This window comes from Erinaceus europaeus, chromosome 2 (genome assembly GCF_950295315.1).
Source record: "Erinaceus europaeus chromosome 2, mEriEur2.1, whole genome shotgun sequence".
In the NCBI taxonomy this organism is placed as follows: Eukaryota; Metazoa; Chordata; class Mammalia; order Eulipotyphla; family Erinaceidae; genus Erinaceus; species Erinaceus europaeus.
Window position 1 is genome coordinate 17,477,941 of NC_080163.1, and position 144,179 is coordinate 17,622,119.

General features: G+C 41.4%; 3 protein-coding genes across 9 annotated transcripts in view; 1 reads left to right on the top strand and 2 right to left on the bottom strand.

Moving 5' to 3' along the window:
* The window catches only part of CDO1 (cysteine dioxygenase type 1), a 17,202-nt gene extending 3,968 nt beyond the window's left edge, over nt 1-13,234 (bottom strand). The window contains exons 1-3 of the mRNA XM_007521965.3: nt 12,724-13,234; nt 7,392-7,469; nt 4,355-4,509 (exon numbers count right to left, since the gene is read on the bottom strand). Of these exons, the coding sequence (XP_007522027.1) occupies nt 4,355-4,509; nt 7,392-7,469; nt 12,724-12,893 (403 nt within the window). The 5' untranslated portion in view covers nt 12,894-13,234. The remainder of the gene's footprint in view (nt 1-4,354; nt 4,510-7,391; nt 7,470-12,723) is intronic.
* Nucleotides 13,235-18,968: 5,734 nt separating this feature from the next.
* ATG12 (autophagy related 12) lies at nt 18,969-35,416 on the bottom strand. 3 transcript variants are annotated; one of them, XM_060177343.1, is made up of 4 exons: nt 35,017-35,416; nt 27,553-27,703; nt 22,333-22,395; nt 18,969-20,683 (listed from the first exon to the last, which is right to left on the bottom strand). In XM_060177343.1, the coding sequence occupies exons 1-4, from the start codon at nt 35,177-35,179 to the stop codon at nt 20,602-20,604; spliced, it is 459 nt and encodes a 152-aa protein (XP_060033326.1). In that variant the 5' UTR covers nt 35,180-35,416; the 3' UTR covers nt 18,969-20,601. The 3 variants fall into 3 exon arrangements, with proteins under 3 accessions (XP_060033326.1, XP_007522029.1, XP_060033340.1); XM_007521967.3 differs by having other exon boundaries at nt 27,567-27,703; nt 35,017-35,411; XM_060177357.1 differs by lacking the exon at nt 22,333-22,395 and having other exon boundaries at nt 27,567-27,703; nt 35,017-35,414.
* Nucleotides 35,417-35,502: 86 nt separating this feature from the next.
* On the top strand, nt 35,503-114,174 carry AP3S1 (adaptor related protein complex 3 subunit sigma 1). Of its 5 annotated transcripts, none has more exons than XM_016187621.2 (7): nt 35,505-35,709; nt 63,638-63,729; nt 67,496-67,607; nt 93,990-94,061; nt 102,588-102,695; nt 106,590-106,630; nt 113,427-113,572. In XM_016187621.2, the coding sequence occupies exons 1-6, from the start codon at nt 35,641-35,643 to the stop codon at nt 106,623-106,625; spliced, it is 489 nt and encodes a 162-aa protein (XP_016043107.1). In that variant the 5' UTR covers nt 35,505-35,640; the 3' UTR covers nt 106,626-106,630; nt 113,427-113,572. The 5 variants fall into 5 exon arrangements, with proteins under 5 accessions (XP_060033322.1, XP_016043107.1, XP_060033318.1 ...); XM_060177335.1 differs by lacking the exon at nt 113,427-113,572 and adding an exon at nt 112,135-113,415; XM_060177339.1 differs by lacking the exon at nt 93,990-94,061 and having other exon boundaries at nt 35,503-35,709.
* Nucleotides 114,175-144,179: the final 30,005 nt, after the last annotated feature.

Sequence of the window (144,179 nt, forward strand, 5' to 3'; positions counted from 1 at the left end):
GCAAGGCAGGTACCCCACTTGGTGAGTTAACTCTTCAGCTCCTGCAAGCCTTTCTGATCCCACAGCCAACTGTTTTCATAGCTTATGAGCTAAAACCCAGGGGTGGGCAAAAGTTCAACATTCCTAAGAAATATCTGCCCTTTGTACAGAGAATTATTTGCTTCTCTAATTCAGAGTGCACATACCATCCAGTGTGCTGGGTAATTCCATAAGCAGAGATCCTACAAAAACAACTCACCTAACTTTTTTTTTTCTTTGCCACCAAGTTTATTGCTGGGGCTTGGTGGTAGCACTATTAATCCACTGTTCCCAATGGCCATTTTTTCTTTTTCTTTTCTTTTTTCCTCCTTTTTATTTTACTTGATAGGACAGGAAGAAATTTAGAGAGGGGAGGGAGGGAGAGAGAAAGACAGACAGATACCTGCAGACCTGCTTCATGGCTTGTGAAGCTTCCGCCCTGCTGGTAGGGAGCAGGGGCTCAAACCTGGGTCCTTGTGTGTGGTAATATATGCACTCAACAACTCTATCAACCCTTACAGGAGGTTCTGAGGTTTATATCTGAGTCCTACTGTTAGAAATCCCACTATCATCATCTTCATTATTTAGTCTTTGCCTTTTCTCCTTATATTCATCACGTGGATTGCAGTCACAGCAATATTGGATGCTTCAAACACTTAATGTTTCAAACAGTTCTCCCTTCCTCTACCTGGTGCTAAACATCAAACAGATCAAGTCATTCCCAGATAAAACTCTGCTGACCGCAGACAGTTCTTCTTGGAGGCCTAACCTCACTTTACTTTCCTAGGACTGCCATCTCTGTCTCCCTTCTTCCCCAAGCTAGATTATGCCTTGAGTCTTCATTGTTTGCAAAGGTCTTTCTTTTTTTTTTGCCTCCAGGGTTATTGCTGGAGCTCAGTACCTGCACTACGAATCCACTACTCCTGGAGGCCATTTTTTCTTTCTTTCTTTCTTTCTTTCTTTCTTTCTTTCTTTCTTTCTTTTTTTTTTTTTTTGGATAAGAGAAAAACAGAGAGGAGGGAGACATAGAGAGACACCTGCAGACCTGCGTCATCTCTTGTGAGTTGTTCCCTTTGCAGGTGGGGAGTCAGAGGACTGAACCCGAATCCTCGCGCGGGCCCTTGGGCTTGGTACTATGTGTGCTTAACCAGGTGTGTCACTGCCCAGTCCTCCACTTAAATCTATTTCTTTCCCTTTATTTTCCATCCCTCCTCCTGCGTCTCTTAAAAAAAATAAAATGTTTGAAAATGTGTGTGGCTATTTTTGGCTCAGGACCCAGTACAGTGGAAAAGGTGTTGGACTCCCAAGAACAGGGTACCAAGTTTGATCCCCAGCTGCCCCATTAAATAGCAGGGGACCCCTGGCTTGCTCCATTCACTGTCTCACTTGACACCTCCTGTATGTGGCCTTGGGTTTTGAAGAATCTTAACAAAAGCTTAGCTAGCCTTCAAGGTCTAATCTCTCAGAGAAGGTCACTCCAGCTGAAAGCTATTGTTCTGAAAAGCTTTGGGCTGCATTGTGAGTGGTTCAAACAATAAGACTATTCTTGGAAATCTGTTGTGATATATATCAATCCTCAAATAGGAGTTTCCTGCTATTAAAAAACCTAGCATTTTTTCCCCACTAGGGAAACAGAGAGACAGGGTGGGAGTATGGATAGACCTGTCAATGCCCATGTTCAGCGGGGAAGCAATTTCAAAAGCCAGACCTTCCACCTTCTGCACCCCACAATGATCTTTGGTCCGTACTTCCAGAGGGTTAAAGAATAGGAAAGCTATCAGGGGAGGAGATGGGATACGGACGTCTGGTGGTGGGAATTGTGCGAAGTTGTACCCCTCTTATCCTATGGTTTTGTGAATGTTCCTTTTTATAAATAAAATTTTTTTAAAAAACTAGCACTTTTGTGTTAGGTGAGTATGTATGTGCTTGCATGTGTAGGAGGTATGGGAGGGGTAGAATGTCACTAAAATCTGACCTTTGTTACTGAATTGCATTCTTAAACTAAACAAACAAGTTGAGACTAAGTATCAAGGCCAATACTGGACTTTAAGACATCAGAAATAACTTGCTTTGCCAGGAAATGGTCTGAGTTCTTTCTTATTCAACTACTTAATTGTGGTACTGGGGCTTTGCTATACATGATTTCACCATCCCAGATTAACTTGCACTCTTTTACTATTTTAGGTAGACACACAGAGAGAGACGGACAGGCAGAGAAAGAGATGATACAGTAGTGGAGTTTTCCCTGAAGCTGTGGCACTCTCACGTGATACCAGTTATTGAATCTGGTTTCAGTCATGGTTCTGGCCCCAATATTTCATATTCTCAAAGTAGAATAACATCCCAGTGATGTTCCAGGTTGGTCTTGAAATTATGCTGCTTGGGTTCAAATCCTGGCTGCTGCCACTTAAAAGCTGAGTAACCTATTGTACCACAGTTCTCTAGGGAGAACAGGGGTAGACAGCATAATGGTTATGCAAAGAGATTCTCATACCTGTGGCTCCAAAGTCCCAGGTTCAATCCCTCGTACCATTATATACCAGAGCTGAGCAGTGCTCTGGTTTAAAAAAAAAAAAAAAAAAAGTAAAGGACTCTGGGGAGAGGATGGGCTTTCAGGTAGGTCCTGATCCCTGATGGTGGAGGAGGAACTAGGCTGGGGGTGAGAGTGTTTTGCAGAAAACTGAGAAATTTTATCCATGTATCAAAAGCTATATTTACTATCAACCATTAATCCCCCAATAAAAGGGGAGAAAAACATAAAAACTATATATATCCCATGTTTTACCAGAGGAATGCTCAGCTCTGGCTTATGGTGGTACTGAGGGTTGAATTTAGGACTTATGAGCCTCAACTATGGAAGTGCTTTGGATAACCATTATACTACCCCCCCACACACACACACAATTATATACTATTGGGCACTTAGAAAAGTCATGACACATTTTTGCCTTGAAAAAATACATCACTTTTCTGACAACCCATATTATATCATCTTTCTATGTACTGGCAATATTATCTAAGTGGGGAATAAAATTTACCTGATAAATATTTGTAAGTATCCCCTTTTAGGGACAAAAACATTAATCACTCCCTTTCCTGAAAAGCTTTTGGCTCTCTCATAGAGCATTTAGGGGAAAGAATGAAGTCACGCTTAAGATATTAATATGCTTCATAAATTTACCCTAAAAATACTCTTGTGTGTTATGTGAATTATAGAAGAACAGGAATTAGATAGCATTCCTTTTCATTTCCAGAGCAAACATTTCCTAACATCAAGGCTAACATTTCTATTTTGATCTCACTTATTACATGAACCTACTTACATAAATTCATATTGTATTCTAATATTCTAATGTTCTAAGACTTGGCAGGTAAATCACTTTCCCTGGGATGCTCATCTGCAAGCATGTGTTTTTAATAAGTGTTTCCAACCCAGATGCTGAGACTTAAAAAAAAAAACAACATATATATATCCAAGTCCCACTGCTTTTACGTCATTTCTCAAGTATTTGAAACCATGCCTCCATGATTCAAGCTCAACTGCACATGTGTAAGAAACTAATATTTCCTTCTTTATTTTTAAATATTTATTTTATTTATTTATTCCCTTTTGTTGACCTTGTTGTTTTATTTTTGTAGTTATTATTGTTGTTGTCATTGTTGGATAGGACAGAGAGAAATGGAGAGAGGAGGGGAAGACAGAGAGGAGAAGAGAAAGACAGACACCTGCAGACCTGCTTCACCACCTGTGAAGCGACTCCCCTCCAGGTGGGGAGCCGGGGTTTGAACCGGGATCCTTATGCCGGTCCTTGTGCTTTGCGCCACCTGCGCTTAACCCGCTGCGCTACAGCCCGACTCCCAAGAAACTAATATTTAAGATGGGAAAAACACCAAACCTCCACTTGCCTTTAGAAGAGGGTATTATGGGGGCTGAGAGATAGCATAATGGTTATGCAAAAAGCCTTTCATGCCTGAGCCATCAAAGGTCCCAGGTTCAGTTCCCTGCTCCACTATAAGCCAGAGCTGAGCAGTGTTCTGGTGAAAAATAAAAAATTTTTTAAAAAAAGAGAAAAGAAGGAAAGGGAGTGTATCATAGGCCAGTGATGGTGCACCCAATTGTGTACACACATATGCTCAAGGACTCAGGTTCGAATCCCCACTCCCCACCAGAACAGGAGAAGTTTCACAAGCAGTGCTGCAGATCTCTTTGGATCTCTCTCCCTCTCACCCCTTCCTCTCTCAATTTCTCTCTGTCCCATCAAAATAAACACACTTTTAAAAATAGTCTTAAAAGAATGATATATACATATATTTAGAAAGGGGTATGAGATGTTACCATTGATGTAGGCACACTGGTTTTCCCTCAAGATCCTTTCAGACTTCTTGGTCATCTCATTGGATTTTTTGTCAGGCCAGGCAAATAATGTCTCCTTCAGATTTCCCTGCAGCATCTTCAGAAAGCAGTGGGAGTCTGTGTGGTCATGGATGCTGCTACATATACACAAGAGGACAACGAACTCAGTAGATGGTCCAGTACCCAGATGTGCAGCTAAGTCTGCCTCCAAGCTCTATTTTGAAGTGAACAGAAATTATCTGCATTTGTGAACTGCCTTTATAACTCCCAATTTGGAGACTTGGGATCTTTGCTCCCAGGTCCAAATTAATTTACACTGAGTTTCAAAATACCATCAGTTTGTAATCCAAGGTTCTACAGGGCAAAGTCAAAAAACATCCTCAATCTCAAATGGATAGAAGGGATTCACTTTGATATGAACAACTACAGAACAGTAAATTTTTTAATATTTATTTTCCCTTTTTGTTGCCCCCCTTTGTTGTTGTAGTAGTTATTGTTGTTGTTACTGATGTTGTTGTTGTTAGATAGGGCAGAGAGAAATGGAGAGAGGAGGGAAAGACGGGGGGGGGGGGGGGGACACACCTACAGACCTGATTCACTGCCTGCGAAGCAACTCCCCTACAGGTGGGAGCTAGGGGCTCGAACTGGGATCCTTATGCCAGTCCTTGCGCTTTGCACCACCTGTGCTTAACCTGCTGCGCTATCAACCAACTCCCCAGAATAGTTAAATTTTTTAGACTTCATACTACTACTTCGATAACAACAACACACAGAGGAACATTTTTTCTAAAAATATTTATTTATTTATTTATTCCCTTTTGTTGCCCTTGTTTTTTTATTGGGGAGCCAGGGGCTCGAACTGGGATCCTTACGCTGGTCCTTGCGCTTTGCGCCACCTGTGCTTAACCCGCTGCGTGACCGCCCGACTCCCACAAAGAAACTTTTTTTTCTACTCCAAGATAAAGCTTTTAACAGTTCAATTAAGCTGTGTTTAAACTTGATTTTATAACTATGTTAGGGAAGTTTTAGGACGGCTAGAGATAATCACCAATAATAATTGTGCTGAGGGTGAGGCAGTGGTATACCTAGTTAAGGGCACACATTAGCATGTGAAAAGGAACAGCGTTCAAACCTCCATTCCCCATTTACAGGGGGGAAGCTACAGGAGTGGTGAAGCAGGCGTCTCTCTTTCTCTCTCCCATCCTTCCCTCTCAATTTCTCTCCGTCCTATCTATTAAAAACAGAAAGAAAAAATGGTTGCCAGAAATAGTGGACTTGCAGTGCCGGCACTGAGCCCCAGCACTAACCCTGGTGGCAGTTAGAAAATAATAATAAGGGAGTTGGGCAGTAGTGCAGCGTGTTAAGCACACATGGCACCAAGTGCAAGGACTGGGCTAAGGATCCTGGTTCAAGCTTCTGGCTCCCCACCTGCAGGGGAGTCGCATGGTGAAGCAGGTCTGCAAGTGTCTACCTTTCTCTCTCCCTCTCTGTCTTCCCCTCCCCTCTCCATTTCTCTGTCCTATCCAACAACAATGATATCAACAACAACAACAATAATAACTACAACAATAAAAAAAACAAGGGCAACAAAAAAGAATAAATGAATAATAAATAAATAAATAGAAAATAATAATAATAAAATTGGGGAAAAATGGCCTCCAGGAGCAGTGGATTCATAGTGCAGGCACCAAGCTCCAGTGATAACCCTAGAGGCAAAAAAAAAGAAAAAAGAAAAAAGAAAAAAAAATCTATGTTACTAGCATTTATCTCAGATGTTGGGTTCTACTAATACATATTATTATATACTGTAGGAACTTCTCAGGGCTGAGTGGTGGTGCACTTGGTTGAGTGCCCATGTGACCACATGGGAGAACTAGATTTAAGTACCTGTGTGGTGAAGCTTCATGAGTAGTTAAACAGTGCTGCAGGCCTCTCTCTTTCTCTCTCCCTACCTCCCCCTCCCATCTCAGTTTCTCTCTGTCTCTGTCCAATTAATGTATAACATAAACTATATGAACAAAATAAATAAAATCCTTAGAAAAAAAAACAAGAGAAAGAACTTTTTAAAATGCAGAGTCCGGCTAAGGACTTGTAAACTACTTTCAAACTACTACTGAGAATAAATGAAAATCAACTCCACATGAGAAAATAAACACAACTTTCCAAAATCTTTTAAAGTCATGTTCCCTTTTTCCCATCAAAAGTGGACCTGAATTGTTTTTTTCCATTCTCAAAGATCCGATAAGGAACCGGCTGTTTAAAGAGAGAACAGTATTCACTTGTTAATAAGACTTACAAACAAGTAAACTCGAGACAATGAAAGAAACCAAGTTTCCAAGAATGGGTATTTGGCTTCTTCATATATGGAAAGTAAATAATGACCTTGAAGAAACAAAGAATTGCCCTCAATTTGTGAATTGCTTTTGTAATTACAAATCTGGTGGTTTTGGTCCCATAGCAGTTTACAAGATTCAAAGCATCACAAAAGTCAAGTGTGAGTGCAAAGCCAAATAAAGTTTAACTCCCTGGGAAACGGTTGGGGGGGGACTGAATATTTTTATTATTATTATTATTGGATATAGACAGAGAAATCCAGAGGGAAGGAGACAGACAGGGAGAGAGCAAGAGAGAGACACCTACAGCCCTGCTTCACCACTTGTGAAGTTTTCCCCTTGCAGGTGGGGGCCAGGGGTTTGAACCTGGATCCTTGCACACTGTGACATGTACACTCAGCTAGGGGCACCACCGCCTGGCCCCAAGACTGGATTTTTAAGTTGGTTATTTACCTCTAGTGATTAATTACTCATGGGGGCGGGGTGTGGTGGTGGCTTTGATATATATGAGATAAGTTTAACCCCTTCATGCTAGATTTTTGTTGGGATAAGGGGACTTGGTGAGCAATTATTACAAAATGAGGTATGGTAGTACTTGCCAGACTTGTGGCCAACTTGGCACTATACTTTCCTATGCTGGAATAGCTACTCTTCAAAATATTTATGGATAAACAATTGTATATTACCTGCCATGTCCTTCACCCCAACATAGAATCATCAGATTAAATTTTCCATTTCCTTGATCCACAAGATTTCGGGTGTACCTGAAAGAGAACAGTGTTCAAAGCCTGAGTTTGGTCGATGAAACTAGCACTGGAAAATATAAATGTTATCAAGTATCACTCATTTACACATATTAATATCTTTACCTCTAAGCAACAATGTATTAGCTGTAACACTGACTTACAGAATTTTTAGAAATCTAGCACAAGTGCAGAATATTTGACGAGCAGTTCATTGTGGACATTTACAATTTTTAGATCATTGTCTATGGCATAGAAAAGACAATAGATTAAAACAAAAAGAAAAATCCTTGGTTTTCCATGTCACAGTCTCAAAAGTGATGTAAAAGAAAAACTTTCTCACAGAAGGTAATTGCAAAATGCAGTACTGTTCTATTGCTGTTGTTTCCCCCATCTTTGTAGCCAAAGCAGAATGTGAGAAACAAAGTTACAATATATAGCTGTACCAATCTTCCCCTTAGCTCAGATGCCAACTGGATCAAACAAAACACAGTTGCAATGAGAAGTTGAAAATTCCTTCACAAATAGGGAGAAGAGGCCTAAGGGCCAGAACAAAGGAATCTACTTCAGGGAAGTAATTAACATTAAATTAGGAAGAGAGGAGAAATAAGTAATTGGCAGTAACAACCACCAAATCAAATCAACCATAATTAGACAGACCATCTGGGAAAGAAAAAGAATCAACTGTAAAGATTATCTTGGCCCAGCAAGGACAACTGTCAACCTTTAATTCGTTAAGTTTGATGTGTAGGACATTCATTTACAATGTCAGTTCAGTCTTATGGTGGTGCCAGGGACATTAGAGACTCCAAGACAAAGAAAGTCTTCTGCATATCACCTCACCTACACTGCCATCTAATTTTTTAATTTAATTAATTTCTTTCTTAGCCAGAGCACTGTTCAGCTCTGAGGCCTCAGGCATGACCATTATTCTCCCCTATCACCTAAGACTGTTTTTTTTTCTTCATTTTTTTTATTTAAGAAAGGAGACATTAACAAAACCGTAGGATGGGGGGGGGGGGGAGGGTACAATTCCACACAATTCCCACCACCCGATCTCCATATCCCATCCCCTCTCCTGATAGCTTTCCCATTCTCTATCCTGTTGTTTTTAAAGGTACTTTGTTCATAAGGTCATCAACTCACTTAAATCTTTCAAGCCCCTTCACTGCTCTCCTCTCTCCAGTCCCGGGCCACTTAATTAGCTAGACCATTTTATTTTATTTTATTTTATTTTATTTTATTTTACTTTATTTTATTTTACTGACTTTTTTTTTTTTTTAGTCACCAGAGCTTCACCAGTCTGGGCTTTTCCAGAAAGAGGTGGAAACAGATGGGGGATGAGGAGGAGGGGGGACCATAGCATAATGATTATGCAAAAGATTTCTATGTCTGAGCCACCAAAGGTCCTAAGTTCAATTCCCCCTGTACTACCATCAGCCAAAGCTGAACTGTACTCTGGAAAACAAACAAAAAAAGGGTTTGAGCCTTGCACATTGTACCATGCATGCTTTACCAGGTGTACCACCACCTGCCTCCCACCCCAGAAACTATTCTTTTTTTAATATCTATTTACTTATTCCCTTTTGCTGCCCTTGATTTTTCATTGTTGTAGTTATTATTGTTGTTACTGATGTCATTGTTGTTGGATAGGACAGAGAGAAATGGAGAGAGATGGGGAAGACAGAGAGGGGGAGAGAAAGAGAGACACCTGCAGACCTGCTTCATCGCTTGTGAAGTGACTCCCCTGCGAGTGGGGAGCCGGGGGCTTGAACTGGGATCCTTATGGCAGTTCTTGGGTTTGGTGCCATGTACGCTTAACCCACTGTGCTACCTCCCAACTCCCCCCCAGAAACCTATTCTATGCAATCATTATCATGGGATTTCTGTGCCTTCTCCTTACTCCCCCAACCCTGAACTATGCTCACTTTCCTAATGAGTTATTCTTCAAACAGTTAAGAAGCAGATCAGTTGCTGGCATTCAAAATGGTTCAGTGCTGGTCAATCAAATTCAAAGCACCTGAAAATGCCCCAGTCCTAAAGATCAAGAACCTTGACACATTACCCTGGTCGATTACTTTCCTTGGCTAATCATAAAATCAAAGCAGAAGCAAATTCACCAGAAGGGCAATATGTTTACAGCATTTTAAATAATACTTTATTCCCTTTCTTTTAATTTTTACTTATTTATTATTAGATAGAGACAGAGAGGGGAGGGAGAGATAGAACAGGAGAGATACAGAGAGACACCTGCAGCCCCGCTTCACCATTCATGAAGCTTTCCCCCTATAGGTGGGGACCAGGGGCTTGAACCAGGGTCCTTGTACATTGTAATATGTATGTTTAACCAGTTGTGCCACCACTTGGCCCCTGTTTATGGGGAATTTTGCTGGGGTTTAGAGTCTGGACTCTGGAGGATTAATGCTAACTTGATTCGAGGATCCTGTTTGACAGAAGTTAAAACCTTGTGCAGGAAATCCAACCTTTATTTTATTGTCTACCACCTAGGGTCAGTCAACTAAGGCAGGCAGCTAGTTCAGAGGGCTATGGTAAAGTTCACAAGTTATTGCTTGTTGGAAAATGACCACAAGTGCTCCTGGGCCCCAGAGCAAGTCCTCAGTTAACCTGGACCAAGTGGCACACTTCAAAACTAGACCCTGGCATGAAAATCCAATCTCCTGAGATCCCTGGTGCAATCCCATCACCATGCCAGAGTGTTGCTTTGGCTTGTCTCTCTCTCTCTCCTCTGCCTCCACAGAAACTTTCTTTCTCACATGCCATGGATAAACATTATATAAAAAGAATGAGACATGGGGGTTGGGCGGTGGTGCTGCGGGTTAGGCGCACGTGGTGCAAAACGCATGGGGATCCTGGTTCAAGCCCCCTGGCTCTCCACCTGCAGGGGCGTCCCTTTATGGGCAGTGAAGCAGGTCTGCAGGTGTCTATCTTTCTCTCCCCCTCTCTGTCTTCCCCTCCTCTCTCCATTTCTCTCTGTCTTGTCCAGCAGTAAATGACATTAACAATAACAATAATAACCACAAGAAGGCTACAACGACAAGGGCAACAAAAGGGGGGAAAATGGTCTCCAGGAGCAGTGGATTCATGGTGCAGGCACTGAGCCCCAGCAATAACCCTGGAGGCAAAAGAGATAGAAAGGAAGAGATACGAAGAGACACCTGTAGCCCCGTTTCACCACTCATGAAGCTTTCCCCCTACAGGTGGGAACCAGGGGCTTGAACCAGGGTCCTTGTACATTGCAATATGTATGTTTAACCAGTTGTGCCACCACTTGGCCCCTGTTTATGGGGAATTTTGCTGGGGTTTAGAGTCTGGACTCTGGAGGATTAATGCTAACTTGATTCGAGGATCCTGTTTGACAGAAGTTAAAACCTTGTGCAGGAAATCCAACCTTTACTTTATTGTCTACCACCTAGGGTCAAAAAAAAAAAAAAAAAGAATGAGACACTGCTGGATTTCCTGGTAGGTACAGAAGAACCCTGCCACAAAGTGGGTTTACAGGAACCAAAGGAATATTCTAGACACATCTGGCAAGTGGAGAAGATAGGATTCAAAATTTTGTTTATTTTGGTGGACCCAGGGCCTAGCACATACATGATTTCACCACGCTGGACCATCCTTTTGATTTGTAGAGACAGAGATGGAGACAGAAAGAGAAGGAGAACCACACCAGAGCCATGGTAGCATTTGCACGTGGAGCCTGGGGCTCAAACCAGGGCAGTGCATGGCAAGGCAGGTAGGTGCCCCACTCGACGAATTCTCTCTAGCCTGAAAATAGCAACGTACATAGGTTTAACTTTATGTCAAACTCTAAAGTACAATGAAAACAGCAGCACCAGATTTGGCCCAGCCTCTATCACCTTGAAGGAAATTTTGATTTCTCTCATGCTCTCTCTCAGACCAAACCATCTGCTTTCTCCATTTCTATAAATAATAATAATAATAATAATAATAATAATAAAAGCAGCACCTGAAACTTGCATACCCAAGGCTCTCAGTCCCATCATGGTGCAAAGTCTCAGAGTGGCACTATTGTTTTGTTCTCTTCCTCTCTCTCATGTGAATGAACACCTCTCTCTCTCTCTCTCTCTTACTCTCTCTCTCAACAAAATAAACTATTAACCAACCAGTCATTGCAATAAAATATGGCCAAACCCACCAGGTGACTAACAGAAACGAGTCCCAAGGAAAATGGTACTTTCTCTTTCAGCTATCTCCGTACCATAAACCCAATCAACCATCTTTCTGGTTGCCTGCCATCCTGGGACTAAACCTCTCTCTCTCTAATGATGATAAAATTGTATACTTGCCCTACAGCCTTGTTGGATTCTTTTCTTACTGACTCACAGCCTACAGGGCATCTCTCCGTAGCAGCGCACCTCTGTTAACAGCAGCGGTCTAGTAACTGTCATGCCAGATCGGCAGGAGGAAAGACAAAGAGAACAAGAGGCCTGGGGACTGAAGGAGCTCGAGCTCTGAACAGAACCAGTAAAAATGACAATGGGACCCAGCAGAACCCTGCAGCCCTGGAAATTAAATCGGTTTGGAAGGGGGCAGCATAAAGGAGAGACGTGGACGACCCCAAGATGTTGTTTTATGTTAGAGGAAAAGAAAAAAAAGCCAGCAGGCAGATACCATGATCACTGACCAAGAGGAGAGAGAGAGAGAACTAGCTTCGGGCAATTGCACCAGCCAGCAGCTCCCCTACGTCGTGAGTCGTGAGGGCTGGTGTGAGTGTCTCCTGGAAGCCCCCAGTTAGTGCAGCCGGGTGGTTACTCACAGCGCGGGAGTAATAGGGAGGACCCTGATGCATTGGGGCCACCAGGTCCCCAGGGGCCTCTCGGAGCGCTGTGTAGAAAGGCCTCGCTCAAGGAAGGCATAGCTCCCGGACCAGGGAACAGAGGGAGGAAGGATGTGGTTTTGAAACTGGGCAGAAAACTTAGCAGCTGCACGGTGGCCTCCTTCAGGGAAGCCGGCCAGCAGAACTCACCTTCGGCTCGAAGCGCGGGGCGTCCGCGAGCAAGGAGGCGCCGCGCCCAGGTACCGACTGCGCGCATGGGGCGCAGGGTGGGAGCACAGGGCGCCCCGATCCTCCGGGACCCAGGTCTCCCCTTCCCAGCCCCCGCCCCCAGGTCCTCCCTCCAAGCCCCCATCACCGGTGCAGACCCCCCACCCTCCCGGTCTCTCCTTGAGCCTCGAAGAGGCCCGAGCCCGGAGATGCGGGCGTGCGTGCGTTGCAGGGCTGGTGCGCGCTCACCTGTACTGGTCGAACTTGGCGTAGAGCGCCCACTCGGCGGGGTCGCTCTCGTAGGCTTCCAGGACGGCCTGCACCTCCTCCACATTCACCTCCTCGCCCGCGAAGAGCTGGTGCAGGACGCGGATCAGCTCGGCCAGCGTGCGCGGCTTGAGCAAGGCGGTCTGCTCCATCGCCGAGGGCTGCTGCGGGGCTACTGCGGGGCGGACGCAGGAGCCGCGAGGGGGAGCCCGGCCGCCGGCTGCGCAGCTCCGCTAGCGCGCGCGAGACCCGAAACCCGAGACCCGAGAGCCGGAGAGCCCGGGACGCGCGCGGCGCTGCGGCGCGAAGAGACCTGCTTGGCCGGGCCGCGCGCGCGCTCTGGTCCCCGGGAGAAGCGGCTCAAGCTCTGCCCTGCGGGGCTCGCGGGCTGGCGCGCTTCTTAAGCTCCCGGAGTCCGCAGGAATGTACCAACGCCCCCTCCGGGGGTGGGGACAGGCGGGAGCAACCGGGGGAGGCTGGCGGAGGTGGCACGAATGTGCGCTCCAGGCCCACGCCCACCGGGCCCTTTTCTCCTGCAACCCTGCCCTCGTGTGGGGGGACTTTAGGAACCTCGCACCCCGCCACACCCTATTCTAAGCAGGACCTTTTGAGCCGCCTCTCCCAGCGCCCCCCCCCCCCCCCCGCCTCGGTAACAGAAGGGAGGTTAGGCTCTGAGGTTGCAATCTGAGGGTGGAGACACAGGTGCTTGGTCAAGAATGAAGCCCAGGAATATCGGTTTGGCGGGGTGGGGGTAGGGGTGGGGGTGGGGGTGGGGGTGGCTCTCAGGAAGGGAGGGAGAAGGGATCCTTCCTTGCAAGGAGCTGAGGAATTGTGACAGAAGATTGGGGGTGGAGGGAAGGATTCCACGAAAGTGCATTGTATTGAAAACTAGGAGAGTGTTGTTTGAAGACTTCTGGTAATACAAGGAAACTTGTTTCTGTGTTGTGCATAGAAACTTTTCTTTCTTTCTTTTTTTTTTTTGCCTCCAGGGTTATCGCTGGGGCTTGGTGCTACGAATCCTGGAGACTATTTTTCCCATTTTGTTGCACTTGTTTTTGTTATTGTTGTTGGATAGGACAGAGAGAAATCAAGAGAGGGGTAGACAGAGAGAGGAAGAGAAAGACACCTGCAGACCTGCTTCACTGCTTGTAAAGCGGCCCCCCTGCAGGTGGGGATTGGAACCTGGATCCCTAAGCAGGTCCTTGAGCTGCTTATATATGTGCGCTTAACCGGTTGCGCTGCCACCTGGTGCCCTAGAAGTGCAATTTTTAGGAACAAACACACTAAATACGACTGAAAAGAGAATGTGAAAAGCAGTAGAAATGCCGGTACATACTCTCTTTACATTATAAACAGATACAGGGAATACTTTGGGATCAGTAGGATTCAAGATCTCAACTTTTGGAAGAATGTTCCCCACCCCCCCAGACTTTGCTCCAGTATGTGTGTGTGTCTGTATGTGTTGTGTGTGCGGGTACGTGCAATATTTAACTTACCACGTGCAGTCTCATTTATGCAAATCTGGTTAAGCTGATCCTAGCTGTAAATATTCTAACAATGTTAGGAAGTTAATGAGACAGCTCAATGATTCAGTGAACAGTTCAGTATTCAAAAAGGGATACTGGTAGGGCCACAGGAACCAACCTTTTCTTTGATGCCTGTTGCAAGGAGAGGTGGCTGATTATTTTAAAAGAGTTAACACATAATTTTCAGGAGAGCAGACGAGATTGGACGTGTTCAGGGTGGCATGGCCATAGACTGTAACACACTTTTCAAAGTTTACTCAAAATTTAATTTTTATTTTTACAATTTTTTTTTCTTTTGAGCCTCTTAGTTCACTTCGTTTCAGCTACTTCAATCCATGAATATTTGGAACCACAAGAAGATACAAACTAACTTCTCTGCATTTCAATGGATTACATTTTTTAAATTTTTTTCTTCTTCCTGGACGAAAATCTTTTCCTACTTCGTTTGCCTCTTGACTTTCAAAGACCTCAAAAAAATCTTTCCCAGAGCCATATTCATGTTCAACTTCTCTTATCCTGAGCCCTCTCCCCAAACTCATGATATGGTTGATCATTTTTATGTAGAAGTTACTTACAGGTCAAGAGCAGTCCTCAATAATGCCTATTGTTGGGAGTTGGGCGGTAGTGCAGCAGGTTAAGCGCAGGTAGTGCAAAGCGCAAGGACCATTCTAAGGATTCTGGTTCCAGCCCCTGGTTTCCCAACTGCAGGGAAGTCACTTCACAAGCAGTGAAACAGGTCTGCAGGTGTCTATTTTTCTCCCCCTCTGTCTTTCCCTTTTCTATCCATTTCTCTGTCCTATCCAACAACAATGACATCAATAACAATAACTACAACAATAAAAAAGGGCAACAAAAAGGGAATAAATATTTTTAAAAATGCCTATTGTCAAATGCAATATATTTGAAATTCCTTTCAAGCATGCTTTTTCCACTCAGAGAAGTTCTAGTTTTCTATTAGGCTATTCAGGTTTTAAAAACTCAGCCACCATTGCCTACTCTGTCCTTTTTTAAGCCTCAAATCCTTTCAACCAATTGCTAATCTTTTTTACGTTCATAAACTATGCTATGTCTCCCCATCTTTTATTGCTGTTGTTACTCCATTTGTCCGAACTACTTGGATTCTATATATTTTTTTTAAAGTATTTTCAATAGGCTTCTTGATTCCAGTTTTTCTCCAGGTGAAGTCTTTATTCATAAGCTCTAGGTTAATTATCAAGGTACATACTGATTACTTCCTGGTCAGAAACAGGCTTATTTTGTGTTGTCAACCGAACATTTAAAGTTCTCCACATTTGAATTCTGAACTAGCTTTTTTTTTTTTTCTTTCACCCTTCACTGCTGCTGTTGCTACTTCTTCCTTCTTCTCCTCCCCTTTCTTTCTTCTCTTTTTTTCCCCTTTTAAAAAATTATTTCTAAAAAGAAAACACTGACAAAACCCATAGGATAGGAGGGGTACAACTTACACAATTCCCACCACCAGAGTTCCATATCCATCCCCTCCCAATAGCTTTCATACTCTTTATCCCTCTAGGAGTATGGATCCAGAGTCATTATGCGGTGCAGAAGGTGGGAGGTCTGGCTTCTGTAATTGCTTCCTCGCTGAACATGGGTGTTGGCAAGTCGATGTATATTCCCAGCCTGTGGGTTGAATCTGGAACTTCTGGTGGCTTTAGCATGAAAGTCTTTGCATAACCATTATGCAATCTCCCAAGCCCACAGTTCTTTACTTGTCTGCCTTCTGGCTAAAAAGAATTAATCACTGTTTCTTGTACTTAGTAAATTCACACTTTTGCTTAAGTTTTTACTTCTCCTAAATCCTAGAATGCCTTTCGAGTGTGTGTGTTCAAATCTTACCCTAAGACCTCAGTTCAAACACTTTCCTCCCAAGTAAGCTTTATCTCCTCCTGACCAACTGAAGTAATAACCACTGTATTATGGCACTTATGCACACTTCACAGCAGGTATTATAGTTACTGCAGCACTCAGGAAGCTTTACGTTCCTATGAATGGTCCTGCCATGTGGTGGCTGGGGGTTTAGTCCTGGGTCCTTGCATATGATTAAAGTGTGTGTGTGTACACGACACACATGAGCTCTTTCATGTGAGCGATTTTCAGTCTTTTAAAAATTGTTTATTTTTTCCATGTCAAGCCATCTCCAGGGCCTCATGCAAAGTATGGGCTCTATCACTGTACTGCATCCTGACCTTCAGTGTTTGCACATCCCCCTCTCAATTTCTCTGTCCTACCCCCCAAAATGGAAAAAATAGCCACTGGGAGCAATGGTACCAAGGCCCAGTGATAACCTTGGAGGCAAAAAAAAAAGTATTTATGAGAGAGTGAGAGGCAGGCCAGTTTCCGTACACTGCAGGTGAGAGAACCGGCTGCACTGAAGGCCTGTGCTCTATCTGGACACACCCATCACATTTTAACACCCTGCCATAAGAGGAGATATTCCAAGAAGAAACATAATTAAGATCTGGAAATTACCATGTATCTATTCAACACATTTTAAAATGTGTCCTTTGTGCCAGGCACAGCTCACAAAACTAAATTTGCACTCAGTTTGTTTATTATTTATTGCCATTAGTTATAGTGGGGCTGGCTCAGTGCCTGCATGACAAACTCACTGCTCCTAGTGGCCAACCCCCCATCCTTACCTTATTAGGATAAACTGAGGGGGAGGAGGGACATAGAGATAGAGAAAGAGGCACCTGCAGACCTGCTTCACTGCTCATGAAGCTTCCCTTCTTTGGTGAGGCACTGGGGGGGCTCCAACATGGTAACATGTGCTCAAGCAGCCCTGGTAAGTTGTCTTTTTTTTTTTTCTTTTTTAAGTATTTTATTCCCTTTTGTTGCCCTTGTTTATTGTTGTAGCCACTGTTGTTGATATCCTCGTTTGATATCAACAAGGAGGAAATGGAGAGAGGAGGGGAAGACAGAGAGGGGGAGAGTAAGATAGACACCTGCAGACCTGCTTCACCGCTTGTGAAGCTACTCCCCTGCAGGTGGGAACCCGGGGGCTTGAACCCGGTTCTTTACACCGGTCCTTGAGCTTTGCACCATGTGCGCTTAACCCGCTGAGCTACCGCCTGACTTCTGGTAAGTTGTCTTATAGGGATAGAATGGAGGCAAGGTAGTAGACACTGAAAACAGTATACATGGAGGACACATTTCCTCTAGGAAGAGATGTTGGAACAGGACTGAAGGTTACAAGTGAGAAGAAATGCAACTGGGGGAATTTGCCGTGTGAAGGGGACTACTAAGTGCAAAAATATAAGCTAATGTGGGGATTACCAAGCAGATGTATGAGATGTGATCTTTTTATTTTTTTTTGCCTCCAGGGTTATTGCTGGGGCTTGCTGCCTGCACCACGAATCCACTGCTCCTGGAGGCACCCCCCCCCATTTTGCTGCCCTTGTTGTCTCATTGTTGTGGTGATTATTATTATTGCTGTTGATGTCCTTGTTGTTGGAGAGGACAGAGAGAAATGGAGAAAGGAGGGGAAGACAGAGGGGGAAAGAAAGACACCTGCAGACCTGCTTCACCGCCTGCAAAGCGATCCCCCGCAGATGGGGAGCCGGGGGCTTGAACCGAGATCCCTACTGCTGGTCCTTGCGCGTCGCACCATGTGCACTTAACCTGCTGTGCTACCATTCAACCCCTGTGCTCTTGATTTTTATACTCCTTCAATACCACAGGCTTTTCCCACAACGAGTTACAGAACACAGGTTGACTAAGGCTATAGGAATTAATAGAACTTCTCTTTCAGTTTTTTTTTTCTTTTCCCCTTTTAATTCCTATAGCCTTAGTCAATCTGTGATTTTTTAATTAAACACTTAAGGTCCCACTTAGGTCAAAACTTCTAGTCATCAATTTCAGTACTTAAACAAAAGTAGATCATAAAAATTCCCCCTCCACCACCAATTTTTTTTTTTTTTAAAGATATGGACAGAGGAGAGACACCACAACACTGTCACTGCTTGTGGTGCACTGACGTGATGGCTTGGGCCTCAAACCCAAACTCTTTTTTTTTTTTTTCAAACCCAAAGTCTTGACCATGACAATGTGTGCACTCTACTGGGTGAGCCATCTCTTGGCCCTGGTTATGAACATTTTTAGCTTATCTTAAATATAGGAGGAGGAAATCATTTTGAAGTCTTTGACTTACAGAATGAACTTCAACAATAGGAGTAGAATAGTTTACTACTATATATATTGTGTGTAATCTTTGCACAGTGAGACAAAGCATGGCATGACTAACATGTTCTTACAAACTTAGAAAACTAAAAATTGTAACCTGAAGTTTCAGGGTTTTTGTTTCTTTTTGTTTTTTTTCTTCCTTCAATTCAATTATGTTTAAATCATATACTTGCAAGAAATATTGTGAATCATGCTTAGGGTCTAGCCACCCAATAACTTATGTGAATTAGACTTACAAGTCAAAGTTACAAATTCAGTATGGAATGATCGATTCTTTCTGAAAGGATTGTGAGAATCTGGTAAATAAGACTATGAGAGTGTAGAGGCCTAGATGTTCTTATGGGTAATCGTGGAAGAAAACAAGCAGTGGTATATGTGTGTTTATGTATCTACCCTTGAATTTAATCAATTATCTTAGACCAGTAAAAGTGAAGTTGATGTCAAATTCAAACTCAAGTAGTTGCTTTAGTAAATATTCTGACATCTGAATCCTTAGCAACATGATGTAAAAGTAACATCTTTATTTGTTAAATACACATTTCTGTCTGTATTTATACCCTCTAGTAAACAGTTAAGCCCCAGAGCATATCTTCTCAAGTCCAATGCATTTACCTGAAAATGTACTTTCTAGCTCTTAGCACTTATGTAAGTTTTTTTTTAACCTAGTTTTAGAAGGCAAATGTACCTAGTTCAACCTGGATTATCCCACTGCTAATACTAGCTGTATTAATTTAATCACACAGAGACATGAATGATCATCAAAGGTTTTAAGAACTTGTCCTTGGATAAAATATGTGAGCTGAATAGTGATTTTTATCTTTGTAAACAGAAATTTCCCTTAGCATCTTTTAATAACACTTCATGGATGATCGGGAAACATAAAAGCCATTTTGGGGTTTAAGGAACATAAAATGGCATGTACTCCACAGTTTTTTCACAAAAATTACATTCTCATTACCTTAGAAATCAATACTCAGAATTCTTATTATATACCTTACATCCTTTTGGGACATTCTGTTCTTACCAGAATGCTTTCAATGCTGTATTATAAGTACAATACAGGGAGGGGGGGAGAATCTCATTTCAATTACATCTGACAGCATCAGTGAAAACTGTACTTTTAGCCATGACATGAGATATGCATAATACTGATCTGAAGTTTCCAATTACTCACTTGAAAGCATTTCCAGTTAGAAAATGCTATAATGAAAAACTCAAAGGTGTGGCCTAGGAGGTGACAACAGTGGTAGAACTCTAGACTTGCAAACATGGGGTCCTGAGCTCAATCCTTGGCACTGCATACAGTAAAGTGCTCTCCTCTCACCTGCCTCTTGAAATAAATGTCTCAAGAAAACAACAAAACCAAATAAACACAGAAGTGCTGTCAAGTTTACTTATCAAGTGTACTGGGCACTATAACTATAAAAGGAAGAATGCCAGTCACAACCATCAGAATTCCTTCTGTTAAAAAAAAAAAAAGCAAGCTTAAACCATGCAGTCTCCTCTAAAGCAGACTTCTGGCATTACCACAAACCCGACCTTTTGGTTTGACATCTGCGAGATACTAACAGGAACAACTTTCCCCTCAATTATCATCTGGCGGGTCAGTTAACTTCTGCGAGCCAGGCTGCCCTCTGCTGGACTATGTATGGTCTAACAGCAAACAGGTGGATGAGATTTACTTCCTAACACAGTATATAGATACAGATGTAAATGGAGAGAAATTAAAAGGCATGCCCCACCATACCTCGATTTGACTTCTCCAACAGAAAACACAAAGACATCCTTTCAGTAAATTGATTTTTACAATAGAGAAATCAGCAGAGCACTTGTTCTATTGGTAAGCAACTCCAATCATTCTGAAAATGGTCAAAGTGCTCTACTGGCCTTTTTCTCGAATATATTGGAGAGAGACCCAGAGTAGCCGCTGTAGTAACGAGTATCCCTTCGTGCCAGTCACCCACGATGATTTTTGTAGTAATGCAATTCACATTTTGTGAGTTGGGCCACTCCACGGATTCCTATGCACAAACATGGTCACAGCTGATACATGCTGAGTCAATCAGATCCTCCAGTCTCTTGTCACAAGTATCAAAACATTTTGGAGTTGTTTCTTTTGTGAAGCTTCATGTTATCAAGATCTTTTACTGCAAAGTTCAGCCCCATGCTTGAGATTTACAGTAATGTAGGACCAGTTTACCATCACTGCCAAAGCACTACAAAAAAAAAAGAGAGAGAGAAATAAACTCAACTTCTCTTAAGGACAAAAGTCTTGCTGATCCTCAGTGATCTTCACACATGTATGTAGTGATCGATGAGTAAGGCTATCTCTCCAGATGCTCCGTTACTGGCTACTGACCAATAACCCGAAGTGTTTATATGAAAGCCTGCGATTTTAGTGTCTTCGGTGTGGATGGGCTTATCTATTGACCGTGTCCCTTCTCTGTATCTCTAAGGTTTGGACGGTTTTCTTTTTTATTTTATTTATTTATTTTTCCTTTTGTTGCCCTTGTTTTTTAATTGTTGTTGTAGTTCTTATTGTTGTTGATGCCGTCATTGTTGGATAGAAAAGAGAGAAACGGGAGAGAGGAGTTGAAGACAGGGGGAGAGAAAGATAGACACCTGCAGACCTACTTCACCGCCTATGAAGCGACTCCCCTGCAGGTGGGAAGCGGGGGGGGGGGGGGGGAGGAGGGGCTCAAGCCGGGACCCTTATGTCGGTCCCTGTGCTTTGCACAACTTGCGCTTAACCCGCTGCGCTACCACCCGACTCCCTGGACTGTTTTCTAATAGTGGTGTTAGGTGTATACTCTACCATTTCCATGGAACTCTATGGATGTTGTTAAGTAAAGCCATTCCTATGTAGCCTTACTTTGTCTCTCTTTTTTTGCCTCCAGGGTTATCACTGGTACTCAGTTGCAGGCACTACGAATCCGCTGCTCCTGGCAGCCTTTTTTTTTTTTTTTCTTTCCCCATTTTATTGATAGGACAGAGAAACTGAGAGGGGAGAAGAAGGTAGAGAGGAGGAGAGAAAGACACCTGCAGACCTGCTTCACCTATGGTGAAGCGACCCACCTGCAGGGGGGGAGCCGGGGGCTCGAACCTTGCGCGCGTCACTGCACTTTGTCCATAACCCAGTGCACTGTCACCTGGCCCCAACCTTACTTTCTGGGTCAACTGCTATTTGTATTATTATTATTATTATTATTTAAGGTTTTTTATTTACAGATGAGAAAGACAGGAGGACAGAAAGATCCAGACTTCACTCTGGTCCATGTGCTGAACACATGACCTCATGCTTGAGAGTTTAATGCTTTATCCACCTCCTGGACCACTGTCTGTATTACTGATTCTTCAGTCAGTGTACACTTTACGGAGATCCATCCTTTTTCAGGATGTTAAAAGATACAACAGGGAGTTGGGCGGTAGCGCAGCGGGTTAAGCGCACATGGCGCAAAGTGCAAGGACCGGCATAATGATCCTGGTTCGAGCCCCCGGCTCCCCACCTATAGGGGAGTCGCTTCACAGGAGGTGAAGCAGGTCTGCAGGTGTCTGTCTTTCTCTCCCCCTCTCTGTCTTCCCCTCCTCTCTCCATTTCTCTCTGTCCTATCCAACAACAACGACATCAGTATCAACAACAATAGTAACTACAACAACAATAAATACCAAGGGCAGCAAAATGGAGAATAAATAAATAAATGTAAAAAGATTTTTAAAAAAAGATACAATAGAGAAAAAAAAGACAGTGGTATCTTCTTTCCTGACAATTAAGAATACTGCAGTTGTTCTTAAAATACTGTCAATTAGTAATCACAACACACACAGCTATGCATATTCCATTAAGAAAAAAACAGCAATGTTTTACCTCATAGAGGGTCCCAACTTCTTGATCTGGGGAAGGGGCAAAGGACTGATTAACATAAATAAACTGAAAGAAAGAAGAAAAATATATATGGTGATTTACCTTGAAATGCACCCTGGTAATATTTAGTTTCTGGGTCCCACCAGTTGGTTACATCCACCAAACTCTTTGCCTTCAAAACGAAAGCTCCTGGGCTGGGGGCACAGAGTTAGTATGCCTGAGACCCCAGGATCTCAGGTTCACTTACTGGTACCGCCTTAAGTCAGAGGTGAGCAGTGCTCCGGTATGTCTGTCTGTCATTAAATAAATCTTTTTAAAAAAAATATTTATTTATTCCCTTATGTTGCCTTTGTTTTATTGCTGTAGTTATTACCGTTATCATTGTTGGATAGCAGAGAGAAATGGAGACAGGAGGGGAAGACAGAAAATGGGATAGACGCCTGCAGACGCGCTTCACCACCTGGGAAGTGACTTCCCTGCAGGTGGTGGGGAGCCGGGGGCTCGAACCGGGATCCTTACGCCTGTCCTTGCACTTTGTGCCACCTGCGCTTAACCTGCTAACGCCTGACTCCCTAATCTTTTTTTTTTTTTTAAGCAGGCTCCCTTAGCTCCTAATTCCTTTATATGAGTCCATTAATAAGATCTTTACGAAGATCCCATGTTCCTCTGGAGGAATAAAGATAACATTATTTTGTTACCAGAAGAGTGGCTTCCAACTTCGTATGACTGAGAAGCTTCTGAAAGTTTACTCAAGAAATTACACCCTTAGAGATAATAATTGCAGGCTGACAAGAGAGCTCACCTGGGAAGGTGCCCACTGCTTTGCCATGCACATGGCCAGCGCCACCATGGTGGGGGGGGGAGAGCTGCAGTGCCCTAATGTTCTTCCCCTTCGCCCTGCCTCTATCTGAAAAAGTTGGCCCAGAGCAGTAAAGCCCCAAAGATGGCAAAAAACACATTTGAGATAGTCTGATAGTAACTAGAGCTATGCAGGAATAAAAGGGATAAAAATAAGACTCAGTGTATTTGGAGAAAACAGTAGATACCTACAGAAATTCAATGTGATTTTGCAATGGGAGTTAGCAACTGAAAGTGACTGTAATTAAAAACAGCTCCGATAGTTGAAAATCCCATGGGAATAGTTTCAAGCTGCCGTCTCTTGCTAAGTGATAGAACTGGGAAAGATAAAATGAAAGAATATACTCTAGTTTTCAAATGGTCAGTTTTGATGCTGACTTCTCTCCCTCTATCTATCCATCTATCTATCTATCATCTATCTATCTATCTATCTATCTATCTAGCAGCTTAGTTCTTCAGAAGCCTCTTGTACAGATTCCTCAGAAAGGGTTCATGGCAACAGTCAAGAATTCTTGTGCACTGATGCTAGTTTGCGTCCTAGAATCAGTTTTGTTGTATATAAAACCTTTATCTCAGAGTTTTTCCTGGTATCTTTGCTGCCTGGTTTCAAAGTCTGAAGATGATCTAATTTCTGAGTCATGTCCTCTTTTTTTCCCCATTATATATGTCCAAATAGTTTTTTCAAGTCTATTAATTTTTACCAGGATATGTCTCAGGGCTCACTATTTAGGTTCATATTCTTAGGTAGTTGGTATACTTTAACACAGACCCTTTTAAATCCCTTTTCATTTTTAAGAAACTTTCGTGGAATTACAGTCTTGGGTGTCTTTTGTTCCTTTTAGTTTTCCATGTTTACTCTCCTTTGTTCACATTAAACATCACTTTTCCCCACAAGACTTTCTAAACAGTTTTTACTTTGATTTTTAAAATCATTTTATTATTATTTTATACCACAGCACCGCTCAGCTCTGTTTTATGGTGGATTGAGCCTGGGACTTTGGAGCCCCAGGCATGAGAGTCATTTTACATAAGCATTATATCATCTCCTTAGCCCCCTTTGAATTTTTAAGACATTATCTGTTGTTGGTATGCTTCTAATTCTGCTTCTAAAAACCCCTTCTATTTGGTTTAATCCCCCCTGCTTAAGACTGTATTCTGTTTACATAACCACTGTTAACTAAGCACAGGCATGCCTGCATGGCATTGGTTTGATCTCGCTTAGAGCTGCGGTCTATTTACATAAACCACTGTTAACTAAGCACCACCCTCCCTCCAGGGCATTGGTGGTTCTGTGGTAGGATTCTCACCTGCTCCGCCCCCTCTCCTTGTCACACCCTGATTTTCACCAGTCACTTTTTGCTCCACCCTCTCTACGTCACATCCTGTTTACACCCTACTTGGCAAGTATATATAAGGACAGGATTGTTAGTTTTAGCTTAGCTTGGCTTAGATTGTGCTGCATTCTGCATGAATAAAGAGATACAGCTCAGCCATGAGTCCCTGGTCGTCTGACTCCCGCCCACAAAGCTAGACCGACTGTTTGCTTTTATACTTCGTTTACCTTTCTGAAATGCCTTCCTTTTAAAAAAAAAATCATCTTGGGGGGGGTGGTTAATGGTTTACAGGACAGTTGTTGGTACATAGGCACAGAAGAACCATTTTTCTTTTTCCTTTTATTAACCAGAGTACTGCTCAGATCTAGCTTACGGTGGTACAGGGGGCTGATTCTGGGACTTTGGAGCCACAGGCATCAAAGTCTCTTTGCATAATTATTATGTTTTGTACCTTTGCCCAAGAACCAACTTTGTATGAGCTCTGCCACTTTGAGAGCTTGTTTGGAGGTTCTAGCAGGTGAGCGCAGCTACTCCGATACCCTCAACCGGAGACCAGTCCATCTCTATCTGAGGAAAGCCGTCCTCTTCGACTGAGCGCACAACTTTGGGAGGGCTGCACATGGAGCAGTGAGGAAGGGGGCACCGGATTAGCCAGCCAGATCAACCGCATCAATCCTGGCGAGCAATGAGGTGGCAGATGTTGCAGCCAGACTGCCCTCACGTCCACTCTGCCACTTTGAGTTTTTACTAAATGCTGATATATATATATATTTTTTGAAATGTCTTTTAGCTTGTTTTAAAGGAAGTTAGTTATCTAGTATTAGCTTGCTTTGGAGTAAGTTACAGTTAGCTAGTATTTATTTTTGTCATCTCTGGGACTTTGCTGCTCCAGGCGGACTATTTCAGACAGAGACTGAGAAAGACAGAGAAGGAAAGAAATCACAGCACCGAGGCTTTCCTCACTGTGACAGAGACTGGGCACACATGGCAAAACAGTACACTATCCAAATGAGTTCTTTTGCTGGCCCAGGGAGTTACTGACCTGTTCTGCAGAGACATTCTGGGGTGTGGTTTCTTTACATATGTTCACGTTATTCTGTTCTCTTTCTCAATTATACTGTAGGGATTTGGCTTTGACACTACTTTTGTTGTTTGCTATAATTTTAACAGTGACATGGGCTAGTGTAGGCTGTCTAGCTCCAGAGCGCCCTCTTTTGGTTTGCTGTTTGGTGCTCAACGATTTGGGAGTCTGCTTTCTGAACTTTCCTGCGTGGCAGGCTGCCTCCAATGTGATCTGGTCTCTCTCCTTCCTCTCTTACGTTCCTAACCTGCTCAATTTTGTCTCCCTTCTCGAAGTTTGTGAGAGTGGGGCCTTTTCTTGAAGACAGCCCTACTAAGGTTGTTCTGAGGCCTCTCAGGAGCACAACTGCTCCAGGTTACCAATACTCCTTAGGGCAGATATACTGCAACCACTTGCTAATGAAGAGGATTCTTTTAATATTTTTTAAAATATTTATTTACTCCCTTTTGTTGCCCATGTCCTTTTTTTATTGTTGTAATTGATGTCGTGGTTGCTGGATAGGACAGAGAGAAATGGAGAGAGGAGGTAAAGACAGGGGGGAGAAAAAGATAAGACACCTGCTGACCTACTTCACCGCCTGTGAAGCAACCCCCCCTACAGGTGGGGAACCCAGGACTCGAATCGGGATCCTTACTCTGGTTCTTGCGCTTTGCGCCATGTGCGCTTAACTCACTATGTCCGACTCTCAATATATTTTTAATTTATTTAATGACACAAACACACACACACACACACACACACATGAGTGAGAGATAGATAGTGAGTGGGAGAGACGGGGGGGGGGGGAGGGGGGGGCTGTCCAGAGTACTGCTCAGCTCTGGCTGACAGTGATGCTGGGGATTGAACCTCAGACCTCAAGAGTCTCAGGCATGAAAATTTTTTATGTTTTTTCCCCAAACCTAGATTCTCCATTCTTAATTACCAGATTATGTCATATTCCCCACTACCACCACCACCACAAATATTCAAATTTCCCTCAACTTTCTTGGGGGGCTCTATAATAGCCATAACTCAGATAACTTTTAGTGATTGACCTTTCTGTACTTCTTTTTTTTAATTATTCTTATTTTTTATTTTATTTTTTAACCAGAGCACTGTTCAGCTCTGGCTTATGGTGGTGCAGGGAATTGAACCTGGGACTTTGGAGCCTCAGGCATGAGAGTGTTTGCATAACCATTATGCTATCTACCCTCCGCCCTTTCTGTACTTCTAGCTCTTTCATGAGAATCACAGATAGCTTTTTCTTTATCAAACCCCAAACCCTTCTTTAATCAGTTTTTTACCCAAAATAGTTTAGAATTATTCCTTTCCAGTACTTAAACACATTCTTACATCTTTAGAAAATTAGTGATCCTTCAACTACCAACCCACTCAAACGTACGACCTGCAGGTTGAGGTGTCTGTTATATTGACGTAGCAGACAATATGTCAGATACACATAGACACATTCACATCGTCAAATACCAAGTTACAAAACCAGTGGCAGGTAAGATAGCCATCCTTACAACTGTCACCAGGACAGGCTACGCATGTACTATACTGCGAAATACGTCTTTTAATTCTTCCACAAGGTATGTACTGCTGGAAAGCAAGGAAGCAATGTTATCAAAAGTAAATTTCAGAACTTACAATTCCTCTGCACTCATACTCCTTGAGAGATCTTTCAGCATAAGCACCTGGTGACTTTTTGAAGTAAACCACCAAGACAGTAGGTGTAAAGTAAATAAATTAATAAATAAATTGGATCACATTATAAAAGCAAACCTGCAGTTCATCCCATGTTAAAGATCCCCAAAGAACACTTGAATACATTACAGGAATTATGCCAAGAATAACCAGAAAAGGAAATCAGTGAGGTAAGTATTATGTGGGTCCATGTGCAGATCTATGGACAACAGTTATCTACGGCTGCCTGGGAACTACTCTGGGCTTTTGTAGGGAAATGATTACCACTGCTGCCATACCAACTGCTCCGAGGCCACAAGTTTAAGGAATTTTTTGATGAAGTCAATGAGTCCTTGGATAGTTCGGGTCCGCTCTACAGCCCACTTCTTTGTTTTCATTATGGGAGTGTCTCCCACAGCCTTTAGCAGGATGTCAACTGTAAGACAGAGACAAAAAAAAATTCAATTGCACTGAAACATATAAAGAGACTGTGCTATGACAAACTGGACCTGAGACATCTGGGGCCTCAGGCATTAATTAAAGTTCATTGCACTACCAATGGTGCTGCCGTGTGTGCAGTGTGTGTGTGTGTTCTCTTTTTAAAACCTGAGCACTAGTCAGCTCTGGTTTACAGTGGTCCCGGGATTGAATATGGGCCTTCTAGTGCCTCAGGTATGAAAGTCTGTTGAACAAACTTCTGTGTTCTTTCTCTAGGCATGTTGTGTGTATGTGTTTTAACCCTAATCTTTAATATAACAGCCATTCCAAAGGCAAAGCAATATTAATGACCAATAAAGATATGAAAAAATATATAAACATAACATCACGGTCCTTTCATTTACCAAACTAATAAAACTAGAATAATAGCCATGCAGTAGAATGCTACTGTTGAAAATAGAAAAGGGTATGCCCTTTCTGGAGAACAAGACAGCAATACATACTGAAATATTTAATGAAGACCTCTGGCTCAATGATACTTTTAAGAATCCAGTTTGAGAAACTATAAGACATGTAAGATTCACTTAGGATTTCACCTGTTTACTTTTTATAGGAAAAACATGGTAAAACCAACCAACCAACCAAAATATATACTCCCAAAGGGATTTCTATGTCATAAACAGACACACCTCCCTGGGTTCAAAATCCCATAAACTACTTGTGCGGGATAGACCTGGATAAATCTTTAAATCTCTCTGTGCCAATTTCTCATTTGTAACTGAGTGTGTGTGTGTGTGTGTGTGTGTGTGTGTGTGTGTGTGTGTGTGTGAGAGAGAGAGAGAGAGAGAGAGAGATGGGGGGGAATAGCGCAGAGCTTTGCACATGTGTCATGGCACTACTCGCAGTCCAATTTTTTCCTTCTTTTTATTTCACATACGCTGAGAAAGAGACACAGAAAGAAGAGACACCATAGCAACACCACTCTACTATCCATGGAATTTCCCTTGGAACCACAGTATTCTCATGTGGTCCTGAGGCTCGAACATGACGTGCACGCAAGTGCGCCTGCGTGCGTGCGCGTGTGTGTTTAATATTCATTTATTATTTTATTAGACAGGACAGATAAACTGAGGGGCTAGGGAGAGAGAGAAAGAGAGACACTTGTATCACTGCTATGCCACTTGTGGAGTTTGCCCCCTGGCGCTGTAACCCCTGGCTGCTAGTGCCTGATAAGGTACAGGTTCCCACATGGACCACTGCCCAGCCCCTGGGTTCTTGAGGTCTTGTACATGGTACAAGGGGCAAACCAGCTCTCAGCTCCTCTCAATTTGTAGTCTGAGAATAAAAGCACCTACTTGTAAGATTGTCAGGGGGATTAAATTTGTCAATACATATAAAGAGTCTAGAATCATGTCAGTTCATAGCTCATACTTGTGGAACCTTACAATTATCAAATGGCCATTAAATACATCTACTTAAGCTTCCTTCCATGCAGTGGGGGCTGGGCTGGAGCCTGAGTTAAGCACATGGCAAAGCAGTGAACTGTCTCAGTGAGCTACTTCACAAGCCCAATAATAAGCCTGATTTTTAAATCTATATCCCGAGAGAAGGGAGAGACAGAAGCACAGCCCCGTAGCCAAGGAGTTCTCTGGTACTGTCCACAGTGCTCCCATGGGATACTGGCTTTCAAGCCCAGGGTCTTGTCCCTCAAGGGACATGCTCCACTCACTGAGTTATCTCTTGCCTTTCTACTACATTTTTTTTTTTTTTGCCTCCAAGGTTTTTTGCTGGGGCTAGGTGTCTGCATTATGAATCCACTGTTCCTGGAGGCCATTTTTTCCCCATTTTTGTTGCCCTTGTTAACGTTACTGTTGCCATTGCTGTTGGTATATAGGACAGAGAAGTTGAGAGAGGAGGGGAAGAGCAGAGGGGGAGAGAAAGACAGACACCTGCAGACCTGCTTCACTGCCTGCGAAGTGACGTCCCCCTGTGTTGGTATGCTTCTAAAAACCCCTTCTGTTTCATTAGTTTAATCCCCCCTGCTTAACACTATTCTATTTACATAACCACTGTATTCTATTTAGATAACCACTGTTAACAAGCACCACCCTCCCTCCAGGGCATTGGTGGTTCAGTGGTAGAATTCTCACCTGCTCCGCCCCCTCTCCTTGTCATACCCTGATTTTCACTAGTCACTTTTCTCTCCACCCTCTCTGTGTCGAATCCTGTTCCCACCCTACTGGGCTAGTATATTTATAAGGACAAGATTGTTTGTAGTTTTTAGTTTCGCCTAGCTTGGTATAGATTGCGCTGCGTCCTGCATGAATAAAGAGATACTGCGTACAGCTCAACCATGAGTCCCTGGTCGTCTGTTACCCGCCCATTAAGTCAGCCCGGCGAAAACAACAGCCCTGCAAGTGGGGGATCCCCGGCCTCGAACGGAATCTTTATGTCGGTCCTTGAGCTTTGCGCCATGTGCGCTTAACCCGCTGCGCTACTACCTGGCCCCAAAATTTTTTAAAGGAAAACAGTAACAACTATTTTTAAAAATACAAACAAACCCACTTTTCAGACAGAAAAAAAATCATGAGGTTTCAATGTTCCAACAAACCAAAATCACATTCAAATCCATTTAAGTTATTTTACTTAAAAACAAAAATAGCAGCGGAAATAGCATAATGATTATGCAAAATACTTTCAGCCTGAGATTCCAAGGTCCTGGGTTCAATACCAGGCACCACCTCTGCTAGAACTGCGCACTGCTCCCATTCTGAAACAATAAATGAAATATTAATATGGCCACCGTATATTAATTTAAAAAACCCAAAACTAAAAACCAGACTTCAACAATCCAAAATAACACTGAACAGGGTGTACTGCTGCCTCCGAAAGTTGACACTAAGCCATTGCAACCTTCTCGTCCCACTCACAGGTATTAAAAATGGGGAAGTGGGGACCCAACAAACAAGTCCGTTTAATCCACAAGTGAAGGCAACTAAAACATCAGCTACAAACAGTTTATCTTCCTTCTTTTGTAATTCTGTTTTCAGTTACCTAGGAACTTGGAATGAAGTGGAGAAAACTAAAGCGGTTTGGGTTTAACTCGTTTTCCACATCTCTCCCCTGGGTTTTTTCCTTCCGTCCTCTGCAGCTATCAGTAACTCATCTAGAACTGGGCATTGCAAGAAAGTGAAGCGGAATTTTCTTTTTAAATATTTATTTATTCCCTTTTGTTGCCCTTGTTGTTTTACTACTGGAGTTCTTCTTGTTGTCATCGTTGTTGGATAGGACAGAGAGAAATGGAGAGAGGAGGGAAAGACAGAGAGACACCTGCAGACCTGCTTCACTGCCTGTGAAGCGACCTACCTGCAGGTGGGGAGCTGGGGGCTCGAACCTGGATCCTTACTCTGGTCCTTGCACTTCACATGTGCGCTTAGCCTGCTCTGCTACCGCCCGGCTCCCAGAAAATTGTATTAAGTATGCTACTCAAGGAAGAGAATTGCAATTATAGATGTACTCCTCTTTGTAATTCTAAAGGTGACTTGCTTTTAGTTTTTAACCCTGGCTATACATCAGAATCAACCTGGGGAACGTGGACAAGAATACAGGAGTCCACACCAATTAAAAAGAATCTCTTGGAAGTAGGGCCTGAGAATAAGTATGCTTAAAAAAAATTTTCCTGGGGGCGGGGGTAGATAGTATAGTATGCAAAGAGACACTCATGCTTGAGGCTGCAAGCTCCCAGGTTCAATCCCCTGCATCACCATAAACCAGAGCAGTGGTGCTCTGGTTAAAAAAAAAAAAAGAGTTAATCAGAGGAGATTCACCAAAAAAGGATTAAGAATTCCAAGGGTAAAAAATCTGAACAGCTGGAAACTAAATTTTTCAAAAATATTTATTCATTCCCTTTTGTTGCCCTTGTTGTTTTTATTGTTCTTGTAATTATTATTGTTGTTGTTGGATAGGACAGAGAGAAATGGAGAGAGGAGGGGAAGAGAAAGATAGACACCTGCAGACCTGCTTCACCGCCTGTGAAGCGAATCCCCTATGGGGGGGGGGGGGGCTCGAACCGGGATCCTTACACCAGTCTTTGGGCTTCGCACCACCTGCACTTAACCCACTGTGCTATTTCCCGACTCCTGGAAATTAAATTTTGTACTCCATACACAAACTTAAATGAAGCAACCCCCCAAAAAAAGAAAACCTGATTTTAATACATATTATATATGTGTGCACACACCCCCAAGAAATTGTGAACCTTTTTTTTAAATTTTTTATTTATTTTCTTTTTTGTTGCCCTTTTTTATTGTTGTTGTTATTGATGTTGTTATATAGGACAGAGAGAAATGGAGAGAGGAGGGGAAGACAGAGAGGGGGAGAGAAAGAGAGATACCTGCAGACCTGCTTCACTGTCTGAAGTGAACCCCCTGCAGGTGGGGAGCTGGGGGCTCCAACAGGGATCCTTATGCCGGTCCTTGTGCTTTGAGCCACCTGCGCTTAACCCACTGCGCTACTGCCCAAATCCCAGAGCCTTTTTTTGGCATATTCTACAGAACTCCCTCCAGGGTCAAGCTTTTCACTAAGATTAGGAGCTTAAACAAACCACGCCAAGCCAGAGCAGCAACAGCTGTCTTTCTCTCCTCTCCTCTCCCAGGTCAACTAGGAATGCCAACGGAGACCGCCTGGGACTGCAGCAGGACAGGGCAGAACAACTTCGGGAACCCACCATATCACCAGTGAGTGCAAAAACGTGTGGCTCGTGGACAGAGAGGAGCCTGGGGAGAGAATGGGTGGCTGGTAGGAGTCTGGCAATTTGCCAGTTGAGACACCACGTCGGTCCGTTTCACCAACAAACCACGCCAAGCCACACTACACTGAACCTTTCAAAGTCTGCTCTAGTTTGTTATAGTAAATGGGAAGAAAAATGTGAAAAGAAGATCTTCAAACTCCTGAAAATTCATCTTTAGAACCTAGAAGCTATTGATAGAAAAAATCACAGGCTTCTATATTAACAGGAATGCATGTGGAAATGACAGACGATGTTTTTCCCAAATGTAGACGTTCTAATTTAAAACGAGCAAATTATGGGGAGGGAGAGACAATTACTCTCCACTGAGGTGTGGCAGACAGTGATGATCCATCAAACGCTGTGGGTGAGATCACTTTCACAAGACAAGCCCTTCATGCACTTTATGATGTTAGAAGGTGAAAATATGCCTGAGGGGCAGAGCCAAGATCCTCAAACCCATTTTAAATGTTGACTTGCACTCCCCAGAGTGCGCTCGGACAAATAACCTTAGAAAAATCTGTGTTTTGGGCTCCTGGCGATGGTCCACGCAGCGGGTTAAGTGCATGTGGTGCCAAGCGCAAGGCCATGTTAAGGATCTGGGTTCGAGCCCCCGACTCCCCACCTGCAGGGAGGTCGCTTCACAGGCAGTGAAACAGGTCAGCAAGTGTCTGTCTTTCTCTCCCCCTCTTTGTCTTCCCCTCCTCTCTCCATTTCTCTCTATTCTATCCAACAACAATAACAGCAATGATAAACGACAAGGGCAACAAAAGTGAAAAAATGGCTTCCAGGAGCAGTGGATTTGTAGTGCAGCACCCAGCCCTGGTGATAACCCTGGGGAAAAATGAAAGACAAAGAAAAGAAAAAAAAAAAAAAGCAGTATCTCTGTTTTACAATGGCTAATTCACAATCAAAGGGCTGACAGTTTAAAGACAACTACTGGGGGCCAGGAGGTAACGCAGAGGGTTAGCCACACATGGCGCCAAGTTCAAAGCCCTGCGTTAAGGGTCCCGGTTCGAGCCCCCGGCTCCCCACCTGCAGGGGGGGGTCGCTTCACAAGCGGTGAAGCAGGTCTGCATGTGTCTATCTTTCTCGGCCCCTGTCTTCCCCTCCTCTCTCTCGACTTCTCTCTGTCCTATACAACAGCAATGGCAACAATAACATTAACAAGGGCAACAAAAATGGGAATAAAATGGCCTGCAGGAGCAGTGGATTCATAGCGCAGGCACCCAGCCCCAGCAATAACCCTCTTACAGAAACTCCACAAACGATGAAAGAAAGAAACCTTTGCCATTTCGTTTTCCCTTAACATTCTCCATCCTGGGCACAATCAGCATTTTTGGATCAAGGAGGGAATTCACAGTGGACTGGTAAAAACTACAGCTAGCTAGTTAGAAGGCATGGAATTTAGACTTCAAAATGACCACCCCCTTTGACGTTAAATCGTTAATCAAAGAATTAGCTCCCTGTAGGACAGATTGAAAAAAAAAAATCCCTGACCACTTAAGACTTTCTTATTTATTTATTTTTTTTTTTACCAGAGCACTGCTCAGCTCTGGCTTATGGTGGTGCAGAAGACTGATCCTGCGACTTTGGAGCCTCAGGCAAGACAGTCTCTTTGCATAACCATTATGCTGTATCTACCCCCGTCCCGGAACTTTCTTTATGATAGTGAACAGAAAGCCAACCAATGCACAATGTAAACAACAACCGAGCGACCGACAGACAGAGCGCGAGGGAGCGAGCGAGCTCTGGAATGAAGAAAGAACTCCATGGAGCTATGGAGATCTATCTCCCTGAGCATCTACGTTTAAAGAGCTCGTAGCCTGGACGAATTACAGGAGACAACAGTGAGCCAAGCACCCGGGCAGCCCCAGGACGTCCTAGAAATTCATCAAATCCGAACCATCCGATGTGAACATAAGCGAACTCGGACTTGATGAAAATCGCTTCACCGACTGACCGACATGCCAGGGACCCACGCCGGCCACTGCGCAGCGCAGGTGCGTCCAGACCAGGCTTTCCTGAGCTTTCGGTCTCTTGCAAAACTCAAGAATCATTTTTCTCATCTCTTGACCTTTCCCCAAACAACGCCTGGGACGGGTCTGCAGTTAAAATTTTGCTTTTTTTTTTTTTTTTAATTGCCACCATGGATCGCCTTGGGGCTCGGAGCCGCCGGCACGACGAAGCCTCAGCTGCTGGCAGCCATTTTTTTTTCCTTTTAATTATTCTTGATAAGACAAATAGAAATTAAGAGGAGAGGAGGAGACAGAGAAGGGGAGTAAAAGACAGACCCCCGCAGACCTGCTCCCCCGCCCCCGCCCCCCTGCAAGTAGGGAGCTAGGGCTCGAACCCGAGTCTTTACTCATGGTGATATGTGCGCTTTACCGGGGGGCACCAACACCCGTGCCCCCCACCCCACCCCGACACCCCCAATTTTGCCTTCTTAATAAGCCGCAAACCCTGTCCGGATGACGTCTAAACATTTCGTCTCCTCCCACATAAGAAACTGATGTCAAAATTACTTTTCTTTTTGGAGTCGCCGGCAGGTTCCTCAGTTCCGGGAGAGACTGCAGCGGAAGACGGGGGCTCCGGGGTGACTGTTCCTGGGGAGACCTCTGTAGGGCCATCGCCATCAGCCACAGTAGACGGAGGGAGCTGCAGCCCCGACTCCGGCTCCTCCGCCATCTTGCTCTTTGGGAAACCCAGGCGGAAGCGGAGGTTCAGCGCGTGCAGTGGGCGGGCTCTGTGCCGGGGAGTGTCACTAAAGAGACGCCGGGCGGTCCCACTCAAAGGGAAGCCCTGGAGTGGACGGCTGATTCTCTCTGTGGAAAGGATCGCAGGCCCCTAACTGTTGCTAGGTTTCCCTCTGCCTGGAGACTCGCGATGGGGTCCTACTGCGCAGGCGCTATCCCTCCGGCCTCGTCTCCGGCTCAGAGATGTTTCTTCCGCTTCCCCCCCTCCCACCTCGGCCCCGCCTCACCTCGGCCCCGCCCCACTTCGGCCCCGCCCTGTTGTACGGGGGCGCGCGCGCGCGCGTGCGGGAGGGGGCGGGTGGGGACGGCTCGCCGGCGAGATCCTGAGGCGGAGGCTCGCGCGCCGGTCCCCGCCCTGGCCCCCAGCGCCCACCCGGTCGGCCCGGTTCAGCCATGATCAAGGCGATCCTCATCTTCAACAACCACGGGAAGCCGCGGCTCTCCAAGTTCTACCAGCCCTACGTGAGTGCCGCCGCCCCGGGTCCGGGGCGCGGGGTGGTGTGTGTGGGGGTGGGATCGTTGGCGGCTGGCAGCGACCCCCGCGCGCGCGCCGCGGCCCTTCCGGCGCCCGCCGCCGCCTCGCGCTCCCGGGTTGACAGCTGGGCGCCCGACGTGGCTGCGCCCCGCGGCGGCTCCACAGTCGGCGGGAGGCTCCCGCCCTTCCCCGGGGGAACCCCCCTCCCCCCCGCGCACACACCGGGCTCACCCCCGGGCGCACGGCCCTGCTGGACTTAGGGGCCGCAGCCCACCTGCCCGCCCCGCGCACCTGCGGCTCCGCTCCTCCCCCCCCCCCCGCGGGCGCGGACGGGCGCCGCCCGCAGGGCTCCGGACACCCCCCCCCCCCGGCGGCGTGGGGAGACCCCAAGCGGAGACGGGGTGACTTTCAGGTGTCTCCTGCGCAGGAGGAGCGAGCTGGGGACCCCGCCTGTGTGTGCGGAAAAGCCAGGCTCTTCCCCAGCAGCTGTCAGGACTGCTCCTCTCCTGCAATCGCGGGCCGGCCCGGAGTCTTCTCAACCTGAAAGTTGCACTTGCAGAGGGGTGGCTGGGCGTCCTCCTCCTCGTTGTTGTTGTTGTTGTTATTGTTAATTAACACCTCAGGGAATTTGCCCAGATTTGTGCTTGCTTTTTTTTTTTCTTTCCCTCTTTTTCTTTCTTTCTCTCTTTCTTTCTTTTTCCCTTCTTTTTCTTTTCTTTCTTCCGCATGTGCAGAGTAGTCCTGTTGGGCAAACTCCAAGCAAGGAGCGTCCCTAGTATTGATCCAGGTAGGTAGAGGTGGTGGTGGTGGTTTGGAAGGTAATAAAGATAAGCAATTCATTAATGATTGAGAGAGAGAGATTGGAGGCATAATGATAGAGAGAGAGAAAGAGAGAGATCGGAGGCATAATGATACAGAGGAAAGAGAGAGGTCGGAGGCATATAGCTAAGTAGGCAAGGGCAGCATTCATCACTAGGAAGAACACATGAAATCAAGTTTGCTTTTTTTTTTCTTTTCTTTTTTTTTTCTTCCCTTTTCAGACAGGTTGGGTCGTCACTTCTCCCGAGCAGGTAGGGTTAATGAAGAAATAAGATAGTTGCCGAGTGCTGGCACATTTTGAAATAAACAGGTAGGAACTTGGAGTGATAGATTGAAATCGGGGCCAGCGAGCTAGCTCACCTGGGAGGGGACCTGCCTGGCCATGTGCCAGAGCCAAGTTCAACCTTGCCCGCCCCCGCAGATGCTGTGGTGTCTGTGTCTCTTCTTTGCTTCTGTCTGTCTCTCCTGCTCTCTCTGGGGGAAAAAAATTGCCTGGAGCATCAAAGCCCCAGCAACAACCAAAAAAAAAGAAAAAGAAAGAAAGAAAGAAAGAAAGAAAGAAAGAAAGAAAGAAAGAAAGAAAGAAATTGTGCCAAGGCTAACACTTCATGCTGCTCTATCCCAGATGGAAATCATTCCTGTCATTAAAAATTTAATGTGAAAATATCACTTTGCCCAAGATAATGCAGTCTGTGGAGGTGTGAGTTGGGAGTGAGAAATCTTGAGTTTTTTTTTCTTCCTTTCCTTAAGTAGTTCTGCTGTCGCTAGCAAGCCAGACTATTTTCTACTACTCCTGGTTTTGGTCTTAGTGTGGTGTAATTTAAATGCTAATGCTCTACTTAAGAATTCTACATCCTTCTTAATCCAGGATAAAATTCTAGTTGATCTTTTTTAGTGGAAAACAAAAATTACTTTAACTTTACACTGGCACCCATTTACCTGAAACATAGTAGCAGCCTTTATTGAAGCAATCCTTCTCTTAACCGTTTGGCCTGAGTAGCCTATTTACAATGCAGAAAAGGTCTGTTCCTGAAGTGGAACACATCTTGAAAGTGTATCATTTCTTATCTACTCTTGACAATTAAATCGTATTCAAAATAGAAGGTTTGCTGGATTATCCCTCCAATCCGTGGTGCCACTCCTAACATTCAGAATGTCACAATTTACAGAACAAGTGTATTCATTGTGGCAATCCTAGCAGGACATCTTTCTCCTGTCCAATAATGGGAACAGAAGTAGCCCTGCCTTTACTTAGTAGGTGGCTGCAAAGGTTAATGTGGGAAGAGGCAGTTCTGGCAGCATCGGTGTCATTTTTGGCCATCATGCAAGTGCTACTGGGAGCAGGAGCAAGGGAGTATAAAAAGAGCTCGGTGGTCACTGATCACCTAGAGGTGTGCATGTCAGGAGCTGCATGTTAGTCTTTCATAAACTGGGTTTTGCCAGCTGTGCATTTACTGCATAACAGGAATAACTGAAGGTCATTGACTCATCTAGATACTCGCTTCCTCGCTTCCTCTTCTGCCAGATCATAACTTCTTGGAGGGCAGAAATGTTTTTCATTCATTTATTCCATGGGTGAGTTAGTGAACAAAAACTGATGCCATGCTCACTGTGTGCAAGGCAGTATTTTAAAAGATAGGAGCCAACAGGCAGTGGTTACACAAAGCTAATGAGCAGAAGGTAGAAAATAGAAAATGTCAGCTAGGAGTAAGTCCTGTGGAGAAGAATGAAGTGGTGGGTGACAAGTGACGTGAGGTTGGCGATTTAAAATAGGACATTTAAGTTCTCACTGAGAGGGTGGCATGTGAGTCAAGACTCCAAGGAGAGAAGAAAGCAAGTCTTCTGTGAGTGAGATGATGCACTGTTTGTCTTCTTTCTGACTTATTTCATTCTGCATGATAACTTCAAGATCCGCCCCAAACCATTTGCTCCCCCCCAAAAAAATAGAGTGGGAAAGCCAACTAGTAAGCAGGTCTTGCAGGTAGCTGAGGAGATCATCCTGGGCAGATGGATCAGCAGATGTAAAGGCCCACAGGAGGGAATGTCGGTTTGAAGAAGCCCCGCCTAGCAAGAGCAGCCTGTGTGAGGGAAGACTAATTGAATTGAGGTCTGTCTGGAAAGGGTGTGTGTGTGTGTGTGTGTGTGTGTGTGTGTTAGTGTGTGTTATTTTTTTCCTCTCACTTCCTGAATATCTTCCCCTTCTTGTGGTTGTCCAGATTCAGTCCTTTCCTCATTCCATTCCTAGTTCAGCTGTCACTCAAACCTTCCCTGTAGCTTCTTATGCTGCTGAAAAATGCCTCATTGGTGTTCAGAAGTTTATTTTTTTATCTTTAGCACAGTACATTATTATTTTCCAACACCTGTGACTCCTTAAGCTGTCCTGCATGTAGAGCCCTTGAGAGAAGGTATCAGGCTTTAGACATACTTGTGTTTGCTCTGCTAGCCAGCATTCAATCTTAACTATTGAGAACTCTCAGTATATCTTTGCTTCAGATGGAGTTTGGGTTTAGAGGTGACCTTTTGATTCCCCCTCCCCCACTCTTAAAGTTTAACTCTTTATTAAGTGGCAGCTATGAAAACTATGTCTTTGGGATAGAAGTAACAGTGGGATAGTTGCTGAGTAAACCAGTTCTGCTTTACATGGAAAGCAATGACTAAGGAGTATGCATTTAACAAGATGGACAACTTTGAATTTAAGTTACTAACAATATTGAGAAGTTGCTTTGTGGTTCACAGTTCTGTGTCTTGGACAGGGTGAGGAAGCCTGAGTGCGACACAAATGGTTTAACGCAGAGCCGTTTGTAAAGTGTTCAGTCACCAACCGCTTTCCCAGACTGCACTGGATTTCCGTTCCTGTTATCCTCCCTCAAGCTACAATGACTGCATGCTTATCTTTACCCCTCAGTGGTGCAGATTTCTATTTCCTGCTTTAGTGGATTTTCAGATCCAATTCGATCTCAAAGCTATTGTTCTGTGTGAGACGTCTGAAGTTTTCGGTTCATTCTGCTAAAGTCCGGCTTTAAGAAGAATTCCACCCCACCACCCCACCCCCCCCACCCCCCCCCACCCCCGCCTCTGTTTTTTGCCGGTTATATCCTTGAGCTATAGCTGCAGAAGTTCAAATGTTTTGCTAACCTTTGTCTTTTTAATTGGTACCTAGCCACAGTGAGCAACAACAAACTTCAGTCTTTCATTATTTGCCTGATAATATTTGTGTAGTACTATAAAAGACTAAGGAAACTTATACTTCATAAACCAGATAATCTTTACAGAGCCATCACACAAGAACAGAAAAACTCTTGGGTTATGGTTTCTATATTATTAATGAGCCATAGCATACCCTTTGGAGAATCACTTTAGTAAAAAAAAAAAAAAATAGTATTCTTTTTTTGTTGTTGCATTAAACCATAAATAAAATATTAAAAATATTAAAATATAAAAAGTCGAATTCTGATAGAATTTGCTGATAGTATAATTAAAGACTTGCTTTTTAAATTAATATTAAATGTCAAACAAGTATAGAAGAGGAAATAAAAGCTCAAAATTACAATGATATTTGATTTGGAGCAAAGGATATTCTAGGTCATTCTGCCTTTCTGAACTAAGGAGGGCTATGTAGTAGGATAGATAAGCTAGATCATGTTTCTTTATCAAAGTTTTAGTTGTTTATTGTTTTTTTTTTTCTGATTTACTTTCTGTTTGAGGTAACATTGGTTTACAAGACTATGCATGCATTAGAAGCACTGTAATCACACTTTTTTCAAAATAAGCAACTACACTTTATCTACCATTAAAGTACCAATATACAGGGAGTCGGGCTGTAGCGCAGCGGGTTAAGCGCAGGTGGTGCAAAGCACAAGGACCGGCATAAGGATCCCGGTTCGAACTCCGGCTCCCCACCTGCAGGGGAGTTGCTTCACAGGCGGTGAAGCAGGTCTGCAGGTGTCTGTCTTTCTTTCCCCCTCTCTGTCTTCCCCTCCTCTCTCCATTCCTCTCTGTCCTATCCAACAACGATGACGACAACAACAATAATAACTACAACAATAAAACAAGGGCAACAAAAGGGAATAAATAAATAAAATATTAAAAAAATAAAAATAAAGTACCAATATACACTTACTTTCACACCCTTTGCAGTCCACTTCACTCACAACCCCCTTTGGTGGTAAAAGGCTTGTTTTCATTTGACTCTGCTTGTTTCCTGGCTTTGTCTTTGCTTGTTGCTGCCTCCTCCTGCTTCCCCACCTCCCTCATTTGGCTGGGGGTGGGGGGTGGGGGGTGGTCATCTCTAGGACTTCACCATTCTAGCACCCAAACTTCCTCGAAGGAACTGGGGGCTTGGCTTTATTTAACCTGGGGTTGTTGTGCACATAGCAAATCCTCAGTCAGTATTTTCTTTCTATGTAAGTCCCTTTTGCTTTTCTTGTAAGACTGGTTCCTTTATCTGTTGTCTGCCTGAAAAACCTTTTACCATGCTTTCAAAAGATTTGATAACTTAAGAGCATCCTTGGTTGAAGAACTTTATTTCTTTTTATTTATTTCTTTTTTATTTTTTATGAGAGGAGAGAGAGATCAGAACACTACTCAGTTCTGATTCAAGACTGGAAGGAGGTTGGAATTATAGCCCCAGAAGTGCACACACGTTGGAGCTGGGGGGTCCTGGCTAGCTAACCATGCTTTGCAAAGTCTGCAGGGCTCTCCCTCCCTATAAAGGTACAGTTTGTTGCCTAGAGTCAGGAGTGTGCTGGTGAAGACCTGGTCTGTTTATTTTCCAGGAGTCAGCACTCTTGAGAAATGTCTCTCAGTCCCCAGCTATTTGCTAGGGCAGGGGAGGATCTCCCAGGATCTGCCCTCCCCAAGGTTTATTACTATGGAGACTGAATTCCACATAGGGTGTCCAGCAGCCCAATTCTCATTAAGATCACAGAGGTCGTCAGGATGGTGCCTAGGAGTAGTCTCACCCAGTTTATAGCATAAAGATTCTTTCCACCCTCACACTAGACCCCAGCTGGGGCCTCCTACCTGGGAGATTTCCCTGTTCTTGGGCTGACTTTTCACGATCAGATAGAGATGGAAAGAGTGGGAGTGATGTCACAGCACAGGAGCTTCCTGCGGCACCACCCTGGAACGCATGTGAGGCACAGGGGCTTAAACCTGGACTGCACCAGTGGCAAGGAATGCACCTTACCTATGAACTGTTTCTTTAACCCTGTAGTATGTAGTTTCTCCCCTCCTATAGCAGTGTTTTAAGTGTTAGACTGTAATGGGATCGAGGTGCTAGGAGTTAGGCACTTTGCCCCTCTGCACCTTGGAGATCTCTACGTATTGCAGCATATTGTCACATGGCGGCTTCTCCTTTTCCCCCTTGGGGAGAACATCTCTTGCCTCTAGATGCAGACTCTTGTCTCTTGCTGTGGAAGCTTGCTCCTCTGGGTTTCAGCTCTGTTTCTCTTCAGATTGTCTCATGTTTTGGGGGTAGTTTTGCTGTTACTGTGAAGGGACTACACACAAATCTTTCCTATTTGCTCCCTCATGGTCCTTCCTTATGCCTGTTTTATTGTTTATAAAAATGTATAAGAGGAAGAGGGGAGAGTAGGTGGGGAAGGGAGGGAGAGGGACCAAACGCTGTTCAGCTCTGGCAGATGGTGCTGCTGGCATATGCCCTGGGATCTCGAAGGCCTCATGTGTGCAAGTCTTCCCAGCTCACCTCCTGTTCTCTTTCTGAATGTGTCTAGGGTCAGCAAAATAGCTCACTTAGATAGCTTCTTATGTCTTCTTTTACAGTACTAAGCTCATGTTACTAGGGTGTGTCAGGACCCTTAGAGTCTTTGCACTTGTGGCATCTCAATTTCTTCACCATTGCTGATTAGCTAAAGGAATTCTGAGTGGTAGGCCACCATGGAGAACGAAGTTCCTTCCTGTCTGTTGTTCTATAAACCTCTCATCTTCTTTGCCCTTTTTGCCCTCTCATCATTCCCCTTACCAAGTCCTCTTAACTGCACTGTAGAAAAACAACTTCCTTTACTGAGAGTCAGGCAACTCTCAGGAGAATGTTGCAATGTAAGAGGGATAAAGGTGAACATTCTAGCTGACAAGTGCCCAGTTCTCAAGACTCCAAAGGGAGGTGCTGGGGTTTGGTGCCTGCACTATGAATCCACCACTCTCAGCAGCCTTTTTTTTTTTTTCTTTCTTTCTATTTTTATTAGATAGGACAGAGAGAAATTGAGAGAGGAAGGGGAGATAGACATTTGCAGCACTGCTACACCGCTTGTGAAGTGTGTGTGCCCTCTGCAGGTGGGGGACGGGAGCTCAAACCTGGAAGTGTAAGGTGTGTGCTTAACGGAATACACCACTACCCAGCCCCCATATAATGTTTTAAGATTTATTAAAGGTGTGTGTGTGTGTGTGTGTGTGTGTGTGTGTGTGTGTGAGTGATGGGGGGGGTGGGGAGGAGAGGCAGGCCAACACTCAGCTCTGGCATATGGAGGTGTTAGGGACTAAATCTGGGACCTCAGACAGGCAATTCCTATCCTCTTAATGCTGAACTAGCCCCTGGCCCAGCACTTCAAAACTTAGTCTTTTGAAAGGATACTATCTGCCTTGCTCATTGCAGTTTCTTTTCCTCCTTTCTCTTCAACAAATAAATATTGGTTGTTCCCATGGCCTTGTCCTAAACATTGATAATAAGACAACAAGCAAGATATATGTCTTCCTTGCCTTCTCAGTTTACATTCTAGTGATGAGAAATGACAGTAAACAAATTGGTACGACTAGTCCATGAGGGAAAAATGAGGGATCGAGTAATGGGAAGGACTGTCCGATCGAATCTTTAGGGAAAGGCTCTTAGAGGAACTGACATTTGAGAAAAGAATGGGGTTTTAAGAATAACTAAGGAACAACAGATGAGTGGCTGAGTAAGTTGTGATATGTATACACAATGGAATACTACTCAGCTATTAAAAGTGGAGAATTCCCCTTCTTCACCTCATCTTGGATGGAGCTTGAACAAATGATGTTAAGTGAGAAAAATCAAGCCAGAAAGAGAAGGAAGAATATGGGATGATCTCACTCATGGATAGAAGTTGAAAAATAAGAACAGACAGGAAAACACAAAGCAGAACTTGGGCTGGAGTTGGTGTATTGCACCAAAGTAAAGGACTCTAGGGTGGGAGGTTCAGGTCCTGGAACATGATGGCAGAGGAGGATCTAGTGGTGGTTGAATTGTTAAGTGGAAAACTGAGAAATGTTACACATGTACAAACTATTGTATTTTACTGTTGACTGTAAACCATTAACCCATTCTAAGAGAGAAATTTAAAAAAAAAAAGAAAGAAAGAATGTTCCAGGCTGAGAGTTGCAGGATATGTTAAAGGGGACCAAATTCCAAATTTGCTATGTTGATTAATAATAGCAGCAAGGGAATCTGAGTGATGACAGGGAAGATTGTCAGGGTTGAAGTGAGAGAGACAGATAGACACAGACAAACAAGGTCAGCACCTGCCTGAGTACCAGGTCATGCAGCCATGCTAGATCTCTCACTCTGAGGACACAGCCCCCAACATGCTCTCCTTAAAATAGAGATCTTCCCTTGTGTTTTGCACAGTGCAACCACGTGTGCCCTGGCCTCTCTGTAAGACATGCAGTGATACTCTCTTCTGAAGGGCTGACTTTCTCTCGTCTACCCAGTTGTTGTTAGTACTTGCCTAGTGAATGGAGGTAATATAAATGTCTCAAGGCCTTTTTTTTTCTGGTCATCTCTGGTGTTTTTTTGTTTCAGGCTTTTTTTTTTCCCCCTTCAGATAGCAGGGGGCTGGGCACTGGGTGGGGAGAGAGACCTGAACACATGGCAAAGGAATGCACAGGGGGTTGGGCGGTGGTGCAGCGGGTTAAGCGCAGGTGGCACAAAGCACAAGGACTGGCATAAGAATCCCAGTTTGAGCCCCCGGCTCCCCACCTGCAGGGAAGTCACTTCACAAATGGTGAAGCAGGTCTGCTGGTGTCTATCTTTCTCCCTCTCTATCTTCACCTCCTCTCTCCATTTCTCTCTGACCTATCCAATAACAATGACATCAATAATAACTACAACAATAAAACAAGGGCAACAAAAGGGAATAAATAAATAAGTAAATGAATAAAAAAATTTTTAAAAAGAGAATAAAAGACAACAATTTTTAAAAAGAAAAAAAAAAAAGGAATGCACGGTCCAAGCGAATCCCCGAATGTCCCAATTTCTGGGCACCCTCTCATAGTAAGACCAGTGACTGACCTGGCTCCTAAGTCATCTGTGAAACAGTACAGCTCAAGAACAAAAACATTATGCTCCGACATCTCCTGGCCTAGTTGGAGGAAGCCAGAGCCTGCGCAGAGCCCATCAGACCACCTCTCCCGCCGTAGTGCCAAGAAGCACTTGAGTCTCTCCTGCCTCCTTGAAGCTGGTTACAAAGCATTAGCTGTCATCAAGGCTCTTCATTACCCTGGAGAAGATGGTTCTTTTTCAGTGTGCCAGGCCCACTGAATTGTTTTGATTCCTGTGTCTATCCAATTAAATGAGGAAGACTGCCAGTTCATCCTACCACACAGCAGCCTATGTCCTGTCATCCGTGCATCTTAGTATAATTGTTACCATTTTTTAACTTTCTTTTATTTAATAGGCCAGAGAGGAATTGAGAGGGGAAAGACGGGTAGAGAGGGAGGGGGAGACAGAGAAACACCTGCAGCACTGCTTCACCACTTGTCAAGCTTTCCCTTGTGGGTGGAGGTGAGGGGCTTGAATCCAGGTGTTTATGCATGGTGTAGTGTGTGCATGCCACTGCCCAGGACCTGTTAATTTTTTTTTTTTTTTGCCTCTAGGGTTATTGCTGGAGCTCAGTGCTGACACTGAATCTGCTGCTCCTGGTAGCCATCCTCTCCCCCCCTTTTTTTCTTCTCCCCATTTTATTTGCTAGGACAGAGAGAAATTGAGAAACCAGGGGGAGGTAGAGAAGGAGAGAGAAGGATGCTTGCAGACCTTCTTTACCACTTGTGAAGCATCCTCACCGCAGATGAGAAGCAGGGGGTCGAACCCGGGTCCTTGAGCAGGTCCGTGCACATAGTACTATGTCCGCTTAACCAGGGTGTGCCACCGCCTGGCCACCATTATTATTTTTTTTTTTTTTTTCTTTAGCAGTAGTAAACTATACCCAACAGCAAACTTACTTAAGTGTCCCTTTTTGTGGCATTCAGTGTATTCACATTGTGCAGACATGACCACAATCCATCTCTAGATCTTTTTGGTATTTTCCAGCAATGCTATACTAGTTAAATACTAACTCCTTCAGCCTGAGAGTAAAGTCAGCAGATAGAGCTTGTGGCTTGTCGTGTGTGGGGCCCAGGTTTGAACCTTGGCACTACGAGGGACATGCCACGGTGCTAGAAAAAAAACTACAGTGCTGTGGGCTCACCCCTGCTCCCTTGCCCCTTTTCCCAGAGCAGAGAAGTTATGTGTGTGCAAGGCTCTGGCTCCACATACATTAAAAAAAAAAAAAAATGACCAACTCCTCATTCTCCACTTTTCTTAGTCACTGGCCACCACCATCCTACTTTTTGTCTCTATGAATTTGACTGGAATCATGCTACCTTATTATTTTGTGATTGGCTTGTCTCACTTGGCAATATTTCATCAAGGCTTGGTGCTGTGGTGACGTGTGTTCTCCAGGTCCTTTTAAAGGCTGAACCAACTCTTTCATTGTCTCTCTGTGCATGCCGGATGGTGTTTCATTACTCGTCTGCTAATGGATCCCTGGGCTGCTTCTTCATTGGGGCTATTTGAAGCTGCCACCAGTACGGGACTTTAGGTTTATGTAGAGAAAATGAGAGGACAAGTATCTGATCCTGCTTTTATTTCTTTTGGGTAGAAGTGATATTGTTGGATCATATGATACATTCTAGACTTGACTTCTTTTTTGAGCGTTTGCTTAATGCCTGAGCAGATGGACCATTTTCCACACCACCAACAGTACACAAAGTTTCCAGTTTCTTTATACTCTTGCCCATCATTTGTTATCTTGTGTTACCGAGTATGATCTCCTTGTGATTTTGTTTTATTTTGTTTCCCTAATGGTTAGTGATATTGATCATCTATTCATATGCTTATTGATCGTTTGTATATCTTTTTACTGGAGAAATGATTCTTTAAAGTCATTTGCTCATTTTTAACCCACTGGCTTGTTTTCTTGTTGAACTGTAGTTGTTTATGTGTTCTGGGTGTTAATTTGTCAGATATATGACTTAAAAATATTTCCTTCCTCTCTTTTTCTCACCTCAGAAATGGTGTTCTTTTTCAAGGAATAATTTAGTTAGATGCACCAAAAAAAGGTTTTAATTTGACAAGCTTCAATCTACCTTTTTTATTTGGTGGTGGGGTAGGTCTCCTGTGCTTTATGGTATCATATCCAGAAAAAAAGTTTTTAGTGTCTATACAGTATAATTTATTGCTTAATATACTGTGGTTTGTTTAACCAGTTGTCTGTGAAAATTTTAATACTGCAGGTCGGAACTGGGGGCTTAAATTGGGGAATAAAATTTTTTTAATTTTCTTTATTTATCAGATAGAGACAGCCATAAATCTAGAGAGTGGGGAGGGTAGCGAGGGAGAGAGACAGAGAGACACCTGCAGCACTACTTCACTACTTGTGAAGCTTCCTGCCTGCAGGTGGGGACCTGGGGCTAGAACCTGGTTCCTTGTGCACTATAACATGTGCACTTAACCCGGTTTGTCACCACCCAGCCCCAGTTTTGTTTTTTTTTAAGGGATATATAGTCATCCCTCACCACTTCGAGTTTCAACTTCTGCGGCTTCACTCCATCATGTTTTTTTTTTTTCTAATATTTTCATTAAAAAGTTGATAGACAGTGAAAATGATACAACATGCACTCGGTTGTAATACACCCCTGTATTACTATTAAAATTAAAATGACTGTCCATATGGACTGCAGGCCTGTGTATTCGAGCACCCCCCCCCCCAGCAAATCCTTCACCGCCAGGTGCAGGTGTGTGTGTGTGTGTGTGTGTGTGTGTGTGTGTGTGTGTGTGTGTGTGAGAGAGAGAGAGAGAGAGAGAGAGAGAGAGAGAGAGAGAGGGAGAATAGGGTGTGGGGAAACTAAGCCAGTCAGAGCGTACGCCCTTCTGCATCACTACGCAGCAGAAGCATCCTTGCTCTTGGAAGTGTTTGCAATTTCTGAGAACCTTTATCTTAGCCCCACAAGACTCCTAAACGTGCTGCTTTTTCTAAGCCTTCTGATGATGAGACTAAGCACCGGTGGAAGATGCTTACCATCCAGAAGATGAAACTCTTAGATTTGATCAAAGATGGCAAGAAAATCGTGGAGGTTGCCCGCCATTATGACTTGAAAGAGTCAGCCGTTTGCTCCATTTTGCTCCATCCGTAAAGATGCAAAGAACATCGGTGCAATGACTACTGTCTCTTGTAGCAAGGAAGCAAAGCTAAAGGGGTGTCATTTCATATCTAGACGGTTCTCATAATGTTAAAAATCGTATTTAGAAGGTCATAAACAGATTTTTCTATGTTCTCACTACAAAAATACTCAATTTATAAAAAAAGAATCCTCTCTCTTGAAAATTCACTTATCGGCAGTAGAGTCTGGAACTGATTAACCGCAATAAGCGAGGGACGACTGTACTTTTTTTTTTTAAGTTAATGTTGTACATTTAGCAGACAGTATAGTACTGGGAACCCGACAATTTTGTGTGACTTTATTGCAGCATTCACTTTACTGCCATTGTTTGGGAGGAAACTTGCAATATCTTGGAGGAAGGAAGCCTCAACTAAAGTTGGAAAGGCTTGTAGAAGAAGCTGTCTGGCTCTACCACTCAGTTGGTTACCCCAGGTGGCACTTAAATACTGTACCTGACCGCACCAAGAGCTATCCTGCGCTCCCAAACAGGAAGAGTAAAAGATTTTTATGGTTTCTGTTGCTTAGCAACAAGCCGGCCAATGGGAACATCACAGCTCAGCCAATGAGACACCTCCTCCTGAACTCATGCTTTCTCAAATGAATGTTTATTTTATTTTATTTTATTTTGTTTTATTTTATTTCTTCCAGGATTATTGCTGGGACTTGGTGCCAGCACTACGAATCCACTACTCCTGAGGGCTATTTTTTTTCACTTTTGTTGCCCTTGTTATTTTATCATTGTTGTGGTTATTATTGTTGTTATTGATGTTGTCATTGTTGGATAAGACAGAGAGAAAAGGAGTGAGGAGGGGAAGACAGAGAGGGGGAGAGAAAGACAGACACCTGCAGACCAGCTTCACTGCTTGTGAAGCGACACCCCTGCAGGTGGGGAGCTGGGGGCTAGAACCGGGATCCTTATGCTGGTCCTTGTGCTTTGCTGCCACCTGTGCTTAACCTGCTGTGCTACCGCCCGACCGCCCACCCGTATGTTTATTTTTGATGACTTTCTTGTACAGTATTTATTTCTATAAAAACCTGTCTGGCGGGGGGCCGGGTAGTGGTTCACCTGGTTGAATGCACTTGTTATAGTGCGTAAAGATGTGGTCCCCACCTGCAGGGGGAAAGCTTTGAGTAGTGAAGCAGTGTTGCAGGTGTCTCCCCCCCTCCTTTTTTTGTTGCCTCCAGTGTGATCGCTGGGCTCAGTGCCTGCACTATGAACCCACTGCCCCTTGGAGGCCATTTTTTCTATTTTTTTTAATTGTTAGGACAGAGAAACTGAGGGGTGGGGGAGATAGAGAGAGAGAAAGATAGACACCTGAAGACCTGCTTCACTGCTTGTGAAGCAAGCCCCCTGCGGGTGGGGAAACAGGAGGTAGAACCAGGATCCTTGTGCATCTTTCCCTCTCTGTCACCCCCTTCCCTTTCAATTTCTGACTGTCTCTATCCAATAAATAAATAAATAAAAATTATTCTCAACTTCCTATCGTGTGCTATTTATACTGTTCTTATATCAGAGATTCCCTTCTAACTTTTAAGTGATTTTCTTTAAACTTTTTTTAATATTATTTATTCCCTTTTGTTGCCCTTGCTTTTATTGTAGTTGTTGTTATTGATGATAGGACAGAGTTGTTGTTATTGATGTTACTGATGATAGGACAGAGAGAAATGGAGAGCAGAGGGGAAGACAGAGAATGAGGAGAGAAAGACAGACACCTGCAGACCTGCTTCACCGCCTGTGAAGCGACTCCCCTGCAGGTGGGGAGCCAGGAGCTAAAACCGGGATCCTTAAGCTGGTCCTTGCGCTTTGCCGCCACGTGCGCTTAACCTGCTACTCTACCGCCGGACTCTCACTTTCCTTTTATTGAACGTAATAAAGGGAAGAGATTGAATACAAAATAAAAATGGAAAATCTCTACATTCATTTTTTTTCCTTTAAATTTCTTTACTAGTACTGTACCACAGTTCTGTGCCCTCTCCCCTCCCTCACCACAGACATGACATAGTTCTCACAAAGTCTGAGTTTCGTTGCTTCCCCTGCTTTTTCCAAGCTCCTGTTCTTGGATTATTTATATTCCACTTATGAAACGAACTAGTCTGTGTTTGTCTTTCACCTTTCTACTTAGATCACTAAGCATAATTACCTCCAGTTCTGTCCATTTTGTTCTGAAGGATACTTTTTTTTTTTTTCAAAGTAGTATTCCATTCCCTAGTTTCTTTATATAGTTGTCCATTAATGGGCATTTGGGTTTTCATTTTTTTTACTTGTTGTGAATAGTGCAGTTATGGACACAGGGATCCATATATCCTTCCCCCACCCTTTATTTGATAGGACATTAAAAGGTTGTGAAGGGAGGGGAAGATAAAGAGAGAAATAGAGAGATACCTACAGACCTGCTTCACAGCTCATAGAAACTCCCTCCTGGGAGTTGGGCAGTAGCGCAGTGGGTTAAGCGCAGGTGGCGCAAAGCGCAAGGACCATAGTAATGATCCCAGTTCGAGCCCCCGGCTCCCCACCTTCAGGGGAGTCGCTTCACAAGTGGTGAAGCAGGTCTGCAGGTGTCTATCTTTCTCTCTCCCTCTCTGTCTTCCCCTCCTCTCTCCATTTCTCTCTGTCCTATCCAACAACGACAACATCAACAACAATAACTACAATAATAAAACAAGGGAAACAAAAGGGAATAAATAAATAATTAAAAAAAAAAAACTTCCCCCCTGCAGGTGGAGACCAGGGCCTTGAGCCCAGGTTCTTGCACAATGTAACACAGAAACGTGTACTCTCAGCCTGGTGTACCCCCGCCCTGCCGTATGTCTGCTTTTCAATTCGTGTCGTCTTCTCCTCAGGAGCTACTGCTAGTAGTGTTTGTGGGTCATGAGGGGTTTCCATTTTTATTTGTTGCCTACCCATACTGTTTTCTCCGAGGCTGCACCTCTGCGGAGAGGTGTGGCTTGTATTATCTTATCGCGGCAGGCAGTGTTCAGCATACCCCACCCAGTTCCTTCTCTAACAGTAAGTTAAGGAGCATTTTCCCATATGTCTGCGGGCTGTGTGTATGTCTTTAGAGAATCGTCTTGTTTAGATCTTTTTTTTTTAATTTATTTATTTATTTATGTAATAGGACAGTGAGAGGGAGAGGGAGGAAAGGAAAGAGGAAGGAGGAGGGAGAGGGGAAGGGAGACGTACAGCACTGCTTCACCCACTTTTGAAGCTTCCCCTCTGCAGGTGGGGACTGGGGGCTTGAGCCTGATCCTTGCACAGGGTAACTTGTGCTCTCAACCAGGTGCACCACCTCCCGGGCCCCCTCTGTTTAGATTTTTTGCTTTTTTGTTTGTTTTTAATTGAATTATATGATTTCTTTATATATGTTTCATATTAGCCTGTTTCAGATACTCAACATGCAAATTTCTCCCAGTTACCGTGTTGCCTTTTTTATCCTTGTGGACTTTTCTGCCAACGCGTAGGAGCTTTTTAAATTTTACATTGACCCACTTATTTGCTCTTGCTTCAGTTTCCCTTTCCCACCAGGTAAATAGGACTTGATGTTAAAGTCCTGAAGTATTTCACCCATGTGTCCTTCTACATACTTTATAGTCTCGGGTCTAACATGTAGGTCTTTAATTCACTTTGAGTTCATTTTGATGCCTAGTCTTAAGTGATGGCCTAGTTTCATGTGGTTGGCCAGTTTCCCCAATGCCATTGCTGAAGAGGTCTTTTCCCCATTGAATGGTTTTGGTTCCTTTGTCATATAGTAGATGTCTGTATGTATGTCCGTATATATGTCTTTCTAGGCTCTCTTATTTTGTAGTGATATGAGTATCTATTATTTTTTCCAGTACCACACTGTTTTAATCACTTTCTTCTCCCCCTCTTTCTCTCTCCCTTTCTTCCTTCCTTCCTTTCTCTTTCCCTCTATTACTCCCTCCCTCTTTCTTCCTTCCCCTCTCTTTCCCTCCCTCCCTCTGTTCCTTCCTCCCTCCTTCCCTTCCTTCCTTCCTTCCTTTCTCCCTCCCTCTCTCCCTTCCTTCCTCCCTCCTTCTCTTCCTCCCGTCCTCCTTCCCTTCCTTCCTTCCTTCCTTCCTCCCTTCCTCCCTTCCTTGCTTTCTCTTTCTTTCTCAGCCAGGAGGGGCTTGGTGCCTGTGTGATGAATCCACCACACACCACTCCCACTGCAGTTTTTGAATTTGTTGTCCTCTTTCTTATTTGACAGGACAGAGAGAAATTGAGAGGGGAGGGGAAGATAGAGACCTACCTGCTTCACCACCCTGCGGATGGGAGCCAGAGGCTTGAACCTAGGTCATTGTACCTGTTAATCATGTGTGTTCAACCAGGTGCTTCACTGCCCAGCCCCTAATCACCATATCTTTGAAGAATAAATGAAAGTTCTCCTCCCCCACCTCAGATTATTTTCACTATTCATTGTCTTTTGTGGTTCCACGTTAATTTTTGGATTGTTCAATTTCCTTGAAAAATGCCATTGGTAGGGCCCAGGTGGTGGGCGAACCCTATCGAGTGCTCACATTACTATGCACAAGGTCCTGTGTTCAAGCCCCTAGCCCCTACCTGCAGGGGGGAAGCTTCATGAGTGGTGAAGCAGTGCTATAGGCATCTCACCTTTCCCCCCCTCTCAATTTTTCTCTGCCCTATCAAATCAAATAAACAAATATTAAAACAACAATGAAAAAATATGCCACAGATCTATTATAGATTTTGTTTTTTTGGCAGGATGGCCATTTTTACAACTCCTGTTCTTCCTATCCAAGAACAAAGGACATTCTTCTATTTCTTTTCTTTTCTTTTTTTATTCTTCCATTTCTTTGTATTTTCTTCTAGTTCTTTTACCTGTGTCCTGTAAGTTTCATCATAGTGGTCTTTCACTTCCTTTATTAGATTCACTGCAAGGTACTTTGTCCTTTGAGGTTCAGCTAGAAGTATAATTGTTTCCTTTGCTTCCCTTCCTTTCTTGTTGGGATATTGTACAGACCGTTCATGAAATGTATTACTGCTGATTCCTGTCATGAAATGTTAGTGTTGGGAAATCTGATGAGCCTGAAGGAAGCTCTAGGCATTTTTGTGACAGCTGTTGAAATAAGCTGAGTATTAAGGAGAAGAAAAATGGTGTTATGTCAGCAAAGACTTGACATTTTTAATCTTAGCATAGACTTTTGAATGTTTCATTAAAATTTGAAGACATTCTTCCAGTATTGATTTTTCTAGTTGACTGCCGGTAACCATTTAAGAAAGGTGATTCTAAGTGGCTCTCTTGATATTTTTGTTCATTTGTTTTAATTTTATTTTACTTGGTAGGACAGAAAGATATTGAGATGGGTGGGGGGAATAGAGAGGAAGAGAGAGCACTTGCTTCATCAAATTCATGAAGCTTCCCCCTGTAGGCAGGGAATGGGAGCTTGAACCTGGGTCCCTGTGCTCTGTAATGTGTGCACTTAACTAGATTCACCACCAATCAGCCCCTGCTTTCTTGAATTTGTATGAGTTCTTTTCACTGTTAAAAAATAATGAAAATAATTAAGGTTTAACATACTTCTCATTTGCTTACAAGTAGTAGTATTAGAAAAGATAACTTTATTTAAAAAGAAAACTCCCTGTAAGATCTTTGTACTATTATTAGAATCTAGGGCTTGCTTGCTTTATAGATGATGCCAAGTTAGAGATAAATATTTTATATTCATTTATTTTGCCTCCAGGGTTATCTCTGGGGTTCAGTGCCTGCACTATGAATCCACTGCTCCTGGTGGCCATCTGTTTTCCATTGTTGCTGTTGTTGCTATTGTTGGATAAGACAGAAACTGAGAGAGGAGGAGAAGACAGAGGGGGAAAAGAAAAACACCTGCAGATCTGCTTTACCACCTGTGAAGCAAACCCCCCCGTACCACCTCCTTGTGTTAACCAGTGTGCTACCCCGACCCCCGAGATAGATATTTCATAGTAAGTCAGTGTTAATGAATGGCAGGTATGTTGTAATGTTTATTTTATTATAATTTTACTCTATCTCTCTGTCTATTATTGTGCTCAACTTTTACTACAGCTGTGTTGGGGACTGAACCTAGAACTGTTAGGACTGCAGACATGAAAAGTCTGGTGCGCAAACAACAGTGCTATCTCCCTGGACCACCAAGTACTGTTTTTAAGACTTTTCTGTGTTTTGAATGAATCACACAGCTCTGTGAGGTAGCTAGTTATTGTATCCATGCTACAGGTGAAGAAGACTAGGGCACAGGGAGGCTTCAGGAGCGAGCAAGCAGTAGAGTGGCGCTTGTAGGTGTCTCCTCCTCTCTGTCTTCCTTCACTGCTCCCAGAAGCCCTTCATTTATTTATTTATTTTTAATTTTTTATTATCTTTATTTATTTATTGGGTAGAGACAGTCAGAAATGGAGAGGAAGGGAGAGACAGGCAAAGAGACAGAAAGACACCTGCAACCCTGCTTTACCACTCGCAAAGCTTTCTGCCTGCATATGGGGACCTGGGGCGCGAACCTAGGTCCTTGCGCATTCCAACATGGGCGCTCAATCAGGTGCGCCACCACCCGGCCCCTATTTATTTATTTTATTAGTGACTGTGTTTATTTACAAAATTACATGTCAGCAGGGGTATAATTCCACACCGTTCCCACCACCAGAGTTCTGAATCCCAAGTCCCTCCATTGCAAACCTCCGTGGTTCTCCCAAGGTTGCAGATACGGGTTAACTGTCATCTCTACAACTATCTGTCTACATATGTATGGAATTGCCCCCTTTTTCTTCCAGCTGCAATCCTCTCTTCCCCTCCAAGCCACACAAAGCCGTATTACTGCGTCCAAATATCTCTCCACTTTTCCTCTTCTCTTTCTGGGACCTGGTGGAGCTGGAGTTCAGAGCCCCCTTAGCCTCTTCCTCTTATCACTTCTCCCCCCACTGGGAGTATGGATTAAAGTTGTTTTGGGGGGTGCAGAAGGTAGGAGTTCTGACTTCTGTAATTGCTTCTTTGCTGGATTTAGGCGTTGGTAGGCCGATCCATATCCCCAGCCTGTTTCTATCTTTCCCTAGTGGGGTAGGCAGCCCTTCTTTTTTCTTTTGATAGAGGATGAGAGACAAGAGAGGGAGAGAGAGAGAGAGAAAGACTCATGTAGTCACCAAGCTTCCAACAACCCTGGCTGGAAAAGAAAGAGTTTATCTAGAACCAGAAAAGACCTAGATTCACCAATGCAGTTTTGAGAAAAAGGAGTAAGAATGTAGGCATCATGCTTATAACTTCAAACTATACTGCAGGGAAATAATAAAAACCCACATGGTACAGGAATAAAACTAATCACATGGATCAATGGAATAGAACTGAGAGCTAGAAAGAAGCCCCCCACACACATGGATGTAAGACTTAGATGTTAGACCAGAGACCATAAAATCCACAGAAGGACACACTGATGGAACACTTAACAAAATTGTCTGCTGTGGAAATGTCTTTGGAGACTCAAGTCGGATAACAAGGAAGACAAGCCCAAAAATAAATCAGTGGAACTACATCAAAGTGAAAGGCTTATGCTCAGCAAAAGGAACCATCACCAAACCAAAAAGGGATCCTACTGAACAGAAAAAGATTGTCACACACCAAACATGAGCCATAATACATAAAGAGCTCACAAAACTCAAAAATAACCCTAAAAATCATTAAAAATGTGGGAGGGATTTGAATATCTTCTTTACCAAAGAAGACGTTTTCTTTTTAATTGGATTCTTTTGTGCACACTTACATTCTCTTATCTTTCTTGCCCTGGTGACAGTTGATGGAGCACTGAATAGGAAAACCATATCAGTTTCCTATTGTGTTTCTGAATTTAGAATTGAGAAATTGTTGTACGTTTTGTTTGTGAGTACCTAGAAATGGTGTTTTTATGATAAGCTTCATTAGAGGAAAGTCTCTTTTGTTCAGTTTTCTAAGTTTTGTTCCATATTAATTTTATCAGATGCTTTTTTTTTTTTACATAGACTGAAATGATCTGCTGTTCTCCCATAGTCTGTCAATATAGATTCAGTCCTTTAGTTTTCTAATTTTTAAGAAACCAAGTTGTTGTTGTTATCAAAGTTACTACTGGGGCTGTGTGCTTGTATGAAGAATCCATTGCTCCTGGCAGTCATTTCTTTCTGTTACTGTCTCTCTCTCTCCTTCTTCCATGGAGACAGAGAAATTGAGTGGAAAGGGGGAGATAGAGAGAGAGACACCTGTAGCACTGCTTCATCACTTGTAAAACTCTGTCCTGCAGGTAGCTACCAGTGGCTTGAACCCAGGTCCTCATGTAGTGTGTGTTCTATTGGGCACACCACTGCCCACCGCCTATGCCTAGGTTTCTTTTTATTAGTATTATTATTATTTTTAATTTACTTATTTAAGAAATGGAAACACTGACAGGACCATAGGATAAGAGGGGTACAATGGTACAATTCCCACCACCAAAGCTCGGTATCCCATCCCATTCCCTGATAGCTTTCTTATTCTTTAACCCTCTGGTTGTATGGACCCAGGGTCATTATGGGATGCAGAAGGTGGAAGATCTGGCTTCTGTAATTGCTTCCTCGCTGAACATAGGCATTGACAGGTTGATCCATACTCCCAACCTGTCTCTCTCTTTCCATAGTGGGGCAGGGGTCTGGGGAAGTGGGGCTGCAGGGCATATTGGTGGGGTTGTCTGCCCAGGGAAGTCCAGTTGGCATCATGGTAGCATCTAGAACCTGGTGGCTGAAAAAGAGTTAACATATAAAGCCAAACAAATTGTTGACTAATCATGAACCTAAAGTCTAGAATATTGAAAATGAAGATTTGGTGTCTCTGTTTTGGAAATAGCCAGTAGGTCTATAAATGGCCCATGACTTTATTAGTTTTTGCCTGAGCCCTACATCTGATATGCAGGTGGATCTAAGTTGTTGTTGGGGAGATGATGTCATAGCTGGAAAAAGGGCTAGAAAGCTGGATCGGGGAGATAGTAGCTCCCAAATATGGGAAAAGTATATAAATATTGTTGACAGTAAACCCCATGGATTTGATCTGGGGCCCATATTCAGCTTAGGAGCCTATGTGACCTCTGCATCCCTGTAGGTCCAAACTTGCATTCTGTGGTCATCAGTAGGAACATTCTGAGTTGCACCAATTTCAGGACCCATCTTCTTCAGGTGGTAGATAGAGTATGTTATCCAACAACCCCCCTTCGGAGGATGGAACATTCTCTACCGTTGTTGATCCTCATTGAGGGCAAAGTCCTATGAGGTCCCCCAGAGGGGTCCATTATGTTGTTCCTGATGGAGATGACCAGTGATAATGGAGAGAGGGATCTATTCTAGGTCTAAGCTCATCATGTTTGTGTGGGAATCCCAGGACTCCTTAACTAGGGCCCCAGCTGATCAGGTGGCCTGATAGTCACTAAAGAGTCATCATTAAAGTAGGCCAGTCTCTTGCCCTTATTCAGCTTTTGTAGTCCTTACTTTGATAAGGTTAGCTTTGGAATAACTGAGGGAAGTGTAATAAGAAGTAGGTGAGGAGGGTATCTAATAGTAGATACTATTTTATTAGGTACTTTAAGGTGTCTTTTTAGGTCTTTCTACTTGCTTGCTTTATTTTTTGACTCACTACAAACTATTGTGCACTTTTGCTTTAATGTATATATTTTGATCAAATTTATGGTCCTATCCTGTGGGACCTGATCTTTATTTAGGTTTTGGGCCTTTGTTAGGAAGTGGACTACCTGAAATAGAATTGAGAAGTCCTATGAGAAAGGAAAGGTCTCACCCGAGTAATGATGCTGAAGGGTTGACATTCCACGCCTGACATCCCAGCACACATTTCGAAGTGAAGCATGCTGAGGTGGTACTCATTGCATTGAATAGGTTGGGATCAGCAGATGCAGTATCAGTTGGTATGAATTGAGAGAAGCATTCTGGAAAGTGAACCCCACCCTAGAGGTTCCAGGACTGGGGGAAATTTGGGCTTTATAGAGGAAGCAGGAGGTTCCTGCTGTCTTAGGGTTTAAGACGGCAATAGTTATTGCTATATCAAATTATTTGGCAATTGAGTTGACTTTGAAAATCCCATCGTTAGGATTTGCTGTATTATACATGACCTCACCATATTTGTCCTTTGATGTTATTTATACATATCTATATTTTATGAAGTAACACTACCAGTTGCTTCTGCTTTCCTGGTCTAAGCTTTTAGGATAGTCAACATTTCAAAGACTCAGCCTATAGTCTGCGCATTAAAACGTTTGAGACATTCCATCAGTTTTTCCCCTCTCATATTAATTAGTGATTTATATAACTTCAAATTAATTGGAGTGTACATAAACACCATTCCCACCACCAAAAGACTGTCTCACATCCCATCCCAATCCCCCCCCAGCCCCCTGCAGTGCCCACCCCCCAGTGAAGCTGAACATCCACCCTCACCCTTCACCCAGAGATTTTTACTTTGGTGTCCTACTCCAAACTCAGTCAGATCCTGCTTTGAGTTTCCCTTTCTGTTCTTCTTTCTCAACTTCTGTTTATGAGTGGCATCATCTCATACTCCTCTTTGTCTTTCTGACTTAGCTCACTTAACATAATTCCTTCTAGCTCCTTCCAAGATGGGTCAGAGAAGGTGGGTTCATTGTTCTTAACAGTTGCATATATGCCTAGGTTTCTAATATAATATCAACCTGTAGGCATTACTGGAACAGCCCTGTTTTGGTCATAATATATTGAAATACTAAGCATTATACCTGTGGTCTATAGCGAAGTTAACTAGCAGTTTTCATTTCTTCTTTTCATTTTATACTTATTTCCATTTTTCATACTTCCTTGTCTGATTTTCATCAGTGTTAACTGATCCTCATAAAGTAAATTGGGAATATTACTTCCCTGTTCTCTGAAAAAACTTGTGTAAGTTTATAAAGATCCATTTCCCTGAATTATTGGTAGCAATTGGTGTTAAATCCAGCAGAACCTGACTTATTTTTGTTGGAAGTATTTTTCAGATACTGTTAATTCTCTCTATAATCATACGGTTACTAACATTCCCCATTTCTCCTTGGGATACTTTTATTATTTGGGGGTGGGGTGGGGACTTTGCTATTTTTCTTTTGGATTTTTCTATTTGAGGCTTATTTTGTTCATATTGTATTTCTGCAACATCTAAAACTAGGCCTCTGTTTTTTGTTCCTTATGTTGCTTCTTAACACCTTTTCTGACTACACCTGCTTTGTTGTTGATTAATCTACCAAAGGTTTGTGCCTTTTAAAAGTCTTGACAAAGAACCAGTTTTTCATCTCATTTATCTGTGTTGTTATATTTCATTAATTTGTGCATGTTATTTTTCATTTCCTTATGCTTTTTTTCTGGTTTTCTTTTCTCTCTAGACATGTGAGACTCCTTATACATTCCTCAAGCTGTAATTTTCTACGCATTCAAAGTGTTAGAGTGCAGGTTGCACGCTACCAGAGTCAGGTGGCCAAGATTCAGTTCCCAGCACCATGGTGAGCCAGAACTGAGTGGTTCTCTGATGTCTCTCTTCCTGTCTCCCACTGTATAAAAGTAGATAAATTAATTTAATTTTCCAGTATTTTTGTTACTGTTGAGTTCTGATCCCATTAAGTTAGGAATCAGCTGTGTTCTGACATTTATTAAGATTTTTTTTTCTTTGACCAATGACTTTATTCAAAATTATTTATGTGGCAACATTTTTCTTACAAAATTTGTCATTTTGATCATTTTAAGTGTACTATAAAATGGTGTTAATTACAATTCACAATGTTCATACAGCAGTACTACTACTTCCAGACTTTTCCAGCATTCCAAACAGAAGTTGCTTATTCCTTTTAACTATCCCCACATCAGACCCCTCACGCCTGGGTAGCCCTTAAGCCTACTTTCCTGTCTCTTTGAACTTGCTTTTTTTAACCATAGATCATCTCATAATAATTAGAATCATATATCTGCCCCTTACAGTTTTACAGTAGATTTTTTTTTTAATTGATTTAACAGTAATTGACAAGATTGTGGGATAAGGGGTAAAATTCCATACAGTGCACTGCTCAGCTCTGCCTAGTTGAAGCTGGGACCTGGCATCTGGGAACAATCAGGCCTGAGTGCTTTCATAACCATTATGCTATCTCCCCCACCCATAGATTTATTTATTAACAAGAAAGGAGAGTGGGGGAGAGAGAGAGAGAGAAAGAGAGAGAGGAGAGAGAGAGAGAGAGAGAGAACCAGAGCATCAGTCTGGCACATGTGATGCCAGAGGTCCAAGTGTCCTGCACCACCTCCAGGGCCCCAGAGCTTGTAGATTTATCCAACTTAATTCTTCTACATATAAATTTTCCCGGCACTATTATTGATGAAGCTGTTCATTCCCTCTTTGAATGATCTTAGTCACCTTGTCAAAGCTAATTGGTCACAGATGTGAGGGCTTGTTTCCAATTCGCAGTTCCATCCCACTAATCTATATGTCTGTTATGTCAGTAGTGCAAAGCTTTGTTACTTTACTTTAAATAACAGTAAATTTTGAAGTCAGGAAATAGTTCCTCCAGCTGTCTTGTATTTTGAGATTGCTCTGACTGTTCAAAGTTTCTTGAAATCCCTTGTGGATTTTTGAATGTGTTTTTTGATTTTGTAAAACAAGCAAACAGACCAACAAAGACTGTCAGGTTTCAACAAGGATTGCATTGACTCTAGATTTCTTTGGGTGATAGTATATTAACAGTAGTAAGTCTTTGCATCGGTGGACATATTAAGTTTTTTTATTTATTGGTACATTTCAGCAGGGCCGTTCCCCCTGTACTTATCTTACATAAATTTGGTTAAATTAATTCCTAAGTATTTGTATTCTATTGTAAAAAGAATGGTTTTCTTTAAATTTTTTATACAATCTGTTGCTAGTTTTTGGTTAATTTTGTATTTTAAAATCTGCTTCATTTAAGAGTTTTGTCTTCTGTTTTAATATTGTATTTACTTATTTTGGATAGAGACAGAAAATTTGAGAAGGAAAGGGGAGATAGAGACAGAGGCACCTGCAGTACTGTCTCACCTCTCTTGAAGCTTACCCCTCCCTCACTCTCTCACTCTTACTTTGTCACTTTGGCCAGAGCATTGCTTAGCCCTAACTATCAGTGCTGCTAGGGATCCAGTCTCAGACCTGTCACAAGTGAGTCCTGTGTATTGCTACTGTGTTGTCTCCCCAGCCTGGGATTTAAAAAAAAAGTGGTATCAGGGAATGAACTCAGGCTTCATACATGGAAGATACAATTGAATACCCTCCCCACCCCAGCCCCCACCCCAGGCTGAGCCTTTTCTTTTGTGAATTATTACTATTTCGAGAGGGAGACGGGGGCAGAGAGAAGAGAGAGGACAGACACAGACAACACAGTATTGCTCCACCATCCATGGAGATGCCCTCATACTGTTGACGATGCTGTCATGTGATGCTGGGGCTTGAACAAGGACAGGAGCTCTACTGAGTAAACTACCTCCCTGCCACTACTTGGGGTTTCTTTAAACATGATTTAAATAGTTGTTGTTGTTGTTGTTCTTCTTCTTTAACTTAATTGCAGCATGGCTAAAGACTATATTTATGAAATATGACTTTTTTGGATTAATCAGCACCTTTCATTATGATTTTATTTTGACTATGCATGTATTATCAGAGTTATTTAGTTTTTCATGTTTTTGAATTTTATGTTAATGGCACAATTAAAAAAATTTATTTATTTAAAAAAGGAGACATTAACAAAAATATAGGACAAGAGGGGTACAACTCCACACAATTCCCACCACCAGACCTCCGTATCTCGTCCTCTCCCCTGATAGCTTTCCTATTCTTTATCCCTCTGGGAGTATGGACCCAAGATCACTGTGGGATGCAGAAGGTGGAAGGTCTGGCTTCTGTCATTGCTTCCCTGCTAAACATGGGCATTGACAGGTCGATCCATACTCCCAGCCTGTCTCTCTCTTTCCCTAGTGGGGTGGGGATCTGGGGAAGCAGAGCTCCAGGACACATTGATGGGGTCATCTGTCTAGAGAAGTCTGATCAGCATCCTGCTGGCATCTGGAACCTGGTGGCTGAAAAGAGAGTTCACATGCAAAGCCAAACAGATTGTTTGCAATCATGGACCTAAAGGCTGGAATCGTGCAGATGACGTGTTGGGAGTCCTCCCTGCACACTCTTGTGTACTTCTGCTTTCAGGTTACCTGCCACGCTGGTACTTTTCTCTTTTGGCTGTAGACTTCTTGTGTCTCCCCTCAACTTCACGAATGTATATGCTTTAATTCATCCATTCTGTACTTGGTAAAATTAGTATTGTTTTCAGGAGGGTTTGTTGTTATATTACCGTTAGGAATTTTCTTTGATGTGTCTCTTGTTATAAAGGTAAAGAATTTGCTCTATGTATGTAATTTCTAGTATTCAGTTGCTTGGACATTTAAAAGAATATTTCTTTGTGGTTTTGTGTACTAATTAATCCTAAGTGCTAGATGATAAAATCTTTTTCCCCAAGTGATGGAACCATTCACCCTCCCACTGGTGGGATGAGAGCGTCTTGACACCACAACTTAGTCTTTATTAGCATGCTCTTTTTTTTTTTTTTTTTTTTTTTTGTGAAAGCAGTGCTCAGCTCTGTTTTAAAGTGCTGGGAGTTGATCCTGGGAATTCAGAGCCTTGGGCATGAAAGTCAGTTCCATCCTTTGATGCATGTGGAGCTCTGATTGTTAATTTCATTACAATTTCACTTAATAAACTAAGGACGTTTAGTATATTCATTTGTTTATGGACCGAGTTTGTTTTCTTGTGAATTCCAGCTCATAGTTTCTACTGCAGTGTTTGAAAAGCTGGCTCAAAAAAAAAGCAAAAACAAACACCAAAAAAGCTGGGACAGAACTTTCTTGTTAAATTTAATATTTATTGAGTCAGCTCATGGTTTTAGCTCATCGTTATTTAAAGACAGGTAAGATGGATGGATTCTTACCTTAGTGTGCATTTAAACTTACTTGGAAGGTCTCACTTTCCATGCCTTTTCCCCCAATAAATCATAGATGAGCTGTATGAATTATTGACAGTGTTTCCTCTTTCCATTTACTCATTTGTAGAGCAATATGCTTCAACTATTTACTTCTAGAGTCCTATCTATTTACTTTCTTGTTGACTTTTGAAACTCACACACCTACAGGCTTTATTCGTAGTGAACTATAAAATGTTTCTGTTTTTGTCAGAATGCAAAGTAGAATTTGGGCTGGGTGTGGTGTGTTGCACCAAAGCAAAGGACTCTGGGGAAGGAGAATAACGGAGGTGGAGGGAGTCTGGGGGCTCCTGGTTCATCATGGTGGGAAAGGACCTAATGGGGGGGGTCATGCTTTATAGACATCTGTCACAAAGAGATAAGAAATGGTCCCCATGTGTCAGGACTGTACTGTAGGCCACTAACCCCTCCCCCCCCAATAAAATGATAACAATAACAAACAAAAGGAAAACCCTGGGATTTAGTTCCATAATATCTAATGTATTCATTTTGCAAGGGCCTCACAATTAAATGAATTTCCCAGATAGATATTGCTGCCGTTTATTATTGTTTTTTTTTTAATTCTTAAGGTATTGTTATATCTAAATCCAATCCTGATATGTATGAATTATTCCTTCTCAGAGTGAAGATACACAACAGCAAATCATCAGGGAGACATTCCATTTGGTATCCAAGAGAGATGAGAATGTTTGTAATTTCCTAGAAGGAGGATTGTAAGTAAAACATCCCATGCACCTTTGTAACCTTTAACTGTCTGATTAAAATGCACGTAGTGTTTACTCAGTTTATAGTGACAGTTTACTAGTGGTGATTAACTTGGTAGGGTTCATAAATCGCCACCTCGTGTTATCCATAAATGTAACAAAAGGTGGTTTTTTTTTTTTGTCGTTTTTTTTTTTTTTTTTTTTTTTTTGCCGTTGTTGTTTTCTTTGCAAAGTCTTTGTAAAGGTGTTTTATATAAAGGCAATATATCCCTATGACAAAATCAGGCATCACGGAGACATGTAAACGGAAACTCTTCCCCTCCAAACATTCATCTCCTTCCCATGTCTTGAGTATCCTTCTAGGAAATTAGTTTTGCTTTGACTAGCGTGAAAGGAAAGCTTTAGAGTATTGACTTAAGGCATCACACAGTGTGTGCTGGGCTGCATGTGGCCTGCCTCCATTAATACTTTGAAATGCTTTGCGGATGAGTTTCTAGAGCTGCCACTCTGGCTTTTTGCCTCCAGGGTCATCGCTGGGGCTGGGTGGCCGCACTGCAGATCCGCTGCTTCTTGAGGCTTTTGTTGTTGTTGTTATTGTTTTCTTTTTTCTTCTCGTTGTTGCTGTTATTTTTGTCACAGAGAGAAATTGAAAAGAGAGGAGAGGGGAAGATAGGGAGGAAGAGAGATAGACAGACACCTGCACACCTGCTTCACCACTTGTGAAGCAACCCGCCTGAAGGTGGGGAGCCGGGGGCTCAAACCAGGATCGTTGGCACGGGTCCTTGCGCTTTGCATTATGGGCGTTTAACCCAGTGCACTACCACCCAGCCCCGGCTTCTTTCTTTTTAATGGCTACAGACTATTCCTTAATGGTGAACAACTCTGTTCATAAGAGTTTAGATTTCATCTCTCTATTTTGTTGTTAGAAGTAAGTCTGAAGTGTGCATTCTATATATTTTCTATGTAGATGTGTATATGTATATATTTTCCATATAGAAGTATATCATGTATAGATTTGAATTCAGGTCATAGATTTTTTTTAAAGATTTATTTCTATTTTTTTATATTTTACTTATTTACTTTCCCTTTTGTTGACCTTGTTTTTGTTGTTGTAGTTATTGTTGTTTTTATTGATGTCATCATTGTTGGATAGGACAGAGAAATGGAGAGAGATGGGAAGACAGAGAGGGGGAGAGATAGACACCTGCAGACCTGCTTCACCGCCTGTGAAGCGACTCCCCTGCAGGTGGGGAGCTGGGGGCTCAAACCAGGATCCTTATGCTGGTCCTTGCACTTCGTGCCACATGGTTGCTTAACCTGCTGCGCTACCGTCCCAACTCCCGTTTATTTCTGTTTTTATGAGAGAGAGCACACTGACTGAGGGCCTGCCTCCAGCCTGGCATCACACATATGCAAGTTCTGATCGCTTAACTGCTGAGCGGTCTCCCTTGCTCTGTAGAATCTCTACTTAATAAATGACTTAATACAATTCCCTAAAACTACCTGCTATTTAAGCTTTTGTGAACTTAATGGAAACTGTATTCTATTGAAGTATCGTTGGTTTGTAACATTACATAGGTGTTTTATTTTGCTTGTTTCTTAGACTTCAGTTGTCTCCTTTTGTGAAATTAGATTTTGGATTAAGAAATTCCAAAAAACCTGTGCTTTTATATGGCATATTTCATTTTATGCAGGCATTTGTGTCACTATAAAGATAAGGTGTGTGTGTGTGTGTGTGTGTGTGTGTGTGTGTGTGTTTTGCCTCCAGTGTTATTGTTGGGGTCTGGTGCCTACACTATGAATCCACTGCTCCTGGCAGCCATCTTTTTTCCATTCTTGTTGCTGCTACTGTTGTTGGATAGGACAGGGAGAAATTGAGAGAGGAGGGGAAGAGAAAAATAGACACCTGCAGATCTGCTTCACTGCTTGTGAAGCAGACCCCTTGCAGGTGGGGAGCCAAGGGCTCAAACTGGGATCCTTGCTCCTGTCCGTGTGCTTCGCACTATGAGCGCTTGACCTGGTATGCTACCACTTGACCGACCCCCAACAAGGTTATATTTTAAGGGAAAAGTAAATGTATGTCAGTACCTCTCCTTTCTTTTAATACCATTAATAGTCATTTTGAGACTTAAAAGTTTTCCACGATTTGGTTTTCTCTTTTGCAGTGAAATGATGTTTAGAATAATCACTAGATTGCTAATTCTGGATGAAATGATGGCTTTTGTGATTTTAGACTCTTTCAAGAAACAGTTGAGGTTATAGCCTGTAATTTCAACATCATTAAGATACACATACATATTTTTAATTTTCTGAAAGCACAGCACAGAGGAATTGTTTGTTCTTGGTAAAGATCATGTCAACTTTTGTGTTAGAGTACTCTAAGCTCATATATGCTTTGAGAAGTTGTTTGTACGGAACTTGTCATTTGGGTATTCCTTTTGCATAGTGAGAAGCAGATGCTGTTCTCCCATGTCCTGTTTGAAGGTTCAGCTAACTTTGATTGTACTTACCTTTTATTTTGTATACCATATTAGTGTTACAATCTCTTTCAAGGTTAGCTGGTGATTGTCAACCTTGCAATGAAATAGCTAAACTATATTTAGAAAAATAAGATGCTTGTTATGATTCCTGAATTCTTTTTTTTTTTTTTTTAGTGATTTAATAATGGTCGACAAGCTTGTGGGTATGATAAGAGGGGTACAATTCCATACAATTCCCACCACCAGTATTCCGTATCCCATCCCCTCAATTGGAAGGTTCCTTATTCTTTATCTCTCTGGATGTATGGACAATTCCTGAATTCCTAAAGTGCTGAAATTCTAACAAATGCTAATAGAAAAGTTGAAAAATTAAATACAGTTTTCACAATTTTATTGTGTTTATAATCCAAAAGCAAAGTATTTTGAGAATATCAATGGTCAGGCTTTCCAAAACTTAAAAATCATTTTCCTTTTTCTTTTTTCCCCTCTAGTTGATAATAAGTTAAATTGTATAATCACAATATCCTGTGAATTTAAATCTATCAAAGAAGTGCTGACAAATGCCCTCTCTAACTTGAGCCAAGTTCTCTGACTTTGTCTTTCACTAATTTCTTTTCCTACCCACAGGCCTCCTTTCTCTTTTAACATGTACATATATATATGTATATATCAATTCTTCACAAGATTAACCTCTTACTAGTTGTTCCCTTTGCCTACATGCTCTTCTGTAATTTTTGTCATGACTGACTCCTTATTCTGAGATCTCCATTTAAATATCACCTTAGAGGTCCCAGAGGTGGTACAGTGAACAAAGCATCGGACTTTCAAGCATGAGGTCCTTAGTTCAGTCCCCGGCAGCACATGTACCAGAGTGATGTCTGGCTGTTTCTCTCTCCTTCTATGTTTCTCATAACTAAATAAATAAAAACTTTTAAAAAATAAATCAATATCACCTTAACCATCAGTTAAGTGAATCCATCAGCATGGCATTATGCCCCTTTCATTATTTATGTTACACCTTTTATATTGTTGATTCCTTCTATTTCTTTTTGTTTATTGCGCTTTACATGCTGTCAGTGCCCTGTACATACCAAGTACTTAGTAGACTAACAAATAAGCTCCAAGTAAATAGCAGCTTCTTTGACTTGACATGAATGCTGTGTCAAACAAAAAAAGGTTACTTCTCATTTTATAAAAGTTTTTTTTTTTTAGCAAATTGTTCACTTCAGCTGATGAAAATGTTATTATTTTTAAAATTTGACTCCCTATAAAATCCCACGTATTTTGTCATTTAGGTTAATCGGAGGATCCGACAACAAACTGATTTATAGACATTACGCGACGCTATATTTTGTCTTCTGTGTGGATTCTTCAGAAAGTGAACTTGGCATTTTAGACCTAATACAAGTAAGTTAACACTTGCTTCTTACTGTCCTGAATTTATAATTTATAGTTTATGATTTCCAAAACCCGTGTATTCTAAATGATCTTAAATGATATTTTTTTTTGGTAAGAAAGTATTCCACAATAGATAGCAGGAAGGTAAATGGGAAATGTGCAGACAGTGGACTAATTGAATCAGATTAAAACTAGGGACAGCAGTTTTGCTCACGTCCTTTTCTTCGCTAATGTACGTCAGCATGAAGCCCAATGTTCATGGATGCCGACAGAAGACAGGAGGCTTCTGGCATAGAAAGAAAGGACTTTAATAATATCAATAAAGGCAACAGCAGTCAGATTAACAACATTTATTTAAACTGGTTTCTATAAGTCTCAGGTACCAAAGGACGACTTGAAGAAGGTCAAGAGTGTTGGGTAATTTGAGTAATAGGAGAAAAAAAGGCCCAAGCTTATGGGACTGAGACTTTTAAAAAATTATTTATTTTTATTTGCCACCAGGGTTATGAAGCTCAATGACAGCAATACGAATCTACCATCCCCAGCAGCTAACCCCCCCTTTCTATTTTTTTTATATTTATTTATTCCCTTTCGTTGCCCTTGTTGTTTTATTGTTGTAGTTAATTATTGTTGTTATTGATGTCATTGTTGGATAGGCCAGAGAGAAATCGAGAAGGGGGAGAAGATAGATACCTGCAGACCTGCAAGTACCCTGCATTTGAGGAGCTGGGGGCTCGAACCGGGAGCCTTCTGCTGGTCCTTGCGCTTTGCACCACATGTGCTTAACCCGCTGCGCTACTGCCAGACTCCCCCCCCCCTTTTCTATTTTATTCGATAGGACAGAGAGAAGTTGAGAGGGGAGAGGGAGGTAGGGAAAGAGAAAGTCAGACATTTGCATATCTGCTTCACCACTCGTGAAGCGTCCCCACTGCAGGTAGGGAGCGGGGGTGCTCAGACCCAGGTACTTGCACACAGTACTGCATGTATTTAACCTGGTGTGCCACTGCCTGGCCAATGTGGCTGGGATCTTTAATAATGGACGCTAAGCATATCTGCCATTATCCTAGGAGAAGGGGATATCTTCCAGTGGTGTCAATAAACTTCTGTTTGCTTCAGAGAAAGGCACTTTCAGTTTTCTTGTCTTCTTACAGATACCTACAAAGTCTCACTGTTCTGGTCTGGCTTTTTGTGGTACAGAGATGGTAGGGGAAGCAACCACAGCCCCAGTGCTTCCTCCAGTGTGGTGGGGACCAGGGTTGAATATAGGTCACACACCTGGCAATGCAATGCATATTGAACTGAGCTATTTTGTCATCCCAAAACTACTTTTCTAAGACTGTTGCACAAGCTTGCTTGAAAAGAAAGTCCACAAAAAAAAAAAAAGCAGGTGGTAAGTACTGTTGTTCACATTATGTGAAGAAATGGGAAGAGATACTGAGAGAAATAACGCCTAACAGATTGTAGTTCTTCATTTACTGAAAATCACTGCAATACTTGTCATTGTTGGTGATTTCATAGTTGATCTGAGTAATTCTTCTAGTATGCTGGTGTCTTCTGGCTGGGAAATCCTCTGTTGATTTTTGCTGTCTGTTCCACCTCATTCATTTCTTCACTTTATTCAAACTGTAGCCCCTTCATCATCTCAGTTTCACCATTTCCACTCTCTTCTATCTCTTATCTTTTCATATAACAGTTCTTATTACTGCAACAATTCTTGCAACCTGTTAAGTCTTCTAAAATTGTCTTCTTCCTTTTTAAATATTTATTTATTCCTTTTTGTTGCCCTTGTTGTTTTATTGTTGTAGTTACTATTATTGTCATCATCATTGGATAGGACAGAGAGAAATGGAGAGAGGAGGGGAAGACAGAGAGGGGGAGAGAAAGAGAGATACCTGCAGACCTGCTTCACCGCTTGTGAAGCGATTCCCCTGCAGTTTGACCCTCTTGCTCTCTTAACCTTCCTTACCCAGCTTGAACTCCTGGAAAATCTTGATAATCAGCCTTTTGGGCACGCTTAGCTGCTACCGTGTACTCATCTGTCTAAGCATCCATATTCATGGCCCTCACTTTAAATGCATTGTCCCTAATCTCAGTTAATACTTAGTACTACCCAGTCTTGGCTGTTTCCTACGTTATACTTTGTACAGCAGCTGCCATATTCCCCTCTCTGCTCCAACCTCTAGCACTTCTAGCATCTTATTTTCTGGCTCACTAAGTAAAAATGGAAGTAGCAGGGCCAGGTGATGGCACACCTGGTTGAGCGCACTTGTTACAATGCGCAAGGACCCAGGTTTGAGCCCCCAGGTTCCCACTTGCAGGGAGGAAGCTTCACAAGTGGTGAAGCAGGGCTGCAGGTGTCTCTCTGTCTCTATCACCCCTCCTCTCAATTTCTGGCTTTCTCTATCCAATAAACAAATAAAGATAACAAAAAAAATTTAAAAGGAAATGGAAGTAGCCAGAAAGAATTTGTGCAGACTCTGTGTGTGCATGTACTGTGCATTTTCATCTGTAAGTCAAGACTGACTCACCTTGCTCTTAGCTCAGACCAGTCCCCCCCCAGACTAGTCTCTGCTCCCTAACTGCTCTAGCGGCTTACCCTCTCTCTTCTGTGTCTCTTTCCCTCCGCCAGATCATTTTCACTAGACAAGAATATATCCTTTCATATTAAGAAAATAATCCCATTCCATATTCATTCTCCACCCTGCTGCCTCATTTCTTCCCTCTGTTTACAGTATAATGCATTTTAATTGATTTTTATACCCAGTCTGAGATTTTTCTGGTTCCATTCTCTTTTGAGCACACTGTGATCAGGTTTTCAGTCTGATTAGACTGAACATAAATGTCCCCACCAGTTCTCCTTTATTTGATTATGAATGTTTATTAATCACTGTTGCTTTCCCCTCCCCTTCTGGTAGTGTACTGAAGGCTTCGTAACATATGTGAGTACTACTACCACTGCTGAGCCCACCTCCTTGGGCCTTTTTTCTTTTTCAGATGATTTTATTATTTACTAATGGAAGAGGAAGGGAAGGAATGAGGACCGCAGCATCCCTCTAGCATAAGCGATGTGAGGGACCAAACTCAGGACATCATGCTTGAGAATCCAATTGCTTTATCTACTGCGCCACCTCCCAGGCCAGCCGGATCAGTTTATTATTATTATATTTTTAAGAGAAAAAGAGACAGAGAGGAGTGACATCAGAATGCCGTTCCACTACCATGGTGCCCCACACACACTTGGATACACACGCGCACACACACACACACACCCACCGCATGGCGCTTTCCATCATACTCCCTTGTAGTGCCAGGTTTGAACCCAGGGCCTTGCAAATGACAAAGACACACTGTATGGGGTAAGCTGGCGCCCAGCCCAGAAATATTTTCTTCACTTGGCTTCTTTCTTGAGAGTTTGTTTGGAGGTTCTAGCAGGGGAGCGCAGCTACTCGTATACCTTTTATCGAAGATCTGCCCATCTCTATTAAGGGAAGACTGTCCTCTGACTGAGTGCGTAGCTTTGGGAGGGAAACACATGGAGCAATGAGGGAGGAAGGGGCCACCCGCCTAGCCAGCCAGATCAGCCTAATCAAGCCTGATGATCAGTGGGGTGACAGATGTCACAACCAGATCGCTCTCACATCTATTTTTTTTTAATTGGGGGATTAATGGTTTACAGTCGACAGTAAAATACAGTAGTTTGTACAGGTGTAACATTTCCCAATTTTCCACATGACAGTTGAATCCCCACTAGGTCTTCCATTCTTACTTGACTTTCTTTTATCCTTTCACTCTGTGTACTTTGTTTCAGTTTCTGTTCTGCCTCTTCTCCTTAGGCAACTACTTTAGGACATAGAGAATCTGACCATGTGCTAATCTCTTCAGTGCCACCACTTTTGTCTAAGTTACCATAAATACCTGCTGGGATTACAGTAGTTTTTTGACCAATCTCGGTACTACTATCTTTCCTCTTGATTGTTTTTGCAGCCAAACAGGACAATATTATTTTAAAACATTAATTTATTTATCTGTTATTTATAGGATAGAGACAGAGAAATTCAGAGGGAAGGGGGAGGTAGGGAGAAAGAAAGACACCTGCAACACTGCTTCAACACTCGTGAAGCTTTCCCCCTGCAGGTGGGGACCAGGAGCTTAAACCCTAGTCCCTGTGCAGTATAAGAGTGTGTTCAACCAGATGCACCTCTGTCCGGTACCCCAGAACAATACTATTTATGCTACATCCTGCACTACTATTCTGAACTCTTCGCTTGGTTACAGCAGCACTGAGAGCAAAAGCCAGATTTCTTACAAATAACCCACGAGACCTCATTATGTCCTCATGCCCCTTCCCAGAGCCTAGTACTCACCTGTCTTCTGGTTCTGTTTCTTTCTGCCCTGCTCCTGCCATGCTGGCCTCCCTGCTGTTCCTCTTATACAGGACTCTACCTTTACCTCAGACCCTTTGCTTATCGATGTGCTTATTTTAGTAACTAGTATGCCCTTCTCCTTGATCTCGCCATGCCTACCTCTATCATTCTTTTAGATTTAACCCCAGTAGGACTATGTAAAAGCTTGGTAGAGCTTAGGGGAGCTCTCCCATCCTCAGATGGAGGTCTGGAAAGACACCCCACTTGTTAGCCTCTCTCCTTATAGAAATGAGCCAAGAGGGAAAAGTCTCCCAGACTCAGTTTCTCCTTGTTAGTCTCTCAAGTTCACAGAAAGCCTACAAGTCTCTCACACTTAATTTCCTCTGCTGACAGGCCAAATGGTTGCCTGCTTTAACGTTCACTCAAAGTTCATGATAGCCACTCAAAGTTCACATATCCACTTCACCTTTTGATCACAAAGGAGAACACACTCTATCATACACCCCTAACACCAAACAGTGAAAAGCCCCCAAACTTCTATTTCCTTGTGTCCTTTGATATCTTTGATTTACATCAGTCTTTGTTTTTCTTTCTCTGCCTCACCTTACTGGTTTAACCCCTATGCCTCTCTCAAATGCCTTTGGATAATTAAGTTGCCTGCATCATGGAGACTAATTGTCTTGACCTTTATGTATCGCATCAATTCTTGTCATACCAGCCCCCTACCATAGAGGCAAGCTGACCATTAAGAAACCTGTAATTTCTGACATATTTGAAAAATGCTCTTTGTTTCACTCTCTGTATAAACCTGTACCCATCCCCAAATAAAATGAATGTTGTTTGTACCAAAATACTCCCTGATGTCTCCTGTCTGAATTTCTGGGCCCGTTAGAGCCAGAGAGGGAGGGTCGATGGCTTGCCCCCTGGCTGGATTCCCCTCCACAGGAGTGCCAGCAGACCCCAACTGCAACTTTCTAACTATGTTATTTCTTGGCCCTTTCTGAAAATTCTCTAATCCTTTCCAAGTTTATTCTTTTTCCTGATTCAGGAAAAAGATAGTCCCTGATTCAGGTTTTGGTGATGCAGGGGACTGAACCAGGGACTTTGGAGCCTCAGGTGGGAGAGTCTCTTTGCATAACCACTATGCTATCAACCTTGCCCCACCCCGCCCCAATTATTAATACTTTTTTTTTTGAAATCTGAATGCTGGTTACATTAGTATATTTAATCTGTGAAAACCACTGAACTCTATACTTTGTATTTGTAATATTTTCAAAATAAAGTAAAAGAAAACACAAGTCGAACCTGAAGTGGAATTAGAGTATTACACCAAAGTAAAAGACTCTGGACACCAAAGTAAAAGACTCTGGGGTGGGTGGTTGGGTGGGGAGAATACAGGTCCATGAAAGATGATGAATGACATAGTGGGGGTTGTATTGTTAAATGGGAATCTGGGGAATGTTATGCATATACAAACTATTGTATTTACTGTTGAATGTAAAACATTAATTCCCCAATAAAGAAATAAATTATTAAAAAAAAAAAAAAAGTAAAAGAAAGCCAGTCTGCCACAAAGGAAAAATGGAGTGGCTACAGATAGTCGCACTGGGTTAATATTGTCATGAGAGAATGCATGGGCTTAGGTCTTCTTGCTCTTTCTTACTCCCTTACACTGACAAAGCATTGGCGTGAGCAAGCTATAGATTGAAGAAAGCTGGGTGTGATAAAAGGAACTTGCCCCAATCTAAAAGTCACATGTTTTTGTCATCAGCAAGAAGGGAACATGGCTTAAGATCTGATTAGTGTTAACAGAGAAAATAATACAGAAAAGTTTGGTAACTGTGATTTGCAAGGTGTTAGAGGTGTGTAGACTCAGATGTTTTTGGTATTGAATATTATTCATAAAGAGAAAAATAAAAGTGGCAGGGGGAGATGGTAATATTTCAGATTCTACTTTTTTGCAAAGATTGAGTTATTCTTATGAGAGATATACAAAGTGATCAGAGCATTGCTCAACTCTGGCTTATGGTGGTGCTGGGGGGGGGGGTGAACCTGGGATTTCTGGGGCCTCAGCCTTTTAAATCTGTTTTCTAACACATTGAACTGTATGTATCTCAGGTCCCAGACTTCTCAGATATCCATTATTCTAGCTTTTTTTTATTAGGGGATTAATGTTTTACAGTTGGCAGTAAAATAGTAGTTTCTACATGTGTAACATTTCTCAGTTTTCCACATAACAGTTCAACCCCCACTAGGTCCTCCTCTGCCATCATGTTCCAGGACCTGAGCCCCCCCCCTCCAATCCCCCACCCCAGAGTCCTTTACTTTGGTGCAATATACTGACTCCAGTCTTAAGTTCTGCTTTGTGTTTCCCTTTCTGTTCTTATTTTTCAACTTCTGTCGGTGTGTGAGGTCACCCCATATTCATCCTTCTCCTTCTGGCTTATTTCATTAACACAATTCCTTCAAGCTCCCATCCAAGATGAGATGAAGAAGGTGAACCATTTTTAATAACGCAGTAGGATTCCATTGTGTATGTAGACCACAGCTTACTCAGCCACTCGCCTGTTGTGCTGCCATGAGCATAATTATGCATAGATCTCTTTGTTAAAATCTCTAAATTTTGAAATCTTTTTGAAATACCAAGCTTATTGCTGATAGTTCAGACTCTAAAAACTGTCATGAATCTGCCCCTATGCCATATGTGTGCTATAGTCTCTTTCCATGATTTCTTTTTTTATATATAATTTTTTATCTTTATTTATTTGCTGGATAGAGACAGTCAGAAATTGAGAGGGAAGGGGATGATAGGGAGAGAGACAGAGACACCTGCAGCCACGCTTCACCACTTGTGAAGCTTTCCCCCTGCAGGTGGGGGCCAGGGGCTTGAACCTGTGTCTTTGCGCACTGTAACGTTCAACCAGTTGTGCCACCACCTGGCCCCTCTCTCCATGATTTCTATGAAGCGTTCCTGCTAGTCGTCTGGGAGATGGTACAGTGGATAAGGCACTGGACTCTCAAGCATGAGGTCCTGAGTTCTATCCCTGGCAGCACATGTACATCACAGAGTGATGTCTGATTCTTTCTCTCCTCCTATCTTTCTCAGTAATAAATACATAAAATCTTAAAAAAAAATAAAACAAAAAAATCTCTAATTTTTTTATCTTTATTTATTGGATAGAGAAAGCCAGATAGAGGGAAGGGAGAGATAGGGAGAGGGGGAAGAGGAGAGAGAGAAAGAGAGAGAGAGACCTGCAGCACTGCTTCACCACTTATAAAGACCTCCCCTCTGCAGGTGTGGGGACTGGGGTCTTGAACCCACATCCTTATGCATTGGGGCAGGGGGGCGGGGGTCTGACACAGACACAGACACCAGACCACTGCTCAGCACTGGCATATGGTAGTACTAGAAGATTGAACCTGGGAATCGCCGAGAAGACAGTCTTTTGCATAACCCTTATGCTGTCTCCCAAGCTCTGACTGAGTTTTAATCCTTGTGATAGCATACTTCTGTATCTCAGAAGGGATTGTATGGGAGGCTGTCAGAGAAGCAGTGTTCTGCCTCATATCTGAAGTGAAGTCAATCATGTATTGCAAAAACTGGAAACTCATGTGTTTCACAAAATCCAGTGCTGTTCAGGTGTTGGTAATGTCTCCCGATAAGATGCACAAAAAAAAGATCTTGGGAAATGTGTCATCTTCCTATGACTCATGTAGACTAAATTACTTTTTTTTTTATTTTTTTTAGACATTTTTAAGGATAACTATCAGCTTTCGTCTTGAATAGTGCCTAGAAATCATAAGTCAGTTCTTAAAAAGGTAGGGATAACAGAAGGTGTGGGTATGACTTAACAAACTAGCAGAAATATCTTGGTAATGAGAGTGAAGCCAGATCCCTATGAAATATTTTCTTTTTTTTTTTAAATAATTTATTTCTTTATTGGGGAATTAATGCTTTACATTCAACAGTAAATACAATAGTTTGTACATGCATAACATTCCCCAGATTCCCATTTAACAATACAACCCCCACTATTTCATTCATCATTTTTCATGGACCTGTATTCTCCCAACCCACCCACCCCAGAGACTTTTATTTTGGTGTAATACTCCAATTCCATTTCAGGTTCGACTTGTGTTTTCTTTTCTGGTCTTGTTTTTCAACTTCGGCCTGAGAGTGAGATCATCCCATATTCATCCTTCTGTTTCTGACTTATTTCACTCAACATGATTTTTTTCAAGGTCCATCCAAGATCGGCTGAAAACGGTGAAGTCACCATTTTTTACAGCTGAGTAGTATTCCATTGTGTATATAGACCACAACTTGCTCAGCCACTCATCTGTTGTTGGACACCTGGGTTGCTTCCAGGTTTTGGCTATTACAAATTGTGCTGCCAAGAACATATGTGTACACAGATCTTTTTGGATGGGTGTGTTGGGTTCCTTAGGAAATATCCCCAGGAGGGGAATTGCAGGGTCATAGGGTAGGTCCATTTCTAGCCTTCTGAGAGTTCTCCAGACTGTTCTCCACAGAGGTTGGACCAATTGACATTCCCACCAGCAGTGCAGGAGGGTTCCTTTGACCCCACACCCTCTCCAGCATCTGCTGCTGTTACCTTTTCTGATGTATGACATTCTCACAGGAGTGAAGTGGTATCTCATTGTTGTCTTGATTTGCATTTCTCTGACAATCAGAGACTTGGAGCATTTTTTTCATCTGTTTCTTTGCCTTTTGGATCTCTTCTGTGGTGAATATTCTGTCCGAGTCCTCCCCCCATTTTTGGATGGGGTTATTTGTTGTCTTGTTGTTGAGTCTGGCAAGCTCTTTATATATATTGGTTATTAAACTCTTATCTGATGTATGGCATGTAAAGATCTTCTCCCATTCTGTGAGGGGTCTCTTGGTTTGGGTAGTGGTTTCTTTTGCTGTGAAGAAGATTTTTAATTTGATGTAGTCCCATAGGTTTATACTTGCCTTAGTCTTCCTTGTAATTGGATTCGTTTCATTGAAAATGTCTTTAAAATTTATGCGGAAAAGAGTTCTGCCAATATTTTCCTCTAAGTATCTGATAGTTTCTGGTCTAACATCCAAGTCCTTGATCCACTTGGAATTTACTTTTGTATTTGGTGAAATACAGTGATTCAGTTTCATTCTTCTGCATGTTTCAACCCATTGTTTCCAACACCATTTGCTGAAGAGACTCTGCTTTCCCCATGTAATAGTCTGGGCCCCTTTGTCAAAGATTAGATGTCCATAGGTGTGGGGCCTCATTTCTGGGCTCTCAATTCTATTCCACTGGTCAGTGTGTCTGTTCATGTTCCAGTACCAAGCAGTTTTGATGACAATGGCCCTATAATACAGTTTGAGATCTGGGAGTGTGATGCCTCCGGTTCTGTTCTTTTTTCTCAAGATTGTTTTGGCAATTCTAGGTCTTTTCTGGTTCCAGATAAACATTTGTAGCATTTTTTCTATTCTCCTAAAAAATGTGCTTGGGATCTTGATGGGGATAGCATTAAATTTGTATATGGCTCTGGGTAATATATTCATTTTGATGATGTTAATTCTTCCAACCCATGAATATGGAATATCTTTCCACTTCTTTGTGTCTTTTTCAATTTCTTTGAGTAGTAACTCATAATTTTCGGTATACAAGTCTTTCACTTCTTTGGTTAGGTTTACTCCTAGATATTTTATTGTTTTTGTTGCTATAGAAAAAGGAACTGATTTCTGGATTTCAATTTCTTCTATCTTAGTGTTTGCATAGAGGAATGCCACTGACTTTTGAATGTTAATTGTGTAGCCTGACACATTACTGTATTGCCTGATGATTTCCAAAAGCTTCTTGCTGGATTCCTTAGGTTTTTCCATGTATACTACCATGTCATCTGCAAATAAGGAGAGTTTGACTTCTTCTCTTCCAATCTGTATGCCTTTAATTCCTTGCTCCTGCCTGATTGCTATGGCAAGAACTTCCAACACTATGTTGAATAGTAATGGTGATAGTGGGCAGCCCTGTCTAGTACCTGATCTGAGGGGAAATGCTTCCAGTTTTTCACCATTGAGTATGATGTTGGCTGTAGGTTTGCTATATATAGACTCCACTATCTTCAGGAATTTTCCATCTATTCCCATTTTTTGTAGTGTTTTGATCATAAAGGGATGTTGTATTTTGTCAAAGGCTTTCTCTGCATCTATTGATATGACCATGTGGTTTTTGGTCTTGCTTTTGTTGATGTGGTGGATCACATTGATTGATTTACGTATATTAAACCAACCTTGCATGCCTGGGATAAACCCCACTTGGTCATGATGAACAATCTTTTTGATATACTGCTGTATCCAGTTGGCTAGAATTTTGTTCAATATTTTCGCATCTATGTTCATCAGAGATATTGGTCTGTAGTTTTCTTTTTTGGTTGTGTCCCTGTCTGCTTTTGGTATCAGGGTGATGTTGGCTTCATAGAAGCTGGCAGGGAGTATTCCAGTGTCTTCAATCTTCTGGAAGACTTTTAAAAGTAGAGGTATTAGTTCTTCTTTGAAAGTTTTATAGAATTCATTTGTAAAACCATCTGGTCCATGACTTTTATTTTTGGGAAGATTTTTGATAACTGTTTCAATTTCATTAGTTGTGATGGGCCTGTTCATGTTATCCACTTCCTCTTGACTTAGTTTTGGAAGTTGGTAGGTATCTAGGAAATCATTCATTTCTTCCAGGTTCTCTAGCTTGGTGGCATATAGTTGTTCATAGAAGCCTCGCATGATATGTTGAATTTCTGCAATGTCTGTTGTGATATCTCCTCTTTCATTTACTATCCGATTTATTTGGGTCTTCTCCCTTTTTTGTTTTGTGAGTCTGGCTAAAGGCTTGTCGATTTTGTTTACTCTTTCGAAGAACCAACATTTACTCTCATTGATCTTTTGTATGGTTTTCCTATTCTCAATGTTATTTATTTCTGCCCTAACTTTAGTGATTTCTGTCCTTCTGGTTGCTTTAGGATTCCTTTGTTGTTCTTCTTCTAGGTCTTTAAGATGTGCAATCAGGCTGTTTATTTGTGCCTTTTCTTGTTTCCTAATGTGTGCTTGTATAGCTATGAACTTCCCTCTTAGGACTGCTTTAGCTGTGTCCCAAATATTTTGATAGCTTGTGTCTTCATTTTCATTGAACTCTCGAAACATTTTGATTTCTTCCTTGATTTCCTCTTTGACCCAGAAGTTGTTAAGAAGTGTACTGTTGAGCTTCCACATTTTGGCACTGTTACTAATCTTTTGTTGATTGTTAAGTGTTAGTTTAATTCCACTGTGGTCTGAGAAGATGCTTGGGATGATTTCAGTGCTCTTGAATTGGCTGATGCTGTCTTTGTGGCCTAACATATGGTCTATCCTTGAGAATGATCCATGTTGATTTGAGTAAAATGTGTATTCCAGTTTCTTGGGATGAATGACTCTGAAAATGTCCAATAGTTCTAGTTTATCTATCTCCTCATTTAGCTCCCTTATGTCTTTACTGATTTTCTTCCTGGATGATCTGTCAAGTTTAGATAGTGCGGTGTTGAAGTCCCCTACTATGATTGTGTTACTGTTAATATATTGCTGTAGCTCTTTCAGTAGAAGTTTGATGTATTTAGATGGCTTCTCATTGGGTGCATAGATATTAATAATTGTTAAGTCCTCTTGATTGACTGATCCTCTGAGCATTAAGTAGTGTCCATTCCTATATTTTTTAATCTTATCTATTTTAAAGTCTATCATGTCAGATATGAGAATAGCTGTTCCTGCCCTTTTTTGTGGGCCATTGGCTTGTATGATAGTTTTCCATCCTTTCACTTTAAGTCTGTGTTTGTCTTGTTGAGTTAGGTGAGTTTCCTATAGACAACATATTGTTGGGTTGTGTTTTCTGATCCATCTTCCTACTCTGTGTCTTTTAATAGGTGAATTCAGGCCATTGACATTTATTGATATCAAAGATTGAAGATATTTTAACGCCATTCTTGAAGAGTTTTAGAGTGTTTTGATATATGTCCTATTTGTGGTGGTCTGGTTGTTTATAGGAGACCTTTCAGAACTTCTTTCAGGGCAGGCTTGGTGATGGTTGCTTCCTTCAACTGTTGCTTGTCTGAGAAGGTTTTGATGCTTCCATCTAGTCTGAATGACAGTCTAGCAGGATATAGTATTCTTGGCTGAAAGCCTTTCTCATTGAGCACTCGATAGATATCTTGCCATTCTCTTCTGGCCTGTAGTGTTTGTATGGAGAAGTCTGCTGCTAATCTTATGGGTTTTCCTTTGTAGGTGACTCTTTGTTTTTCTCTTGCAGCCTTCAGGATCCTTTCTTTATCCTTATTCCTTTCCAATCTAAGTATGACATGTCTTGGTGTCTTTAGGTCTGGGTTAATTCTGTTTGGGATCCTCTGGGCTTCTTGAATCTTTATGTCTTTGGTGTTGTCTAGACTAGAGAAATTTTCAGCTATTATGGCCTGGAGAATGCTTTCTTCCTCTCCTTCTCTTTCTTCCTCTGGTAAGCCAATAATGCTTATATTGTTTCTTTTGAAGTCATCCCATAGTACTCTGTTGTTGTTTACAGCATCTCTTAATCTCTTTTTGAGATCTCTTACTTCTTTTTTAGTTGTCTCTAATTCATCCTCAATCTTGCTAATTCTGTTTTCAGCCTCATAGATTCTATTCTCTCTGCCCTCTACTGCTTTCTGGAGTTCATCTATTTTGTTGCCCTGCTCTGATACTGTTTTAGCTTGTTCAGCTAGTTGCCTTCTTAGCTCAGCAATTTCAGCTTTCAGCTCTCTAATAACCATGAGATAATTAGAATTTTCTTCCATTTTCTCATTTGTTGTTCCTGCATTTCTGACTACAATTTTTTCAAATTCTTTACTCACTCCTGTTATTATTTCCTTAGCTAATGTTTGGATGTTGAACTCGTTGTTTTGTGCTTTACCCTCTGGAGGACTTTTCGCTGGACTCTTGTCCTGGTTTGAGTCTCCAATATTTTTTCTTGTTGTTTTAACCATTTTATATATGTTAACAGTTTTTTCAATCCCTGAGTTGGAGCTCAGTGGTGTAAAAGCCTCTTTTTTTTTCTTCCCTGTAGGCTATGGGAGCCTGAGGGCTTTTAAACTATCAATAGGCTTCTTAGCTTAATCACTGACTCCTGATCAAGAGATAAAGCAGGGTGTGGCAGAGATAATCTAGTGGTTATGCAAAGAGACTTTCACAGCCCCTCAGCTATGCCACCGAGGTATAGGTCTTCTCCTGAGTTTTCCGGTTAGATCTCTGTACCCTGGTGTCCCTCCCTGTTGCTGCTCCAGATTCTGAGGGTAGTAGCAATGGAGACTCAGAGTTGCACTTATTGAGTCTCTGGGGAGTCCTTTCCTCCCTTCAGCTGTCTCCTTGTTGTGGAGCAGACTGGAGGTGGTGTCTCCACTGATAAACTGTTGAACTGTTAGCAGCCACTTAATCTCTCCTTAGGCCCCTCTCTCCTCTCTGTCACCAGCCACGCATGTTTGTACTCACGGGTGATTTACTGGGTTCCTGTGGTCATTCTAGTCCTGTCTTGTTTCGGTCCAGGTGGTCTCCTTTGGTATTCCTAGTTGATCCGGAAGAGGAAAGGAGAGGAGAGGAGAGAAAGCGATCTGCTGCTCATAGCTCTGCCTCCGGAAGTCGAATCCACTAAATTACTTTTTAAAGATCCTGTTGAATTATCTTATCACTTGTTGATCTGTCAAATTATAAAAGTAAAAGAAAAGCTCTGTTATTTATTGTTTAGGTACTAATTTTGTCTTTACCTTGAGTATGTCAAAAGTTCCGTAGTTGCTGTCTGTTCACTGTCATGACTGCACAACCACAAATCATCAAATAGTGAAGAAGCAGTGTGGATCCTACCTGACTCAGTCAGATTAACAACATTGGCTGACCATGTCCAATGGAAAAGCAGTTACAGAAGCCAGACCGCCTACCTTCTATACCCCAAAATAATTTTGGCCCATACGCCCAGAGAGGGGGAGAAACGTTAGGGGAAGATGACTAGAGGACTCTGAACCCCAATTCAATCATATCCTGGAGAGAGGAGGAAAAAATAAGGAAAGATATTCGGAAGTGGTAGTAGGTATAGGTGTGACCTAGAAAGGAAGAGAATAAGACAGGACCATCGGGGGAAAAATTACATATATGTGGATATGTTGGTATGCTTCTAATTCTGCTTTTAAAAACCCCTTCTGTTTCATTTGGTTTAATCCCCCCTGCATTCTATTTACATAACACTGTATTCTATTTACATAACCTCTGTTAATAAGCACAACCCTCTCTCCAGGGCATTGGTGGTTCAGTGGTAGAATTCTTGCCTGCTCCACCCCCTCTCCTTGTCACACCCTGATTTTCACCAGTCACTTTTCTCTCCACCCTCTCTGGGCTAGTATATTTATAAGGACAAGATTGTTTGTAGTTTTTAGTTTAGCTTAGCTTGGTATAGATTGCGCTGCGTCCTGCATGAATAAAGAGATACTGCATACAACCCAGCCATGAGTCCCGGGTCGTCTGTTACCCGCCCGTGAAGCCAGCCCGGCGAAAACAACATGGATAGACAGTTGCAGAAATAACCATCAATCCGTAACTGTGACCTTGGGAGAACCACTGTAGTTTTCAGTGAAGAAGAATGGGGACACAGAACTCTAGTGCTGGGAACAGTATGGAATTGTTCCCCTGTTACCTTGTAATTTTTTTTAAAGATTTTATTTATTTATTTATTTATGAGAAAGAAAGGAGAGAAAGAACCAGACATCACTCTGGTACATATGCTGCTAGGGGTTGAACTCAGGACCTCATGCTTGAGAGTCCAGTGCTTTAGCCACTGTGCCACCTCCCAGACCACTTATCTCGTAATTGTATAAGCCAATATCAAATCACTAATGAAAACAGACATATTTATAAAAAAAAAAAAAGGCTGAGCAAACAGTGATAGAAGGGGAGTAGCTTATCATTACTGCTTCTGTTATATCAGACAGCTATTCAGAGCTCATGTAGAATGGCCTTTCTTGCTCTGCCCATTCTCTAGTTTTGAGAAAGATAAGCTCGATATAAGTAAAAGTGGAAGTTTTCAAGCCAAGAGAGGCTAGATCATAATCTTTAATCAACATAAACATATGGTTATTAAACACATGTCTAAATTAAAATTTTGAATGTTAAAATTACCCTATGACATGATTGTTGGAAATACTTTTTTAACTTCATTTTAATTTTTTTTTACTATTATCTGTATTTATTTATTAGATAGAGACCATCAGAAATCAAGAGGGAAGGTGGAGATAGAGAGACAGAGAGACACCTGCAGCACTGCTTCACCATGCACAAAGCTTACCCCCTGCAGATGGGAACTGGAGGCTGGAACAAGGAACTGGGTACTTGTGCACTGTAACATGTGCACTCAACCAGGTGCACCACTACATTTTTTAAGGAAATATTTTGTGTTTCTAAGGTATCCATATGTTGTCCTACATTTATCTTTATAGCTTATCTCAAAACAGAAAGGCGTTGATAGAAATTCCACATGTATACGAGTTTGTTATCAACTGAAACAGTCAACTTTTGCTCTTTGTTTCTTTCTCTTAACTCTTTTTTTAAATATTTATTTATTCCCTTTTGTTGCCCTAGTTGTCTTATTGTTGTTGGATAGGATGGAGAGAAATGGAAAGAGGAGGGGAAGACAGACGGGGAGAGAAAGATAGACATCTACAGACCTGCTTCACCGCCTATGAAGCGATGCCTCTGTAGGTGGGGAGCCAGGGGCTCGAACTGGGATCCTTAGCCAGTCCTTGCGCTTTGCACCACGTGCGCTTAACCCACTGCGCTGCTGCCCAACTCCCTTCTCTCTTAACTCTTTGTATGTTGAGAAAAAGAGATTTCCCAATTCTGATAGGTACTATTTTAGTGTGATACTGACTGCCAGAAAAGGAAATTTCAAAGTGGATAGCTAGATTTTTATAGAATCCTTTTTGTTGTAGCATATCGTCATTGGAAGTGTTAAAATATTTACAGAGTGAGAATAGATGTTCATTAAATATTAACATGGTTGTTTGAGTAATTTATAAGCAGTCATATTGCCCTCAATTAATTTATATGCCATGCTGGTAATGGAGGCTTTACAGTTATGGATAATTCCAAATTCTGTTAGGATTTTCCTGCATCACATGTGGCAGTTACATCAACATCAGCCTTGTTTAATAGCTGTTATGGGACAAACAGAAATAAAAGCTGAACTTCCCTTTAGAATTAGAAAGATACAGTTTGACTATGGTGTTAGAATATGTGTATTAAGCCCATGAATCTGTCATTTGTCATTACTGTGGCACTGAGCACTAGGCTAGCTGCTGTGAAGTTATTTCACTTAAGATTGCTAACTCCAATTTTATATAATGAACAAGCAAGTGTGTTAGTCTCTTTTCACCCTTCCTTTCTATTTCAGGGGAAAGGAATTGTGAAGTCTTTTGACCTATGTACTATATGGTGAGCAGGACATGTACTAAGAGGCTTGGGAAAACTTGTCAGCCAAGAGTGCTTAGCGTGAATCAAGATGCCTTGAGCTGCCCTTACCATATACCAAGCCAAGTGGAGTCAGGGGCTCTGATTGGGGAAAGGTGTTCTGGTGGAAAGCCCCCACCTGTCCCCCTGCATCACTCTGTGCTTACTATCAGTGAAGGTTTGGAGGCACCTTTGTCAGTGGGATGTCCACTCTGGTCAGCTTTGAGCTGGTTGGTTTTAGTTGCCACTTGTTTTAAGAGTTTTCTGTAAATCCCAGCAGATCAGCTCCCTAGTCTCTGGGCATTTGTTGCTTCTCTGGGCATGGAAGTGGGATGAGAGATTAAACCCCTGGGTTGGATTAGTGATTCCCCCGGTATCTGGGTTCAAGCAGTAGAGTAGTGCTGAAGGTGTCTGTCCTCTACCTCCTCTCCCCTCCACCCCCAATTTCTCATTCTCAGTCAGAGGAAGGGAGGGAAAGTGTTGGGTTGCCTCGCAGGGGAGAGGACTCAACCAGAGCCAACCTGGACTGCTGCTTACTCAGCGACGCAGGAGAGGAACTAGGAACTCGTGGCTGAGCAGGAACGCAATGTAATACCTTTATTGATCAGAGAAAATGCCTTTATCTCTATTGAAACAGAAGTGGCAGGTCGGAAAAGGAAATGGCTAGGAGAGGGGGTGGAGAGAAGAAAAGAGCATGAAGGTAGCAAGCTTCCATCTAACCAGTGGGGATTAAACCAGTGCCCTGTAGGCAGGGCGGGTCTCAGGCAAAACAGTGATTATGTAAATAGACCACAGTGTTAAGCAATGCAGGGGACCTGGCATAATGACCAACAGGAAAGGACAGCTGGGAACAGTGGAGCTGTGCCTGCGCTGGGCCTTAACACTCGGCCTGGTGAGTGATGATGATAATATCGTCATCAACATGACAAGAGTCTCTTTGCATAACCATTATCTTCCCCACCCTGGTAGCATTGTGGTAAAAATTAAAGCTAATGTTTAAAAAATAGCAAAGGACCTAGAATATAGTAGATGTATTATTACTACTTAGCTTAGTAATAGTGAAGGAGGGCATTTGGAGCTCTTTCTTTACATAAGAATTTAGGAGCTAAAGGAGGCTAGGCATTGGTGCATTGGGTTAAGGGCACATGTTACCATGTGCAAGGACCCATGTTCAAGCCTCCACTCCCCATCTGCTGGGGGGGGTTGCTTCACAAGTGGTGAAGCAGGTCTACAGGTGTGTTTATCTTTCTCTTTCCCTCTCTATCTCCTCTCTGTTTTTAGTTTATCTCTGTTCTGTCCTGCCCTATCAGGTATAACAGAAAGAAAGAAAGAAAATAATAAAAGGAAAAATGGGTCACTGGTAACAGTGAACTCATAGTGCTGGAACCAAACTCCAGTGATAGCCTTAGTGGCAAAAAATATATATCCTACTTTCTCACATTTTCCTTGTATTTATTTCTGTCTCTCACACCATGGTCCTTTGAAAAGTACTACTCAGTACTCTTATTTTGTAGTTATCAGTTTGGTCTTAGTAGATACAATGAATGATTCAGTTTATTTATTTATTTAACTTATTTATAAAATAGAAAATATCAACAAAACCATAGACTAAGAAGGGTGAAATTCCACACATTTCCACCATGAGTTCCATATCCTGTTGTCTCCATTGGAAGCTTTCCTATTCTTTATCCCTCTGGGAGCATGGACCTAGGATCATTATGGGGTGCAGAAGGTGGAAGGTCTGGCTTCTGTAACTGCTTCTCCACTGAATATGGGCATTGGCAGGTTGATCCATACTCCCAGCCTGTCCCTCCCTTCCTTTCCCTACTGGGGCAGGGTTCTGGAGAGGTGGGGCTCCAGGGTACATGGGTGAGGTTGTCTGTCTGGAGGAGTCAAGTTGGTGTCATCTGCAGCTTGGTGTTTGGAACATGTATTCCTTTGCTTCCTCCTTCCTTGTGGGACTCAGTTCAGTAGTTCTTGTAAGGTGGGTTTGATTGTGGCAAATTCCTTTAGTTCTTGAATATTTGAGAAAACCTTTATTTCTCCCTGATATCTGAAGGGTAATTTTGCAGGATACAGTATTCATGGCTGGAATTCCCTCTCCTTTAGAGCTTTGCATATGTTGTTCCACTCTCTTCTTGCCTCTAGAGTTTATGAAGAGAAATCTGATGAAAGTCTTATAGCTCTGCCTTTGTATGTGACTTCTTTCCTTTCCCGAGCAGCCAGCAATTGTTTTTCCTTGTCGTTGACTTTTGATAGTTTTACAATAATGTGACTTGACATTGCTCTTTTTGTATTTATAAATCTGGGTGGTCATCCTGCCTCTTGAATGAGAATGTTCTGAGGGTTTCCTGAGTGAGGGAAGTTCTCAGCTAAAATTGCTCTGAAAATGGACTCTGGGCCTTTGGTCTTGTCCTCCTCCTCAGATATACCTACCACTCTTAGAAGCAGTCTTTTAGTGGAGTCTGCAGTTTCACAGAGAGTTGTTTCAGTCTTTCTGAATCATTCCTCTCCCTCATCTTTGAATTGAAAGTGTGGGCTGGCCGTATCTTCTGGATTGGAGAATATTTCTTCTGAATGTTTGAGTCTACTTCTTAAACCGTCTACCTAGGCATGGATTGCAGTTAGAGTGTCTTTTACTCCCTGGGGTTCTGTTTGAAAATTTTCTTTCATGCTTCCTAACTGCTTAGTGAGTTCTGACTGAAGTTCTTTCAAGATTTGAAGATTTTTAGTGATTTTTAGTGATTTTTAGTGATTTTAAGTTCCTCTCTTGTGTGTTTTAATTCCATAGTAACATGCTTCTTTACTTTTGTTTAAATTCTTGGAGAATCCTCATAATGAGCTGTGTAGTCTGTCTCTGAAAGTCTCTCTAAGTCTATAATTCCTTGGATTTCCTCTTTCATTTCTGCCTGGCTGATATGGCATGGTTGGCTGTTTAGTACTATTTCTCTGCTTGTGCATTTGTTATGCTGATTATTGATGGCCAGCAGGTGGTGCTATTGTCATCTCTAGGTTTCTCTTGTTTGTATGATCCACAGTAGGTGGGATGGAGTGGGGAAGGTTGGTTGCTTTGGGCTGTCTTGTGATTACAAATGCCCTGTTTTATGTTGTGTCCTTGCCTTAAATTCAGAAAGCAACCTCCCTCCCCCCCACACACACACACTCAGTCAAAGATTGAGGTGTTTTAAGCCTGTCTCTTTTCTTCAGGCACTAGGGACAATGTTGCTTGTTGCACTTAAAGTGAAATCTCCATTTTTGGCGCAGCTCAGAGCTCTGATTTGTCTTTGCTGTTCTTCAACACACACCCTCACCTCTTTTTGCTCCATCCGCATATGAAGTTTCTATATAGTTCTAGCAGTTTACAATAGTTTATCTTTTTAAAAACTTTTTCTTTTGGTAACTTTTGGGCTCAAAAAAGAATTTGGCAGCAACTTTCATTTTAAAATTAATATTTGATTTATTAACCTTAAAAATTAAAAAAAAATCTTATTGTCCCTCAGACCTTTAAATCCAGTATATAAATCATATAAAGTCACTTTAGCAGAGACGCTGCAATGCAATTAAGTTACTGCCGTACACACACTCTTTGTACAGACCCTTTATATAGAAGGTAGAAGTGGGGCGGGGGTAGACAGCATAATGGTTATGCAAAGAGACTCTCATGCCTGAGGCTCCAAAGTTCCAGGTTCAATCCCCTGCACCACCATCAGCGAGAGCTGAGCAGTGCTCTGGTAAAAAAAGAAGGGAAAAGTATAAAGTGTACTTTTTATACTTTATTATGTTCCACATTTTCTAAATTTTTTATATAATCACTTATTTGAAAAGCACAGATTTGGGAGGCTGGTCGCTGGTGCACCTGACTAAGTGCACACTTCACCATACATAAGGACCCAGGTTCAAGTCCCCAGTCCCCCTACGCAGGGGGAAAGCTTTACAAGTAGTGAAATGGTACAGTAGGTCTCTCTCTGCCTCTTTCTCTTTCTCTCTCCCTCTCTCTCTCTCTCTCTCTATTTCTGTCTCTCTCTCTCTCTCTACCCCCAAGTCATCCCCTTCTCTCTGAATTTCCTTATGCCTCTATCCAAAATAAATGATACTTTTTTTTTAGTAGGATCAGAGCTTAGAACATGCAGTGAGACTTCTGGATTTGTATGAGAATTCTAGCACCTGTGTCAGTAGTTTGCTGACTTTGTGCTTTAGATTCCTCCTCTGCAAATGGTGGATAATAAAAATGCCTGTCTTTTGGGATTACTGTGAAGGGTTAAATAAAAAACAGTTGAGGAATAGCAGGGCCTCAGTAATGATAATCATTAGCCACTTGTGTACTTCATTAACCGTAAAAAAAAAAAAGGAAGGAAGCAATTTGCAATTTCTCATGAATTTTGGGAAGGGTGGAATGGAGAGAGCATTGGGCCCTGCTGCATAATGATGGAAAAGACCAACTAAGTTGGGAGTGAGAGTGTTTTACTGACACCTGTCATAGAGAAATGAGAAATTATGCCCAAGCACCAACAACCATACTGTAAATCATTAACCACCCAACAAAATGATGAAAAATAAAAAAGAAACAACACACACAAAGGATCACTGATATGTGAGCCCTTATAACATGTATGTACAACATAATGCTTTCATTAAGTCTTAATTGCTCGTTTATTTTATTTATTTATTAATACCAGAGCACTGCTCAGCTCTGGCTGATGTTGGTGCAGGGAATTGAACCTGGGACTTCGGAGTGTCAGGCATGAGAGTCTCTTTGCATAAACATGGTGCTATCTACCCCCGCCCCAAGTGCATCGTACAGTAGTAACTGCACAACAAATGTCTTATTTTTGCTAAGATCGTCTTCACCGGCATGTTAGTGTTCTACTCACATTTAATAAAACTTCAGTTTAGAAGCTAGTGCGATGCTAAGTTGAATGTCATTTCAACATCTTTTTACTTTTCGCCTTACTGCACACCCTACACAGCATATCATAAGAATTTGAGTATTGGGGGAGTCGGGCAGTAGTACAGTGGGTTAAGTGCACATGGCACAAAGTGCAGGGACCAGCATAAGGATCCCAGTTCGAGCTCCCAGCTCCCCACCTGCAGGGAGTGCGGTGAAGCAGGTCTGCAGGTGTCTTTCTCTCCCCCTCTCTGTCTTCCCCTCCTCTCTCCATTTCTCTCTGTCCTGTCTAACAGTGATGACATCAATCACAACAACAATAAAACAACAAGGGCAACAAAAGGGAATAAGTAAATAAAATAAATATTATTTTAAAAAAAGAATTTGAGTATTGCATATAAAATACTGAATACCTAAATGTCTTTCATAGTAGTTTTACAGAGGTGATTTTTAAATTCTGTTTTACTTCTTAATTATTTTGATACATTCTTAGTTTTTTTAATTTGTGGCTTAAAGTAAAATATATAGACCATCTGGACTGGAGGATTTGGCCATTTCAGACCTCTGAGCATATTCTTGGCATTCTTGACCTCGTTCCACTTATACTTGGACTCAAGCCTTATTCCTGTACTATAACCGTCAGCTTAACATTGGTGTGTCAGTTAATATTACAGATCAGAACCAACAGAATTTTTTTGTCTTTTTTATTTATTTATTCCCTTTTGTTGCCCTTGTTTTATTGTTGTTGTTGATGATGTCATTGTCGTAGAATAGGACAGAGAGAAATGGAGAGAGGAGGGGAAGACAGAGAATGGGGAGAGAAAAATAGACACCTGCAGACCTGCCTCACCGTCTGTGAAGCGACTCCCCTGCAGGTGGGGAACTGGGGGCTCAAGCTGGAATCCTTTAGCTGGTCCTTGTACTTTGTGCCATGTGCAATGAACCCGCTGCGCTACCATCAGACTCCCAACAGAGTTTATTTTTCCTGAAATTTTACAGGAATCTCCTGTTGGTCATCATTTCTCCTTTGGCTAATTCTGCTTCTGTTTCTATCCATGTTGGTCATCACACCAGGTTCCCTGCATTGCTTAAAGCTGTGGTCTATTTACATAGTCACTGTTTTGCCTGAGACCCGTCCTGCCTGCAGGGCATTGGTTTAATCCCCACTGGTTAGATGGAATTCATGCTTTTTTCCTTCTCTCCACCCACTCTCCTACCCAGTTCCTTTATCCGGCCTGCCACTTCTGTCTCAGAAGGTATAAAGGCAGATTCTTTTCTAATCAATAAACATTGGATTGCGTTCCCACTCAGCCATGAGTTCCTGGTCATCTCTCTCCCACCCACGAAGGTAGCCTGGTAGTCTCCCACCCCAGAAGGATTTGTTTTTTATTTCTTTCTTTAATTTGGACACTCTGAAGGTGGGAGGATAGGCAGTGGAGCAACCTGGTGGAACACAGATATTACCATCTGCAGGCCCCTGTTCCCCACCCACAAGGGGGATGCTGCAGGTGTCTCTGTTTCTCTTCCTCTCTATCATCCTCTCCTCTTCCAGTGTTTCTCCATCCTATCAAATAAAATAGAGAAAAAAAAAAAGGGGCCACCAGGAGCAGTGCATGCATAGTGCAGGTGCTGAGCCCGAAAGAAAGAAAGAAAGAAAGAAAGAGAGAAAGAAAGAAAGAAGGAAAGAAAGAAAGGAGAACAAATTCTAAAGGTGATCTGCCAATGAAGTTGTCATTTAAAAATATTTTTGTTATAGCTATTTTTACTTTACTTAGTACATATTTCTATTTCTTTATATATCTGTATTATAATACTAAATGATGCCTATTGAGTACTTTGGGGCCTTTCATATCTATTCATTTATTCATGTAATCATTAAAGCAATTTTGTGGCATGGGTATTATTATGATGCCAAAATAAAACAAGAGCTTAAATTCTTTGCCCCAGATCTCAGAGTTTGAGTTGAATTGGAATGTAAATAAAGTAACGTTAAAGCTTGTGCTTTGATGTACAAAGGGCCGTTTAATGCTGGGTTGCCTCATGATATTCCTGTTACCCTTTCATAGCCAAGAGAAATAGGTAGGTAGTTACAGAGAAAGGAAACACAAGGACGTTCTGTTGACAGGCAGAAGAGACGCTGATTATTTGTATATGTGTCATTTTCCTCAGTGTCTATTCTTTTTGAAAACTAGGCAATTACTATTATAATGAAGGGAACTCGGAATCTAATTAACAGTAATTACTCTTCCGCTTGCCTCTGTTTCCTTGAGGCAGGAGACTAATGAGTACTTGGTAGGTAACAGCTGCAATAAACTTTTCAGCTGTGCACCATCTTTCCTGCTTGCATTTCATTTTCAAGGTCAGCATCACTTTAGTGAGGGAATGCTGATGTATTATATACATGATATTGTCGTGAGGGACAATTTCACATTTCCCTCAGAGAAGTGTCAGGACATCTCGTTCTCCTTCAGACGGTTCTTCTGTTTTCTGTTTCACCACAGATCCCCAGCTTCTCCTCACCTCTCCTCCCTTCCCCTTTCTCAGTCCCAAGACCTGCCACCATAGACCACAGTCCATGGAGATTTCTGCTTGCCTTTTGCTTGCTTTCCTAGAGCCCATCCATTTAAACTCGGAACGCAAGAGGGAGCTATTTACCATGTCACTTTTAACTCTCGGCTCTACTTATGAAATAAAAATGCAACAGTCATTTCTGACTAGAACCTTCCAGAGGCTTAGAAGTTTGTTTTTCTTAATCCCTATTTCACTCTGTCAGCTATAATAGATCAACAGTGTGTATTCACCCTGGGTTATAGATTTACTTAATACAATTGTATTAAGTATTTTTTTTCTAATCTGAAAAAAAAATTAAAAGGCCTTTTGATTTCTTTTTTAAATTAAACTTAGCTTTTGAATGCCTCGTATCTTAAGAACTCTTTTCCTAAATTCAGAACATATACTTACAATGACAGCTTGCTCCATGGCACTTTTTATAAGGTGTTCACCTGTCTCCTGTTATTGTTCTAATTTGAATATTGACATTACACCCTGTGTTAGCATGCAAATCTGAAAATCTTGGCAACCTCAGCATTTGCCTTCCTTTCATAATACTACCTGTGGAATTAGAATTTTCTGTTTTTGTAATTATTACGTTTTAAACACAGACAGTGCTGGTTTCCATTTTTAGGCTGTATTTTGGGTACTTGTGTAAAGTATTTAGCTACGTCTTTGAGATAATCTAAAAAAAAAAGCAGGCGCTTTTATGACTTGTAATTCTGAAATCTGGATGGGATGATCCTCATGCTCACAGGGCCAGGGAGAGGCAGTGTGGGACTTTAGGACCAGGCCTTTCATTCTAGAGTAGTGAACTCCTAATGATGACAAAAAGAAAAGAGAGAGAGAGAGAAGAGGAGAAAAGATGATATTGAATCCTTCAGGACAAAATGGATAGAAGTAAAGGTGATTGTGCTTTCTGAATTGAGTAAGGAGGTGAAAGTCAGCCAGTGTATGGTTTTGCTCATTTGTAGAATATAGAAAATTGAAAAGCATGGCTGTGGGGGACAGGAAAGGAGTGGCTAAAATGTCTCTAATCGGTGAGGACTACAGAGGTTAAGGGGACAAGGGAACAAAACTTTGGTAGATATGGCAGGAAACTGCAGCCTTATAAGCCCATATTATAACCCTATAAAGCATTATTAAAAATTAGAAGTGGGAGTCGGGTGGTAGCGCAGCGGGTTAAGCGCAAGTGGCGCAAAGCACAAGGACCGGCGTAAGGATCCCGGTTCGAGCCCCCAGCTCCCCACCTGTAGGGGAGTCGCTTCACAGGCGGTGAAGCAGGTCTGTAGGTATCTGTCTTTCTCTCTCCCTCTCTGTCTTCCCCTCCTCTCTCCATTTCTCTCTGTCCTATCCAACAACGATGACATCAATAAAAACAATAATTACAATTAAAAAAAATTAGAAGTAAAAAAGATTTGGGCCAGAATTGAAACCCAAGTAAGTCTGATTTCGAAGTTTGTGTTCTTTCTTTCCATAAATAATTTAAATGAGCTTTTCTAAAATTACTGGCTATGTTCAACAAAGACTTGAAGTGTGTTCATCTAACTTGATAAGTGTTTATTAAGTAGTTGATTGAGGAAATGTTTTTATAAGACTGTACAGTCCTGTTCAAGTAGGTACAATGTAATATGTCCTCCAAATATATGTTAGTACACCTCATCCCCCGCAGCGTGCCCCTTCCGTCAAGTGGAGGGCGTTGGACAGATCTGCAGGCACGCAGTATGGATTTACTTAGGGGGATAATCTGATAAGTATTCCCAGCGAGTTGTTTCCTTCACACATAAATATGAAGCACTGGATTTGACTGATTACAAATTGTGATGCTAAGAATTTCTGGTTCTTAGTTATGTCACCAAAATTTATTATTGTATATATCAATGTACTGAAAAGTTCGTTGGATTGATAAGTTATAATTCTTACAGATAATAAAACTTAATTTAAAAAGTCTCATGATAGAGTTACAAAAGGTTTAATTAACCAATAAGAATTGCCTGCCTCAAAGGTAAAAAAATATGAACTTAGTACATTTCCATAAAGCTTCTAATACTTTTTCTCTTTTTTATCTCCAGGTATTTGTGGAAACATTAGACAAGTGTTTTGAAAATGTTTGTGAACTGGATTTAATTTTCCATGTAGACAAGGTACTATTTCTACACTGTCAGATCACCTAAGCTTTTTTTAGCTAAGAAAAATATTAAATTGTATTTGTCAAAGTAAAAAATGGATTTAGAGCATATTATATTTATACTTCTATTCATGCTTCCATTCTTGAATTATTTTTGCTATGAGCCAGGTAGTATGGTTAGTGAATACTATTTAGACCTTTGAGGAATTCACATCCAGAAGAGAAATTGTGGCATTAAAAGAGACAGCCCAATAGTTAGTTATGCAAGAATCCTTTCATGCCTGTAGCTCCAAAACCACAGGTTCAAACCCCATCACCAACATAGTACAAGTATGACCATCATGTTAATGGGAACACGGTTGAAACCCTTATCTCTGTCTAAGAGGGCATGAGTGGAGAAACGTGGATTTATGATATATTTTCTAAGGAATTAGTAAATATTTCACAAATAAAAAGAGAACATGGTCCTGTTGGCAAAATTATAAAATGTAGACTCATAAGGAACAAATTGAGATTGATCAAGAGGCCTAATTTTAACTCAAGAGGCCTAATTTTAAACTGCCATTAGTAACAACAGTTTTGAGTATCTTTCTAAAACAATTGGATATTCTTTAAAAAGTGTTTACTGGTACTGCTGCTGCTTTGTACTGTTGTTATTTATTTTGCAGAATATCTTTTTTTTTTTTTTTCCTATTAACTGTGGTTGGCTTGTCAGGCAATAGATGAAAAGCCAGGATATTGATTAGGAGTCTGTTGCAGTAATACTAAAGGGGGGGGGGGTGCTATTGAAGGTTAGATATGACCAAAATGAAAATTAACTAAAGCAATACAGTATGGATGATGAAACAAGAAGTGATGGCCTATTGAAAGTTAGATGTGAAAGAGAATAATGAAGAAAATATTTGTTAAAACTTTCAACAAAAACTCATTTGAAAACAATCAGCTTCATTGAGGTATCAGATGCTTTAAAGCCCATCACTTTCAGTGTGTAGTTAACTAAATTTTGGCAGATGCATGTATTTATGTGATTATCACCACAACCAAGCTATAGTGCATATGATATGCTTGGTTATGTGCAGACATCAAAAAAGTCTTTCTTGTTGAGATTCTAAAGTGTTCTCATTTCATACACTAACTCATTTTTGGACAGAGAACTTAAACTTGATACTTTTAAGAGTATTTTAAGTTTCAGATTTTTTTCTAGTTAATGTATTTTACATTTTTTCCATGCTTAAAAATATTTTTTTTTATCTGGTGGTGGGAATTGTGTGATGTTGTACCCCTCTTATCCTATGGTTTTGTCAGTGTCTCCTTTTTATAAATAAAAAGTATATATTATTTTTAGATATTAAGGAACACAGCATTCCAAATTATCTTTTGGTACATGATTAAATGTACCAAAAATACCTTAGACTGCTCTGAGGTAATTAATTTATAGAATGCATATAGCAACTTTTTGAGCACTCTCTTATAAAATGTTGCAGTATGAGTAAAATAAGCCCTACTTATTTTTTTAAAGTCCTTGTATTATGGGGGGGGGGGTTACTGGTTTATAGCACAGTTGTTGACACATGGGTACAGTTTCTCAACTCAGATAAATGTCTGAGTTACATCCTTTCCAGCCATCATGTGCCAGGGTCCCAACATCCTCTACACCCCCTACTTCCCCTTATACCTGTGCTTACTTCACATTAATGTACATTCATTTTAGGAAAGTCAGAAAATAGTGTAAGAGGACACTGAATAAAAGCCATCTCAGTTCCAGAGATCGCCTGGTCTTACCATTTTAGAATATGTTATGTATAGATATTTTATACAAGTACATACAGGAGCAGGTCAAAAAAAGAAAGCATGGGGTAATTCAGATTATACTATTAAATACTATTAATTTCACAAAACAGTGTGTCACTATTTTAGAATGTCCCCAAGAGACCTGTGTCTCTCTTTTTTGGACTAAGTACTTGTTTTCTTTTTATATTATTTTGTTTCAATGAAACAAAAGTTTCAGGAAGAGACAGACCTGTGAAAGATATATATATTTTTTAATTTCTTTATTGGGGAATTAATGTTTTACATTCGACAGTAAATACAGTAATTTGTACATGCATAACATTTCTCAGTTTTCTGTATAACAATACAACCCCCACTAGGTCCTCTGCCATCCTTCTAAAAGAAATATTTTTATATACATATCTGTCTTTATATTGTCTGCTCAAAATAATGCTAACTTTGCTTTCAGCCCTTTGATGAAAATTGGATTGTTTTCAACTCTCACGTAGTCCTTTACTTTTCACTCATTAAGGCTCTCCTAACTGACTCGCTTCATGTTTTCTTAGACACACTTGCAGAGAATTTTGCATACAGTCCTCAGCCTACTTTTGGACCACAGCTGGGTAGAGGAAAGATAGCAGTTGTCAACATATCAAATATGTCTCCTTATTGAAGACTGTGTGTTGTGTTCCACACAGCATACCTTCACTGTGGGACCCACATTGGCAAAGCTGCCACTGTCCAAAACATTGTCCCTTTCTGTGTCACAGGAAGTTTTTAACAGTTTCAGTGCACTCTACTCCACAGCCTACAACTGCATGTCACATACTATCTTTCAATTATGGTTCTTTTTTTCTTTTTAATAACAGACACAAGAACCATCTTCTTTTTTAAAAAATATTTATTTTCTCTTGTTGCCTAACTGTTGTGGTTATTATTATTATTGTTGATGTCATTTGTTGTTGGACAGGACAGAGAGAAATGGAGAGAGGAGGGGAAGACAGAGAGGGGAGAGAAAGAGACACCTGCAGACCTGCTTCACCACCTGTGAAGCGACTCCCCTGCAGGTGGGGAGCTGGGGGCTTGAACCAGGATCCTTACACCAGTCCTTGGGCTTTGCACTAAGTGCACTTAAGCCGCTGCGCTGCCGCCCAACGATCTTTTTTTTTTTTTTTAAATAACAGATCTTTATCTGTAGCAGTCACAGACTAATATACTTGCAGTCACCCTGAAGTAGTGAGATGAAGGTATCATGCATTCACCTAGAAGATTCATTACCCACATGCTGGAGTTTTGCCTGGGGAGAAAGCAAGGAAACGCCAACTGGGTTGGAATTCTGTGGGGTTACAAGGTGAGGGTTTTCATGGGAAGGCCAGGTGTTGTAGGATTTGAACTTTCCATCTTAAAAAGGAAGGGACACCAGTTTTCTTTTTTGGCTGGTCCATATATGAGGTAGAAGGGAAGAAGTTGCAAGACTTCAAAGCTGTCGGGAGTCCAGCATGAAAGGCAGAGCCGTGGTCTTCATTCAGCTAACTTTTGTTGTGGTGGTAACTATCAGATTGCAGATAAGTCCCCACTTGCAGCAGGGAACTTCAGGGGCAGTAAAGGAGTCCTGCAGGCGTCTCTCTGTCTACCTCCCCTCTCAATTTCTTTGTCTATACCTAATCAAAAATCAAATCAATAAAGAAAAATGCATATTAAAAATGCAGTTAGCTTTATTCATGCATTACTTATATCATTCCCGTGACACCGCTATACAGCAGAGCGAGGTTGTGCCTGTAATAGTGAGACTGGTCATCACTAGACACGTCTGAGTAAAGTAGAAAAGGCAGGACAAATTTTCCATAGTACAGCATAAGAAGAAAAAGACAGTTGGAAATATGAAAAGTGAGCAAAAGGAGACATCAGAGGTAATTCGTAGGTCTCAGAAAGAGCGAGAAAGTAGTAGTAAGTAATCTTAGTTTCAGAAGAAGAGAGAAAAATCACTCAATACCTGAATAGCTAATGACCGAGAATGTCCCATAATTAAAGATACCATTTCACAGATAAAAAAATCGCAACTAGAATAAAAAGTAAAGGTACATCTTGACTAGCGATAGTGAAATTCAGTGACAGAACCCTTCAAAGCAAGCTGAAACCAAAGATTTTCTTCACGGAGGTGGTGTCAGACTAGAGCTAGTTTTCTAGTACTAACTAGAGAAATTAACAAGGGGTGTGCTGAAAAAAAGTAACAGCCACCCTATAATTAAAAAACAAACAAACAAACATCTCTCTCTCTGTCTCTGTCTCTCTCTCATAGAGAAAGAGAATGAAAGAGTGGTCAATGAAGCTTCCTTCAGTGGCCAGGCCCCTGGGTTATGGACATAGCTACGCAGCACACTAACCAAGGGAGCTATTTCACAGACACCAGCGTCACATTGTCACTGTGTCTACTACTTTCTGAAACACTTAAATACATTTTTTCTTCTTTTTTTAAAAATTTTTTATATTTATTTATTTTCCCTTTTTGTTGCCCTTATTGTTTTTCATTGTTGTTGTAGTTATTGTTGTTGTTGTTGATGATGTCGTTTTTGTTATAGGACAGAGAGAAATGGAGAAAGGAGGGGAAGACAGAGAGGGGGAGAGAAAGACACCTGCAGACCTGCTTCACCGCCTGTGAAACAATTTCCTGCAGGTGGGGATCCGGGGGCTAGAACCGGGATCCTTACACAGGTCCTTGTGCTTAGTTCCACGTGCGCTTAACCCGATGCACTACTGCCCGACTCCCTTAAATACATTTTAAGACATTCAGAACCTATCAGACTTTTAGGTGAACATCATGGCAGGTTGGTAGATGAGTTGCATTACAGATACATCCTCTCTTACTTCTATCGCATCTATTTTAAGTAAGATTTATTGAGCAAAATACTGGGATATATCAACCATATGAATTAAGATTAATCTAAGCAGGTGTTCTTATCTTCTTCCTTTCTCTCAATAAGTGGCATAAATACTTAGAATTTGTTCTCAATACTTAGAACATAGATTTTTTTTCTCTCTCTCTCTCTGGACATGCTATGTTCAGTTCTGAATTTTTTCTTTATGTGACATTTCTTACTTGGGACACTAACCTTGATAAAAGTGGGGCAGTTTTTCCACTTAATCATCCTCTATCCTATACTGTTTACCTCTTTGAATTTCTGCATAGTGTATCTTTCCTCAGACTAGAGTCTGTAGACACTTCATATCTTGTAAATGGTATTGTGTCTTTAAGGGTTTCGCTCACGAGTCTTTGTGAGCATTTTCTATCTTTGTGATTTCTGAATTTGCTTTCATCCGAGCTATTTTAACTCAGAGGACAAATCTGCATCCTAATCCTTATCTTTTACACTGACATACATTCTCAGAACTTCTTAGGTACAAGTCACATTTGCAGGCTGCTTGTGTGTGCGTTACTGTTTCTAAACTTGGTACATCCTTCTATAACATGGACATACACGGCTTCCTTCCACTAACCTAGTGACTATATTGAAGTGCTCCTGCAAAGGCGTTAGTACAGTGTCTATAGAGATAAACTCCTGGGAAGCACTGAGCAGATTGGAAGTGGAATAGTTGTTATCCTTTCACCAGTGCTGCAAATTGTGCTTTTTATGAGAATTTGTTTGAAAAAGGAGAGAGGGTGTTCATTTGCAAAAACAAATTGTTATTGTTTTTTTTTAATTTCTTTATTGGGGGATTAATGGTTTACAGTCAACAGTAAAATATAATAGTTTGTACATGCCTAACTAACATTTCCCAGTTTTCTACATAATAATTTAACCCCCACTAGGTCCTCCTCTGCCATCATGTTCCAGAACTTGAACCCTCTCCCCCCACCTCAGAATCTTTTGCTTTGGTGCAACACACCAACTCCAGTCTAAGTTGTGCTGTGTTTTCCCTTCCGTTCTTGAAAAAACAGAAATTTTAATGGATACTCAGTTCACTAACCATGGTCCTCTGAATTCTGTTCCTGAACGTTACCTATTAACTTTCACCTAATTACTTTCTTTGAGTTTTTATAGATTATGACAGCAAATTAATTAAATGCACCAATTGAATTAATTGTTATTTGCAAAAAAAAAACTTGCAAGGATTTGAACTTAAGCCATGTAGACTGAGATTTGAATGACTGGTTTGCCACTCATTAGCTCATGTGTCTTGAGTAAACTGGTTTATTCTCTCTACTGTAAGAAAGGTTAGTGCTAGATTTAGAAGCCATAATATAAGATCAAGGCAGTTTTGACAAATGATACCTAGTAACTGGTTAGGATGGTAGAAGGTAGGACCTTTAGCAGCAATTTTGAAAGCAATTGTGATTTTCAGTTTTGTTTGGTCTGCTAGAGAAACTACTTTTTAAAATTATCTTTATATATTGGATAGAGATAGAAATTGAGGGGGATGATAGAGAAGAAGAGAGACAGAGACACCTGCGGCACTACTTTTACCACTCACAAAGCTTCCCCCTGCAGGTGGGGACCCGGAGCTCGAACCTGGGCCCTTGTGCACAGTAACATGTGCCCTTAACCAGGTGCATCACCTGACCCCTGGCAAAGTAATTTCTATAATTCTTTTTTTATCATTTTCTAAAAGGTTTTATTTATTTATTAATGAGAACATTAGGAGGAAAGAGAAAGAACCAGACATTACTCTGGAACATGTGCTGCCGGGGATGGAACTCTGAACCTCAGGCTTGAGAGTCCTGTTCTTTATCCACTGCGTCAACCTCCCGGACCACTTTTTTTTTTTTTATCATTTCTATTGGGGTGGGGGGGGGCGGGTAATGGCTTATAATGCAGTCCTTGGCACGTAAGTACAATTTCTGATTTCCCCGTGAAAGTTCTCAGGAGAACACTGTCATCTCAACCTAGGTCCTTCTACATCATCACGTACTGGGACCCCATGCTTCTCTTCCGCCCCACTCTCCCTCCTCTTCCCCAGTGTTTTGCTTCTATGCAATACACCATTTCATTGCTCATTTATTTATATTTCTTTTCACAGAGCACTGCTCAGCTCTGGCTTGTAGTGGCGGTTGTAGTTGGGACCTCTGGTGCCTCGGGCATGAAAGACTTCTTGCATAACCATCATGCTGTCTCCCCAGCCCTCTATAGTTCTTTCTTCAATTTTTCTTTATTTTTTTTACTGGGGGGCACTAGTAGCTTACAGTTGCTGGTACATGTGTAGAATTTCTCAGTTTTCTGAAAACACTCTCACCCCCAGCCTAGGTCTTCCCCCATCATCATGCACCAGGACCTGAAAGGTCCCTCCACACCCCAATATCCTTGACTTTGGTGAAATATACCATCTTCCACATTGCTGTGTGAGCTATCCAGCTATACAAAATGAGAAATTCATAATAATGAAATGTTTTCAAAGTCTTTTGTACAGTTGTACGAAGTTTTATGAGGTATGAAAATCAAATATATTTAGTAACAAAAATGTTGTCATTTAAAATGACTGTATTTCTTATTGGATACTATACTAAGCACTGAGCATGAATTATTTAATTTTTCTGAGAACTCTTCTCAGATGCCTATGCTGTCTGTCTCTATTTTACAACAAAGCTAACAGATTCCAAAAAGTTAAGTGATTGCCAAAAGGAATACAGTGGTAGAATCAGTATTGACTTCTGTCTAATTTCAACGTCTTCCTTTTAATGTCACTACATATCTTGATACATTTGCTAATTGCCAAAGGGAATCCGGTGGCAGAGTCAGTATTTACTCCTGTCTACGTATAGAGTCTTCATTTTAATGCCCCTAAATATCTAATATATTCCATGGCATGTACTACTTCTGTTGAAACCTAAATTTAACTCTGGAGGTCATTTTTGGTAAAAAAAAAAAAATCCAGATCGTTTTTTTTCTTCCTAGTGGAAGATGCTATTTTTAGCTATGCAGTGTATATGATTGAAAAAAAAAAAACCAAAAACCCAAGTGTTATATTTATAGAGTGCTTTAGGGTAAAAGCACTGTTAGCATCTGCAATATAAAGAAAATTTACTTTAAAAAATCTAGAACTTGTCGGGCTGTAGCGCAGTGGGTTGAGCACACGTGGCACAAAGCACAAGGATTCTGGTTCCAGCCCCCAGCTCCCCACCTGCAGGGGAGTCGCTTCACAAGCGGTGAAGCAGGTCTGCAGGTGTCTATCTTTCTCTCCCCCTCTGTCTTCCCCTCCTCCTCTCTCCATTTCTGCCTGTCCTGTCCAACAAAGACGACATCGGTAACAACAACAATAATAACTACAACAATAAAACAAAAAGGGCATCAGAAGGGAAAAATAAGTATTTTTTTAAAATCTAGAACTTCTAATAATGGCATATAACTTTATTAAGTACATTAATCATAAAACCTTTTAATAATCATGGAATAATAAACCGGCATAAAAAGCCCTCATAGATATACATTAAAGCTTTAAGCTTAGTACAGAAAGCTAATGTTTATTGATTATTTCATTTTGTGCATTTCCATGGGTGACTTCATTTAATCCTTTGATCAACCAGAATAGACAAAAGGAATACTATTAATAAGATCCTCTCAGCATATAGAAGAACCATTATCATTTCGGTTTTACTGCCTACTAAATAACAATTAAGAAGGTTACATAGCCAAATGTTCTTAGTAGTTACTAGCGTGGATTATCTTTTGTTTTATAACTCACACTTGTAAAATAGATAAGTGGTACTTGAAACAAAAACTTTTGGAAGCATGAAATGTTTTTGTGTTTGTTTGCAGTGAGCTTTCTTTTTTTTACTTAGGTTCATAACATTCTTGCAGAAATGGTGATGGGGGGAATGGTACTGGAGACCAACATGAATGAGATCGTTACACAAATTGATGCACAAAATAAACTGGAGAAATCTGAGGTAAGAATGGAAAGGGTTGCTATCATAAGTGAAGGCAGTAGTCATGCTCTTAAGCTGTGCATGATTTGTAGTTTGCACTGTTTGTCTTTCAGTACCACATGTTAGACACACTGGGATGCTTATTCAGATTTTTAGAAACGAAGTGTATGACTTTTAGTCTGTTAAATGTTCTTTGAGTACTACCCACTGAATAACCGTGTGTATTCTTTTAACTACAGTTGTAAATACATTGGGAAGTATGCACAGTTCCAAATCTGAATTGCTTAAAACAGAAATGACTTTATTTGAATGATGGAATGTTGACTGATATAAAACCTCTGTCCATAAATATCAAGGAGCTCTTAGAACTAATATTTTGATGGTATATAAAATTAATGTTAAAGGGCTATTTCTGGAAAAGGAAAGGAGAGAAAATGGATTTCTCATGAGGAACTTGTGTTTAGCAAGCCTGAATAGACACTGAGAAAACATAAGTCAGTTTTTAACTTCTGAATTCTTCCCCAACTCACTGACAAGTTAACCAAGTCACATATTTTCTACAGTGATACCCGTATTTATGGTAAGAGAAAGATTTGGTTAAATACAGGGAACTAATTTTGTGTTCTTAAATTGGATGAAGACTGATCAGCATTTAGCAATGTATCAAATCTTATGTTAGCATCTTAATGACTTGTCTGTTAAGACTAAACTTAATATCAATAATAGATGTTACAGGTACACTACTCAAATCCACTATTCTGTTGACTATTTCTCTTACTACAACAGAAGTTTAGAAAAATGAGTAGTCTTGCTAACTCATACAGCTCTACTTGTCTGAGGATACATATCTTTGGCATTTATAGTAATAACATAGATTAAAACATTAATTTCTAGTGTTTGGTACAAGTTTAGTTGTTTGGTTGATTTCTAGTCAATACTACCAATCAGGCAGCTGGATGCTAAAATATGCTAGCATTCATTTATAACAGGTGAGTTTTGCAGAATTTCTATCTTGTTAACACCAATTTAGCCTCAATAGAATTGAATGAAACACAGAATGATGAATAAAGTCTGAGAGTTAGGAACAGTTGAAGCTTTGTGTAAAAACACTTTCCAGTGTTTTGTTTTAAATTAAAATAGTATTTCATTTCTCCTTATCTTAATTCACCATCCCATTTGGTTAAAAAGAGAGAGAGACTTGTAAAGTATAAAAGAGCTTAAAATTATGACTCTGAAGTAACTGTATATATTTTATGTGATCTCTAGCTAGTTTTTCAAATACTGGCTTTTAGGGGGCAGGGAAGAGAAAATATAAAATATATTGAAGGAGACATTTTGTTTAAAAGATAGGGAAAAGTGCTCAGCATTATTTAACATAGTTGTTTTGCAATATATTATTTAGTATAGTAAAAAATTCATTATTGCTTGCAATGCCTTTTTAAGTCTCAAAGTGAAATTGGGGGGCCAGGAAGATATCGCAGCCTGTTAGAGCACAGAATCTGCACAGCAGAAGCCCCCGATCCCCCAGGGGCAATCCCTGGCACTATCGGATGTCTGGGCCTCCCCTCCCTTCTCTCTCATAGTAAACAAATAAATATTTTTAAAATGACACTTGAAATGTATTTAATTTTCAAATTTTTGCTTAGCAAAACTATGTAAAAAATTTAAGGGGGCCGGGTAGTGGCACACCCAGTTGAGCACACATGTTACAAAGCACAATGACACCCCCAGCCCCCACATGCAGGGGGAAAGCTTCACAAGTGGCGAAGCAGTGTCCCTCTCCCTCTCTGTCTCCCCCTTTCTTCTCAATTTCCTTCTTTTAAAAAAAAAACCCACTTAATTTTTTAATTACATTTATTTATTTATTTATTGGATAGAGACAGCAAAAAATTCGAGAAGGAAGGGGTCTGGAGATAGATAGAGAGGGAGAGAGGCAGAGAGACACCTGCAGCTGTGCTTCACCACTCGCAGTGCTTTCCCCCTGCAGGGGCTCGAACCTGGGTCTTTGTGCACTGTAACATGTGTGCTCAGCCAGGTGTGCCACCACCCAGCCCCTCTTCTCAATTTATGACTGTCTCTATTCAATAAATAAATAAAGATAATTAAAAAAATTTTTTAAAGAATTTAAACTTGACACAATCTTATTAATAACAAGCCTAAAATGAGTGGAAACAGGGTAATTTGTGGATTCTGTGTGCTCTTCTATAAAATGCATATTGGATTCATATCAGTAACTTGCTCATTTTCAGGTACCTCTATCCCTAAATAGTGTCCTTTAAATTTTTAATTTTTCTCCTTAGTTTTCTACGTATAATACTGACAAAAGTCATGAAGGACCACTATTGTAACAGTATAGTGGATACGAGCTTTTTGACTGTTAATCTTTGTCAGTAAAGTACAGAATTTACATTTTTATGGAAATAAATAACTACTAAAAAAAACCTATAAATTTTAAAAATCCTTTTCTAGAAATAGTACTATTTAAAATAGTTTTGCATAGTGGTGTGTACTTCTGTTTTTCCTCTATTCACCTATCCCCCCCCCCTTGGTTGTTGCCAGGGCTTCACTGTTCAGTATCACCCTTTTCTGAAGGAGAGAGACAGAGACAGAGGGGAAAGGCACCACAGCACTAAAGCTTCCTGAAGTGTGGGGGCCAGACTCGAACCTGGCATGTGTACATATCAAAGCAGGCACACCATCCTTCTGAGCTTTTTGCCAACCTACACTAACCGTGTATGTTTTTGGTTTGTTTATTTATTTATTGGATAGAGACAAAAATTGAGAAGAAGAGAGAGAGAGAGACCTGTAGCAAGCACTGTTTCACCACTTAACAAACTTTCCCCGCTTGTAAAGTTTCCCCTGCAGGGAAACTTTATCTGTTACTAATTAGTTTCCCTATGTTTCACCTCTACAAGAAAGTATCGATAAATCTTAAGTCTGATTGGAGATAAGCAACAGCATTGCTTGTTTACTGTTTTTCTGCACGTGATGTGTGCTGATGTATTAACTTTAAGATAGAGTTTTGAGTCAAATCGAGGCCCTTTTAAAAATCTGTGTTGACAGTTATATTGTCCGTGTAGTTGTCATAGATTTTAAGTATATTTGGAAGGTTACCAGCATTATTCTAAACACATTGAAATGTCCAATGTTTTTATAAGGGTTCTATTTCTATGTTACTCGAGCTGGTTAGCCCTACCAAATACATGGCTGCAGAATAATTCCAAATTTTTCGAGAGCAAATGTAAGCTCTCGCTAAACTTCATTCAAAATTCATGATGTGTGCACAAACTCTCCAAGAAAAAAGTTAAAATCCGAAGTGTCCCAGAGATGAAAAGATTTGTTTTAAAAATTCTGATAAATGATTAGCCTATAACACATCTCTAAAAATGAGCCGGAGTATAATAAGATGCAGCTCTCATAATATGACATGGATCTATTAGGAAGCCTTCATTTTGTCAAAAAGTAAATGTTTTAATATCTTAGCCTAAAAGTATCCAGCCACAGATGAAAAGTAAATCAGATTAATTCCCAGTGTAGCTAGGCAGGTAAAAGGTAAGCTCTCAGACTGTTAAAGAAAACCAACACACAGCTACTCTCTGAATGTGCTTTCATTTGGTCCACATCAATAGGAAAATGGTTATACAGTAATACTGGGGTCTTGGGAACGAAAGATTTAAGCTGGTGGGATTTGGGGAAGTGGAAGAGACACCCAGAAATCTGCCAAGGGACAAAAAAGTTCTCCCTGGGGGGTGGAGAGAGCGGGGTGGGGTTGGGAAGGCTTTGAAGTGTTTCATGTCATTTTTAAGATGCATAAATTGGTTTGAATTTAGTCAATACTTCTTTTTTTAAGTCAGTACTCTATTTTTTTCTGAACATCTTGATCTTTCTAGCTCTTTCCATTCTTCTCTCTTACAGACCTTTATCTTTCAATCTCCCAGACAGGACAGGTAGACAAGGTATTGCTGACTTTGAGACAAATGTACTTTTACAAAAGGGAAAGCAAAATGATGTCAAAGGCAAATCATTATTTAGGCCAGACTCAAAAATTCTTTGTGTTCCTGAACCCATATAGTCCCTGTAGCCTATTTTTCATTCTAGTTTTTTCTTGTAGTTTCCTCATCTTTTATTGGGCTTAGTGTATTTTTACGAGTGTGTCATTGATGTCCATGTCTGTTCTGTTTTGTCTGCCTGCATTGTAACAGGAAGTCTGTATGGTTTTGTTTTTTTCTTTTGTTTAAAAACATTGTCATTTAACTGACAAATTACGTTTGTAGAAATGACAATTTGCTTTTTGTATATAGTAATTTTGAGCATTATATTGCAGAAGCAGTCTTGATTTTCCTCGCGAAGATATTTTCCCCTGTGCTTCTCAGTTAGGATTCTAAGCTAAAATTGCCCACTGGGATTTGGAAGCTATGAATTTTAAAACCCAAAAGCAGAACCTCTGGAGTTTTGTACACAAATTGAGTAGCTGTGAAGTCTTAGAAGAGTAACTAATAAATAGTATTTCCACCCTCCCCACATACACACAGTGGTTTTCAGTTCCAAAGTCTTAACAGAATTACTTTTACATTTTTGACTGCCTCGTGCATATTCATAGGACCTGGGATCAGATGTGCTGTTGGTAGCTTTCTTACTGAAGATGCTGGAGGTCCAGGTTCAATCTCTAGCACCACCAAAAACCAGAACTGATAATGCTCTGGTAAAAGTAAGAATACAAATAAAATAAAAGTGACCAACAGCAAGATAAGAAATCCTCTAAAACATAAACTGAATGCTCTAAAAAATGGAATTAAATACATTACCAAAGGTGGGGGGAGATGGATTTCCACTGTAGCTACCTTTTGACATTTGAACATGTCATTATAAAGCTCAAAACATTACAAACCATGACAAAATTTTTAAGTTTGGGGGTCGGGCGGTAGCGCAGCAGGTTAAGCGCACATGGTGAAAAGCGCAAGGACCAGCGCAAGGATCCCAGTTCAAGCCCTGGCTCCCCACCTGCAAGGGGGTTGCTTCACAAGTAGTGAAGCAGGTCTACAGGTGTCTATCTTTCTTTCCCCCCTCTCTGTCTTCCCCTCCTCTCTTCATTTCTCTCTGCCCTATCCAACAACAACGACAGCAGTAACAACAATAATAACCACAACAATGATAAAACAACAAGGGCAACAAAAGGGAAAGAAAAGAGCCTCCAGGAGCAGTGGATTCGTGGTGCAGGCACTGAGCCCCAGCAATAACCCTGGAGGCAAAAAAAAAAATTAAGTTTTATTTATTTAATTTATGTTGGATAGAGACAGAGAAATCCAGAGGGAAGGGGGAGGGAGGAAGAGAAAATACCAGCAGAACTGCTTCACTGTTCATAAAGCTCTCTCCCTGCAGGTGAGGACTGGGGGCTTAAACCCAAGTCCTTACACACTTATAATGTGTGTTTTTAACCAGGTGCACCACCACCTGGCCGCAAAACCCTGAAAAATTTTACAAAGCATATTGACAAATATTGGAATTATTATTTTTAAAATCAAATCCTAGCTTTAAGAACATTTTCTCAGAATTTTTTTTTTCTCCCCACACAGCTCTAAGTAGTAAACTGTGAATCTTCAGCAGCGTGTATACAGATGGTAATCAACACCTTTGTTGCACAAAGTCATTTCAGGAAATTTGTATGCTTCCCAGCAAAAAAAAAAAAAAAAAATTTCTAAGTGAAAAAGATTTTTTTTTTTTTCAAATTAAAAATCCTTTGTCAGGACCCAACAGAAAGCAGACTTATAAATGCAACAAGTTAGATCAGGTATCTCCCTTACTCATGAGAAATATCCCTGTGAGGGTTTCACGCTGCACTTTTGCTATTCACTGGTTGCTCCCTGAGTGTGATAAGCTTCAGTGCTTAGGCGACTTCGCGATTTCTTACTCCAAAGTCTTAAGTTATATCATTAACTGTGGGCACTATTTTTGGTCCCTGGATCCATATAACTTTATCCCTAGAATATAAAATGCATAATCACCTTATTCCATTGATAGTTATTTTATTGCCAGTTTTATGTCATGCTATTTGCTTTAGTGAAATTGGTATTTTCTACCAGAGGGCCATCAAGTACTTGGATCTCTTAACTGCCATTACCAGGACGTAACTGGGCTAAAAAAAAATTTTTTTTTAAAGTACGTTTTTAAGATTAGCGAATAACAGGTCCTTAAGATAGGTTGGAAAGTTAGATTACAAATTGGTTCCTCCCCTCAAATCTTGTGTGCAGTTTTAAGAATTATAGTGAAAACCCCTTAGGTCCATTAGATCACTTATAATGCTCAAAAATAGTTCTGTTAAGTCAATCAGTGGCATTAATTGGCTATATTTATTTCACACAGGAAAATCCTGTGTTAGAAATAAAATAAAGGCTGTGGGGCTGGGCGGTGGTGCAGCGGGTTAAGCATACATGGCGGTGAAGCACAGGACTGGTGTAAGGATCCCGGTTTGAGCCTCCGACTCCCCACCTGCAGGAGGGTCGCTTCACAGGCATAGAAGCAGGTCTACAGGTGTCTTTCTCTTCCCCTCTCTGTCTTCCCCTCCTCTGTCGATTTCTCTCTGTCTTATCCAACAACAATGACAGCAATAACAACAACAACGATAAACAACAAGGGCAACAAAAAGGAAAACATAGCCTCCAGGAGCAGTGGATTCGTAGTGCAGACACCGAGCCCAGCAGTAACCCTGGGGGTACAGAGGTTCTCAAAGTAAAATTCTACCTCACCCCGTGCAGAAATTAAAATACTGACATTTTCTGTGTTTCCTCAAAACCTGCCATTCTTTTGTTAACGATTTTGAGTCTGAAACCATTTGATACTGTGTTTATTACTGTTGGTGTTCTTTTACTTTGCTGTTAGGTCAAAATCATGAACATGCATATAGTACCTTCCAGCAGGAAGGGGGGGGGTGAAGGCTTTAGTATGTACAAATTATCCCAGCTACCATCTTATTATGCTATATCCCAAACTTGGAAAACTATTTTAAGATGGTAGGATATTATTTTATGTCTTAAGGTGGAAGAAATACTTGGATTCTTTCCTTTTCCCATTGTGCAAGTTAATCACATATTGCATGAGGAAAAAGGAGCCTTCAGATTCCTTGAGGGATATCTTAGTAATGCTGCTTTTTTTTTTTTCTTCAGTTTTGCTTACACATATTCTGTTTATTTTTGGGTCTGGCAATTAAAAAAAACAAAAAACAAATCATATCCATCCATTACTATCTTTGTGATTCAAGCGCTTGAAATTTCTGAGAGTATGTCTGTATAGAGTCGTCTGTCTGTTTGGCCTCATTTTGGAATACTGGCAGACTTCATTTTGTTTTCTTTCTCTTGATTCTGTTTATTCACTCTCCCGAGAGAGCAGACATGACCATTCTTTGATATACTGTACTGCATTCCTTCACCCCATCCATACTCTTAACTGCTTGAGGCTCATTTCTTTTCGTTAGTGCAGTTGCTGCAGGCTCTCTAGTGGTGCTCGAGTCGAACATAGATGGAAACAAGTTATTTCTCCAGTAGGGTTGTATTCCTTTTTACTTCTGCTGCCTGTCAGATGTGCAATCCTAAATCTTTTAAGATCTATGTTGTACAGTTAGGGGAAAAAAAAAAAAACAACGGATATTTTAAATGGTCCATGCAAATAATGAGTTAGCCAAAAGTGATTCTTGTTCATCTGAGTGTTTAAAAGTTGTGTTAGTAAAAGTTACTATGTTGCTTTGATTATATCTTACTGAAAAAGAACCCTAGCCACGATAAAAATTAGTTTATACCTGATTCATCACAGATTTTTTAATGGCAAGTTACTTCTTTTATATTCCATCACTTAATAAAAAATGTTTTAGACTTCACTTTCAGGGAAGTCTAAACATGGCATTTTCTGTTTTACAATGGTTCTGGTGTTAACTGACTACCTGAATAATTTTTTGTTTGTTTGTTTTTTCAGCCCTGCTTTTTTTTTTCCTTTTTATTGGATAGAAACAGAGAGAATTGAGAAGGTAGAGGAAGATAGAGAGAGAGAGAGAGGTACAGAAAGACACCTGCAGCCCAGCTTAACCACTCAAGCAGCTTTCCCCCTGCAGGTGGAGACCAGGGCCTTGAACCTGGGTCCTTGTGCACTGTAATGTGTACACTTAACCAGGTACACACTGTCAGACCCCAGCCCTGCTTTATATATATATATATATATGAATGCTGATATCTCATATTTAAACAGTCTTCATATTTTTATATTCTTCAGAATTCTTTAGAAGTTTAGCTAACTTAAAACTACAATTTTTCCATTTTCTGCCTTTTAAATTCATGACATTTTAACGAACATGCTTGAGAAATAATTTGATTCTCTTAGTTCATTTGCGTGTTCTGAGTAGTTACCATCCTTTGCATGTCTATGGCTTGCTTTTTAGTTTAGAAGAACCATAGTTCGCTGTACTTAGAGACTTCCTTTGGCTTTACGTAATAAGAACATGGCACATACATGCTATTTGAATCAGTTGCTCTTTTTGACTGTATTCTCACTAGCAGCCACCAGTTGACATTCCCTGTGGTCACAAAGAGCTGGTTTTCTTCTAATTTTCTTAATTTAATTCAGTTTAATTGTTTCTGGTATAAAATGTTATGGAACAGAGACTTGTTAACAGTGAGATCTAGTTAAATACCAAAAATATTTTCTACCGTGTGTAAATGTATACTACAGCACCAGTAAGTGCGCGCGCGCACACACACACACACACACACACACACGCTCTTTCCTTTTCTCAATAACCAAATCCTTTAATAACTCATGACTTCTTAAATACTCATGTTCAAACATCAATCTTTTATATTATGTGTAGAAATCCTGAAATGACAATATTTGCAAATGGTTATTTTTTATAAGAAAAATGTTAAAGCCATTTAACTGGAAATTTTGCAAAATTGTTTTGTTTCCTTGGCAGACATCATACTTCCTGGTAAAAGGAAGGAAGTTTCTCAGTAACATGACAAAGTTCTTTCGATTTGATTCTTTCGTCTTTACGTTACTCCAACTTTTGCTAAACATTAAACTTAGAATTATCAAGTAAAAGGCCTGAGTAAGCTTCCTGCCACCCTACTGCTGTTCACTTCTGTCTCTGACATCTTTTGGGGCAAAGGGAAAGCAAGCGAAATGTAGTAAAAGCTACATTGCTTCAGGTAGGTGTTAACGTTGAGGTTAAATTAACTTTTTCAGTTGTGCTTCCAAAACAGCTAGCCTCCCCTAAATTGTAAAAATTGCATTCTCCTGCCCTCTTCAGTCTTCAATTGGGTCTGGAGTCTTTCATCCATATGACCCTTATCATTGCCTGTGTGGACCATATCGATTGTGAATAATACAGTTTTACTGATTTTCCTCTTATTTCCAACTCTGAACTGATAACCCATGATTTTTATTTCATTGCTTAACAGTGTTTGTATCCTTTATTCAGCCAATAGTTTACACTGGCCTATTTTGTATCAGTCAAGATTTTTCTCAGGTAACAGCTTTATTATTATTATTCTAATAAACAAGAGGTAGGATTGTATAAGAGGAAAAGATGCAAAATTTACAAAAAGGGACTTTACAGCTGGTGTTTCAGATTACACAGACACTGTCTCTTCTATATATAATCTAAGCTGATGAAAAAGGAGATTTTTGTTGCCTACTTGTCTGCTTTTGTGCAAAGTGATGTATGCCACTGGAATAAGATATGTTTGTTGGCTTTACTTTATTATGTTGCTGAAGTGGAAATTGATGAAAGCTAGTTGGCATATAAATTGAACGTTAAAAATTTGAAGAATGCAGGTGTAGCTACTAGAGAAAATTATATTGACACCTATTTTTTCTTTCAAAAATTGCAGGGTTTTTTTTTTTTCTACTAAGGTGAAAATTAACTATTATTCTCTAATAGTACTTGCTGGAAATTTTTTAATCCACTTATTTATACAACCTGTTGCATTTTCTCTGTCCTTTCTCTGAATGTGCATATTCTCAACTGAGCATGTACCATTATTTATATGACAATATTTTTAATGATTACATTCTCTCCAATGCATCAAAGAGTGTCATGCTCTTTTTCTTAAATTTTTAGTTTTAACAGAACTGTTCTCCTTGGACTGAGGCTTCATTTTAAAAGCCTGATTTTTTTTTTTTTTTTTTAGTGCTCTAGTACTTTAAAGGTTTAGCAGAATCTCCACACTTTAAGAACTAATCAGACATTTTTTCACTCTTCTAAAGCATTTGGGATTTTACTCTAAGTAAAGAAAGTAAACAAACATGATCTATTATTCTCTGTTTTCATTTTATAGCACACACTGATACTAAATGCCATTTTGCCATATTAAAAGCAAAGCACCCCCAAATCTATTGTGCAGAAGTATTGCAAGAGGTGGAAAGATGTATAGAATGTTTTGTGATTACACTGTAAGTCAGTTAAACCAAGATACAGGCTCTGTCATTTGCCTATTACATGTAGTACTTAACTAGCACAGACGGGTTTGTGTTAGAATCTTTACATTATTATCATTGCATGTATTCACTGTATTTTTTAATATGTCAGTTGTTTTCTCTCTAGATTAGTATTTCAAAGCATTCATCCCATACCAATCCAAGCCACCATCTATCTGGTTCCTATGCTTGTTATATGACAGTCTTTTATCATTGGCCTCCATTTGAATGTGTTTTGCTGAGCCCCACCTGAGTTGTACATTTTCTTTTTCTCTTATTTGCTTCTGTATACAGGCTGGCTTAGCAGGAGCTCCAGCCCGTGCTGTATCAGCTGTAAAGAATATGAATCTTCCTGAGATCCCAAGAAATATTAACATTGGTGACATCAGTATAAAAGTGCCAAACCTGCCCTCTTTTAAATAAAAAAAAATAAAAAATATTTTAAAGGCCGCTCCCAGGTAAAATCCAGGGGAAAAAGTCATCTAAGTTTACCATGCAGTTGTTTACCAAAAATAGAGGAGGAGAGTCTTAACTTTTGCTCTTGGTTTTAAGTCAAGGTACTGTATAGAAATTGTGTGAAATCACTATGAAGTTCAATGTTGCTTTTCTTCTCAGTGACTTTAAAGAAAATTGAGTAGTTGGGGTGTGATTGTTTTTTTTTTTGTTTGTTTTTGTTTTCCTTTTGAAACAGCATTCCTGTGCCCACTTCAGGCATGCCTCTATGTATTGGCTACGACAGTATTTCAAAAAAAGTATTGGAGACATTTCTTTAAATTATGTACAAACCGAAATGCTGGTGTTTTATATAGATCACAAGTGCGACATTCCTTAATTCTTTCTGTTACTTGTCATTATTGTTATTTAAAGAACCAAGTCTGTATTGCATGAAAACGTTCTGACTTTTTTCTCTTAGTTTAAATAAACTCCAAGGTGACTGGACTTCTAAAGCACCTTTCTGTTTGCCTGACACCTACTTCAGCAATAATTGTTTTTATGACCCTCTGACTCAACAAAGTAAATAAAAGTATATTTTATCACTGCTGAGCAGCCACTAATGTTGATTTATTTCACCTGTGCTCAAATCTCTAGTACTCAGAACTCACTCAGTTTTTCGAACACCGTTTTTCCATAAATAATTGAGGGCTGCTTTATTGTTAGTTATTGTTGTTAATCTCTCAGGTCTCGAATCCCTATAACTAACAGAAATCAGAGCTAAGGAGTTCTCTGACTCTCCCTGCCCCCATCTCTCCCAATAAAATAAGTTATCAAAAATGTTTTTTTTTAATTGTTAAAAATCCATGGGAACTGCTTTAAAAAAATTTAAGTATCAAGGGTCGGGCAGTAGTGCAGTGGGTTAAGCGTATATGGCATGAAGTACAAGGACCGACTTAAGGATCCCAGTTCAAGCTCCCGGCTCCCCACCTGCAAGGGAGTTGCTTCACAAGCAGCAGTGAAGCAGGTCTGCAGGTGTCTATCTTTCTCTCCCCCTCTCTGTCTTCCCCTCCTCTCTCCATTTTTCTCTGTCCTATCCAACAGTGATGACATCATCAACAATAATAACTACAACAACAATAAAAAAACAAGGGCAAGAAAAATAAAATAAATAAGAAATAAAATTAAGCATCACATTGTGCTAATAATAACCTTAAAAAAGGGAGAAAGAGAGAGTGTGTGTATTTTTAATTTTTGGCACTATGAATCCACTGCTCCTGGTGGCCTTTTTTTTTTTTTTTTTTTCCGTATTACTGGATAGGACAGAGAGAAATTAAGAGAGGAGGAGCAGATAGGGAGAGAGAAAAAGACATCTGAAGACCTTGCATGTGGGGAGCCAGGGACTTGAACCCAGATCCATGTGCTTAGTACTATGTATACCTGCCAGGTACACCACCACCTGGCCCCCTGTATGTTTTTTTTTTTTTTAATGGAAGGATAAATCTATCTTCAGGGAGAGAGAAGAAGAACAGTGGAAGGTGAGGACAGAAGCTAGATTTAGTTTTTGGAATGTGCTTTGATGTGGAGCTGTGAAAATATTTTATGTTATGAGTAGTCAATACTAACATTTAAAATAACCCTAAAATTGAAAACAAAACAAATGAATTATACAGTGAGTTGTGGCATAACACCCCCCGAGAGGAACTGTTTCACATGACTTTAAAGCACATGACTGTGACAAGCTGGGGAGGGTGAAATCTGCTGACACTTGTCATGCGAGACATGAAACTGTAAGCCTGTGACAACACTAGCCTTGGAAACCAACATTTCCCCAGTAAAGTGGGTTTCTCTCTCTCTCTCTCTCTCTCTCTCTCTCTCTCGCACGCACGCACGCACACACACACACACGCATGCACTCACTCACAGACATGGGACTGGGGAGGCAGCATAATGGTCATTCAAAAACACTCGTGTGGAACCAGGCGGTGGCACACCTGGTTAAGTACATACATTACAGTGCACAAGGACTCAGGTTCAAACCCTTGGTCTCCACCTGCAGGGGGGAAGCTTCACGAGTGGTGAAGCAGTGCTGCAGGTGTCTCTCTGTCTCTCCCTCTCTACCACCCCTCCTCTCTCGATTGCTCTCTGTCTCTAAGAATACATAAATAAAATGTTAAAAAAAAACAAAGCACTCAGCCTCTGAGATCCTAGGTTAAATTCCCAACAGCATCTTAAGCCAGAGCTGAACAGTACTCTGGTGTATCCCTGCCTATACATCTCTCTTCCTACCTAGTTTTCTGTCTGTATCTCTCGCATTAAAATTAAATTAAACTAAAAACTTAACTATATACTGCTAAATAAAAAGTAAAACTTGGAGCCCCTGCTCCCCACCAGCAGGGAAGATGCTTTATGAGTGGTAAAGCAGGTCTGTGGGTGTCTGTCTGTCTCTCTCCCCCTCTCTCTATCTCTCCCCCCCTTACCTCTCAATTTTTCTCTCTCCTATCAAATAAAATTGAAAGAGAAGGAGGCCTAGCAGTGATTTGATTGAGCATACACATGAATATGTGCAAGGACCTGGATTCAAGCCCCCACTCCCCACCTGCAAGCAAGCAAACCATTTCTAAGACTTGTGAGAACTTTGAGAGGTAGGAGACATTCTCAAGGATAAGACCACATGTTAGGCCACAAAGTCAGTGTCAACAAATTCAAGAGCATTGAAATAATCCCAAGCAAGTATGTTCTCAAAAAAATTCTTAAAGCGGCAAGTAAATAAACCACTGTGAAAACTACCAATTTGCAGATGGTAGGTATAAAGAGGGAAAGAAAGAGAAACAGTGGAAATGAAAAAAAAAAAAAAGAAAACCCAGAAAGTAGTTAATACGGTGGCAGTAGTGTGTCCTTGCGTATCAGTAGTTTACAGTGTATTGATTATTTGCTTTAACTACAGACCTAAAGGGACTGGGTGAATTAAAAAAAAAAAGACTCCTTATTTTTATTATTATTTTTTTATTGGGGGATTACTGGTTTACAGTCAACAGTAAAATATAATAGTTTGTACATGTATAACATTTCCACATAACAATACAACCCCTACTAGGTTCTCCTCTGCCATCATGCCTCAGGACCTGAGCTCTCACCCCCCCACCGCCCACCCAAGAGTCCTTTACTTTGGTGCAATATAGCAATATATTAACAGCAACACAATAATAGGAGATTTCAAGACCCCATCTTAATGCTGCCTGTAGGAGGTTCATGTCAGCCTTTGAAGACACAAAGGGGCTCAAAGTGAAAGAATGGAAGACGATACCCCATATGCAAGTGGAAGTCAAAAGAAAATATCCATATATTGGACAAAATATACTGTAAGTCTAAAATACTAAGAAACATGGTCATTATATAGTGATAAGGGAATTAGTAATCAAGAAAGTGTGGCAGTCCAGTGTATACACACCCAGCATTAGAGCATCCGAACATAGTACTAACAGATCTGAAGGGAGGAATAAGTCACCATGGGGAGTCGGATGGTAGCACAGTGGGTTAAGCGCAGGTGGCGCTAAGCGCAAGGACTGACTTAAGGATCCCAGTTCGAGTCCCCGGCTCCCCACCTGCAGGGGAGTCGCTTCACAGACGGTGAAGCAGGTCTGCAGGTGTCTGTCTTTCTTTGCCCTTCTCTGTCTTCCCCTCCTCTCTCCATTTCTGTCTGTCCTATCCAACAATGATGACATCAATTACAACAAAAAAAATTTTTTTTAAAGGGCAACAAAAGGGAAAATAAATAAATATAAAAAAATAAATAAGTCACCATGACAAATAACAGGTTTCTTCAGTATCCTACTTCCAACAGTGAATAATAGATCAGCCAGATAGAAAATTAGCAAGGGGCTGTTCAAATTGAGCCATGGTTTAGACTAAAAGACTTTCATAACAGCAGCAGAATATACATTCCTCTGACATGCTCGGGACATATTTTCTGTCATAAGGCATAGGATAAGTTACAAAATGAATCTTAGTAAGTTTAAGAAGGCTGAAGCCGCACTACTTTTTCTAACCACAATGGTAAGGGTTAGATAGAAAGAAGAGAAAAGTGGACTATCTGAACATGTAAAGAAATTCAACTAATACACTTCTAAACCATCCGTGGGACAAAGAAAGTCAAGAGAAATAAAAAGAAATACAAAGCAATGGAAAATTAAAGCACAACATACCAAAACCTATGAAATCCTGCAGGATTAGTTCTCAGAGGGAAGTTGATAGCTACCATTGTTTAGATTAAGAAATAAACAATCGGGGCTGGGCAGTAGCGCACCAGGTTAAGCACCCGTAGTACCAAGCGCAGGGACCACAGAAGGATCCCTGTTTGAGCCTCGGGCTCCCCACCTGCAGGGGGGTCGCTTCACAAGCAGTGAAGCACGTCTGCAGGTGTCTGTCCTCTCCCTCTCTCTATCTTCCCCTCTTTTCTCTCAATTTCTCTCTGTCCTGTCCAACAAGAGTAGCAGCAGCAACAGTGGAAAAAAAGATGGCCACCAGGAACAGTGGATTCGTAGTGCAGGCACTGAGCCCCAGCAATAACCTTGGAGGCCAAAAAGAAGAAAAAGAGACAGTCTAGTTTCACATCTCAGGTATTAAAAAAAAGAATAATTATGGCCAAGTTAGCAAAAGGAAGGAAGTAATAATAACCAAAGTGGGAATAAAAGAAGAAAATCAGTTTATTAAGACTAAGGAGTTTTATTTTTTTAATTGGGAGGATTAGTGGTTTACAGTACTATGGTTGCTAGTACATTTGTAAAATTTCTCAGTTTTCTGCAAAATACTCTCACCCTCAGCTATTTACTACCATGCACCAGGACCTGAAAGCTACCCACCTGGGTCCTTTACTTTGATATAATACACCAAGCCCAGTCCAGTTTCTACTCTGTGTTTTCCCTTCTGTTCTTATATCTCAACTTCTGTCCAAGAGTGAGGTCATTTCATATTCATCTTTCTCTTTCTGGCTTATCTCACTTAACTTATTGCCTTCAAGCTCCATTCAAGATGGGGAGAAGAAGACAAATTCATTACTCAAAATAGCTGTGTAGGAATATATATATGTATATTATTTATATGGTGATTGGGCTATTACAAATTGTGCTTCTATGACTATAGGTAAACACAGATCCTTTTGGATAAGTATATTTTAATTCCTTAGGGTAGATCCCCAGGAGAGAAATTGCAAGGTCGTAGGCTAGGTCCATTTCTATCCTTCTGATAATTCTACATATTTTAACCCAATTTTCCCAGCACCATTTGCTGAAAAGACTCTCCATTTAATAGTTTGGGGCCCCTTGTCAAAAAATTTTGACCAGTAAATATCAGATTGAAAAGCTTCTATACAAAAAAACAAAACAAAAAACACCCAAACAAACTCCTTACAGAATGGGAGAGTATCTTTATATGCCATACATCAGGCAAAAGGCTAATAACCAAAATATATAGAGACCACCAGACTCAGCAAAAAAAAAACAATAATAATAATAAACAAACAAACAAAATCTCATCCAAAGGGATATAAACAGAATGTTCACCAGAAGAGAACCAAAAGGCCAACAGACATGTGAAAAAATTCTCCAAGTCACTGATTTGATTTTCAGAGAAATGTAAATAAAGACAAAGGAATATTGTTTACACAGCCACATTGACTTTTGTTCACAGAAACAGAGAAACTATCAAAATGTTTAAGGAACTGCTAAAAAAAAAAAAAAAAAAAAAAAGCCTAAGCCACCAAATCAGTCAGGAGAAAGAACAGCAAAGCCAGAGATAACACGTTCTGTTTCAAGCTAAACTGCAAAGTTAGTTAAAACACTTTGATATTGACATAACAACAAAGCCATAGGTCACTGCAAGACAATAGAGAGCCCTGAATTAAACTTTCCCTTAGAACTAATAATTTACAAGTAAGCCAAGACCAGTTAAGTAGAGAAAGGATCCTCTCTTCAACAAATGATACTGGGAACACAGAACCGCCACATGCAAAAGAATGACACTGCCCCCCCTTTTTTTTCCTGCCGCCAGGGTTGTCACACAGGCTGGTGCCTGCACTACAAATCCACTGCTCGTGGTGACCATCTTTTTTTCCATTGTTGCTGTTGTTGTTGGATAGGACAGAGAGAAACTGAGAGAGGAGGGAAAGATAGAGAGGAAGACAGACAGATACCAGCAGACCTGCTTCACCACTTGCGAAGCAACATCCCTGCAGATGGGAAGCCAGGGGCTCGAACCCGGATCCTTGTGCGGGTCCTTGTGCTTCACACTATGTGAGCTATCATCTGGGTCCCTAGTTTATTTATTTTGCCTCCAAGGTTATCGCTGGGGTTGGGTGCCTACAGTATGAATTCACTGGTCCTGGCAGTCATTTTGTTGTTGTTATTATTATTATTATTATTATTATTATTATTATTATTATTATTATTATTGAAAGAAGTTGAGAAAGGTGGGGGAGATAGAGAAAAATAGACACCTGTAGACCAGCTTCACTAGTTGTGAAGTGTCCCCCTTGTAAGTGGAGAACCAGGAGCTCCAACCTGGATCCGCCCGTGGGTCCTTGTTTAACCCTGTGCACTACCGCCCAGCCCCTATTTTTTTTTATTATTATTCCAAAATGTATTCTTATTTATTTCATGAAGACAAGCTAGCTAGAGTGGTCATACACAGTGCAGCAGACTGAGCTAGGACCTTAGCCATACATATACTAAACTGCCACTGAACCGTTCCCCTGTATTGTGCCACTAAGACAAATTAAAGTGGATCAAAGACTCAAATTTAAGAACTATTACCATAAAACTAAAAGAAAAATAGGCAGGAGGCCTCTTGTCATCATTCCTGGTGATGATTTTTCTGAGTCTGACAGCAAAAACAGACCAGACCAAAAGTAAATAAACTATCAAAGAAGTAAATAAACCGTCAAATACATTATCAAAAGTAAGGATCAGTCCAAAGAAAACCATGAACAAAATGAAAAGACAAACTCTCCAGTAAAGATTTTGTAAATTAGAGGCTGATGTGGCTGTGGCATCTGTCGCCCCATTGATCACTGACTGGGGTTGATGCGGCTGACCTGGCTGGCTAGGCTGGTGCCCCCTTCCTCCCTCAGCGTTCCATGTGCGCCCCTCCGGAACAAAATAATGCGCTAAAAGAGGACGCATGCACGGACAGGTCTTCTGAGTCTTATGAGTAGCTGTGTTCCCCTGCTAGAACCTCCAAACAAGTTCTCAAGACTTTGCAGATTAGGCCAGTGGTAGCGCACCTGGTTGAGTGAACATCTTACAATGCGGGAGGTTCGAGCCCCTGATCCCCACCTTCAGGGGTAAAGCTGGGCAAGTGGTGAAGCAGTGTTCCAGGTGTCTCTGTCTCTCTCCCTCTTTTATCATCCCCTTCCCTCTCAATTTCTGGCTGTCTCTATCCAATAAATAGATAATTTTTAAAAAAGATTTTGCTGGTTAGACAGTTTGATATGGGGCTAATAATCATCACATGTACAGCAGACACAGATGTCAAGGAGGTTCCGAATTGCTAGTTACCAGATATCCAAATAAAAACCACTGTATCACCTTAGATCTATTATAATGATCCTTATAAAAATACAATAATGAACATATTTATTATACTCACAGTTGGCAGAGTTGTGAAGAAAAGAGAACTGTTGTATACTATTGGTGAAATAAAAGTTAGCTTTGTCACTACGTAAAACAATATGAAAGGTTCTTTAAAAATTAAAAATAGAGGGGAGTCCAGCAGTAGCGCAGCGGGTTAAGCACAGGTGGCACAAAGGATCCCAGTGGGACCCCCCAGCTCTCCCACCTGCAGGGGAGTCAGCTTCACAGATGGCGGTGAAGCAGGTCTGCAGGTGTCTTACCTTTCCCCCTCTCTGTCTTCCCCTCCTCTCCATTTCTGTCCTATCCAATAACGACAACATCAATAACAACAGCAATAATAACTACAACAATAAAACAAGGGCAATAAAAAGGGAATAAATATTAAGAAAAAAAGAGTTACCATCTGATCCAGCAGTTTCACATCTGGATTATATATCCAAAGGAAACGAAGGCAGGATGTTGAAGGGATATGGGCACTCATATCTATTGCAGGATTATTAACAATTGCCAAGAGATGGAAACAGCCTAAGTGGCCGATAATGGATACAAAAAGATACAAATGTGGCATCTCCGCGAGTGCGCACACAAGAAGATACCATGCGGGATCCCCGCTTGTGCACACACTGAGTATTATTCAGTTATGAGAAGGAAATCTTGCCACTTGCAGCAATGTGGATGAACCCTGAGTATATTACTCTAAGTGATATAAATGAGACAGAGGAAGACAAATACTATAGCTCTCATATATGGAGGGCCAAAAAAAAAAAATCCAACTTCACGTAAGCTGTAAGATGGTGATGACTATGGACTATGGGATCGGGGTGTTTGGAGAGATGATGTTTTAGGTGTATATTCGTAAACAAGAAATAAATTAAGTCCTAGGGATCTAATGCATAATATAAGGATATTGAACGACAGTATTGAATTACTAACATCAAACTTGGAAAGAGACTAGATTTTAATTAGCCTCACCAGAAAAAAAGAAATGGTAACAATGATATGTTCCACTTCGGTTTCATATTAAGCCAGATGTTCAGTCCCTCCAAGCCAATTTTCTCATCGACAGATGGAAATAACAATAGCACTTGCCTCATGGAATTACTGTGATGATCCCATGAACTAATTCCTATAAAGTGCCTAGTACCATGCCAAACACAAAAGCAATGTTCAATGGAATGGGAGTTTTATTTATTTTATAACATACCTTTTCTTCAGAAGTAAATACACACAGAGAAAGAACCTAATTGGGTAATAAAGGAGATTTTTCTTTTTCACTTAGAAGGGTTTGTGTCCTTGGAATGGTGCCCTTCTGGAACCTTCTCTTTCAAACACCACCTTCTTTAATTATTCAAGCTCCTGAATTTTAATTTGCTGAGATGTCTCCTCTCCTCTGCTATAACCTCACCATGGGAAGCCAGCGGGGGGGGGGGGGGAAGCATAATACAAAGCAGAGATGAAGATCAGAGTATTTTTCCATAGTAAAGCTAACTTAGTTTCAGAAGGCAAGAATTCTAATTATTAGGCTTTAAAGTCCTCTTTGTAATGTATCTTCCACTTCCTTTCGTTTATTTTTATAGAGCCTTTCATGTTCTTATAAAATGGGAAGAGATAATAATACCCAAACCACCAACCCATTCATTCTGGAGTTAACAATACATGTGAGAATGTGCCTCCAAAGACTGTCCAGCTATGAAAGCGAAATGTGATTGTTTTCACATCTCATCCTTTGCCATCACGCAGCGCTACTTCTTCCCGTTTGTACCCTTGTCTATCCCTCTCCCCAGGTGAGCTGGCCCTCAGAAGGGACCTGGTTCTCACTTAAAGTCGTCTCATATTGGCTTTAATTAGATGTCCTTTCCTAAACATCTGGTACATTTTATACCAGTTAATTGTATAAACAACAGAAATTGGTTACTATCCCTTCCATCCCTAAATTTCTTACTGGTGCTCAACAATACAATACAAACTTAGGGACTCTCGTATAACATTTTTAGAACGCAGTAAGCTTGAAACAGCTTTATAATTTGCAAGTCGTTATCTTTTGATTTTTCACTGAACCAGTGCTACTTATTTGCTGTTCAAACTGCTATTAAATATACAAATTTATCAAATATATACAAGTTTGACTGTAGTGCAATCTAGTAACAGCATACGTATTAGATAACTAGATAAGCTACTGTATAGTTTGATTGTTGGAAACTACCTAAAGATGTGGCTATCTCTTCACTAAGAGCAGAAACCTGGAAGAAATCCTGTGTGCCAAGATCTCTTGACCATTTCTCCAATCCCTTCTATCAATTTCATTAATAAACTTTATAAAATGCAGCTGCCACAAGCTTCCATGGGGTGAATTTTCATGTCTGACACTCCCAAACTCACATGTTAGAATCAAACCCCTGCGGGATGTGATTAGACCAGGAAGTTGGAGCCCTCGTGAATAGGAATAGTGTCTTTATAAAAGAAACTCCAGTCAGTCAGGCGGTAGCGCAGCGGGTTAAGTGCAGGTGGCACAAAGCACAAGGACCGGTGTAAGGATACCAGTTCGAGCCCCCAGCTCTCCACCTGTAGGGGAGTCGCTTCACAAGCAGTGAAGCAAGTCTGCAGGTGTCTGTCTTTCTCTCCCCCTCTCTGTCTTCCCCTCCTCTCTCCGTTTCTCTCTCCTATCCAACAACAACAATAATAACTACAACAATGAAACATCAGGGGCAACAAAAGGGAATAAATAAAATAAATATTTTTTTTAAAAAAAGAAACTCCAGAGAGCTTGATTTTGCCTCTTCCACTCTGTGAGCATACAACAAGAAGTCCACCACCTGCAAGAGGACCCTCACTTGACCCAGACTCCCTCACTTCAGACTAGAAGAAACGCATCGCTGTTGTTCATAAGTCGCCCAGTCTGTGGCACTTGTATCTCTGGGGCTAGGGAGACAGCATTATGATTATGGGGGAAAAAAAAAAAAGACTTTCATGCCTGAGGCATCAAAGGTCCCAAGTTCAGTCGCCAGCACCAACATAAGCTAGAGCTGAGTGGTGCTCTGGTCTCTCTCCGTATCTCATTTAAAAAATTAAGTAAAAATGTTTTAATAAAAGTGTATCTCTGATTGTGAGTTGATGATTGCAAAAGTGTGAGAGTTTCTGCTCTCTCAACATAGAATGAACTACCACTGTGCAGTGTATCAGTTTTTATTTGCTGCTCTAACAAGTTACCACCAACAGCGGCTTTAAACACACACACTCATTCTCTTACAGTTCTGGAAGTCAAAAACTACAATCAGTTTACCTGCACCACAGTAGTCAATGTGTTGACAGGGTGATACTGTGCTGATTCTGTCAAAAGAGATTAAGATCTGTATTTTACCTTGTGTAATCAGTTGAATAGATAAAGTGATTGAGGGAAGTGAAGTAGGGGCTAGGAGAGCAGGGTGTCTAAGCCCAAGTAATAAATATTTGATTAGAAAACGTATGGTACTACTATATTGCTGAGCTAAATAGTTCTAAATCTGGGGGTCAGTGGTAGCTCAGTGGGTAAGCGCCCATGGTGCAAAGCGCAAGGACAGGCTTAAGGATCCCGGTACGAGCCCCCGGCTCCCCACCTGCCAGGGGGTTGCTTCATGGGCAGTGAAGGAGGTCTGCAGGTGTCTCTCTTTCTCTCTCCTCTCTATTGTCCCCTCCTCTCTCAGTTTCTCTCTGTCCCATCCAACAACAATAACAACAAATAATAACCACAACAATGATACAACAACAAGGGCAACAAAAGGGGGAAAAATGGCCTCCAGGAGCAGTGAATTCGTGGTGCAAGCACCAAGCCACAGAGATAACCCTGGAGGCAGAAAAAAAAAAAAAGTTTTAAATCTAATCACAGAGAACAATTAGGCTCTTTTATTTTGAGGTATCTAGTTGCCCGATAGATATGTGTATGCATATACTCAACCTCATTTTCTGCTTTAAAAAATGAATTTGGAGGAAAGAGTGATTCTTCTGTCATCTCTGAATTCATGCTCAAACCTTTATTGCAATTCTATAAACCTATATAACAATTATCTACGATGTCTCTCAATTAAGTAGAGTGCTGCTGTGAATTAAATGCTTTACTTCTTGGTTACAATGAATTAGCTAGCTTTGCTGAGTGGAGTTTGGAACACGTTGAGCATCCCGTTCTCCTGGGAGTATCCAACTGTGAAAGGTGTTACATCATAACTGCAAAATCACAATCAACATGTTTTGTTTATGTGTGTGAATTTCTACAAGAATAATAACTAAGAACATGCCTTTTTGCTTTGGTTAAATAGCTACATTGAAATGTCTTGATGGATTATTACAGTTTAGCAAGATTTCTCTTGCACCAAATATCCTTCAAATTCTTATAAAATGACACTGTCTGTAGTTCCTGTCATAAGCAGAATATATTGTCAAGATAAAACGTTCTTGATGATTGGTCCTTTTTCTTTCCAACTCCCTCACTGAAAAAAGAAAAAAAAGTGACTGAGTGATTGATGGCAGTGAAATAGGAAGTAGGTGAGGAAGGTATCTAGGTCTAAGTAGAAACTATTTGATTAAATACTTTATGATGTCTTTTTTAGAGAAGCAGTTACAGAAGCCAGACTTCCACCTTCTGCACCCCAAAGTGATCCTGGTTCATGCTCCCAGAGAGATAAAGAATAGGAAAGCTTCCAATGGAAGGGATGGGATATGGAGTTCTGGTGGTGGGACTTGTGTGGATTTATACCCCTCTTATCTTATGGTCAATCATTATTACGTCAATTTTTTAAAAAGTGACTAAAATACTTTGATACAAGTGTTGTGGTTATTAAAAAGAATTCAAGCAATTAATATAATCATTGGGAGAGGAGACAGCCTACTGGTTATGCAAAAATACTCTCAAGACTGAGGCTCAGTCTCTACTTTTTTTTTTTTTAAATATTTTATTTTATTTATTTATTCCCTTTTGTTACCCTTGTTTTATTGTTGTAGTTATTATTGTTGTTATCGTCATTGTTGGATAGGACAGAGAGAAATGGAGAGAGGAGGGGAAGACAGAGAGGAGGAGAGAAAGACAGACACCTGCAGACCTGCTTCACCGCCTGTGAAGCGACTCCCCTGCAGGTGGGGAGCCGGGGTTCGAACCGGGATCCTTATGCCGGTCCTTGTGCTTTGCGCCACCTGCGCTTAACCCGCTGCGCTACAGCCCAACTCCCCTCAGTCTCTACTTCTAAATATAATAATAATAATAAAAGAACACCCCTTTCTACATAATTCACTTTTCCTAAAAATTCTGCTTTTCTTTGAAATTCTATAATTTCACCAAGATTATATACTATTGTTGATCACAGTGACTGGACCCTGATTCGCTGTGAGAGATAGAATTGTCAGAACACAAGATTCAGAACACCTTTTCTACAACTCCCAGGCTGTGCGCGGGGGCTCCTTTTAGTGTCTTCTGTTGTGTAACTGAGTGAAGAATTGTTCCCAAAGCACAAACAAGCAAGGAATCTATAATCCCTTTAAAACCAGACATTTGAGCAGAAACCCTGAAGGCCAGAGAGAGAAATTACATATTCAAAATGCTAAAACAATAAGAATTGTCAACCATGTGTACTTTACCCTGCAAGATTATTCTTCAAATATGAAAATAAAGATATTCTAAGAGGGGGTCAGGCAGTAGCGCAGCGGGTTAAGCTCACATGATGGGAAGCACAAGGACCAACATAAGGATCTCAGTCAAGCCCCCGGATCCCCACCTGCAGGGGAGTCGCTTCACAAGCAGTGAAGCAGGTCTGGAGATGTCTATCTTTCTCTCCCCCTCTCTGTCTTCCCCTCCTCTCGGTTTCTCTCTGTCCTATGCAGCAATGACGACAGCAATGACAACAATAATAATAACAACAATGATAAACAAGGGCAACAAAAGGGGAAAAAAAAGACATTCTAAGATACAAAAAGACTGTAAGAGTTTGCCACCACAAGACTTGTCTAAGAGTTAATAAAAGAGTTCCCTAAGAAAAGGAGGGGCCAGGTGATGGAACACCTGGTAGTGCACGTGCTCCAGTGCTCAAGGGCCTGGGTTCAAGCCTCCAATCCCCACCTACACAGGGCAAGCATCAAGGGTGGTGAAGCAAGGCTGCACATGTCTCTCTCCTTCTTCTCTCTCAATCTCTGTCTCTGTCCAATTAATAAATAAATGACGTAAACGCATCAGCCAAAAGACACAGATTGATTGGATGGATTAAATAAATAAGTAAATAAATAAAACAGAATCCATAAAGCTTTTTTTAAATTTTTTATTTATAAAAAAGGAAACATTGACTAAACCATAGGATAAGAGGGGTACAACTTCATACAGTTCACACCACCAGAACTCTGTATCCCATCCCTCCCCTGATAGCTTTCCTATTCTTTAACCCTCTGGAAGTATGGAGGGTTAAAGGTCATTGTGGGATGCAGAAGGTGGAAGGTCTGGCTTCTGTAATTGCTTCCCCGATGAACATGGGCATTAACAGATCGATCCATACTCCCAGCCTGTCTCTCTCTTTCCTTAGTGGGGAAGGGCTCTGGGGAAGCAGAGCTCCAGGACACATTGGTAGGGTTGTCTGTCCAGGGAAGTCTGGTTGGCATCATGCTAGCATCTGATTCTTGGTGGTTGACAAGAGAGTTAACATACAAAGCCAAACAAATTGTTGAACAATCATGAACCTAAAGGCTGGAATAGTGCAGATGAAGAGTTGGTGGGGGGATCCTCCATTTTGTAGATAGCTAACAGGCATATTTTAGTTATGTTCCAAAGGGCCTGTGGCTATACTAGTTGTTTTTTTTTTTCCCTGAGCCTGAAATCTGATAGGTAATTAGGTAGATCCTAATTATTGTTTGGGCAGATGATGTCATAGCTAGAAAAAGGACCAGAAAGATGGATCAGTGAAGAGAGTAGCTCCCTAATATGGGAAAGGTGTATAAATATTGTTGACTGTAAACCCCATCAGTTTGATCTGATCTGGGGCCCATATTCAGCTTAGGAGCCAATGTGACCTCTGCATCCCTGTAGATCTGAGCTCACATTCTGTGATCATGAGTAGGAACATTCCAGGATGCCCCAATATCAGCCCATCTTCCTCAGGTGTAGCATAGAGTATGTTGTCCAGCCTCCCTTTGGAAGATGGAACATTCTCTACCATTGTTGAGGATCCATCAATTCTGTGTTTATAAGAAAGTCACATCCAAAATAAAAATCTGAACATAGACTCAGCATGAAAACTTGGAGTGGAGCTAGGTCTTAAATGTCAATAGTACAGAAAATAGGTTACTATTCTCATTAAAAAAAAAAAAAAAAAACTTTCAGACAAAAAAAGGAGCTGGGGACAAGGAAGGCAACTGTGGTGATCAAAGGATCAATCCACACTCAGAATATGCACACTCAGAATATGCACCCAAATACACAGAACAAATTTTTAGGTGACCCCAAGGAATCCGTCAACAACACAATAATAATAAGAGATCCTAACACACCAGTTAAAACAAGAGACAGATAATAAGGGCAAAAAAGTCAACAAAGAAAAAGTGACTTTAAATAAAGTCACAGATAACATGGACTTAATCGAGATGTACAGGAGCTTTTCCAAAAGATTACTCAATCTTCTCAACACAGGGAACATTATCAGGGATTGACCATCTGTTGGAGCACAAAACAATCTTACAAAACATATGAGGACTAAAATAATGGTTTTTTCAGGTTATGATGATGTAAGACTAGAAATGAACCATAAAAAGAAAAAAAAAAAAAAACTCAAAAATGTGAAGACTAATCAGCATGCTTCTGGATAATACCTATGTCCGTCAAGAAATAAAATAAATTTCTGGAGGACAGTAGAAATAAAGAGATGAGCTACTAAAGGTTTTCATAAAGAAAATAATTGCCAGGCGGAGGTAGATAGCATAACGGTTATGCAAAGAGACTTTCATGCCTGAGGCTCCAAAGTCCCAGGTTCAGTCCCCCACACCACCATAAGCCAGAGCTGAGCGGTGCTCTGGAGTTTCTCTCTCTCTGTGTCTGTCTCTCTGCATCTCTCTCAAAAATAAAATAAAATAAAATAAATAGAAAAGAATTGTCCTTTAGTTGATATTCTTGTCAAAACTCTTGGTCAATTGTATACATTGTTGTCCTGTAGCTTCAAGGAGCTGGATTCTGCCAACAGTGAGTGAGCTTTATGAAAACATTTATTAGAATCACCAGGGAGTCAGTCGGTAGCGCAGCGGGTTAAGTGCATGTGGCGCCAAGCACAAGGACCGGCGGAAGGATCCTGGTTCGAGCCCCCGGCTCCCCACCTGCAGGGGAGTCGCTTCACAGGCAGTGAAGCAGGTCTGCAGGTGTCTATCTTTCTCTCCCCCTCTCTGTCTTCCCCTCCTCTCTCCATTTCTCTCTGTCCTATCCCAACAACGATGACATCAATAACAACAACAATAATAACTACAACAACAATAAAAACAACAAGGGCAACAAAAGGGAAAATAAATAAATATTTTAAAAATTAAATTAAATTAAAAAAGAATCACCAAACAAGTAAATGCAGATAACTCAAGGTTAGCTTAGACCCCACTAAAATCCTAGGTGTATTTCCTCCCTAACTTGAGGCCAGACCTGATAAATCTCATACCAGTATGGGTACAACAAATGACACTCAATGCTTTAGCAATTGGGAGAAAGCCTAAGCTTGTCAGGTAAAGAAGGAACTACAAAAACTGAAAAAGGAGCAAGAGACTGGCTCACTTAATGATGGCCTTCTTGGTCACTGCCAAGCCACCCCATCACCTGGGTCTATTCAGTGAGCCTAGACCTCTCCACCGTCACTGGTTATTTCCATCAGGAACGTCATTGGAAGCCTTCTTGTGGGCTTCTTCAGGACTGTACCCTGACTATAAATTAGCAATGGTAGGGACTTCCCCACTTTCCAAAGAGAGACTGTGTTATCCTACTCTGTCACTGAAGGAAAACTGGTCCTGAAATGAGTGCAACTTAGAATGTTCTCAGCTGTGGTCATGGACTGCTGATTCGGACTAACGGACTCAGAGGTTATCCAGCCGCCTGTGCTAAATATGAATAGCTATGGGCCCTGGGTCAGATCGATGTGGTAAATAGTTCACTGTACTTATATATTTTCTCCAAGTTTGGGAGTTACTTTCTATCTGGATCCAGCTTTCTAATCCTATTCTCAACTCTGACACCATCTACCCAGACAATATTTTTACTCCACCTGAAAGTTAGCTATCAAGCTCCAGCAAAAATTACCACAGTCGTGGGCCCCTAAGGACATGCCTAAAATAGATTTCCTAGCTTCTATCCACCCTAAAATCCCTATTCTCATCTGCACTATTCCTACTTTATGGTTCTTGTTCATTAAATATTTTGTTCTGCTTCTTATCTTAACTTGGTGCTGCGTTTCAGCCACCAAGTTGTAGGTGCTACTATGATTTCATCCCGACTTCCCTGGCCAGATGACCTCAACAATGTGTCCTAGAACCTCACCTCTCCAGAGCCCTACCCCACTAGGGAAAGATAGAAACAGGCTGGGAGTCCATGCCCAGTGGAAAAACAATTATAGAAGCTAGAATTCTCACATTTCTGCACCCCATAAAGAATTTTGGTCCATTCTCCCAGAAATGTTAGGAGAAGATGATCAGAGGGCTTAGAACTCAGTTCCATCAAGACTTGGAGAGATAGGGGTGGGGGAAGGAAGGGCACTCCTAAGTGGAAGGTGTGACAAAATAGAAGGGAAAGCAGAACCAAAGGAAAAAAATTGGATGAATATATATAGATATAAATAGATAGTTATAGAAATAATAGCCAATATCTGTGATTTTGGGAGAACTACTGCAGTTTCCAATGGAGGGAATGAGGACACAGAAGTTTGGTGATCAGAAAAGTGTAGAATTATACCCCTATTATAATTTTGTAAACAATATTAAATCACTAATAATTTTTTTTCAAAATTTCAATGTATAAAAATAGCATTAATTGATAAATACATTCTAAAATCCTCATAATGTTATCACTGAAAGGGTTCAAAATCATCTCGTCCAAATCCCTCACACTGCAGATGAGGAGAGCTTGTATAGGCTCAGCTTCAAGGACACCCAGTAAACCCAGCTCTGCTTGCGAAACAGATAAATCAGGAGGTGGATGTTACTTGTGCAAAACAACTCAATACCATATGCTTCCAAATGTACTCCCCGTACTTCGGACACATGATTCATATTATAAGAATGGAATTCGCACACAGTCTTGAAGAAATCATCTAAATTTCACAAACAGACTCTCCATCAATGTCTTCTTTGTACAAAAGTCTGTACTAAGCATCAGGGTATTGTAGAAGCAGACCCCAGCTCCTTGGTGACATGATATATGAACTTGAGGAAAACTCCATTTAGCCTGTCAACTGGTGATCCCTTGTAAACATTTATACCAGCATGACAGTTTTCAGAAAACCATCAGAGTCCAGCAGCAAGCAAGAAAAACCCTGGTTTACATCTCCCTGCCATCACCTGGTGCCTTCATCTTTCTTCTCCTCTTCCCTTTCCCTTCCCTTCCCCTTGTCCATCCCTTCCCTCCTCCTTCTCCTTCCCTCTTCTCTCTTCCCCATTCCCTTCCTTTCCCTTCCCTTCCCTTCTCATCCTTTCCCTTTCCACCCACCCTTCTTTCTCCCTCTCCCTCCTCCCCACCTCTCTCTTTACCCTCCATGGTTATCACTGGGGCTCAGTGTCAGCACTACGAATCTACAGGCCAGTAATCTGGGTGAATTATAATATTAAGATGCACATCGACCATATGGTACATTAAAAAATGTACCCCTCTTTTTTCCCCTCTTTTCCATTTTATTCGATAGGATAGAAGGGAATTGAGAAGGGAGGAGACAGAGAGAGATAGACACCTGCAGACCCAATTCCCCACTCGCTCAAGAAACGTCTCCACTTCAGGTGGGGAGCATGGGTTCAAACCCAAGTTTTTCTGTGCATAGTACAATGTGCTTAGCCCAGTGCACCAGCGCCCACTCCCCCTTCTTTTCCTATCATTATTTTCCTGTGTACCAGGCCAAGAGCCTAGAAGTGTCTGGCTAACACAAATCAAGTGTTCACATGTAGATTTCCTAGACAACATACCAACCAAAACAGAAATGAACTTTTTTTTTTTTTTTTTTTTTTGCTCATGGAGAAAATATTCAACTGTCTCTAAGTCCTCTACTCCTCAGTTGGCCTCTTTATTTTTTTTTTAATGCACCATATGGTCGATGTGCATCTTAATATTATAATTCACCCAGATTACTGGCCTGTAGATTTCAAGAAATTGCACTTTGTGGATTTTGACATGGCTCTGTTGATCTTCTCAGAAGGAAAATTTTAAGATCTTACCAAGGAGTGTGTTATCAGGAAGCATTCCTTCCTCTCCCTCTCTCTCTCTCTCTCTCTCTCTCTCTCTACCACTCTGGAGCAGGTAATTGCATGTAAACATTACAGGCTGTCAAAGTTCTTGGCAAATTAAAAAAATTAACAAAAAAGAAGATCCACTCTAGGAGTAAGAATAAAATGAAAAAGAAGTATCATGTAGGGAGTTGGGAGAGCACAGCAGGTTAAGCGCACGTGGTGCAAAGCGCAAAGGCCGGCTTAAAGATCCCCCGGCTCCCTATATGCAGAGGAGTCGCTTCACAGGCAGTGAAGCAAGTCTGCAGGTGTTTGTCTTTCTCTCCCTCTCTCTATCTTCCCCTCCTCTTTCCATTTCTCTCTGCCCTATCCAACAACAACATCCATAATAAATACAACAATAAAAAACAACAAGGGTAACAAAAGTATCATGTAACCTTTTTTATATAGCAGCAGTCTAAGTTTGATTTTTTGTAAAGGGGTTGCTAGGAGAGATAGTAAAAGTAATATTCTTGTTACACCACTCAGGCACTATCCTGAAGCTGTCATGGTAGGTGAAAACTCCATGCCGTTCCAAAGGAGTTTCATGGAGATTAAATTCAAATGTATGCAAAACACCTAGATCCCTTTTTAAATATTAGCACGTTTCCGGTTCTCCTGCATCTTACAGTTCCTGTCTTCCAGCCTCAAGAAACTGCAGGGGTAGCATTTTCCTTGTTGCAGCTGCATCCAAGTTGTACATTTCAAGTAGTTCTGAAGAAAGTCTGACTGGAAGAACAAAGTCCAATAACAGAAACGGCTTATTAAGAAGGGAGGAAAGTCAAGGTGAATTGAGTTTTCTAAGGATGCTGTCTTTCCGGCCTGGGGAAATAAGACGTTTTGCCAATTGGCTTCATGAAACCCCTGACTGGGCCCAGAGAACAGCTGCAACAGATTTGAGACTTTCTTCCTGGTTTGTGTGGCCAGACTCATGTCCCTTAGTATCCCCAAATGTACTTCTCTGATCACAACTTGTCCACATACCATCAGTTCATCTGAATTCTCATTCAGAAATAGAGGTGCTGAAGCTGTGCTCTCTTCTGGCGTAAAAGGGCTGCTTGGGAAAAAAAAAAAAAACTGAAAACACACCATGTTCCTGACAATTCCTGTGTTCCATAATGTCCTTAGGCATGTCCTGCCTCCTCCAGAAGACCTGTTGCTGGTTTACACTTTAGGCTCTCTGTTCCCTCTCTCCCTCCCTCTTGTCAGCTAGATTGGCTTTGTCACCATGCAGAGAAGTTTCCCTTGGCCTTTTCCAGGTAAGGGTCAGCGCACTCTAGCATTTCTGGGTAAGGGTCAACGCATTCTAACATTTACGGCTTTGGGCATCCACATTTAGGGCATCCACATGCCCTAAGCAAACTAGGGATCTGGATAGTCTTGAGGTTAGAAGCTAATGTGATGTAGGCCAACCACCCTAGAATTTCATCACCTAGAGGGAATCACAGAAACCAAATGTTAATACAAATTAAAAATATCAAGATGGAGAACTTTAAAAAAAATATTTGGGGGCCAGGCAGTAGTGCAGCGGGTTAAGCGCACATGGCTGCAAAGCACAAGGACCAGAGTAAGGGCCGAGGTTTGAGCCCCTCAGCTCCCCACCTGCGGGGGGGAGGGGGGGAGTTGCTTCACAAGCAGTGAAGCAGGCCTGCAGGTGTCTATCTTTCTCTCCCGCCTCTGCCTTCCCCCCCCCTTGATTTCTCTCTGTCCAATGACAGCAACAACAATAATCATAACAAGGGCAATAAAATAGGGGGAAAAATGGTCTCCAGGAGCAGTGGATTCATAGTGCAGGCACGGAGCCCGAGCAATAACCCTGGAGTCAAAAAAAATTTTTTTATGAGAATAAATACTGGCATCCCATATGAAAAGCACTGGAATCTGTTCCAGTTCTCATAGAGAGAGCCCGCAGTCTGTGAGCGATACTCACCTCTCTGAGCAATCTGGGCAACTTTAGCCTCGGAGTCAGGAGAGGAGGGACAGTAAGATGTAAACTCATCTCACAGAGGTGTTCTTGGAAGCAGGTGCATTCTTGAACTCCACAGAAAAGGTATTTCTCTCTCCCCCTTTTAGCATTCCCTGTAAACAAGTGAGCAGCCAAAATCTTCCGGTCACACCCAGTAAGCAGCTTGCGTGCCATGGTGGGGTCAGACTTCTAGGCCAAACTCTGAAATGCTTTCATACCCATCCGTCAGCAGACACAAGACACCAAGTGTTCTCCCTCCACCACTCAGACTCCACATCTGAAACACCCAGACTTCCTCACTACTCATTCTAGTTTGCCTTATCTGCTAGAAAGAACTAAAGTGGAATGAAGATAGATACCTTTTACATAGAAAGAAGACTTGCAAGGGACTGAAGAACTACATTGGAGAGCAGAGGAGACCTTGATAACCCTCTGAATCTTTTTATATATATATTTATTTATCCCCTTTTGTTGCCCTTGTTGTTTTATTGTTGTAGTTATTACTGTTGTTGTTATTGATGTCATTGTTGTTGGATAGGACAGAGAGAAATGGAGAGAGGAGGGGAAGACAGAGAGAAGGAGAGAAAGACAGACACCTGCAGACCTGGTTCACCACCTGTGAAGTGACTCCCCTGCAGGTGGGGAGCCGGGGGCTCGAACTGGGATTCTTACACTGGTCCTTGTGCTTTGCGCCACATGCGCTTAACCCACTGCACCACTGCCCAACTCCCAACCCTCTGAATCTTAAGCAGAAGATCTCAGCCATGCAATCTTGTAAACCACGTACACTTTCTTCGAAATTCACAATATAATACTAGGACAAAATTTCCCAGTACATCCTGACTGTTTATCAAGGGTTTTCCTCACTTTTTACTACCAAATGTCTCAACACAAAGCATTTTTCATCTTTTTATTATAATAGAAAAGAATTGACAGTATAACACATGCACATCACTCCACAACTTTAAAAACCATTAGGATCGAAGACAAGATATTTGAGGGAGGGTGCCAGGCATAGGGGAAGGGTACTCTTGGAACTTTTCAGTCAGGGTCTTCAGCAGTTCCCTAGACCAGGAGTTTTCAGGATAGTTTAACAAGAACAGTTCTTTTTTAATTTGTTTATTATCTATAGTAATTTATTGGATAGAGATAACCAAAAATCAAGAGAGAAGGGGGAGATAAGGAGAGATACACCTGCAGCAATGCCTCACCACTCGTGAAGCTTTCTCCCTGCATGTGAGGGCTGGGGGCTTGAACCCAGGTCTTCATGCATTGTAATGTGCACTCAACTAGGTGTGCCACTGCCCAACCCCAAGAACAGTTCTTTTTAAAAATCTATTTTGAGGGGCTGGGCAATAGTGCAGCAGGTTGAGCGCACATAGTGCGAAGCACAAGAATCTGCATAAGGATCCCGGTTCCAGCCCGCAGCTCCCCACCTGTGGGGGGGGAGGGTCACTTCACAAGCAGTGAAGAAGGCCTGCAGGTCTCTGTCTTTCTCTCAGGGGACGGGCACTAGCGCAGTGGGTTAAGCACACATGGCACAAAGCCAAGGGCAGGCTCAAGGGTCCCAGTTCAAGCCCCCGGCTCCCCACCGAGGAGGGGGGCCAATAACAACAACAATAGTAAACAGCAACAAAAAGGGAAAAAATAGCCTCCAGGAGCAGTGGATTCATAGTGCAGTCACTAAGCCCCAGGGATAACCCTGGAGGGAGAATATATATATATATATATATTTTTTTTTTTAAATCTATTTTGGATAAGACAGACGTACTCTACAGCATTAAAAAAAATTGTAAGTCTCTGATATTCTGACACCCTCATAGCCAGAGATGAGAAGTATGATACTCCAAAAGGTCTGGGCCTTCTTGGGACACCTTTCTGAGAATGATGGATGGAAATTCAAGTGAGTTATTTCTTAGCCCAGTGCTCCTGCTTCCATACCTTTCCATCTCTGCTTCTGGTACTGGGTCTTTAATTCAAGTAAGGAGTCCTGGTTGCATATTCTGACTTTCCTGGCCAGACAACCTCACCAAAGTGTCCCAGAACCTCACTGCTCCAGAGCCCTATTACACTAGGGAAAGATAGAAAGAGGCTGCAGGTATGGACCCACCTGCCAATACCCATTTCCATTGGAGAAGCAATTACAGAAGCTAGAACTCCCATACTCCCAGAGAGATAAAGAATGAGGAAGTTTCCAATGGAGAGGATGGGACATGAAACTGTGGTGGTGAGAGCTGTGTGAAATTGTGTCCCTGTTATGTTATCATCTCAATCATTATGAAATCACTAATAAAAAATCTTTTAAAAGAGGACCAGCAAGACATATGAAAAAAAATGCTCAACGTCACTGACAATCAGAGAAATACAAATAAAGACAACAATGAGATTAAAAAAAAAAAAAGTACATGGAGTCCAAAGTGAGAAGACATTTAAGTTCTCTGCCTTGGCACAGTGACAGCCTGAAGTTTCTTGAGTTCGTGTTATTGATGAAGTTGATGTTTCCTTAATGTTGAAGGTTTGGGTAAGGGGTAGGAGATAAAGATATAGTAGAATTTAAGACTTCTAAGTCTTATGAGGTTGTGATGAGTCCTGCCTTGGATCTCGTGGGTCTGTTCATCCCTAGAGTATAGACACCTCACTTTTGGTTTAAGAGTAGCATAGTAGGTTCTAACCAATTGAAAATAATCAGATGCCCCAGGGGCTCATGGTATCTGAAGGTGTGCTGGGGTATTCTGGGAGTATAACATCAGTGGACACAAACAGGCTGTTCTGCTCTTCTCCAGTGATGGACACTAACTCCTTTCAAGGATCACCATACCAGCACTTCTCTCTTCAACTACAACACCGCTCATTATCTTCAGGTTGAAAAGGGAGAAAAGACACACACACTTAATCTACAGTCAGTGACTCACTCCGTATCATACATGCATATGCCAATCACAGATCACCTTCTGAACTATGAGTGGCACTTGAAAATAAGCCCTGTGCCCAGGAGGCCCTATTTGTTGCATCACATTGGTCTGATGATTATCTATTTGGAATTGTAAATCATCGGGCTTGGTAGAATAGACTTCAGTTTGCATTTGGCTCCAGTTCCACCACGGCCCCAAGGAATTCCACATAAAGGCACGTCTGAAAGTGCTCTTGTAGGTGTGTCAGAGAACAGATGTTCACTGAACAATGGGAGCAATGTTTCAGATAGGACACCAGATACCAGATGAAGGTTAGGCTATAGACATATTTCTTGCTTATCTTCTTGAGTTTCCCTTCTGTTAAAGAGCATAAGCCTAGTTACTAGTTCTAGTATTCTGAGTGAGAGGGCAAATTATGTATCTCCCTAGACTCTTAATTTCTTGGTTAGAGTAAAAAGGCAAAGGACTAGGACACATTTCCATGCACTGAAGCTCTGATTACCAGAGAGAAAGAGAGAGAGATAAAAGGGCCAGACTGGAATCTTAATTTTCCCCTTACTGGATAGGGAGTTAGTCTGGGGAGTCTCGAAGAACCATAAGCACCAACCATTACTTGTGACTCGGCTTGTTGTTGTTGTTGTTACATATTGAGTTTTAAATATTTTACTTATTTAGGAGAACGACAGAGAGAAATTGAGAAGGAAGAGGGAGATAGGGAGAGGGGGAAACAGCCGAATGGTTCTGCAAAAAGACTCTCATGCCTGAGGCTCAGCGGTCCCAAGTTCAATCCCCTGCACTACCACAAGCCAGAGCTAAGCAGTTTTTTGGTTAAGAAAAAAATGAGATATATATATACAGAGAGAGAGAGAGAAAGAGAGAGATGACTGCAACAATTCTTTACCACTTGTGAAGCTGCCCTTCTTGCAGGTAGGGATGGGGGCTTGAACCCAGGTCTTCCTGCATTGTAACAGGTGAGCTCAATCAGGTGTATCACCACCTGGTTCTCATGTTGAGTTGTTATTTGAGATATCTAAACCTAGAGACCAAAAAGCCCTAGCTAGGATTTCTCAAAGAGCAGAGTCTAAGGAGAAAGCTGATATACTGTAACTTTGTTATATAGAGTGTAGTCCCAAGGAAGTAGGAGAGAAGGGAGAAAAAGCAACAAAATTATGTGTTACCAGCTTCATACCCGGGGTCAAAGCTCATAGGATTGGCTTGCAAAGGAAGGGCAGAAGAACTTGTATTCTGCCTCCTATTGGTCAACAGATCATCAAAAAGAACTTGAGCTGCCTACCTTCTGAACACCTTCCTCCCTATTCTGGGGTGTACTGAACAGAGCCACCCCTTGCCTCATCGGTATTGAGGAAGTTAAGGCCCAAGGCAGGAGGATCAAGCTGCACGGATCCAGACCTGTCAGATTGTGTAGAGATTCCCAGGTCGGCCATTGTAGTGACGCTGGAAAGAGACAGATGAGTACAATATCTTCCCAATTCCAAGACTCTTGAGATTTGGTCTGTAGGAGCCTCCAGACTGCTCACTTCTTAGTTTCTCATCACACCACCACCACCACTCCTGCACCTCTGGTTTGGTCTAACCATTTCCTGTGGTGCCTTTATACACAACTGACATCTCTTTTCAGGGAAGACTTTGCCAGCCAGTGATGAGAAGTGTGTGCGACAGACAGCCTCTCGCTGTCAGCCCACCATGTTGTCTACCTTGGCTTCACATACTCCCCCCTCCCTTGCCACCAGGGATATTGCTGGAGGTTAGTGTTAGAACTATAGATCCATGGCTCCCTGCCACCGTTGTTTCCTTTTGGGGTTTATTTGTTTGCTTGATGTTTTTCTTTCTCATTATTATTATTACTAGATAGGATGGAGAGAAATTGAGAGAGGAGGGGAAGCAGGGAGAGAGCAAGAGAGACACCTGCAGACCTACTTCACAGCTCATAAAACATCCCCCCTGCAGGTAGGGAGCAGAAGCTGGGGTCCGTGCATATGGTAATGTGTGTGCTTAACCTGGTGCACCACCACCTCCCCTCCCACCCCCGGCTTCACATATGTTGCTAGAACAGCCTGCATTTAGTAACTGAACAGTATGTCAGGCCATTAATTTCAGGGATATAAAGTTCCAGAAAAAAAAAAAAACTGCTTCAAGTCAATGACTGACAGAGACATGCAAATAAAGACAACAATGAGACACCTCTTCACTCCTATGAGAATGTCATACATCAGAAAAGGTAACAGCAACAAATGCTGAAGAGGTTGTGGGGACAAAGGAACCCTCCTGCACTGCTGGTGGGAATGTAAATTGGTCCAACCCTTGTGGAGAGTAGTCTAGGGAACTCTCACGAAGCTAGAAATGGACCTACCCTACAATTCTTCTTCTGGGGGTATATCCTAAGGAAACAAACACATCCATCTAAAAAGATCTGTGTACACCTATGTTCACTGCAGCACAATTTGTAATAGACCAAACCTGGAAGCAACCCAGGTGTCCAACAACAGATGAGTGGCTGAGAGAGTTGTGGTCTATATACACAGTGGACTACTACTCAGCTATTTCACCTTCTTCACCTCATCTTGGATGGAGCTTAAAAGAATCATATTAAGTAAGATAAGGCAGAAAGAAAAAGATGGTATGATCTCACTAAAAGAAGTTGAAAAATCAGGACAGAAGGGAAAACACAAAGCAGAACTTGGACTGGAGTTGGTATATTTCACCAAGGTAAAAGACTTGGGTGAGGGGGTCCGGGAACACGATGGCAGAGGAGGAGGGGGTGGGGGTAGAGTATTGTGTGGGAAACTGAAAAATATTACACATGTACAAACTATTTTCCTGTCAGCCATAGTAAACTATTAATACCTCCCCCCAATAAAGAAAAATAAAGTTCCAGAGGTTTGTTTTGGGAACAACTTCACTGGGTGATAAAATTAGAGACCCCAGAGCTCTCTACTGGGTTGGTCTGTCTCATCGTCTGACTCCTTCTTCAACTCAGTCTTGCTTTGTCTCCCTTCCTGCCACAGAGATCTTGCTCCCCACACACAATTCAGTCTCTGCTTTTGGAGAACCCACCCTGCAACACTTAGCTTACAGTACTGCACCACCACCCCCCACAAGTGTCCAACCTGTAGAATGGACTGGAAAGGTTGATGCCATTCAAAAATGTACGTCTTGTCTCTTGCATCCCACCTTTGACTCCCACAAACCTCAAAGGACCAAGCCCTGAATCTGTTCCAGGAGCACCAGTATCAGTGACAGAAGTTACTTTCTAGTGCCCATGGATCACACCTCTGGGAAAACAGGTGGGTACAGAGAACCCCTAGACAGAAGGCACTAAAGTATCCACTACAAACCAGTGTCATTGTGGCACTGTCGTACTTGACATCATTATATCCAACCACTGGATATATGAAAATGTAAGAACATACGGGCACATTTATAGTCAATACTTTGGTGTTAGTTGAGTTTCTGATTCCCCGTCTTTCCTCTCTAGTTAAATCTACCACTGCCCCAACTTCCATAGTTATTACAGATGATGAGTATGGCATGATGGGAGGTGTGGAGATAGTCCCATCATCTGTCCTTCCTGTTCCTTCTCTGCCTTTTCAAGGCTGTTCGATTTAGCATTACAGTGACTAAGGGTGTGGCCATGGGGTGGCACTGGATGGAGCATGCCCCACTGTGCTACACTGTGGCCTCCTTCCAAAATCTGAATAATGAGACCTGCATGTGAAAGGTACCTTGTGCTCTGAGACTCGTGCACACGCTTTGAGAGACTCTTCTAAGACAGTCTTCCCTCCCACTAACAATAACATGTCCTTGAAAAGAAATGGAACAGGATCCCAATGGAAAACCCATGAGAACCATTTCCTCTCACCTTCCATGTTACTTGATGGAGATACAGTATAAATGGTGCAGAGACACTGAAAAGAAGTTTCCTCTTTCCTCTGTATTCTAACTCAAGCTCAGTGTGTGTTATCAGAAACTCTGTTCTGCTGTAATTGTTGATAACATTTTATAGAGTTGACTTATCAAGAAGCTAAGCCAAAGGGTACAAGCAAAAGGAGTGGAAAGCTTATGAATGAAAAGGTTGGAGCTCCTTGTACCTTCTCTTACATTTCCCGGTCTCTTTTACAGTTAAGTTGAGCACGTGACTGGAGTATGGGCAGAAGACATGTCTGGCATCCTAGGTTAGGGTAGCTAGGAGCTCCTGTGTCTTCATCATCACCTTTTTTTTTTTTTTTTTTTTTTAGTTCCCCTCCAGGGTTACCACAGGGGCTTGGTGTCTACACTACGAATCCACTGCTCCTTCCATATGGCCATTTTTTCCATAACTGGATAGGACAGAGAGGAATTGAGAGGGCTGGGGGAGACAGAGAGAAAGATAGACAGCTGCAAACCTGCTTCACCGCTTATGAAGTGACCTCCCTGCAGGTGGGGAGCCAGGGCTTGATCCTGGATCCTTGAACAGATCCTTAGCAATATGTGTGCTTAACCGGGTGTGCCGCTGCTCAGCCCCCTTCACCATCACTACTTTCTCTTATTCCAGTGAACTGGAAGACAGCAGTTTTTTGTTTGTTTGTTTGTTTTGTTTTAAGGAGAGAGATACAGAGTGAGAGAGAGCCACCAAGCATGGCTCGTGGTGCTGGGACTGAATCTGGGACCTCAGAATCTCAGGAATGAAGATCTTTTGCATAACCATTATTCTATCTCCCCTGCCCAAGACCAGACTTCCTTTTTTTAAATTTTTTTTATTTAAAAAAGGAGACACTAACAAAACCATAAGAGAAGAGGGGTACAACTCCACACAATTCCCACCACCAGAACTCCGTATCCCATCCCCTCCCCTGATAGCTTTCCTATTCTTTATCCCTCTGGGCGTATGGACACAAGGTCACTGTGTGATGCAGAAGGTGGAAGGTCTGGCTTCTGTAACTGCTTCCCTCCTGAACATGGGTGTCGATGAACATGGTCGATTCATACTCCCAGCCTGCCTCTCTGTTTCCCTAGTGGGGTGGGGCTCTGGGGAAGCAGAGCTCCAGGACATATTGGTGGGATTGTCTGTCCAGGGAAGTCTAAGACCAGACTTTCTAAGTGGCAAAGCAGCAAAGGGGAATAAGATCACTCAAGTCACAAGAGACATCGTTTTCTCCTCCTGTATTCCTCAGTTCCCAGAGCACTTTTGGACTTTCTTTTCTCCTATCCCTCTGTTACACGTTTCCTTAGTAAGAGGTCAGGAACTGCACTTGACAGAGATAAGTATTAACTGGGAGGCACAGGGATACTAATCAACGTGGAATTTCATGAGACACCAGCTGCATGTCCTGTGTTGCCTCTGTCTCTGTGAAGCCCTTATGGTCACAGAGGAACCCTGACATGCAAGCCCTTTCTGTGACTTCCATATAAAGACCTTCAGCTAGGAGTGATTTCATTTAAGCAATCCAGGAGCTGGAAGCGGAATTATGTCATTATAATCTCTCTCCAGAATTCCCATCTGATGAGTACTTTGGTCTCCAACATCTATACATTTTTTTCTTTTCTTTATGGGGTGTAGGGGAATTAGTGGTTTACAGTCGACAGTAAAATATTATAGTGGTTACATGTGTAATATTTCTTAGGTTTCCCCATAACACTATCATCCCCCACCTAGATCCTTCTCCATCATCTATAATTAATGATTGGAAATATTTAATTTCAATAATTTGAGAGAACATTAATTCACTTCTATTTTTTTTCAAGGTCATCAGATTTTATTTCCTTTAGTGGGAGGTTTACTACAACTGAGAATACCCACATCCTATCTAAATTATTGTGGGACTATGTGGAAGTTTGGTAGAGCTTAGGGAAGCTCCCCCCATCTTCACAGATGGAGGTCTGAAAAGACACCTCTCTTGTTAGCCTCTCTCCATAGAGATGAGCCAAGAAAAAAAAAGTCTATCAGACTCAGCTTGCCCTTTGTAAGACTCCTGAAATTCACAAAGAGCCTACACCCTCTCTCACTTAAGTTCCCCTGCTGTCAGCCAAATGGTTGCGTGCTTTAGAATTCACTCGATCAAAGTTCACACATTCCACTTCACCTTTTGATCACAAAGGAAGAGCACATCCTGTCACACACTCCTAACACCCCCACCAGACAAGTGAAAAGCCCCCCAAGACCTTATTTCCTGGAGCCCTTTTGATGTCCTTAAAGCCTTGTTCTTCCTTCTCTATCTCACCTTACTGGTTTAGCCACTATTCTTCTCTCAAATGCCTTTAGATAATTAAATGCCTAATTGAGACTAATTGTTTCGATATTTATGTATCAACTCTTGTCGTACCAGCCCCTGCCATAGGGGCATGCTGACCTTTAAGAAACCTGTGAATTCTGACGTATGTGAAAACGGTTCTTTGTCTAGCCTTCTATATCAACCCAAACCCACCCCCCAATAAAGGAGTGTGTGCGTACCAGAATCCTCCCCGAGTTTCTTTTTCACGTAGTCTCTTGAACTAGTGATGAGAACTTGGTAAGTTTACCTTCCTGGCTGAGAGCCAACCCATGTGAGTGCCAGCAAATTATGATCAAAATAAATATATATATTTTTGGAGTAGGGCACAAAAGTAAAAAAAACCCTGGGTTGAGGGTGAGGGGGGATGTTCAGCTTCACGGGGCTGGGGGGGGGGGAGAGGGGAT

Excerpts from the sequence above, each read along its gene's own strand:
- ATG12 (XM_060177343.1), bottom strand. The coding sequence starts at position 35,179 with ATGGCGGAGGAGCCGGAGTCGGGGCTGCAGCTCCCTCCGTCTACTGTG. Across the intron at positions 27,704-35,016 it reads CGGCGACTCCAAAAAGAAAA|TTGACATCCTGCTAAAGGCT; the intron begins GTAATTTTGACA and ends TCTGTCTTACAG. Across the intron at positions 22,396-27,552 it reads CAGTTGGTATGGCAGCAGTG|TTTATTTATGTTAATCAGTC; the intron begins GTAATCATTTCC and ends TCTTTCTTTCAG.
- AP3S1 (XM_007521968.3), top strand. The coding sequence starts at position 35,641 with ATGATCAAGGCGATCCTCATCTTCAACAACCACGGGAAGCCGCGGCTC. Across the intron at positions 35,710-63,637 it reads CCAAGTTCTACCAGCCCTAC|AGTGAAGATACACAACAGCA; the intron begins GTGAGTGCCGCC and ends ATTCCTTCTCAG. Across the intron at positions 67,608-93,989 it reads GCATTTTAGACCTAATACAA|GTATTTGTGGAAACATTAGA; the intron begins GTAAGTTAACAC and ends TTTTATCTCCAG.